This window comes from Oppia nitens, unplaced genomic scaffold (assembly GCF_028296485.1).
Source record: "Oppia nitens isolate AA-2021 unplaced genomic scaffold, nextdenovo-longstitch-racon4-pilon3 scaffold1_pilon_pilon_pilon, whole genome shotgun sequence".
NCBI lineage: Eukaryota > Metazoa > Arthropoda > Arachnida > Sarcoptiformes > Oppiidae > Oppia > Oppia nitens.
Genome location: NW_026533199.1, coordinates 8,370,494 through 8,497,825, shown reverse-complemented (window position 1 = coordinate 8,497,825; position 127,332 = coordinate 8,370,494). Strand labels below are relative to the sequence as shown.

General features: G+C 23.3%; 17 protein-coding genes and 1 non-coding gene across 21 annotated transcripts; 8 read left to right on the top strand and 10 right to left on the bottom strand.

Moving 5' to 3' along the window:
• Positions 1-7,990: 7,990 nt before the first annotated feature.
• Positions 7,991-8,820, top strand: LOC128952059 (muscle-specific protein 20-like). 2 transcript variants are annotated; one of them, XM_054297392.1, is made up of 3 exons: positions 7,991-8,099; positions 8,170-8,379; positions 8,458-8,820. In XM_054297392.1, the coding sequence occupies exons 2-3, from the start codon at positions 8,179-8,181 to the stop codon at positions 8,686-8,688; spliced, it is 432 nt and encodes a 143-aa protein (XP_054153367.1). In that variant the 5' UTR covers positions 7,991-8,099; positions 8,170-8,178; the 3' UTR covers positions 8,689-8,820. The 2 variants fall into 2 exon arrangements, with proteins under 2 accessions (XP_054153367.1, XP_054153366.1); XM_054297391.1 differs by having other exon boundaries at positions 7,992-8,379; positions 8,458-8,806.
• Positions 8,821-20,963: 12,143 nt separating this feature from the next.
• LOC128952350 (uncharacterized) lies at positions 20,964-21,925 on the top strand. The gene is made up of 3 exons (XM_054297733.1): positions 20,964-21,391; positions 21,472-21,651; positions 21,716-21,925. The coding sequence occupies exons 1-3, from the start codon at positions 21,304-21,306 to the stop codon at positions 21,910-21,912; spliced, it is 465 nt and encodes a 154-aa protein (XP_054153708.1). The 5' UTR covers positions 20,964-21,303; the 3' UTR covers positions 21,913-21,925.
• Positions 21,926-24,802: 2,877 nt separating this feature from the next.
• Positions 24,803-25,854, bottom strand: LOC128966530 (dual specificity protein phosphatase 21-like). The gene is made up of 3 exons (XM_054313380.1): positions 25,422-25,854; positions 25,190-25,328; positions 24,803-25,128 (listed from the first exon to the last, which is right to left on the bottom strand). The coding sequence occupies exons 1-3, from the start codon at positions 25,809-25,811 to the stop codon at positions 24,803-24,805; spliced, it is 855 nt and encodes a 284-aa protein (XP_054169355.1). The 5' UTR covers positions 25,812-25,854.
• Positions 25,855-28,599: 2,745 nt separating this feature from the next.
• Positions 28,600-30,872, bottom strand: LOC128966529 (L-sorbose 1-dehydrogenase-like). The gene is made up of 5 exons (XM_054313379.1): positions 30,491-30,872; positions 30,146-30,421; positions 29,271-29,912; positions 28,897-29,211; positions 28,600-28,802 (listed from the first exon to the last, which is right to left on the bottom strand). Exons 1-5 carry the CDS (start codon positions 30,870-30,872, stop codon positions 28,600-28,602), a joined length of 1,818 nt encoding a protein of 605 aa, XP_054169354.1.
• A 6,243-nt stretch (positions 30,873-37,115) lies between these two features.
• LOC128952087 (diuretic hormone class 2-like) lies at positions 37,116-44,527 on the top strand. Of its 2 annotated transcripts, none has more exons than XM_054297423.1 (4): positions 37,116-37,171; positions 41,926-42,029; positions 44,086-44,190; positions 44,312-44,527. In XM_054297423.1, the coding sequence occupies exons 2-4, from the start codon at positions 41,932-41,934 to the stop codon at positions 44,430-44,432; spliced, it is 324 nt and encodes a 107-aa protein (XP_054153398.1). In that variant the 5' UTR covers positions 37,116-37,171; positions 41,926-41,931; the 3' UTR covers positions 44,433-44,527. The 2 variants fall into 2 exon arrangements, with proteins under 2 accessions (XP_054153398.1, XP_054153397.1); XM_054297422.1 differs by lacking the exon at positions 37,116-37,171 and adding an exon at positions 38,680-38,865.
• Positions 44,528-50,060: 5,533 nt separating this feature from the next.
• LOC128966528 (uncharacterized) lies at positions 50,061-52,558 on the bottom strand. Its single transcript, XM_054313378.1, has 3 exons — positions 52,146-52,558; positions 50,257-50,364; positions 50,061-50,190 (listed from the first exon to the last, which is right to left on the bottom strand). Exons 1-3 carry the CDS (start codon positions 52,259-52,261, stop codon positions 50,061-50,063), a joined length of 354 nt encoding a protein of 117 aa, XP_054169353.1. The 5' UTR covers positions 52,262-52,558.
• An 8,315-nt stretch (positions 52,559-60,873) lies between these two features.
• Positions 60,874-62,984, bottom strand: LOC128951992 (uncharacterized). Of its 2 annotated transcripts, XM_054297309.1 has the most exons (5): positions 62,740-62,984; positions 62,392-62,625; positions 62,173-62,321; positions 61,728-62,113; positions 60,874-61,512 (listed from the first exon to the last, which is right to left on the bottom strand). In XM_054297309.1, the coding sequence occupies exons 2-5, from the start codon at positions 62,621-62,623 to the stop codon at positions 61,110-61,112; spliced, it is 1,170 nt and encodes a 389-aa protein (XP_054153284.1). In that variant the 5' UTR covers positions 62,624-62,625; positions 62,740-62,984; the 3' UTR covers positions 60,874-61,109. The 2 variants fall into 2 exon arrangements, with proteins under 2 accessions (XP_054153284.1, XP_054153286.1); XM_054297311.1 differs by lacking the exon at positions 62,740-62,984 and having other exon boundaries at positions 62,392-62,710.
• A 2,677-nt stretch (positions 62,985-65,661) lies between these two features.
• Positions 65,662-67,152, bottom strand: LOC128952792 (peroxisomal membrane protein PEX16-like). The gene is made up of 4 exons (XM_054298235.1): positions 66,924-67,152; positions 66,730-66,845; positions 66,498-66,631; positions 65,662-66,427 (listed from the first exon to the last, which is right to left on the bottom strand). The coding sequence occupies exons 1-4, from the start codon at positions 67,063-67,065 to the stop codon at positions 65,719-65,721; spliced, it is 1,101 nt and encodes a 366-aa protein (XP_054154210.1). The 5' UTR covers positions 67,066-67,152; the 3' UTR covers positions 65,662-65,718.
• Positions 67,153-68,116: 964 nt separating this feature from the next.
• LOC128966527 (general transcription factor IIH subunit 1-like) lies at positions 68,117-70,873 on the top strand. Its single transcript, XM_054313376.1, has 4 exons — positions 68,117-68,527; positions 68,751-69,259; positions 69,497-70,707; positions 70,781-70,873. Exons 2-4 carry the CDS (start codon positions 68,788-68,790, stop codon positions 70,871-70,873), a joined length of 1,776 nt encoding a protein of 591 aa, XP_054169351.1. The 5' UTR covers positions 68,117-68,527; positions 68,751-68,787.
• Positions 70,874-71,204: 331 nt separating this feature from the next.
• LOC128952287 (uncharacterized) lies at positions 71,205-72,151 on the top strand. Its single transcript, XM_054297649.1, has 2 exons — positions 71,205-71,550; positions 71,632-72,151. Exons 1-2 carry the CDS (start codon positions 71,363-71,365, stop codon positions 72,149-72,151), a joined length of 708 nt encoding a protein of 235 aa, XP_054153624.1. The 5' UTR covers positions 71,205-71,362.
• Positions 72,152-72,722: 571 nt separating this feature from the next.
• Positions 72,723-73,515, top strand: LOC128951897 (uncharacterized). Its single transcript, XM_054297195.1, has 2 exons — positions 72,723-72,985; positions 73,068-73,515. The coding sequence occupies exons 1-2, from the start codon at positions 72,771-72,773 to the stop codon at positions 73,420-73,422; spliced, it is 570 nt and encodes a 189-aa protein (XP_054153170.1). The 5' UTR covers positions 72,723-72,770; the 3' UTR covers positions 73,423-73,515.
• A 255-nt stretch (positions 73,516-73,770) lies between these two features.
• On the bottom strand, positions 73,771-75,177 carry LOC128952250 (uncharacterized). Its single transcript, XM_054297608.1, has 2 exons — positions 74,119-75,177; positions 73,771-74,018 (listed from the first exon to the last, which is right to left on the bottom strand). Exons 1-2 carry the CDS (start codon positions 75,092-75,094, stop codon positions 73,783-73,785), a joined length of 1,212 nt encoding a protein of 403 aa, XP_054153583.1. The 5' UTR covers positions 75,095-75,177; the 3' UTR covers positions 73,771-73,782.
• Positions 75,178-75,444: 267 nt separating this feature from the next.
• LOC128966244 (FAST kinase domain-containing protein 4-like) lies at positions 75,445-77,763 on the top strand. Its single transcript, XM_054313093.1, has 6 exons — positions 75,445-75,913; positions 75,987-76,175; positions 76,245-76,687; positions 76,764-77,251; positions 77,348-77,459; positions 77,534-77,763. The coding sequence occupies exons 1-6, from the start codon at positions 75,482-75,484 to the stop codon at positions 77,730-77,732; spliced, it is 1,863 nt and encodes a 620-aa protein (XP_054169068.1). The 5' UTR covers positions 75,445-75,481; the 3' UTR covers positions 77,733-77,763.
• Positions 77,764-78,310: 547 nt separating this feature from the next.
• LOC128966526 (zinc transporter ZIP12-like) lies at positions 78,311-89,502 on the bottom strand. Its single transcript, XM_054313375.1, has 10 exons — positions 89,499-89,502; positions 81,326-81,485; positions 80,507-80,599; positions 79,866-80,315; positions 79,412-79,785; positions 79,227-79,343; positions 78,921-79,153; positions 78,808-78,860; positions 78,519-78,706; positions 78,311-78,445 (listed from the first exon to the last, which is right to left on the bottom strand). Exons 5-10 carry the CDS (start codon positions 79,682-79,684, stop codon positions 78,311-78,313), a joined length of 999 nt encoding a protein of 332 aa, XP_054169350.1. The 5' UTR covers positions 79,685-79,785; positions 79,866-80,315; positions 80,507-80,599; positions 81,326-81,485; positions 89,499-89,502.
• Positions 89,503-100,363: 10,861 nt separating this feature from the next.
• LOC128951869 (dual specificity protein phosphatase 12-like) lies at positions 100,364-101,574 on the bottom strand. The gene is made up of 2 exons (XM_054297155.1): positions 100,883-101,574; positions 100,364-100,819 (listed from the first exon to the last, which is right to left on the bottom strand). Exons 1-2 carry the CDS (start codon positions 101,431-101,433, stop codon positions 100,387-100,389), a joined length of 984 nt encoding a protein of 327 aa, XP_054153130.1. The 5' UTR covers positions 101,434-101,574; the 3' UTR covers positions 100,364-100,386.
• Positions 101,575-103,796: 2,222 nt separating this feature from the next.
• Positions 103,797-107,568, top strand: LOC128952496 (alpha-aminoadipic semialdehyde synthase, mitochondrial-like). Its single transcript, XM_054297901.1, has 7 exons — positions 103,797-104,023; positions 104,376-104,691; positions 104,747-105,021; positions 105,085-105,588; positions 105,803-106,177; positions 106,246-106,888; positions 106,946-107,568. The coding sequence occupies exons 1-7, from the start codon at positions 103,837-103,839 to the stop codon at positions 107,541-107,543; spliced, it is 2,898 nt and encodes a 965-aa protein (XP_054153876.1). The 5' UTR covers positions 103,797-103,836; the 3' UTR covers positions 107,544-107,568.
• Positions 107,569-120,083: 12,515 nt separating this feature from the next.
• On the bottom strand, positions 120,084-121,208 carry LOC128966525 (zinc finger protein Xfin-like). The gene is made up of 2 exons (XM_054313374.1): positions 120,605-121,208; positions 120,084-120,349 (listed from the first exon to the last, which is right to left on the bottom strand). Exons 1-2 carry the CDS (start codon positions 121,206-121,208, stop codon positions 120,084-120,086), a joined length of 870 nt encoding a protein of 289 aa, XP_054169349.1.
• A 3,446-nt stretch (positions 121,209-124,654) lies between these two features.
• On the bottom strand, positions 124,655-124,728 carry Trnan-guu (transfer RNA asparagine (anticodon GUU)). The gene has a single exon. It is a non-coding gene; the product is annotated as a tRNA-Asn (tRNA).
• Between the last annotated feature and the right edge of the window lie 2,604 nt (positions 124,729-127,332).

Below are 127,332 nucleotides of genomic sequence, written 5' to 3'. Positions count from 1 at the left end.
ATAATAAATTAGTAAAATATTTTGTCAGTAATTTTAACTATATATTAGTAATAATCAGTTATTTTTATTTATTTTTATTACGGCAAATATCTTTCCATACAAAATGGATTAACTTAATATATTCTGTAAATATAGTATTATATTAAATATTGTTTAAAAATTTTACAAATATTTCTATTCATTTTCATTTATCATAGAATGAAACTTTATTTATAGATAGAAATTGATAAAATGTATGAATATTATAAACACATCTAAAGTATTATCAAATACAGTATTTAAATAAAGTATTTATCATATTTTTCAATTATCATATATATTATAACGTTGCAACAAAATTTGAAAAAATGTTACAAAACTATACAAATTGTAACTAAAAAAATAATTATACGTTATCTGCTTTTATACAAATAATTGATTTCACAGATTATTGGTTAAATCACTTATCATTTCAAATAAAAACAAATTTGAAATTTATTGTTTAAACTTAAATATTACATAATATATTATATAAAAAATAATATTTATAAATTAAAAGTTTAATAATTATAAATATTTTTTTGGTTACTTTTTTGATAAAAATAAAATTTCTCATTTTATTTGTTACAAAAAAATCATATGAAAGTACTTTAGAAAGGATATTATAAATGATAACACATTTGATATAATCTATATACTGTATACTGTTTATAAACCATAAACTTCCGATCGGATCCCATAATAATGGGTCTGTAATATAAAAGTCCAAAACGTTATAAAAGACAATAAGTTAGTCAAAAAACTCATACATTTTTAGTCTCGTAGTACTCACTATTTATTTCATTCATCAAAACTATTATAGTATTTGCTGAACAAATCAATAGATAAAAATTGTTATCATTAGTTATCGGAAATTTTTATTATATAAACATTTGAATAATACTGTATATAAGATAACTAATGAATATTATTACTGTACATAAAAATAATTATATATCATATAAATTCTATAATAAAAATAAATAATTTTAATTATTAATAATAATAATTATCTTAAATATAAACTTTATTCAATATTTTATTAATATTAACATTTTATATTAACAATAATATTATTATTTATACAAGAAAACAATATATATTATAAATTTATAAACTAAATACTATTCATAATATTTAAGATAAAAATTTTATGAAGTGTAATAATAATTAAATATTAAAATTTATATTAAATTACTATTTATTAAATTTAAGAAAAAATAAAAAATATATTGAATACCAATTAATTTATCCAAATTAGAGGTTTACTAATTATCCAAATAGTTGTCCAAATTTAATAAATAAAAATCTATATAAAACACTTTAGTATTTTATAAGCTTTACTTTTTTACTTTTTGCTGTTTTATTTTATATCTCAATAATTCACATTTAATGATAAATAAAAGTACAAAACAAGTATTATTTATATAAATTTGTATTATTGTAGTAAAAGATTTATAAATATATAATAGTAGTCAATGGTATTGATTCTAAGTATTGTATTATAAAACTTGTTAGGAGTTTGTGCAGTGGTTTACACACACACTATGAAAGATACTATTCCTATAGTATTGTTATTATATGCATCACTAGTGCTGTAAAAATATAAGCTTTTTTAGTGACGAGTGACTGACTTGAGTGCAGACAATGGTTTGGTTGTCGCCTACGATCTCACTGTATATTCAGTCACCACTACTACGTCCACCACTACTGTCATCACGTTTTGAATCCATTATTCTTAATGTTTATTATAGACGGAGTAAATATGCTGTAAATATATCAAATGCTAGTAATGATAATATGTTAGGTTATATACAATATAAATGTTGTCGTATATGTATAATATATTGTTGTTTATTTATGTCATATTTGCATGAAATTTGAGAAAATTCAAACATTTACACTAAAATCAAATTTGAGTTTGTGTTACCATAACATTATTAATATAGATATATTTTAATATAGTATCTTGTAATTTATATATATATAATATATAAATTAAGATTTTAAAGATCAACAAAAAATAGTTTAAGATAAGAAAACTTTTTATCTATAGTTGACTCTATACTATATAAGTTAATTGTATATTTATAAATAAAAGTTAAAATTATAAATAACATTGTTGCACAGTAATGTTTTAATGAATATATTTAATTTTTATGTATAATAAATGTAAAAATATAAATTATAACTAAATATAATAGAATTAAAAATTAACGTTTAAAATGTCACATTGTTTTATAGAATCAAAACACATTGTAATCATAAATAATAAATAATTTTTTATAAAGAAGTTTATTACTAGTTTTCAAAATATTTTTTTAGTTTTAAAAAAATTATTTAAGTACAAAATTTAAGCACAAAATCTAAGTACATAATGGACTCAAAAAATATAAATAAATAAATATTATTATATATGAAATATATATTTTATTTATAGTATAAATCTGTATTTAATAGAAACACGAATAAAATCTTTTGAAATTTGCAGCAATTCTTATCTAAAACTAAATGTTTATTCAGGTTTAATACAAAATATTTTTTTATTGATTTGACTAAAAAAATATCAACACTTTGGCTAAAATATTTTTTTTATCAAAATTAACTGACAAAATAAGTTCAACAGTTTCACCATTTTATATAGTTAGCTAATAATGATAATTAAATTATTGCTTTTAAAAGTAGTATTCACTTGAGATATAAAATTTATTATTATAAAAAAAATCAATTCTTACATTAGATTACTTAAATTATGAGTAAATTTCTGACATCAAATAAAAAAGATTTTGACATTTAAATTATTTTATCATTAAATAATATCTTAAATTAATTTAAATATATTTACTTACACACTGTATAATCAAATAATCTATATTATAATCACATGTTACTAGTATATGGTAACTGTGCAAATATAATCAACAAATATAGTTTGCTATTTGAATTCATTATGTGTGTCTGTCTCTCGTTTTCAAGATTTTTAACTTTTAACTTTAGATTCAAATAAAATTATTGTTTAAAAAAGTAATCTTTATTTTTAAATAAACACTTCAGAAAACAAATAGATTTAGTTTTTAAAAAATTATTTTGAAAATGCTATATAACATTTTTATTTGATTTGATTTTATGCATAATTAAATTTTAATATAAATTTAAATATTACAATAATTTAAAACTTAAGTCAAAAATATTTATTGACATCTTTAACATTTACATTATATACGGTATTATACTTAGTGTTTGCAAAAAAGAGAAATTTATAAAATAATATAGAAATTTCTAGAAAGTTTCTAAAAGATATTTTTATTTATGTGATCCCCATGGTTAATTTTGTTCTCTCGATATTTGTTATCTTTAACATTGTTTTACAAGTAATAATTAAATACATTATTATCATCAGTATTATTATCAGTATTTTAATTATTAATTAAAATAAAAAATTTATTAATTTAATTATATTAAACTATGATATAATAAAATGATGAATAAAATTTTACAAAACTGATTATTATTAAATAATTATAATTATTTATATAGGTATCCCATTTGTATAATAGTATTATACAGTAATCTATATTATATAGAATAATATTATATGTATAGTATTATATCTCATTAATATATTTATAGTATTACAATAGCTATAGATATGGGGATCCACTAGTATAACAATAAAGTTAAATTTCTATAGAAAATTATTCATGAGAAACTTTCTAGAAACTTTCTCAGGGAAATTTATTAGAAACTTTCTATTTGCCCATCTCTAACTATATTGTAATAACTTTAAAAATTTATAGTATATCTTGTATATTATAAGTTAGAATATTAATAATCTTAATATTATTTCATCATTTAATGATTAATTAATTATTATTAAAATATAATTATAATATTTTTAATTATTTACAATTTTATTAATAAATTAATTATAACTTACTATTAATACAATTTATTAATTAATTTATTGCTTTATGTATTAAGTTTAAGTTAAACAAAAAAAAGTTAATTTTTTGTTGCCATAAATAATTTGTTAACTAATTGTTAACTATTTTGTTTTCAATAATAAAAAAATATATATAACATCTATAGCTCATAATTCATTTTATTGATTATTATATAATGTAATATATGTTATATAATATTTAAGATTAAAAAACAAATTAAAATTTCTATTAAATTCTATAAAAATGTTATTTATTGTTATACTATGGTATCCTCATATATAATTGTAATACATAATCAAAATAATAATAAATACTAATAATTTTAGTCTATTACAAGATACTGATTATTTATTAAACAAAATTAATTTGGATATAAAATCATTTACCAATTAATAAGTAATGTAAAAACTTGTCGATAAAAAATGTTTACTTATTGTAAAGTTTATTGTGTTTGTCTCACATATCCAATATAACAATGAAATTGTAAAACTAAATATTTTGTTTAACTTATTATAAGTAATCAATTTATTTTTAGTATTATTAACATTATTAAACTTTATATTAATTAAACAATGTTTTAGAGACCATTATTAATTAAAAAACAATAAAATATTGTTAAAAAATTATTTATATTTTATTTAGTATATAATATAAAAGATTATTTTTTATTTATTTAATAATTAATTTGTGGAATTATTTGTAAAAATATAAATAAATAAAACTTAATTAAAATAATGTTTATTTATCGGTTGCACTTTTATTGTATTTAATATAATATATCATATAATTTTAATTAAAATTTTAGTAATAACATTAAATACTATTATTTACATAAGCTTATGATGAATGTGTAATAATATAACAAATTGACAAATGATATAAAAAAGATGTTTCTTTAAGAAAAAATAATTTAGAAATTTTTAAGATAAACTAAAACAAGTTAACAATCAATCTATTTATACAGTATTTTATTTTTATAATTCAAATTATATTTATATATATATATATATATATATATATATATATACTGTATATCTTTTAAATAATTATATACAGCATTGTATATATACTAATAGATTTGTCTGTTGTATATTTGAACACCCCGTGAGTGACTATTCCTATACAACGTTAGTGAAAATTGCAACAAATAAATCATTTATATCTCAACTGTCGTAACTAATATACAACAACTAATATTCATTGTTTGTGGTCATCAATAGATACGTCTAATTAATTGCTTATAATAATCTTAATTATAAAACTAGATCTAAATTAACTTAATAATAATAAATACTTGAGAAATAAATGATTTGTTTGTTGCAATTTTTAGTAACGTTGTATTAAAATAGACACGGGTTTTAAAATGTAGAACAGACCCATAAATTTTAATAATTTCAAACAATTATTTATTTCAAAAATGATATCTTATTATAAAACAGTGACAACAAGTCACGTAATTATAATTAAATTAATAGATAATTTTTGTATTTATAATATATTGTAATTTTAAGTTTTATTGAAATAGTTGAGTTAAAGTTATAATTAAAACAGATGATTAATATACATTAAATTAACATTTATCATTTTTATAATTTAGTAGAATTTTTACAATTATATTGAAATTGATATTTTTAATTATTAGAATTATATTTTAAATTATTAGAATTATATTTTAAATTATTAGAATTATATTTTAAATTATTAGAATTATATTTTAAAAATTAAAATTATTATTCATATAAATATATAATAGTCTAAATACATAGTAAAGTCTAAAACTAATTATTATTATTATTATTTTATTAAGAAAAATCTCTAAAAAAGTGAAAAACAATTAGTCAGTCAATGAAATTTTAAATCATAAAATCAAACTATTTGTTTGAAATTTTCATTATATAATATTATAATAACAATAATGAGTTATAATAAAAATTTTGAAGAAATATTATTGAAAACCTACAATAATTGGCAAAATTTATATAAAATAAATATAGAAAACTTAAAGAAATTTTAAAATTTTAAACAATTTTATATTAAACTAATATACTATCTCTAAAAATATTAATACTGTATTAATAATAGTATAAATAAAAAAATTATTCTATGATGTTTTTAGTTTATTTATAATTTATATGATTATTTGAATATTATTTAATAGTTTAATGTAAATAGTTAAATTATTCATAAAATATAATATGTTATTATTATTTATTATTTAAATGTTTACATTTACCTTTACAATCTCTATTACTAATAAATTTATATATTTTTTAAGTAAAATATTAAAAGTTATTTAGTAAACTATATGATAAATAATGTTTTTTACATATATATTATATTTACTAACTAATCTATTTATTAAATTATTGTTATTACTAACAATTTCAATACAAATATTATGAAATACTATATTTAATATTAAAACAAATATTATTTTATCATTTTTGTTCATTATTATATTTACAAATAATTATTTTATAAAAATTATATTACATTTAAATGATACAATAGAGTGAAACTCATGTTATTTAATTACTTATAAATGTTTTATATGACTAATACATGAAGTTGTATTACATTATGTAAATGTATCAGAAAAATATAAATTCAATTATTTAGTTTTCAAGGTTTAAGTTATTTCCTATAATTTAATGTATTATATGAATACTAGAATTTTAAGACAATCAAGTTATGATATATTAAACATTAAATGCATTTTAAATAATAATAATAATAATAATTTTTGTCTTTACTAATTATGTGTATCTTATTTGATTATTATGCAATTATATAATAAATTATGCATAATAGCAATGCTTATATGCTTCATAGCATCAAAATTTCATTAATACATAATAAATATAAATACATTACACTATTAAGCTATTGAACTCATTTTTTGAATATTTGCCAAATATTTTACAGAATATGATAAATTAAATACTTTTAAATTAAAGAAAAAATCAAATCAATACACTATCATATTCTCTATATATATCAAATTACTTATTATAACTTATGACTCACAAATTAATTTACATAATACTAGTGTAGTATATTAAGTATATTAAAAATTGTAATTAAAAATACATGTAATATAAATCATATTAAAATATAAATTAAGTTATCTTTAATATATCAATGAAATAGTTAAAAAACAAATATATAAAATAATTTATTGCAATATAAATTATAAAGAATAATCAAAATAATTATATTTTAATTTATCGAAGTAATCAAAAGCAATGAAAATTAATCAAATATACAGTATATATTTGATATGTACAGTAAAATATATTTTTAGACATTTTAGATTATATAAGTTTTATATAAATATATTCATTAGAATGAGTGTCATTTCAGTTAAATTGTAAGCAAAACATATTAATTAGCTTTTATCAGCACAATATTAATAAAAATATTTTCAATGTTTATTATGTTTGTCGACTCATTTTTTTGGTTAGACATTACGTAATGTAATGACAAACACTCAAATGATTTACATAAGAATATATGAGAATATTTACAGAATATTTCAAATATTGAATTGCATTACATATACTGTTTTGAAAGCATAAACTCTAACCGTTCACACCATAAATGGTTGCTTTAAATTTGGCACTCATTTCATTGCCTACAATGCACTGCAACTAAATGCTATTAATATAACCAATTTTATTAGGGTTTAAAAATAAATACTCATTTAAATGACATTTTTTTAAATTAAAAATATAACAAAAAATAAATATCTAAATAAGGTTTATAAAAATGTCATACTAATTTTAAATAAAAATATATCAATAAATTTTTATAAAAGTTATGAAATAATATCAAAAATAGTTTGTATTTAAAAAAAAAAGTTTTTCATAATAGGAATGAAAACCAAAGAAGAAGAAATATAATAAAACAATTTGAGAATATTATGTGAAAATGGTTTCTTCATAAATATGTGATGTATTTTGTTGAGTGGGCGTCAACTCAAACCACATATTTGGCAACTGATCCCAGTATTTGCCGGCTATTACTTGTGTCTCGATTTCTCTGTTTAGGGACCCATAAGTGATAGCTCTACTAATTTAAGTGCAATACATAAGCAGTTAGTTATCGCTTATCACATAAACATATTTTCTCAGTTAGGTTGGAGACAGTCCTAGCGTTGACATCAAGTTTTGTTAATTAGTTGTCTTTTTGTGACATCTCATCCCAGTTCACATCAATGGCTCATTACGGTATTCAGGCGGCAGTTACCGCAAAAACTTTGTCCAAACGGTCTCCAAATACCGAAAAAGCACTCATCGAGTGGATCTATCAGTCCATCGGTGAACCGTTACCTGAGGGCACATTTGAAGAGGTGCTCCGCGACGGAGTGGCTCTTTGCAAACTAATTAACAAATTGAAACCCGGATCAGTTGATAAGGTTTTGTCATTTATTTTTAATATTAGTATATTTTTATTAACTTTTAATACTTTTATAATTATATAATCCAATGTCCAGATAGCCACCAGTGGTAGTGGATATGTATTGATGGAAAACATCAATAAGTTTCTGAAAGCCGCTCAGGACTACGGTGTAGCCCACGACCAACTGTTCCGAACCGTCGACTTATACGAAAAGAAAAACATCCCCGAAGTGACCGGCGGTATCATAGCGTTGGCCAGAATCGTGTCCAATAACACCGATTATACCGGACCTCAACTCGAGAAATGGGTTTTCGCTAACAATTAAACCAATTTTATTAAAATGTTTTAACTATTATCTGACATCCATTGGAATCGTTATACGTTTTTGGCATCACTTTTAAGTTTTGTTTTTAATTTAATTTATTTTTACTTTTTTCTGATTTAAATTACTTATTTAATTGCAATATATTTATGATTTAAATAAAAAAGTAATAACTATTTATAGACTTATTCAAAAAATAAGTAATTTATAATAAATTTAAATTTTATGTCATGTTATTTATTATAAATAAACAACAAACAAAATGCTTTATCAATATGTTTTAATTTAATTACAGTTTAATGTTGTTTTACAAATATTTTAAAATAAATTATTAAAAATAATTAATAAAAATTAAATAAATTTTTAATTTCAATTTAATAAATATTTACTATTATTTTCTAAACATATATACAATTAAATGAAGTTAAATTATAATTATTTTAATATATTCATAATAAAACCAATATAATTATCTATAATAAAACATTAATATATAAAAATAGTATTTTTATATTTGAAATAATTTTTAATCATAAAGATATACTTAATTACAATAAATTGTAACATATTATTTTGAATGAAACAATTTTATAGTAAGTTAAATGATTTACTATAAATCATTTAATGTTGAATTTGTTTAAAAGGAAAGTTTCACTGTATTTTTAACTAATTTTATTCACAAAATTTATATATATATATATATATATATATATATATATGTATATAAATAAATGTTATGCTAAAATAGTGATATAAAACAATTTTTTGGTTTTGTATAGGAAGGAGAACAGGATAAAATGTGATAAAACGGGATAAAAAGTCTTTAAAAATAAAAAGTCTAAAATTATATAATTAAAACATATGTTTTAAAAAATTACAAATAACAAAAACATAATTATTATAAAATTTAGAGATTGGTTTTGAAAGGAATTATTTAAATAAATTTTATTCACAAGACGGGACAAAACGGGATAAAATGAGTTTTTTAAAACAGTAAGTACACTATTATTATGGATAAACTATTATTATTTCAAAAACACTTTTAATGAAGTTTTTATTTATTTTTCATTTTTTTGTAGTTGTGATGAGTGAAACATACAGAAAATCTTAATCTTGTAAAATATTGTAATTATAAATATATATAATTTTAATGAATCGCATTTAAATTGTTAAATAAATAACCTAATTAAATTGTTGATTAATATTTGATATTACAATATCAATACAAATATTAATTCAATAATTTTATTAATGTAATAAATACTGTACCACATTATAGTGGAAAATAATAATAAATCATTAATAATAAGAGATACTTATATAGTATTATGTAAGATATATGCATATAAATTTAATATATAAAATACAGTACTGTATTATTTAGTATTATATTAATTTAGTACAGTATCTACAGTACATCTATTATAAACTCAGTATTTATGATATTTTTATATTTAAGGAAATATTATATCATTGAGATATGAAGTGTGTATCTTATGAGCACTTTTTTATAATTAAATGCTTCACTCATCAAATAAGTATTATATTATATCATAAGTGATTTTATTATTGCGAAAAATCAGATAAAATAAAAAAGGTAGTCTATGTTTATTATTATACTAAAAAATAATAAACATTTATACCCACATATTACTGTTAATATACCGGTACTGTATTATTGTGCTGTCATATAAACTACAGTATTTACTGCCCATTGAATAAACTTGTGTTTAATAACAAATAAATAAATCTACAAATTTACAATACTCTCTATAAATATTAATAAAGTTTATTGAAATTATTAAATAAAGTTAAGCACTGCTTCTAATAATTTAATAGTCTATTATAAAATTAATTAGAAAAAACAAAAAAATGCAAATAATCACAAGTTATTTGAAACATATTTAATAAACTGTTTTTTAAAAATGTAAATAACTTAAAATAATAAATAGTAAGTTATGAATAGATAATTTTTGTGTAATAAATATTAATTTTTTTGTAAAATTATTAAAATCTTATTTCGAACTCATATATAATAATATTATATAAGATTTTTAATCAAATATAATTCAGAATATTCTGATAAATTCAAATGTTAGCACAAATACTGTAAATGTTATATAAAATATTATATAATATAACACTCAATCATTATATTTGGTAACGACTGTTGAGAAAAATAGATAAAAAATAATTGTTAATAACGATTATCTGTATCTCATAACTGGTTTGTCATCCGATACTGACCTGAACTTTCTGTGTCGGAATGAGTTAGGAATTCTCATCTTTGGTTTCAAATCAGACAAAACCGGAAGAGAATTACTGAAAATTAAATAAACATTTATATAATTTATTTTATTTAATGAAAACAATTAATGTTATAATTAATGTATTCAATAATACAACATAAATATTGTAATTAATCTATGAAAATGTAAAGATTTAAACAAAAATTGTTTGCAAACCTGGTTTTTCTTTGAGACCAAAAACGTTTTTCAATTAGTTTTTGTTCAAAGCATTCATCAGAAAATATTGATCTAAAATATTTGACAATTTTATATTATTGTAACCTATTTTATTGATCATATTTTTGTGTTAAAAAATATAGTTTTTTAAATTAATTTTTATTCTATAGTTTAATGTTAAACTATTATATAACTAATATATACACAATGTATATGTACTGTATATTAAGTTATTATTAATTTATATTTATATTCATTTTATTTTAATATATAAATATTTAATCTCATATAACGTACATTTACCTGCATTTGTATGAATTAATTTCTCCAAATAATAAAATTATTATATATATTGTAAACATAAACCACAATAGTTTTGATGATATTGTTGTCGCCATTACGAGAATTTAATAGCTATTGTATTTAAAAAATCAAATTTTATTTAATATATATATAAATTATATATAAAATAACACCACTTAAGTCACAAAAACATATACTATTCTGTTAACAAATCTCGAGTAATGATTAAAATCAATACATAATATCATAAAACACATATACATGACATCACTGATCATGAGTTCATGAGATTAAAGTCAAAATACTATTATAATACTTAAATAACATTCACTTTTTCAATGTATGGTTTTCAATAAATATTAAAAATTTTAAGAATATTAGTATTTCTTATTTATCAATGATTTTCAGCTAAATTTTACTTTCATCCACAAATTGTTTGTAGGTTTTACAGTAAATAAGTGTAAATATATATACTGTATATACTGTAAATATACTTTATGTAATAAATTCTAATGCTTTTTAGCTAAAATTTGAAATTAACTTTATATGACTGATAAAGTAAAAAGTAAAAAACAAACAAATATCTACTGTAGTGCCAACTCATACTCCCAAAAGCTCACTAACAGAGATTGTGACAGAGATTTTCATTTAAATCAAATCAATTGAATTGAATTCATTAGTGAAATTTGGCTAATAATTGCTGTACTGTAATGTAGTACATGTTATATGTCTTTTTGGAAATCACTTTAATTATTAAAAATCTGATCAAACACTTAACTAATGAAAAAAACAATATATTCATAATATTGTTTTAGATATTTTAAGTTAACAAAAATGTAGTTATTATTAATAAATAAAAATATAACAAATATTATATATTATAGTTAATTATTCATTTATGTTATAAAATAAAAAGATTGCAATCTTTGTTTCGTTTAATCTATAAAATATAATATATTGTATTAAAAATAATACATTTATTTGATTTGCAATTAATTTTCAATTATATTTATGTGTTAAAATTATTTAATGTTATTTAATTTATAAATTATATAGTTTTTAAATAGTAGATTTATATTAATAATAAATAATGTAAAAACAATTCAATTTAAAATTAACAAAACACTTTTTGAGAAAATAAAACATAATATTTGTTTAAATAAATAAAATAATATCATTGTTATGACGTTAATAAAAGTCTGTCATACTATTAAAAAATATGTGAAAATTTTAAATAAAAATACAAAACAATTTAATACAATTCTCTTTTTAGAGACAATAAGATTATACCAACAAAACTAAATGAATACTTACGTAAAAGTTATTTAAATTTCAATAAAATTATATATATATATACATATATTGTTTGTATATAATATATATTTATATATTATTTCAGTACTTTTGTCTCGTTTTATGATAATATATATATATTTAAAATATAGCCTTAAATGGCAAAGTCGGCGACAGTGAAAGTACACAAACAGTCAAAATAGTGTTATTTAAAAATAAATTAATCGAAATTCAATGCAATTCACACTCAAAAAAAACTTTATTTCATACAAAAACTTCTTATATTTATATGAATAACAGATATATAGTTACGACAACTTTTCAATTGAGTCCAACATTTTTTTCATCGCCAATGATTCACTTATATATTATTAATAAGTAACACAATAGTAGATATATTTGCAAACTATGCGCACAAAAGCCGTCATCACTTGCTTTTTATTTGGGCTAAACTTTTTTGTTTTGCTCTCTTTGTTGGTGTCTTTCCACTCGAGAGTACAGTAATGTAAAGTTACAGTACATCACAATGTTGTTTGCAATAAAAAGACATTTTCAAAATGTTATCAATCAATTGATGATATTATAAGATTAAAATGAAATACATTGACATAACATATAGGAAAGTTTATATATGATATATGACAGATATGAAAAAAATTGTTAATAACAATAAATATAATAAATAAACGAATTGATAGAAAACAATTCATTGAACAAATGATTGAATCAATGAATTGTCAGCAAATTTATTGAAACACAAGAATATTCTGTCAAAAAATAAATTTTTTTAAGTTTGTTGCAATGATAACTATATGACATTTTATAGTATAATTAAAAATATGTTTCAGTATAACAACAAATTATGACATTTTATTAAATACTTATAATATATTATCAAATTAAATTTATAAAATAATAATTAGTACTTCAATAATAAATCTTAATTATATAAATGAAAATGTATACTCTCTCTCTCTCTCTACTTACTTTTTAAAAAATATTTTCTAATTGAATTGAAAAATATATGTTAATTTTAAATATTTACTAAACAATAATTTTAATCACTAAATGATAATATAATATTTTATATAATATAATAACAAAATTTTAATTAAGTATATATAAAAAGGTTATAAAATACTAAAAAAATTATTTAACTTTTTATGTTATATTAATAGTACAAATATGTTACTTAATTATTTATAACAAATACGGTAATTAAATTTGCCAAATATTTTATATTCTTAAAGTATTATTTATAAACAGTGATTCAGTTATATGATTTGAAAATGTCTCTTAATTACAGACTTTATATTGAAATTTAATAAACTAAAATATATTTAATAATTATCTAAAACAATTAAAAAATAATATAAAATCTAACTAAATATTATTTTTGTTTCATTAAATAAATATATAGTAACATAGATTTATTTCAGTGAATTCGTTGTTAATAATAAATAAAATACTGTAATTAATATATTTACAATAATTAAATATATGAAAATATAATATATTGATTTTATTAGACTCAGTAATAAATATTTAGACAAACCTTATTAATATGATAAGATAATCATAAATTATAATTATAATAATTTAAAACTGTAATATATAGAAAATATTTTTAAATTATTAAATAAATAGAAAATATTTTAAGTTATCATTTTTTCATACAAATGTTATTATAAATTTAGATCACGTTTTAAATGTTATCAAAATACGAAAATGTTGCAAAAAATAATAATTTTTTCAAAAAAATGAACATTTTAATAAATTATATCTTTAAATGATATAATATATTTTGTCTATTCCTACCCTAATATTAATATTATACGAATATCAACAATGATTTGTTAGCCATAAAATATTGTATTATTAAATTGTACATAAACTTTAACATTGTTTTTTTTTGTTTGCTATATATTTATAAAATAAATATAAAATATTTTTTTGTTTATGCGTTTTATTTTTATATAAAAGTTATGAAAATATCAATCACATATAATAAAAGATATAAATATAAAACTCAGATTTTATTTTGCCATATGATTATTAAAGTACAGTATATTAAATATATTTATCAATATTAATATTATATTTTCATAATTTTTTACAAATTAATTAAATTTATAATAGAAACTCGAAAAAATATAATAAATTAATAATATTGGTTTTATAATAACTATAAATTTAAAGTATATTTTATTAATACACTAAATTACAAAAAAAAGATTTAAAATTCTAATATAACCACAATATTCACTTTTTTATCAATTACAAAATTTTAATAATTTTTAAGTATATTTTAAAATAAAAGTTAATTTATAATAAGTTAACTTAAGTCTAAACAAATAAAATTTAATGAGAATTTTAAATATAAACTAAACACCGGTGTGTGGGTGCAAACTGGTAGGTGTGGATCATTTGGTTTAACTACTTGTATAGGTTATGATTATACAGTATAATAACAATCTAAAAATAATAGACCTTATTTATTGTACATTGTCTTAAATTTTAAATAAAAATTTAATAGATTTTTATATATAATTATATTATTAAAAATTAGAATCAAATTTTTAATTTTAAAAATTTTGAAGTATAATATAAATTTATACAATAATCGATAAATTTATAAATGAAAATATCAGCTTAGCATTTATAGGTTTAAAAATATGTATAAATACTTGTATAGTTTATTAATTTATAAAAAACAAAGATATTAATAACATCTGATGTAATGGTTATTAAAAATGTAAATTAAATTAAAATATTAAAATTAAAACAATTTATAATATTAATATAATACTATAAATAGTACTGTATAATGTGATTATGAATTTATTTAACTTACCATAAGTATTAAAAATTATATACATTTAATAATGTATCTAAAATTAATTTATATTTTACTAAATACATTATTATAAAAAATTAATTTATTAAACTATCATAAAATATTTAATTAAGATTAATTTATGAAGTAATAAAATATGATTTTTTATTAATACGATTTCCTAGTTTTTCCTCATATACTAACAAAGACTAAGTGTTTTTATTTATCTAATTTAATTTATAAGACTAAACTCTATTTAAAATGACTGACTTTTGACTTCAATTTTTATGATTGATTTAGATATTTGTAATTTCACAAAACTAAAAAATACATTAACAATACTAATAATAATAATAATTATTATGTCATATAAAATAAAATAATAGTTAAGTTAAATTTAATAGATTATCAAATCATTTATTTAAAATTCAGTAATTTATTTTATTTATAACATTTGTTATTTATCGTATACATTAACATTAAAATGTGACAAATTGTGATCATATAATTCAATTATGATTAATACAAATTAAAATTATTTGATGAACAAATATCATTATGTATTTTTGCACTTAATATATATAATTTACTAAAGTGAACGTCTTTTTATTTATATATGATTTATATATAAATTATTAAAATTATTATGCAATTAATATATATTAATCATTTATTATATAATATGATTTTTGGTTTTTAACACTAAATACATTGTAAACTATAGAAGAATTGTATAATAAATTAAAATGTGTTTTTTGTTGTCAAATATGGGATCATTTGTTAGAATCCCTGTCCTCTCCATCCTTAGGATTGCTGTACTCTTTCATCCAATTTGTTAACAAAATCTTTAGCAATGAGTTGTCTTTCAGTGCTGTTTTCAAGTCATTCATTCTGTAAATATATTTTCATTATTTATATATAATAAACACAATAAATAAAACGCAATATATCTTAAGTTATTAGAAAAATATTTATTTAAATAAACAACTAATAATATCACATAAAATTTTTAATCATATTTTATGTATGTTTGTATTTTAATTCAATTGTGTGTTTCTTTGCCAACAAATATGAAATTCAAAATAAGTTTGATTTATACATTTATTGCATAAATTTTTATTACAATAAAATTATAATTAAAAACAATAAAACTCTAATAAAATTTATTCTATTTGTTTACAATAAATTGAATGTTGATTATAATTTATTCCCAAATAACTTGTAAATAAAATGTTTTAATATTTATGACTTATAGGAAATAATAATATTTGTTTAAAAATATAATTAAAAAATAAGATATTTGTTATATAAATATCAAATAAAAAATAATAAAATTACAAACTCTTCAAAAAACCTCAGAATTATATGGATTTGATAAACAAAATTGTGTTCAATTTATTTAAACAATTTTATATATTTTTTATAAATACTTTTAGTAAAGGCTTTAAATTTTTACAGTGTTTTGCAAACAAAAATTTAATATAAAATTCTATAAAACTTAAGCGTATTTGTGGTGTTTTATTGTTTGTTTAAATAAAACTTATTATATCACTAAAACTGTATTTTATATACAATTAGACTAAAAAAGTAAAACTTATTTTAGAATTAAAGTGTTTTTTAGAAAATATATCCAATTTTGTCACTAATACTCAAAAAAAACAATTCAACTTCTATTTTAAATTTTTATTTACAAAAAACAAAGTTGTTAAAAATATCAAAATATAATTATATTTATTATTAATAAGTAATTTCTAATTTCTAAATAAACACAATAAATAAACAAAAATATAATATACAGTACATAACATTTATATATTAATATATATTTATATCAGTAAATTATAAATTATTATTTATTTATACAATAGTAATTATATTTGTAATATAACTTTTTTAATTTTTTCATATACAGTAATACTGATAATAAGTACAGTATATTTAAACTATGCTATATTACGGTAAATTAAATTATTACGGCATAACATAATATTATAATATGTATATAATATAGAATTGAGTTCTATATAATGTAATTTATTATATAAATAATAATTTAGTTTAAATCAATTTATGAAATAAATAAAACAAACCTTTCATCGCTAATCATTGAATAGAGTCGGGGATCCATATCTACTGACTTTTTGGATACTCCTCGACATTGCGGTGCAAAAACAAATGTCCTTTAATTACATAATTAATTACAAACATATATTGATTTAAAAAAATAAAAACTATTACATACCTGCAATCAATTGCATTTAATTCAGCAACCAAAACACTCAGTAATACCATTATATATAGGATTGACATAACTTTCAGAAAACTCATGTTTGATTGCTAATTGTCAATAATTTATTGTTATTTTAATTCAACTTTAAAAAAATAATTAATTAAAATATACCTGTAAATAAAAATAACCACAAATTCTATATTTATAAAAAAAACTTTCAATAATTGATCACAACTTTATTTAGTTATTTCAATATCATATAAATTAACACAACTATAATTTGACGGACTCGACAAATAAAATTTATATCATTTGCTAATCAAGTGGTCAACAAATTATATATAAAGACAGCAAACAAATATACAAATACTATAAGTCCTGACTATTTGATAATAAATATATTGTTTTTTTCAGTTACTGTTTGTTTGATATATAAAAAGCATTAAAAGGCATATATTATGGTTTAAATATTCATTATATAAACTGCGATATAAAAGGTCTGCGCAACAGTTGTGTCACTCGTTTGTCTTATTTGTTTGATATTCAAAATAATATATTATAAAAATATAAAAAAAATATAAATGTTAAGAAATGTTAATAAGTAAACAATTTTCATTATTTTAATAAAAAACTTGTCTATCAATTCTAAATAGATTTAATATTTTGACAAAAAACTTATTAAAAGTAAACAGTTTACATGTTATTATATTAATATTTTAATTAAATATACTATAATTTTTTATTTTCAATGTATAAAAAATATTGAAATAATAAAACAATTTTTCAAATAAATATTTTACTTTAAAGCTTTTTTATGTTTTAAGTGATTATTATATAAGAAAATATTGTTATAAGTGATTCAATTTAAAAATGAATGCATTTTATATACAAATTATCAACATTTTTTATATAAGTTTATTATAAATATATATATATTCAGTAAATATTTTTTGTTTAAAACTTTAATTAGACCATCAAAATTTGTCATTAATTTATAAAATGTCAAACTAAGACTACTAACCTTTTAAAAATTACATGAAAAATTACTATTATTTATCTATTATTATAAATAATCTAAATCTACAGTTATTCACAAACTTTTTCAATAGTTTTTTAAAAATCAAATAAAACAATTCTTATTTATACAATATATTAAATAATTTAATTAATAATTATATTTTAATAACAAAACAATCCATACAAATTTATTAATAAATTTGTGTACTTTTTTACTTAACTTTATTAATAAACATTATAAATTGATATTAAACAATTTAACGTGTTATTAGATTTTAATATAAATTACAGATTGTTAAAGATTAAACTATAAATTTATATGTATTCCCATTCATTAATATTGATATTAATTTATTTTTGATAAAAATAATTTTTAAACATAGTCTTTAAAATAATATTTTTATGTATAATATAATTTTAAAATGTCCAAAATTTACATTTTATAATATTTATATAAAATTTTAATATTTTATATAAATGCTTTTTAGAAATGTGATATCAACAATTCATATTAAAAATTTTGAACAATTTTGTTTAAAATTCTAAATTTATTTAATTAATTTTTACTGAGCTATTAAATGTAATGAATATAATTGATTTTATTATTTATAATAAAATTAATCTAAAAATTTTATATAAACTAATTATTTACTAATTTTACTTACTATACTGTATATAAAATAAACAAGTAAAACAAAAATATAATTTGTAATAATTTTATAAATATAAGATGCCTAACATTTTAATAAAACAAAAGTGCATTATTATTATTTGCATAGCAATCACCTTAAACTTAAAATATTTCAATTATATTAAATTAAAAAAATTAACTTATTTGTAATAAAGTTAATAAACTAAGTGATGACTCCTTTTGGCGTTTTATTTAAATAGAAATTCAAATTTACAATAATAATAACTTAATAAGTTAAACAATACTGTAATATCAAAATTAATGTTTAGAGTTAACATATTTTTCATTAAACATTTGAATATCCGACTATATAATTGATTTATTATATTTTATTTATATAAATGACCAATAGTAATGTTATAGATAATATTGAACTTAACAAAATTGTAATTGATCATATTTTAATAAATTGTATAACTGACCAGATAATTGCACCCGACTCTTTTTACAATTTTTGAAAAGTCTGGTACAATTATCTGGGTAGTTATAGTTTATTAAAAAAAAAATTCAACTGCAATTGATCAACTACATTTTTTTGTTAAGTTCAATATTATCTATAACATTACAATTTGTCATTTTTATATATAAAATATAATTATAGATATTCATATTATACCAAAATTCTGTATTTCATTGAACAGTCAATCAATTTAATAATAATAATATTATACAGTACTTTATTATTGTTAGTATTCAAAGTTAACACTTTGTTACTATAATAACAATTTGTTAACTCTCAATATTTTGTCATAACTCAAAAACATTTCAAATCTAATTTCAAGTCTCATATTTGTCTAAATTATCTTTATATGAAAATGTTAATAGGATTTAAGCAAAAATAAAGTTTAAATTATAAATAAATATTGCTGTAAAATATTATTAAATAAAAATTAAATTCTATAATAAAGTAAAAATATTTGTTAATTTGATTAACTTATTACCATAAGTACTATACAATTGATAGGAATTTGAGAATTTAAATTATGAATAAAATTTTAATATGAATTTAATTATTTCCGGTAATGATTCAGATACTAAATATTAACAAATACTACAAATTATACATTTAATTTTGATAATATTAACAATATAAATTGATAATATAAATACCCTAGGTCTCATAACAATACTAAACTTTAAAAAAATAACTTGTAATCTAATTTTATATAATTAAATTTAAAACCACAAGAAATGTTTGTTTTAAAACATTATTATTTATTTTTTTTAATAACAAAAGGTATGTTAAATTAAAATCAATAAAATATATTAATAAAACTATTATTCCTATATTTGATGATAAATTGTAATTAAATTAATCAAAACTCAAATCAATGGAAACATTAGTTTTAACATAAAGTTCGTGACTTAACATAAAAGTCGTGATATATTATAAGTCAATGATGTGTTGGCTTAACATTGAATGCATTGAGTTATAAGTTATACACTGTTTATATGTTTGTGTTATTCAAGTCTAGAGTTTATAACTAAAAATGTGACACAAATTGTGAGACATTTATTACAATCACTTTATATATATATATATATCATATATATTGACATCAATTGTCGTTTTGTTGACTCAATGCTTACTATTATGTAATCAAACAATTGTTTACTCAATTGTCACTAAAAACCTAACCATTGATGACATCGATGACAATCACATGCAATCACTCATCGGTCATATCATTGCAAATCAAGTGTCAAATCAATTCATAAACAACTCTTAAAATTTGTATTTATTTGTAAACCAAAAAAAAAAACAATCACTTCATTACCATCGATGACAACAACAATGTCTTTGAATCTCATACTTTGTCTTCATTTAAATGCAATTGTTTTGGCTTTTATTGCATTAATTGCATCAATAGGTTAGTACACCGTCGATGACAAAACAAATTGATTTATAATTTTAATGATAATATTTATTGATTTTGATTTGACATATCAGAGGCCAAAGTGATAAACTGTTCAATTGGTGTTTTAGGCGACTGTCCATCGGATGAGATATGTGAAGAATGGCATAACTCGACAACCGGTGGTCACTGTGTGTCACATAATAATACAATAATAATAGTGACGACAACTGTCAAACCGCTTCCCATTTATTCAAATGACAACAATAATAGTCGTGAGTTATTGTGATATCTCTTAATTTATGAGTATTTGAATGATTGACATCAATTGTCTTTTAGATTCAGTCATTATATTTAGTATCTTCGGAGCCGTGATGTCCGTAATGATAGTATTTATGGCCTATTATTTTGGTTTCCGTAAAGGTATGTTTCGCGATGTGTGGCGCCGGGCGTTCACACCTCATGTCATTGAACACCAACTTCTTGACCGAAGTCCACAAACTGATGACCGCAACGACACGGAAGCGATCGCTTAATATTTAATTCAATTAACGAATTTATTTTTTAAATCATCTAATCATTCATTTTAATCATATTTTTATTTGATTTTAGTTTTTATTTTATAGTCAATTATGATAGCAAAAGATAACAAAATATATACTAATTAATGATTAATTAGTTATAAACATTTTAAATAACAATCCAATTGAATTGTTATTTAAATATAATAGAAACTAAATCATTGATAACTAGTCAATCATTTATTTGACTTTTTGCTTATAATTAACAAATAAATGAAAAAACTATACATTATATTTCAATATAGTTTTACCATATTTAATGAGTTGCTAACCAAAAGAGTTACTGTATTTTTAAAATCATTGCAATTTTTAATTCGTACCAAATTTGATTAATTTTAAATAATGTAATTTTATAGTTATTTCATTAAAGAATTATGTCTTAAAATATTTGAAAAGCAATTAACACCTATAATGAAATTACCGGTAATAATAGAAATTATTATCCAGTTTTATAGACTATTAATGACAAAATTAATTTTAAGACAACTATTTGAAATCAGTGACGTATAATACATTTTGCATAAAATTATTTGCTTTAATATTATTTAATAAATAAAGTGGTGGTACTGTATTTAGAAAATGTTTTTTTTTAATATGTGAAATATCTGTGATAATATATGATTTTTTATTCAATTATTTTGTCTGCAATTTAATTTGCATTTAATTTACCTATTTCGTATTTTTATAAATTTTAAGTAATAATTTTAAAGGAAATTACTTTTTTAAGAATTATAATTATGTTTATTTATATAGACATTACTCATTTATAATATTACATAATTTTTTTTTAATTAAATTTATCTCTTACTAAAACAGTGTGTATATATATAAGAGTAAATGTTTTTCAAATTATTTGTAATGATATTTTTTACTAGATTTTTATATCTTAAAATTATTGCAAATATTAATTAACTTTTCAGTGAATTAATAAATAAAATATTTTCAATAAACTATTTTTTATGAATTGATGAATTGAATTGTATAAGAATTATATTAAATATATTCAAATTGCAAATAATTGATGATCTGTTTGGGAAAGTTTATGTTATTTAATATTTGCGATAAATGAATGCCAAATGTATTTCTTAGACTAATTCGGATCAATTGAGACAATCGGTACGGTTTGCATGACTTTGTTGTAATCCATTTACAAAACTCTTGAAACTCAATGCGATTCAATTGTTTTTCATTTTGATCGTCAAATTTGTTGTTTGGATAACATTTATTGGAGAAATTGCTGGGAAATCGGATGCCACACATGTATAACAATTTTAATGATTGCACATCACAACAGTTGAATCGGTAATAATTGAATACTTGACTTTCAAATGGTGTTCCCAATTGTATGAGTCGTTTAGAAGCATAGGAACAGTTAAATAGTAGGGCATATGTCAAGAGATTACCAGTTATTATATAATTATTGGTCACCGGTTTGTATTTGAATGTAAATGTTTGCCGCAAATCATTTAATTGTATAAATGATAACAAATAATCCAAACAATAGTTTGCTTCCTCTAAGTTCTCATCACTTTTTGATACAAATGTTTTAACTAAAATTGATTGATTCACAATTAATTTATTACTTATTTTAAATCCTATTTTAATTGATAACTTCATAGCTTTTAAATTATTATATTCAAGACATAAGTCAACTAAAGATGTTTTCGTATTTTTAGTAATTTGTGAATCAATTTCAGTCGCTCTTGTCTTGTATAACATTAGAATATATTCAATGATTTTAATATTATTGAGTTGAAGACAATTTTTAAATTCAATGAAGTAATTAATATCAAGTTTTGCATCCATTTCTATCAATAGTTTAATAGTCTCTAAATAATTGCATTTAATTGCTAGGATTAGTGGTGAGCATCCGTTTATATCAACAACATTGACATCGGCTCCGAAATTTAGCAAAAGGTTTACTAACGATATATCTTTAGTTATTGCCGAAGACTCGATGGCTGCAAATAGCGGTGTCCGACCTTTAGTGGTCATCTCATTAACATTGGCTCCGTTTCGACACAAAAGTGTAGTCATTATTTGATTGCCATTCATTGCTGACACATATAACGGTGTCTTCAATTCTGGACTATACTTAACGTTTAGATCGCAATTAGTATTAATAAGCAATTGGACGACTTCTGTCCAATTGTTTTGGACGGCATAATACAAAACGGGAGGCATTTTGCGCTGACCCACACCAGCATTAAAGTCATGACCTTTTGATATAATTTCTTTTACTAAATTTATATCTCTCCGATCTATTGCACGAAGACATCTCAAATCATTCATTATTATAATTAATTAATCATAAGTTTATAAAAAAAATTATTTTTTCACTATTATCAATATAATGTACATATATATATATAATGTGTATATAATTTATTAAATTATTAAAATTGAAAATATAAGCGATATTTTTCTAAACTATTTATAGAACTAAATACAAATAAATATAAGACTTTTTGGATGAAATCCAAAATTGTTTCACACAATTATACAGATTTGATTTTATTAGATAAAAATATTTTTAAAAGTTAAATGAGTAGCTGTTATAAAATTAACATATAATAAAATAAAAGTGTAAACTATTAAGTATTAAGCGATAAATATAATTATTTAATTATTATAATAATTACTAAACAACAATTTAATAATAATCAAATTTTTGTCAAATTATATAATAATTATTTTTTATTAAAATATTGAATGAATTTTTATAAAATCAGAGTTCAAAACAAATCTGATTAATTTAAATATTTAAAAAAATAAATAATTTTTAAATAAAAATATTATAATATTATAATATATGCATACATTTAATTGAAATACTATTTTATATCTACGTATTTATTGATGAATTTATCTGTTTTTCGGATTTGATTTTAAGTAATGGATTTTCCTGTTTGTCTTTTGCTTGTTTCAGTTGTTTATCGATCTCTAAATTATAATAAGATTTACAGTCTTTTTCGTAAAAGTCTGGAACAGTTACAGTGATGCCATCAATAGTTTTCTGAATCATCTTTACCGATGATTTGCCTTTTACTTTGATCTCATATTTGATGAGTTGATCCCAAAATCCCATATTAGGTCGGGCACACTCCCGGCGCTTTCGTACTGAATGAAAGGCATTCTTCAGAGACATTACTTCATGTTTTACCAAATATGCTATCAATTAAATAAAATCATATTTTTCTTATATTTCATTAAAATATATTTATATGCAAACCGAGTGCAAGAGTTGTTGAACGACTGGCGCCGGCCATACAATGGATTAGAGTTTTGCCATTTAATTGTGCGTTTTCCTCGATCTTATCGGACACTTCATCAAAATAAATAGATATATCATCTGTGACCGAGTCTTCCACCTTATTATTGATTGTATATTAATTATTAATTACTATTTATCCACAGATTCAAAAAACAATGATTTAAACTATAGTTAACTCTCTAATACTAACGGGAACTCTAATACACATAACACCGTCGGGTTCTGTATTATTCCACTCATAGGTTGCATTGATAATCAAAGTGAAGCCCTCTTTCTTAATATTTTCGTGAGTTAGAGATGCGATTCCCGACAAAAACACGTTTTTTGTCAGTTTAGTGCACACATTAAACGGCGGCTGAAACACTGTCTTCATGTCTTCATTGGTCGATGGATTGGTTGGCACCTCATCGGCCATCTTTTGACTCATCGGTGTTTTAATTGTAATTCGGCTAATCTTAAGCTTTTCTTTGCCTTTTGTGTAAGTCATGTGTTGTGCCAAATCTAAGACACTGTTTTTCTTAAGTGGTGTCAATGTTGTTGATGTCGAGTTGAAAGAAGTGGATGAACAACAACAACCCATTATCTAACAACAAGTGTTCAAATAAATTCAAATTTTCTATTTAGTTAATAACAAAAATTTTAAAAAGTTATTAATTTATTATTCAAATACAATAATTATTAACGCATTAATAAACAACATTTATTAATTGCAAACTAAATATAAAAAGCGAGACAACAATGTGTGGATATATTGTATAGAATATCGCAAACTACTTGTTTGGTATGAATCAAAACTAAATGGATTTATATCTAAATTTTAAATTATAAAATAACGTATTTTGTTATTACAATGTATTTGATGAGATGTTTGATATTAGTGCTACCGGTGCTCATTAGGTATATCTTAGGAATTCCACAGTTATGTTCAAAGAAGTTCGTCGATTCTATCTATAACTTAGAGTTCACTTACGACAACTCTCATCAAGAATATCGAAATCATATAGTTTTACTTCGAGGAGACTATAAATGGATATATAATGCCTTTACTAATAGATTGGGTTTAGAGGTTGACATACATGAAGAACAATATCACGAATATTCGGCATTTCATGTGACACGAGTGCCGGAGACTATACATTGCGACGGAGAGTGTCTGGAAATCAACAAAATGAAGAATTTGTATTTCGAGTTAAGCTATTCGTCACTTAATAACAAAAATAAGTTTCAGTTTTATAAAATTCCAGTATTGGATACAAAGGGACAGACATCTGAAAAACAACCGATTACTAGAGTCACTGATATGCCATGGAATATGACACCCAGTGGTAACAAACTCGAGGGACCTCTTTGGCCGCCAGAGTTCGAGATCAGAGACAATCGACCGGTTGTTTTTGTGCCGGAAAAGTTGGAAATGGTGTTTATAGTTAACGCATTCGGTGACACCCGATCTAAACCAACACTCTATTGGAATCGCTTGAAGACAGACAATTGGAAAGACTCATTCAAATCAGTTCAATTGAATCACTCGACCATCAAATTTCACGGATTGTTTAATTTAAACGGAACTATTTATGCCATCGGAGATGAACAGCATTTTGATGACAAAAATAAGGAAAGAGAGTCTAAAATATTTAAGTATATAATTGAAGACAATATCAGAAATCTGGTTAATACTGAATACGATTTATTCTCATTGTTTGACATCCAGTGCAACAATGAAGAGTCCTCTGAGTCGAGTTTATCCTCGATATACATCCTATTGATAGTACTGTTCTTTATAATAGCTATTCCAGTATTGATAGGAATTGCTTTATTTATAGTCTATAGAAGCAAATCCCGATCCACTGAAAACAATACAAGAAAACCTGATAGAAGACGGATCTCCAGTCGCGACACATTAGTGACGGCTTCCAGAGTTTCATTTAAAAGTGTCCATACAGTCGATTCACACACAGGTGTCATCAAAAGTGGGCCAAATGCTATGTTTGGGTCCAATAAAAATAACAATAGTAACAAAAATGTTGTAAACACTAAAAAGTCAACCAAAATATCGGAAAATAGGCCAAAAGTTAGTCCCGAAAATAACTTAAAAATAAGTCCTATTAGAGTCAATCCAACGTCCGGTGCATCTACCAGGACATCTACCAGTCCAACTACCAGTCCAACTACCAGTCCAACTGCCAAACCTAAGAGTCCACCTACTCTTACTAAAACTATTTCTAAAACGAGTCCAACAACTAATTCCTACTAATAAAAAATGCTTATCAATATAAGTATACATTAAATACATTATTGTTTATAAATTTAAATTTATATTTATTTTTTACTAAATTTCTTTAAAAACAATTTTTATTATTTATGATAATTTCTGAGTTTAATGTCATAAATTATTTTTGCATTAGTAATGAATAAAGTATTTAACAATTATTTATTTTTAAAAATAATTTTGATATTGATTTCTTTATATTTGTTTAATATTTATGTTACTAACTTATTATACAGTAATAACCTATATTAGTAATGTCTATATCGTATTGTATCTTAAAATAATATAAATGTAAATAATACAAAACTTTTAAAGTATTTCCTGATTTAAGTTAATCCTTATATATATTATTTCTTATTATTTTAAACTTTATAAAATCTTTAAAGTATTCAATTGTTTTTATATTTTAGTCATTGATTTTAAGTTTGATTTTATAAAATGCTATTATACTTCAAATTTTTGTTAATTTTTTCATATTTAATTGAATTTTATATATTTAATTGCTTACTAATTGACAAAAATGATTTAATAAACATACAATTAGACATCAGTCATACAGAACTGAGTAAAATATTAGGTAAAACTAAAATTAAATCAAACAGAAGACTAATGGGTAGAAAATTTGGTATAAAATATGCCAACAATAATGAATCGTAAGTAATATTATTTTATTTAGTAAATAATATTTTTTATAAAATAATTTAATTTTTATTTTAAGAGAAATTAGTCCTTTTCCAACACAAAAATTAAATACACATCGGATTGTATTTAATTTTACAGACAAATCATTGAAATTGTTTAACAAAGACGAGAAAAACGTTACCATCAAAGTGGATGAGAAATACCATAAAAATGATACATTAAGTGATTGTCAATCATCTCTTAGATCAAATCGACAACTTTTTGATGGAAATATCAATCAAACACATAGATTGTGTTCAGCTATTTATTCAATTTATTGTGATGTCAATTGTGATCACAAGTTAAAAGAAACTATTGATATAATATAAAAAATAACTTATAAAAATCTAAATAATTAAAAATTTAGTTATTTTATATTTAGAAAATATGTAAAATATTTGAAAATGTATTAAAAATAAGTTTAAACGATACGATTTATATCGTCTTTAATCATTTGAGATCCAAACTCAGCTATCATTACGGTTGCGGCCAAATGGTTACTATTGACCACTTGAGGCATAATAGATGAGTCAATCACTCGCAGGTTCTTTACATTAATTACTCGAAGCCTTTCATCAACCACTGCTTGACTATCAGTGGTTGATCCACACCTACAGGTGCCCACTATTTTATATATAAATTTATGTGTGAAATCACTTATACGTTTATAGTTTTTTTTAATGTGTTTTTATCTAAAATGTGAAAAATTGATACAAACCGTGTCTATAAACTGCTTGTGCTGTTTGTCTGACCAAACATCGTAAATATGAGTCGCAAGTCTCGTCGTTACCACATTTTATACAACCGGGTATTGTTGTTGATATACGTCTAGTTTGTTGGCCAAATGGACCGGTAGTTGATATGCGAGTTATCATATTTCTCACACCACTAACCATTGCTTCCATATCATAGGGATCTCCCAAATAGTTAGGATTAACTAAAGGCATTGCATTTGGATCACTAGATGACAGTCTTACTGTTCCACGAGCTCGAGGTCTAACCAATTGATTGTACATTAAAATAAGTCTTCGGCCTTTAAATATATAATTATAGTAATTTATCTTTTTATGAAAACGATAACCTATTCCTTACCAACATATGGTCTCCAATAGTCTTGCCATTCCTCCACATTAGATCCATATTGTCGCATAATATCCGACAAGTTTTGCCATAAATTATTGCTTCGGGTCATTTCGGTCATAATATCGGGCCAATCATATTGATTGTTAACAGGTGTGACCTGATATGTGGCCGCATTTGGAAACATAGTCAGTGTTCCCGAAGAGTTCACATAATAGTCGTATAGATTTTGAACCGTCAGTTCAACTAAATCATAGGAACGACTTTGATTGAGGACATCATAATAGAGTACAACTGAAGTGTGGTCGTGAAAGTTGTTGCCCACCGGCAAGTTTGACAGGACGGGTATATTTAGACTGTTGAGGTGATCTTGAGGTCCAATACCCGAAAGCATCAGTAGTTTTGCCGATCCTATACTGCCCGCAGACAATATGATTTCGCGATTGGCATTAACTGTATATTCAATGCCATTACGCGTGAATACAATGGATTTGGCAGTCAGTCCTCTGAATATAATTCTTGTAGCACTGGCTCGAGTGACGACATGTAAATTCGTGCGATTAATGTTAGGCGCGATATAAGCACCAGAAGTGGTTACTTTTGTCCCATCTTTTATTGTGTGCTGAAATAATGTCGAGCCCTCCTGTGTTGGACCTATTAATGACAATATTTTAATTTAATAAAATAGTCATAAAATACTAAATTGATAAAAAAAAGGGCCGAAAAGTCAATATGACAACAATGTCAAAACAAGTTAAATATAATTATATAATAATAATTTATATTTCATAAAAATTGTAATTATATTGTTAATAACCCTAATTAATATCAACTTAATCACTGATTACACTTTAGATAAATGCTTTATTGATTACAAGTTTACTAACCGTTAACATCAATTGTTGGATAGCCGGCCATAACAGCCGTATCGAGAAATGCTTGAAAAATAGGCAAAACATTTATATGACTCCAATCTGAAGACACAGTTAACGGTCCCGTATTGCTATGATATTTGGCATTTTTAGTTAAATAATTGGTATCCGTATTATTTTCGGCTCTCAAAAAGTATTGCAGAATATTGTCGTAATTCCAGCCCAAACAGCCATATCTTGAATGCCATTCATCAAAATGATTACGATTTCCTCTGTTGTATACCATTCCACCTAATTATTCAATACATTTAGTATTGTTAATATAATAATAACATTTTTATTTTAAAATTAAAAAGTTACTTAATGTGGATGAACCGCCCAAAACTTTGCCGACTGACATATGAATCGGCTGATTGTAGGCACGAGCTATAAATGGCTGATCTGTAATTAGATAATTCCAGTCAAACTCTGGATTACCGGTAATTGAAAAATAGTTGGCCGGCATATCCGTAATGGCAGTCTCAGCTCCGCCCGCTTCCAGTAATAAGACATTTACAGCTAAATTTTCCGATAGTCGTGCGGCCACTACAGAGCCGGCACTTCCGGCGCCCACTACTATATAATCATATGTTGAGTTCCATGTCTTTCGGGAACTTATATTCAAGTGCTGTAATTGTCTCTGAAGTGTTATTATAGATATTGTAATCAATTGTAATGACAGACTCGCTATAATTAAAGTCATAATTTTATCAATTTATCTTCAAATAAAAATTATTTTCTTTTCGCTTATTGTTAAATACTTATAATTTTATATTTCCAGACAAAATAAATTACTAATTTGTTTTTAAAAAATTATATACCGGTGCCACTATACATGTAATATTATAAATTTATTTAACCCATATTCTATTAGATAATAATGTTTAAATATATTCTCAAATTTTATATTTATAAACAAATAAGTAATTTTATTAACTTAGTTATTTGAAAATATTTATTATTGTTAATTTGACAATAATTAAACAATGTTAGATTATTGGTTATGTTTACAGAAAAATATAGACATTAAATATAAATCAATTTTGTTTACTATTAGATCAGGAAAAAATTTTTTTTTATTTTATTAGGAAATCTCATATTCAATATTTTATTGTACTATTGAAGATATTGGAGTAAATAAGTACTGTATTATACTATTTTTCTATATTTATAACTAGCATTGCCAATATTATTGAAATTTGAATTATTTTCAATAAATAATAAAACAATAATTTTTAGTAAATGACTATTAAAAATAAAAATAAATTATTAAGTTAATAATATTCTATAATATATAAATCTAACATTTATATCATTCTCATATTTTTGAATATAATAATTAAAGTTAATATATACAGGTATATAATACTATAAATTCAATAATATTGTACAATACAGTATATTACAGATAAATAAAATCTTAGTATTGGTAACACTAGTTTTAACGTACATTAAAAACTAAAACTTAGATTAAATGAGAAACGCTTGTCTATATTGATGACCACTTGTATACACAAAAAAAACAAAATATCCATTTTATCATTTTTATTGCAATCATTTTATATCTTTAAACAATAAATATGACATTTTTATTAGACATATTTTTTATATTTTCAATATATTTATAAATAAATAAAACTGAATGTTTTAATGGTTTTTATATTTTTTTATAAAACGTTAAATATTTTTAGTTACAAAAAATGTAAAATTACAAAAATATTGTTTTATTTGTAAATAAAAATTAATATATTTATAACTATCAATTTATTTCGATAGCATGTTTTTCTCTCATATTATAATTGTATAAATAAATATTATTGACCACAAAATAGCTATTTATTAAAGGCTGTTATAAATTTACTTTCCATACGAGAGAAATGCAATTATTCATTGAGTGTCTTATTATTAATGAAAACGTGACTAAAATAAAAAATTAGATGTATTTCGATATTAATAAATCTGTGATATAATGAATATCATTCATATTATTTGATTTACTACTAATAATGTTAAGGTATTGAATGACCAAATAATATGCTCTAAATTTCTATTATATTTAATAATCAAATAAAAAAACATAGATTTATAATCCAATATAAATCATAAAACCTTATTTTGTTACTTTACTCTATACTTTATACCTAATATAATTTGGAAACATATAAATTATATTTGCTATAATTTTTGTTTGTAAATATTAATGAAATCTAATAAAAATAATAATTTTAATCTTTATAATTCTAAGTATAAAAAATATTTAATAAATTAATTTATGTTAATTTAGTTATTATATTTTAAATCAGTTATTAAATAAATAATTTTACAAAACTAATTAATCTTTAATAACTAAAATGATTCTATTTTTATGTAAATTACAACAAATTTTATATATTATAACAATACTAATTGTGATATTTTTATGTATAGTCTGTATTATTTAATTATAAGATTAATAATTCTAATGTTTAAATTGTCTATTTTTGTATTCTTTTATTGTATTTAATTTATCGACAAATACAGTAAATGATATAATATAACTAATAATAAATATAAATGTATTGTTAAATAAAGTCATAATTTCATTAACAATACATATTTTTTATCATAATTTGTGTGTAAAACTATAATTTTCTCAAAGTTTCCAGAGAGTAAATTTCCAGAAACTTCACTAAACATAGTATTTTTATTTTTATTTTAATTATTAATATAACTGATCTTTCTTATACTTATTCATATTTATATATATATATATATATATGAAAAACTCATAAAGTATATGTTGTGCATTTTGTCAATTTATATGTTTTATTTATTTTAACATTATTTAAATTTAGTTTAAAATTTTAATAGTATAAATAAATGCGAATAAAATATTTGTATAGATTTAATTAGAATAATATTAAATAAAAAGTAATATATAGATCGATAAACTAATATATTAATTGTAATAATTTTATTTATTAATTAATATTTTTTATTGAATTTAATGACACAAACAATAACACTTTTATTGTCATTTATAATACTTTAGTATACATTTTTAATGTATGTATTCATTCTGTAATCATTATTTCTTTTGAAAGATAATATAATTATCAATACTAATTGATATCTTATATATATATCATTAAATACATTATTAAAAACTGTTATATAAAGTATATTAATTCCTATTTTATGTTAAATTTATTCTGTAATGCAAATATAAACATTTAGCAAAATAATTCAATAAGTAATTTACTCAACACTTACTGTAATACCGGTAAATAACATTTATATATACAGTATAATGTACAGTATTTATAGAGTACAATATGCTATTATATACTTGAGCTAAATATTTCAGATAAATATACTAAAATTATAATTATATAAGTCATCTAATTTTATTTAGTATAATAATTTTATTAACTTAGTAAATTTGGTATATTTTTATTTAATTATGCAAATAAATTTTATATTAAAAATAGATTACATTATAAATATATTATAAATAATTAATATCAACTTTAAGATGCCTAATATTAAAATTATTAATATAAATTTATTTTTATTTTGTAATATATTTGATTTTATAGTATTAAATATTTGAACATTTTAAAATGATAGAAACTAAAACTATACAAATATAAAATTATTATTTCCTGAAATTAATTTTGATTAAATATATTGTTAGAACAAATTTTAGTAATATTAATTTTAATAACATAATAATAGTATAAATATGATATAATTATAATTATATTATATATTAAAAAATAAATATAATTAATTTTTAAATAATATATTATGCATTATTTATCATATTTAGAAAATGTTATAATAATTAGCACAAAATCTTCTAACTAATGAATAACTTATCGATAATAACAAAATATAAAAATAATAATTTGATGTAATAATGATTAAAGCATTATACAGTATTTACATTAAATTATAGTATAGTACGGTATAATACAATGAGGGCTTGATCTTAATATACATATAATACAGTATATGTTTCTATACATTATGATCAATATAATGAATATAATCTCAATTATTTTTTATACCATACAATACTTGTGATATATTATATTATATACAAAATTGTTACACTTCTCTTATGACACAAATAAAATTCACTAATAAAAAAATAATTAATTTTATTTAAATAATATTATATTTATAATATTTAGTATAAAATAACATATTGAATATATGAGGTAAAAAATAATTATCTTAATATAATATAATACAGTAATATTAATAATAAACAAATTTAGTTATTAGTCAAATGGTTTTATTTAAATTTTAAGTTAAATTTTCAAGTAAATGTGTTTTTAAAATAAACGATTTTCTTTGAATATATTTAAAATAGTTGTTATTAAAAGATAAAACTTAATTATAAATAAACCTTTTAATATAAGATATTTGAATTCCCTAATGATTAAATAATCAACAAAATATTGTACACTAGTTTTTATATGTTTTGTTATAAGTTATGTTTTATAAAATATCAAATATACTAAATTATTTTTTTGTAAAAGTTCATTTTTATTTAATATAAATTATTATTTTAGTGTAACATAAAATAATGATTAAAGATATAAAGTATTAAATGTAAACAATTTGTAATTAATTTATACTAATGAAAATCATTAATGAAATTTATGAATGCAACAAATATTAATGAATATAATGTACTGTACTTTCAAATATATTTATTAATAATTTATAAATCAGATATTATACGATATAACTAAAAGACTAGTTTAAGTATTATTAGAATTGTGCATCAATTCAATAAACATTTTATCGATTAAAAGTTAAAAAAACAATCAACTATTAACTGTATTGGAGTCAAAATTATTGAATTAAGTTTCATTAAAAAAAAGGTTTTAACTTCATTGCTATAATACTGACGCAAATTTATCAATGGTTTAGTTAAGATGAAAAAGTTAATGACAATTAGTAAAAGTAATAAAAATCAAATACAGTACTGTTTACTACATATCCAAACAAATACAGTATATTTATATGTATAATCTTTTTACAGTATATTTTGTACAAAAAATATCATTCAATTAATAATAATTGCATTTTTGTAAAAAAAATCAAATTAAGTTTTTTTATTATAATTTTTTATAAAAATTTTGTACAATAAAATAAATAAAATAATCAAGTACAATTTCAATTATTTAAAAATAAAAAACAATATGAATTAGCTATTTAAATGTTTACTGAAAATGTAATGTTCATTTTGCTACTATTTAAATACAAACTAATTTACTTATTATTTAAAAAAAATAATTATTATATTATATTATTTATTTAAATAATCAGAAAAATTCTATAGGGTTTAACATATAGTGTCATAGGATTTGTAATAATATGTGTAATATAATAAAAACACTATTAATGTTATATTTTGAGTACACATTAAATAAATTATTAAAACACTAATAAATATGTTATTATATGACATGAACTGAATAAATATATAACCAGTTGAGAATGCTAGAAAGCATTTCCATACGAACTCCTAATCCAAAGTAAACTTTACTCATGTGAGGTATAAAATAAATAAGTATAACAAAATAAACTAACTATAGTCATGTGGGGTATCAAATGATTCAGTATAACAAAATAAACTCAACTATAGTCATGTTGGGTATCAAATAATTACTATTAAATAAAAAAAATTTCACTTTGGCTGCCATTTTCTCTTTGTTCCCGAAGAGATATCAAAATTTTAATGCTGATCCCCTATACCTTATTTTTGATGCTTAATCCAAATCTGAAGTCAAAATTTAAAAATTCAATCAAATGCGGACGGACGGGACATATAGAATTCAGATACGTACTCCTTTCAGGAGTTCGTGAAAATAATTTTGTAGAAAAATAGAGACAAATATTTTTAATATACAGTGTTTTACTAATCTCTCGTAAAGTTATTCTAAATATATATTTTTAAAAAGATGTAAATTAAAATAAATTAAATTTGTTATTTTTATAAATCAAATGATATTTGACTAAATATTTGTAATAAATTTTATGAGATATTATATTTAAAAGTTATATAATTTAATTTAAATTTTATTAAACTACAAACTTTATATATTTAATGTATTTGTAAAAAATGCAATGTAATGTTTAACTTACTAAAACTTTCAAATAAATTATCTTAAATATAATAGAAAAATTATGATTTATAATATTTTTATTTTGTAATTTTTGTCAAACTACTGTTCACTAATTGAAGATTAAAATAAAATTATTTATTAATTGTATAATTCATTAATATATATATACCATTTTAGTCTATCTATTACATATAATAATTATTTAGTTATGCAATAATCTGCAAAAATAAAGAATTATTACTTATATTTAATAGTATTTAAATGAATATATTTTATGTCCAAATGTATAACTTTTTATAGTTACTTTGTAATACACTCTGTATTTAAATATCTAATATATATATAGTATATATATATATATATATATCTTGTATATATATAGTAAAATATGAATAATATTTACAAAATAAAGTGACAAATGACTAGAAAACTATATTTTAGTTTTCAATAATGACTTATAAAAGTGAAAATATATTGTAAATGTCAACAAAGTATCAAAATTCTGGTTTGACTTTAATATTGACTCAAATATATTAAAATTGTTTAAAATAAACATAAGAATTGATATTTTGTATTTACATTATTTATATGATCAAGATTTCTAGTAATACATTTTGAAAACATTTAACATTGAAAATGATTAAAAAAAATATTAAATAAAAATGTATATTCTGTTTATTGTTTATAATATTAAATTACATTTTTAGCACAAAAAAAACAAAATTCCTAATAAAATATGTGATACAATATTTGTATTTAACAAATGGGTTTTTGGTCATTACTATTGAATTTTATGTTTTGTTTGATTTTTATGTACTGTAAAAATATGTGAATATTTCAGCAAAAAAAATGATGACTACTAAATTGTTCTATAAATGTAAATAATTATTTCTATATCAATTTTTAAAAATAATTTTAGAGTTTTTATGTTTTCAATTAATATATCAATATATAAATACTTAATCAATCAAAAAATATATATCTATTGAGTGATATTAATACAGGTATTATATAATATGTGTATTTTATTACTGACCACTTTCTGATTATTTAATGAGAATGATATTAATATTTTAGTCTATTTTTATTACACTTATATATTACTTATATTAAATAGTATTAAATATCAAATATATTATTATAAGTTGAAATAAAACTTATTTTAAAAAATGATATTAAAAACCATATCAATATTAATAATTTAATTAATACAATTACTGTAATTATGATTTTTTTGATAAATATTAATACATATCTATTTATAAAACAAATTCAAACTTACCTAAAAAATATGTAAGAATATTTATGTTAGTTTTAATTATATTGTTATATAACAATTCTAATTAATTATATAGTATTAAGCAATAAAATTATATATTATTATTACTTCTATAAAATATTATAGACTTGTACCAATATATAAAATAAATTATTTACTAGTTTATACATTATATACTATTGATATATATATAAATTTACAGTATATTGTAAGTCAAATTATATTTATACCGTTTTTATATAATATTTAATTTTGTTTAAGCAATATTCAAAACTCATTTTTATATATTACTATACTATACTAATAAAATAAATTATTATTATGTTTAGGAATACAGTATAGGTTTTTAAATTTATTGTAGTTTTAATGTAATGTATTTTAGTTGATTTATTTAATAATAGCATACCGATCATTGTTTACTAAAATATAATAACTAATTTAGACAACTTAAATATAGACATAAATTATAATCTTGAATTTTTAAGAAAATATACCTTAAAAATTTTATTTAATAATAATAATTATATTTTGTAAGTTATATTTAATATTTATGCTAAATGTCTAAATCAAAAATTATTTTAAATTGTTAAGAAAATGTGTATAAGTTATGTTTAATGGACGTCCCTATGTTTTGAGTCACCCTCCACTATATTCACCCGTTTTAATAAATATTTGATTAACACCTCCCAAACGGATCTATTTTTTATATACTGTAAAGTACTTGTTGTTAATAAATAACTTTAACGTAAAATATTTTGTGTATACAGTAGTTAATTGATGTTAACTTGTTTATTATTATATTAAAATTAAAACATATTAACTATAATTTTTTAATAATTATCTATAAATATGAAATATTGTTAGCACTAATTTATTCAATTATTTTTGATTACATTTATGAAACAATAGTTTACTATTTGGTCTAATGTTTAGCCATATAATGATAGCCATTGAGGCAAACATTGGTTATCTGTTTGACGCACAGAGTCTCGTGACTTGAATTTCCAATCGTCGGCTTCAATGGTAAGACACATACAACACATGCCATCAAAATATCTCTATTGAAGTCTATATAAAGTTTGTCAGAAATACCGTTTACTATCAGTTTGTTGGCACATATTTAGCAGTGTTTTTAACACACATTCAAAAACATCAATAGATATTTAGATATTTTATTTCAATTATTTTTATCAATTTTCAACTTAATTTTTAAATAACACGGCACTTGACTTTTAATAATAAACTACTAATTTTAAATCAATTATTAATAAATAATTTTCTAAAACACTTTGGTAAGTTTTAAAATTATTTTTGTATTATGTTTTTATTAATAAGTATATAAAAGATATATATATATAATAAAATACATAAATTTTATTATCAAATTTTTTACATCATATTTCTAAGAATTTATTAATTTTTCTGACCGTTTTACAAATAAATTATACTAATACTAATATAAACAATATTTTATATCAAATAATTTTATAAATATAATATTCATTGTATTTGTTATTATTATTATTATATATAATAAATATATTTCACAGAATTTACTTGCAATCACAATAAATTAGTTACAAATTTAACTCAAGTTTATTATTATGATTAGTACTAAAATATTATACTTGTAGTACAGTTTCATCAGTTAATATAAATCTCTGTTCATTCAATTAACTGGTCATATAATTGAAGTCTCATTTTATTACTAATATATACTGTATATATATATATATATAGGTATAATAAATAAAAATGTTAATAATTATGAAATAAATAGCAGAATATTCTTGAGTACAAATATATTAAATAACAAATTGTGATATATATACATACTATGCATATACACTGTATATAAATTCTAATAATAAAGTATTTTCAAAAAAGTAATTTATTTAAGTAATAGTTTAAACAAAACTTTTTTATTAAAATAATATAAATATTTTATTTTCATTTTTTGAAAATTTTTATTTTTTTTAATATATATATATATATATATATATATTCTTAGTTGAATATAGATTACAATATATATATATATATATATATATATATATATATATATTATTGTGTTTGGGTTTTAATTAATAACATAATAAGTAATCATTTGAATTTAAAACAGTTTATATTTATAAATTTTTAAATAATTTTATAATTATGAAATTACGAGTAATAACTAATTTATGTATATACTACTAAATAAAAATTTTTAATATTATGTACTGTATATTTATAAATTATATTTCACTTTATTTACATAATTATAAATGTTTTATCACTAATTTAAAACAATTAAGAGTTTTAAAAATTAATTATTATCTGATCTTATTTTGATGGTATACGAATATTTAATAATTAAGTTTTATTTAAAAATATTTGTTTATCTTATCATTTGCAAATTTTAGTTTTGTAAAAATGCATTTTTAAAAATAAATTGCTTAAAATCTATTTATATTTTATATTTAAATTGAATTAAATAAGATTATATTTTGTCACAAATGTGTTTGAAATCCATTTATAAATGCTTTTTAACGTTTTTTTATTTGCATACATATAAAAATATAATTCATATAACGTGTTAACGTCACTATAAATTTAATCAAAAATAAAATTAGTTTTTATTTAAGTGATTTTTTTGATAAACTTATTTGTTGACCACTAGAATCAATAATTTAATATTATAAATTTCTATATATCATATAAATCATAGTATTATTTGATATATTTCTATTTGTAACAATTTGTTTGGAATTCAAAATTTTTAATTCAATTTTTTTTTTATTTAAAAATCAATTTCTAATTTTTATTAATGGAATCATCATGAAAATTCGTCCAATATTTTAGCAACACTAAAATACATTTTACTTTATATTATATTTGTTGTTTATGTGAATAAACAATAAAATTATATAACAACTAAAGTTTAGATCATATTATATATAAACAATTTATATATATATATATATATATATATATATACTATTATGTTTGTGTAATACTATACTGTCCTATATTTAATTTATCTTTATATTAAAATAATACTGTAGTGAAACCATAAATTGTGATGTTTATCATAAAAGTATTTTTAATTTATGTATCAAAAAACCATTATCTTATAGTTTATATAAAAAATTGTTTTGTATGAATCAAACGATAATATTAATAACAGGAAGCCCTATAAAGAAATGCAATTTTTATAATAAACATGTTTTGTTGGTTCAAATCCCGATTGTATATAAACTAAGACATTGTTTTACATTAATGATTGCCTATTATTGATGCGATTCAACGCAATATAAAAATATGTTTTTTTGCATTTAATATTTATAGCAATTGACTCCAAATGTAATATATTGTAATACAAATGATTAATATATCACAAAAAATCATAAAAGCAAAATTAAAATATTCTATAATAATAAAAATTAATAACTATTTTTTAATTATTAATTAAAATATAATTAATTTATAAATTTGATAAATTACTAAAATAAAATTTAATGAAAACATACAATTTATTGATAATTAGTGAGGCAATGAATTTCGTTAAGGTTTTTATAATTATATAAAAGAATTTAATTATGAATTTTATAATATATTAAAAATATGGTAAACTAATAATTAGAGTAATTATGTATTACTTGTTGAATATATTTCAATTTAACATTAAATCAATAAGTATTTACAGTATATAACAATAATTTTTATATTATTTAGGGTAACCATTATTATTATACATTTTATTGCTTTAAGCATTATTATAGTAAAACAAATACATTATTAAAGTAATAAAAATATCTCAAATATTTAAATATTTATTTTTATTGAATGTCTTCTCATAATATGATATTATGTTTGTTCAATATTTCACATTTTCAAAACTAAAAAATTTATTGGCTTTATATGTATAAAAAAATAAATTTAAGTTATATTATAATTCATAAAATATGTATAATATATTTTGTTTGTTGTGTTATTGTATTTTATTTGGACGAATAATCTATAAACATATATAATATTAAACTTTATGAATTCATTCAAAAATATAGTTAAATTAACAAATTGTCGAAACAATGCAATAGTACTGTATTTTTTATAGTAAATAATTAGTTTTAGTTATTTTCTAACTATTAAAGTATGACAATTTGTTAAATTAACTATATGTTTGAAATTCAAACTTTGAATCAATTCAATCATGTTTAATATACAATATATATAAATCATTGCTCTGTTTAAATAAAAAACATTATAAATTGTAATTCAAATAATTAAAACTATGTATTTGTTAAATTTATTGTAAAATTTATCTAAATGTTTACATTGATTTAAACAATATATTTTTTATTTTATAGCAGAAAATGAAGAACTTAAGCCCAGAGAAGTGTATTTCAATTGCTATAATAATATCCATAATATATGTCTCATTAATTTCTGCATTTCCTCAAAATGATAAAAGGTATGTATATTTATAGCTTAATAACATTTAAAACAATATAAATATTTAAGAAAAATTACTTTATTTACAATATTAATATAACATATCTAATAAATTAATAACCAAAATAACATTTAAATAGTCATTTATTTAGATTTTTTCAAAATGTTTAAAATTAAATCTTATAAAAACATTTTAATAGAACCAAATTTGTTATAAAGTACTAAAATATAATATTTTTAAAATCAAAATTTTTGTAATATTAAAAAAAATAATATTCTTTAGAAATTTTCTAAATATTCAATTCATAGAAAAATGTTATATAAAAATATGTTAAATTTTAGTATAAATGATCAAAATTAAGTTTAATCATTTACACTTTCATACATGTTTCATATAAATTATTAACAAAAAAATAAGTCTAATGAAAGTCTAATGTATTAATACTAATTTTTGGTTTTTTTGTAAAGATTTTATTGCATTTACGTTATGTTATGTAAACTGGAAATTATACATTTTATTGTTAATGTTTTCATTTATAATGTATTTGCCTGTATTTTATAAACATAGTTACAAACACATGTATAAAGTATGTATAAAAATTATAGATAATTTTATAAATAGCATTTAGTATAAATATATTAAATATAGTTAATGATAGTCTTAATTTAGTTATTGACTAATTGAAGTAAATTAAAAATTATGTTAACTAAATTTAAGTAATAACAATTTGAATATTATCAATTAAACAGTTATTAATTAGAATTCTAATATATAATTTAATGAAACAAATATATTGATATAATATTTATATATTGCAATTTTTAGGAAAATATTTATTCTTTAAATGTCAAAATATTAATATTTAAATATCACTTTAGATTAGAATAAATAAAATTTTATAGAAAAAATAAACTTATTAAATCATTTTTATGTGATATTAATCGCTTTTATGCACATAAATACACAATACTAATATTTATATGAAAGAAATTTAGTGATATTTAGTATATTTATATAATATATGTATTATATAAATAACTAAAATTTTATTAAATAAATGAATACGTATAATAAATTTTAGCAAAACTGTTACTCAATTTTAATATTTATTATAAATGTTTTAAATAATATAATATTAAATAAATTCTGTTAATGACATTTCATTATTAGTCAAATATTTTTTATTATAATTTATTATTTAAACAGATTATTTATAATGTAATATTGTAAAAATAAAGTTTAATTTTTTTAACTAAGTTCATGATATGAAAAAGTTAATGCAAATTCAATGTAAAGAAACAAATAAAGACATTACTCTCCTATAAATAGCAACTTTTATTACTATTTTGTTATTTTTTAGACACTAAAACATCAACCCTATTGTCCTATTGTTAGTTCATTAAAATACTATAAATTGTGTAATTTTGTGAAATTACTTTTGACTAAACAACATATTTACCACTTATTAAGCTATATTTGTTTCTATTAAAGATTATCTAATAATATTCTCAAATATATTACTATTTATTTAGTTTGCATATGTCATTATGATATAAATCATATTATTATTATACCGTTATATATAAATATATAATATATATAACTCATATAACATAAACAGCAATTTATTTGAATCTATAGATCTAAGCAATGATTTGATATCAAATACACCTATTTGCTAATACTGTTATATAAGTTAATAATATTTCAAATAAATAATTTAAAAGCACATAAACTCATCAATCATTCAATTGTTTGATATAATGGATTGAAGAAAGTTATATTCAAACACAATAAAAATGAAGTAAATAAAATAAAATATTTTTATTATAATATTGTAAATACAACTAAATTGAAATTCTATAACTAATTTTTATTTGTTCCTAATTTATTGTATAATTAGTAGTATATATAGTAGATATATTGAGATTAAATAATATATTTATGTATTAATAAAATATATTAAAATATATTAACTGTATAATGATATTATAGCTATTGTTATGTTTATGATGTGTATTATGAGAAAAACTTATTGTTTTTATTATTGTTTATATAATTTAAATGATAAAAGACTGCAAAGGAGTATCATTGAGATCGAGAATCCGGAACAAGTGATGAATGTCTTGGAATCGTTGGCACAAAGTATTGCAAACACTGATTATAACAGCTATAAGAAGTCAGTCGAAACTAATTCTTTAAATTTTGTCTTTCACTCATAAATCTGACATTTTTTATATTTAAATAATTGTCAAAAAACTCTTAATACTATTGTATATTTGTAAACATTTGTTTTATAGTCAAAAACGTGGTATCGATTTAGGACTGAGTCGCGGCTTTTCTGGCAGTCAAGCGGCCAAACATTTGATGGGTATGTCTGCCGCCAGCTTTGCTAACGGACCCGGAAGACGACGCAAGTGAACCATTGTTATGATATCTAACTTATAATATCAGTGCAAATCTCTGGCAACACTTTGATGTCATATTTCATAATAAATATAATTTTCTCAAATTTCCAAAAAATCAAACTTTATATATCCTTAATATTTTTCAAACTTTTACTTTACTTTTAAATAAATGTAATTTTTTGGGAAACTTTTATTGAACTATTTAATAATTTATACCTTACTTATAATAAGTTATTTTAGTTATACTTATTATTATTGTTATTGTTATACTTTTATTAATGTTTATATATTGTATTATTATTATTAATAAATAATTAAATATTTTGTTGTTAAAATACAGTACAATATCTATATATTATTATAGGATATAATTGACACTAAACTGAACGAGTGATTGAAAAGTGAGAGTAAAGTGATTGTGTATTATCACAAACTTTACAAAAGAAAAGATGTTTATATAACACTATGATATCTCATTTTTTTAAATATTGCAAACACTGTATAATTTAAACAATTACAACACTAAAGATTTAAATATATTGTAGATTTATTGTAAACAGCAGTTTTAAAAATATAATTGTAAATGTAGTCGAAATTTTCGTAAATGTATAGAACTATAATAAATAATTTTTATTGAAGTGTTATTTAATTAAATTTATTGACTTATTCTCTGATTATTACTATAAAAATAAATTTATTATTTGTAAATAAAATTTGTTACATTCCGTGTATTTTATTTAAATTAATTTAAATTAATATAATTAATAAACTTTTTATCACACAAAATCTTTATACATTTCATTCATTTAATATATAATATAATTTTTCTTAAAAATTATTGACTTTTATTTTGTTTTAAGAGCAGATTAATTTTTATAAATTTCATATTTTTTTAGCAACTTTAGCAATTTATTTTTCTAGTTTACGCTTAATATAATTATTTTTATGACATTAAAAAAGTGATCAATTTAAAATATAATTTATTTAATAGTTATTTATTTTTATTTTGTTAAACTACTGCATTTTAAACTATAAAACAACAAAACAAATATTTGAATCGTAATATTTTTACAATATCTTTCTCTCTCTCTCTCTCTCTCTCTCTCTCTCTCTCTCTCTCTCTCTCTCTCTCTCTCTCTCTTATAGAAAAAATGTTCAAATAGTGATCAAAAATTGATATCAATGTTTGTGTTACAACAGTATCTGACATTAATATCTGACTCTGAATGAGATGACAAATACTCAAGTGTTGGGTAAAGTGTAAAACATTGTCTCTAAAAAAGTACTGAACAAACATTACTGTATAAGACATCAAATTTAATGTTAAATACATTACCAGTTAGTTATAAATATAAATAAACTTTAATTTTAAAGTAAATTTAATGCTGTTTTAAATAAAGATTATCTTATACTTTATATTAAGTTTTAGAACTACTTTCATGTAAAATATATATTTGTATTTAAATTTATATTTAAAATATTTAAAAAATATTTAAAAAATATTTAAAAAATACTACAGATATTTGTTAAATAACTTTTGGTCATTTTTGAAACAAATGTTTTATTTTATTTTATATAACTTGGTATTACTAACTTATGACTAACTATGAGAAAAATTATTGTTTTTTAGATATTTTAATAAATATTATTTAATAAAAATTTCAATAAATAAAACAGATATTTAATAATTAAATTTTGTGCAAATAAAGTCACATTATTTATACAGTACACAGTAATTATCTGTATTAGAATATTATTAAATTATGTATTATTATTGTAAATTATATTAAGATAATTGTTTATAGTATAACAAAACATGTTATGACAAAAAATACTAATAATAGATTTAATATTAGATAAACCACTATAATTTTTATAAATTTTATTAATAAATAAAAAATAATCAAATTTATAATATATATATATATATATACTGTATATATATTAATTAACTAACTATACTTAAATTAAATTTAGAAATAAAAAAATAAAATATTATAAAAGTAAATGTCGAAATAAAATTTAGATTAATCAAAAATATAGTATACTGTATACAGTAATGTGTAATGTATTGAATTGTTGTCTTTTATTTTAATGACTTAACGTTAATCTTAATACTTTCCAAATAAGTTTCACTAAATTTTGTCAATCCTTTCCATTTATTAAATCTATTTGTTTTGTTATCTACTATATATATATCGTTGACATCAAATTAAACTAAATAAACTTTTTATCTGTATCATTTTACCTGAAATTAGTTAAGTGGGACACAACAAACAAACAAACTATATATATATATATATATATACTTTATATAACAACATAAACAATGACCGGATATTTATTTCTAAATAAATAAGTCAATTATTTTATGAAATTGCAAATATATCAGACAATTAACTTTTGATTTAGTCAAATGTATAGATATACTGTATGTTACATATAATATGTAAGCGTATCAATAAAAAGCTCACATTTGCAGTATTGTATAGTAATATCGTATGAGAATACATATTAGTTTAAGTCAATGTAATTATTACATAATCTATTGTCAAATCAATACACATTTGTAACATTTAAACAAATTTGTTTGTTTTTCATTGTTATTAACTAATTTATCCAAATAGTCAACAATGTATTATTCTGTGTTATACCTAGAGTTTGGCAACCTATACATAAGAGGGAAGTTCCCTAATATGTAAAATATTTTATTTTCTCTCCATAGCTCGTTAGAAAAGAAAATATATTTATTTTCTACAATAAATAACCAAAACTTATTATTTTGCATAAAATTTTATTAAAATATTTAAAATTAAATTTGAATTAAACGAGTGATAGTATTTAACAATAACACTCAAAATACATTATAATACAACATTTAATATTTAAATCTTATAATAAAATTTGTTGTTTAAAGTTCAATAAGTGGTAGTACAAGGAAATAGATTTCCTGGGAATATCCTGGAAGCAGGAAAAATAGGAAACTTTTGGATAATAAAACGAGGGAACAAATTTGCCCGAACCCTAGTTATACCCAATGCTTTAAGAGTTAACAATTTTGTAAGATTTCACTGGTATTTAACAAATGTATAAATAGTTTTATAAATTATTTATTTTTAACCAAACATTAATAATCTAACTAAAATTTAAATAAATAATAATTATATATAAATACAAACATTAATAGTATCTTAACTTTTTATTATAACAATATAATATAAAATAATCATTACTAAATTTTATTAGACTGACCACCCATACAGGTGTCACCTGTACTATACAGGAATCGAGAGTCTGATATGGAAATGGGATAACATGTATAATGGTTCACATCGTGGTTCACATATTACATTCGCACTTTTTAAGAAATCTAGACCCCTCCCTCCCCTATGTTCGCAATTGTTCACATGTAGCTATTTAAAAAAATTACGTTCGCATGTCCCTAACCGCTACCCCCCGCCTACCACAAGAAATAAAATATTATCTAAATGGGATCGTTCTTAAAGTCTCTACCCCCCCCCTCGTTCGCAAAAGTTCGCTTTGGCTAACCCCCTCCCCTCAAATGCGAACGTAATATGTGAACCACGCCTAATGTAATATGGTCATTTTAATTACTATACCTATAGTTTATAATTTAAATTTTTACTTTTAGCTAATATGGCTTAATCATTTAATGATTAATTATTATACACTATGTTGACATTGTTTAACATTATAGTATATGCTTATAAATATTTAATACAATCATATTGTAAAAATCTTAAAAACCATAATAAAAATAATAATAAAGATAATAACAAAACCTTATTTTCTAACGTAAACTGTATAAAAATATTAATTATAGTTTTGATATATTATTAAAAATTTAATTTTGTTTTTGATGTGATTTTTTTTATAGTAATCGTAACGAAATTATTCGCAAATAAATATAAGGCTTATACGAGTCGTGTGAATGTAATACAAGTGTGACTAACAAAACCCCAAACACTTCTTAATCTTAATTTATGTACTTTTGACTAATAAAATATAAAATACATTATATTTTTAAGTGTATAAAATTTAGTGTACAATATATACTCTAATACTAAATTATGAACAGTATGTATGAGTTTTTATAATTTAATAATATTAATAAAATATTTTACATAAACATTATAAAACCAGTTGAAAATGCTAGAAAGCATTATCTAAAACAAATTTTTATTGCGTAAATTACTTTTTATTATCATATAAGCAAAATATTTACTCATGATAACAATTAGACCATATGAGTCATATTACTAAACTATTAAGTGACAATTTTTATGATGCAATATTAATGGATATTTATCCACCATTTTATAAAAAAAAATTATTGTTATAACTTAACATTGTAATTAACTGCATTTAGATGTTTAACTTACATTTTAACAACTAAACCTTATTTTTTTTAATTTATCCGCCATTTTCTCTTTCATTTTCCAAATTTTATTTCTTATTCCTATAACTTACTTTGATGCTTTATTCAATTTTAAACTTAAAAATTTTTTACTATTTTTTTGTACTTTGGCCGCCATTTTTTCTAAGTACCTGGAGAGATATCAAAATTTTAATGCTGATCCCCTATACCTTATTTTTGATGATCTAACCGAATCTGTAATCAGAATTTCAAAATTCGAAGTTCGAAAACCAACACACACACACACACACACACACACACATATATAGAATCCATAAAACAAATTTGAAAAATTTGTTTGAAAATATGCTACAAAACATTGTGGATTTAAAACATTATATGATGTAATATATTTTATTTATATAATTAGTCTCACAATTAGTGCACTAAGTTATATACATTAATACTGTATTATTATTTCGACTATTTTTGAAAAAAATAATTTCAATTTTAACAAAATTTTAAAAATTAGTTATTATATTTTTTTATATTAATTGTATATAAAACTGTATTGTATTTATAATAATACTTTATGTTAATTTTAAAGTGAAATATAACTAATCTTACTTAAAATTGTAAATTAACTAAATTACTTATTAAAAATTCAAAACATTTTAAGCAAAATAATAAAATAAAATAACTCATCAACAATCATGATAACTAATAAATTAATTTTTATTATATTATAATAACAATTATCACATAAATTTATAATAAATAATGTTATAAATATAAAAAATTATTTTAAATCTAATAAGTAAAAAAAATAATATTTAATTTTAAATGCATTTAATTTTAATAAATGAAACTATAATTTATACAATTAATTATTAATTATTTAATTAAATATAAGATTTTAATAATATATGAAATTAATTACATATTTTTTTATAAATATTTATATACATTTAAATATTATATAAATATTATTATAAATTATGTGTATATTTAAGATAAAATATATTTTAAATAATTTGTCAGTTAATACTTATCATTTATTAATATATCATATTAATTTTAACACACATATATTTATATAAAAATTAAAATTCAAAATTGAATTATCAATAAAAATTGTGTTAAAATATATTCACATATAAATTAAAACAAAAAAAATAAAATTATATTTTCTACAAAATGTACAAATAATAAATAATTTAAAATACTTTTAAATAATTTTATAAATACTAAATGTAATTAAATTTATATAAAAGACGATCGTTTAGTTCGTCGTCCACCCGGACCTGCAATAGCATTGAACACACCTATCAAGTGTTTGCCCGCCTGACTGCCAGAATAACCGCGATTTAATCCAAAACCTATTCTCTTTTCACTATTAAAAACAAATAATTTACTATAAAATAAATTATGAAAAATGATAACAAAAATTATGACTTACTCTAACATTTGCTGTCCATTGCTGTCATCGACACTTCCTTTACGCAAAAGTTTCATAACTTGAAGTACATTTGGCTCCACTTTTATCGGATCAATAGTCCGACGATTTCTATTAAGAAAAAAACATTTAATTTAATTAAATTATTATTTACTTTAAAAATATTTTACAAGCTTTTATACATTTGCATTTTTGTTTGTACAGTAATATACAAGTGTTTATCTTTTAATCTAATTTTTTGTGTATATGATTAATAGTTAGGAAATATTTTATTTATATATTTTATTTTATTTATGTATAATAATATTAACTAATCTGAAGTGTACTAATTGCATAATATTTCATTATTTTAGTTTAAAAAAAATAAAAGTATTAAATATATAAAACTGATGAAACTGAAAATTTTAGGTTTTATTCACAAAACTAAATATTATTTTTTCTTGATAAACTGGTGATTAATTGAATGTATTTTACTATAACATCCGTTTGAATCACTTGTGTAATATATATAAAGTAATTTATAAGAAATAAAAACATTTATAAAAACTATATAACTAAAAAAAAATCAATAATAGTATTTCTGAATTATAACAATTGAAAAATATAAATACTGACAACAATTCCCTAAATCTATATATTTAATCAACAAATATATAAAAATAATATTTAATTAAATGTTATTTTTAATAATTTTATTATAAATAAAAAGTCTAATAATAAAAATAACACAATAAAATTATAAATTTGATAAAAATATTATATTTGGACTTAGATTTAAAAAAATAAATATTATTTAGTACATTAATGCTAAACTAATCAAATATACTGTAAATAATAATAATAGATTGGATAAAAAAATAAGTATTGTTTAGTGCAAAAATTTTATTTTAAAAAAATAATTTAGTAGTTAATTAGTAAACAAGTTTACAATTTTTATGAATGTAATGATAAAAAATATTATCAAAATTAATTTGTACTAAATTTAACACTTTTGTACTGTAGTTAAAGGAATCTATTATAATGTGTTCCAAATGTTCTTAAAAATTACATTTATTTTAAAATTTCATATTTTAAAAGAAATTAATAACAAAATAATATTAAACATCAATTGATTACAAAAAATGTTAATCAAAAATATTTAAATATTCAGTATAAATAAAATCTAACTAAACTGAAGTTTTTAGGTTAATTGTATAATTAATCAATATACAATTTAATATACTAATATTTTATTCAAATTTGTAATCATATATTTTTTTTATATATTACTGTATTTAACCTGGGTAATGACAAATTAATTAAACATTTAATTTAAACAACACTTAATTAATACGTCTATCATTTGCTCAATTGCAAGAAATATAATTTTAAAATAACATAAATTTTCCGATTATATGTAATTAACTATTAATTGATATAATTAATTTTTATATATGAAAATGATTTATATAAATTATAAACAAATTTGAATATTGAAAACAATATATATGCTAAAAATTAGTTATTTTTTCTACAGTATTAGTATGAATAGAAAGTGAATGTCCTTGATGGACCTTGAGCTTTGGGACTGTAGCTCAGCTCATGTATGTTAGACAAGAATATCATACTATTGACAGACACACGGATACACTGTCACCACACAAGTGATGCAAACTATTAATGAGATTTGTTTCTAAAACTTTTTAAAAACTTTTCAAATGCACTTCAAAGGCAAGCGTAGGTTTGCGCCAAACCATGAAATAGTATCGGATTGAGGCTAACATAGTGTCGGGATATGGATTTTTAGGGGGTCGGGTGTGTGTGTGTGTGTGTGTGTGTGTGTGTGTGTGTGTGTGTGTGTGTGTGTGTATGTTGTGGTGAAACATATGTGCAATACATACTTGAGTGCATACCTCCTGACGAGTTGGTCGAAGTCAAGTTTAGCGCAATTCAAGTGATGCCAAAAGCAGCCAATATATAGATAAATGAAAATTGTAGTTATGGTTGATGTCACGTACAACGATCTCATTTTACACACAACTATATATATATTTAACACACAATATTAAAACAGTCATATATTTAATATAACAATCCTCTCACACACAACAACTCTCTGTATTTATAGCTTAGGTATTATTATGGATATTATACAGCATTTGTTGGGAGAATACAGACGTCAAAACACGTTATGAAAACTTTTTTTGTAGACTTCTTTAGTCAATGACTGTTAGATTGAGAGACAAACACAAAAATCATTGACTGACTGTTAGTTATCTTACTTTTTCGGATAAAATGAAAAAGTTTTAAAAAAGTTTTTCCAATTTATATGTTATTTGAGAGAAAAAATCGTGTCTACAGTCAGTCAGATGATGATATGTTTAGTTAGCCCATCCCATTGCTACTGTCGACAAACGTATTGAATTTTATTTCATTTTATTAAATACAGTATAATTCAATTTTTTATTTGCTTACTATTATACAGTAATATTCAATAGTACTGTACTGTATATACTGTACGTAACAATACATACTGACTGACGTTCACAAAAAAGTTTGTCAGTTTCTAACAATAATCTTATATTCTAATCGTTATATTTATTATTAATACAATTTATATGTTAATAACAAAATACTGCTCCAAATTCTTACAAATAAAATGTATTAATAAACTATACAACAGTTATAGTCTCCATATTATTATTATATGACTTTAATTCTAGTTTTTATTTATTTGTTTGTTTTTTGCAATTATTATCTCCAAACAAAAATTTTTTCTCATTTCCAGTCATTAATTCTGTACACATAATAACCTTATTATTATACAAATGCTATTTAGTATTAATTGTATTTACTTTTTACCAAAAAAATTCAAACAAGAGATTATTATAATTTGCTTTTATTTAAATTAAAAAATAATATAAAACTTTATATCTTTATTAAATATATAATATACTGAATGAGTGAATTAAGTTATCAATCATTTTATGTCTGCAAACAAAACATTTGATTAACTTTTCTCATATTTTTTACGAATTATTTATTTTCTATATAAATAAAACATTTACATTACTCTCATTTTTTAGTGGATATTATTTACAATAATTTATTTATATTTTTCATGTATGTTATATAAATGTTATTATTAATTTGTATATTTTAAAATTAAAATAAATTATTCCATATACTAAACTAGTTTATATACATAGTTAATAAATATTTTTGAATTTAACTAACATAACATCAATATTTAGGGTATTTAAAATATTTATAATTAAATAAATATTTAACAAATATTTATTATTTAGTAGATATTTAATAATAATAATAATAATAATAGCTTACTCATTTATTAAACGGTAAATACATGTAGAATAATAATGATTGTGTTTTTTCGTGATTATTGTTAATTTATATAATTATATTTTTCAATTATAATTATTGCAGAATTATTGATTATATATTGTATATAAAAATATATATTACTGTAGTTAATATTATTAACACTATTTAGTTAATTATTATTATATTACTAATTTATTGTAAAATTTTGGATTTTTTAATTTTTTAACAATACATGAGATATAATGCAAAATATTAAGTCATTGCTTATTTTGACTAATCTTGATTATTATTTAATTGTATTTTACATAATAATAATTTTTTTAAAAACATTTGTTTGACAACACTAGTATAAATGGTCTAATTATTAGACTCTAATATAAAGTATACAAATAATATACTATATTATTACAAATGTATTGCATGGTTATAAAATTTTAAGCTTAAATTTAGATAAACTTGAAAAAAATGAGTAGAGATTTATATTAATGTCATTTTAATAAAAAAAACGAACCGAAAGTAAATTAAAATTGTTTTTTAGGTCTAATGATGACCTAAACAGAACAGTAGCTAAAAATAAGTTTCGTTTATATTTAAATGATATAAAAATTTTAATTATAATTTTTGCTCTTTTGATTTGAGGTTTAAGATAAAATATTACAGAATCTACAATTAATGATAACTAAACAAGTAATAAATAATATTTGATAACTACTTAAATAATTTATCAATACAATAGCAACAATTTTATTATAGCAGATATCCTATTAAATTCAAATAGTTATGATTATGATAACAGTAAAGCACTCAATGTGTACCAAATGATAATTGAGAAATTGTGAGATATTGTAATTTGAGAGACATGTCTATAAAAAAAATTAGTGATCGTGAAATATATATGTAAAAAATGAGGGTTACATTTGTTAGTTTAGTTAAATAATTATATTAAATTAACTAAACAATTTTTAAGATATAATTTTAAAAAATAATTTATTTAACTTAATATAATTTATGAATATCTCTTTTTTCATTGCACTCTATGGTTATTATTTAATAGTTATAAAATGCACTTAATTTTAATTAAATAAAACTCAATGACATTAATTCATATTACTGTAGATGTATAACTAGTTTGTGTAAAACGTGACAAAAGTCACAGCTCACCCACAATTTAAAACAAATATTTATTTATAGTGTATATCATATATACAATATTTATATATATATTAATATATCCGTACAATAAGCCTAAACTTAAGTTTAAGTTTCATAATATATAATCATATTTAACAAATTGATAAATGTATGGCTAAATAATCATAAGATTTTATATTATAAACAAATGTAAAATTGCATCAGAAATTGACAACAATATGGATAAAAACCTGATTTGTAAATAAAAATTTTTATTTGTTGTTTAATGTTAACTAAAATTTCTATATAATTCTAATTTTTCAACTAATTATTAATTATGAAATAATATTTTCATGTTATTTACATTTAGTACAGTATAAAGATATAATAACTTTTTTCATATACATTGTGTTTCAAATTACGTCAATTTGTTTGCCTTAAAAATATTTTCTTCTTAGATTATAATTGTTATGTAATATTTGAAACGACAATTATTTTTAAAATCAAGTGTTTAGTCACGTAATCAAAATCTATTAATATAATATCTGATTAAATGATTCAATTTTACATTAAAACAATTAAATATCAAACGTAAAATCTTTAAATAACAATCTTTACATATTATAATAACACATTATAATTTACTTTTATACCGTATATACATGTATAACATTTAATAACATAAGTAAAATAAAAAATATATACTAAATATGCAAATTGTATTTAATATAAGTGTATAATATATTTAATTCATTTATAATTGAGATGTCTATCATTTATTATTAATTAATTAAATATTTGATGATATCATATTTTGAGAAATATAACTTATCAACTGATAATCTGTATAACATATTTTTAAATATTTAAATATATCGGCAACTTTCCAATAATGAATTTTCCCAAATTTACTATATTATACATATATAAAGGAGTATATAAATTATCATATATTGTTATTATTATTAATTTTTATGATAGAATATAATTTTATTTATTGATTTATTACTGATATTATAATAAAAGTATGTTAATAAATAAAGAAAATATTTGATATTAATATAAATATAAATAGGAAATAATATAATTGTTATGCAAAATATTGTTTCCAAATATATTTAAATAATATATACTCTTACAATAAATTGCAATATTGATAATTATAATAAATTTACTTAAAACAAACAATAAGTTTAAATTCTTACAGTATTACAGTTAATTGATATGATTTAGATATCAAAGAATTGTTTTACTATTACTGATAAAAGTTGTAAAAATAGTTTAATAAAACTAGTATTGGATGTGTATAACATTTTTAATTATTAATAAATTTCAACAAAACAATAATAATTTTAATGATTTTATAAATTAACTAAAAATAAATATAATACGTATTGTAATTTGTATATCTTTTGGTGTATAATATATAAATATTTAGTATATATTTAATATATAATATGTCTATTAAATACTTTATATTTATTTATTTTTAAAATCAATTTTTGTTAACAAATGAGTTAACAAACTTTAATTGTTTCTAAAATTTAATTTTAAAAAATGATTTTTAATTAGTAAAACATTTTTTCTATTATATCTATCAATGGTATATTATAAAATAATTTTCTAATTAAAGTGTTTATAAACAATTTTAAGTTAAAAATTGTAAATTAACTTTTTAAACTAATAATTGATTTTAAATGAGAAATGTGTTGGTTTTTGAAAACTGTTTATAATAAAGAAATCAAAATTTTATATAACTTTAGAAAAAAATATTAAGACATTACTTAAAATTTTATGAATAAAAAAAAATTGCAACAAAAAGTTTTTTTATTTGAAAAAAAATATTATATGAATAAAAAACTAAATATTTTACAACTACTTTCCTTTAATGAATTTAAATCTTAAAATTAAATTATACATTATAATACTGTATAATACAAGTATAAATTAGTACCTGTATATTATAGTATATTTAAACTTATGTTTGCGTATAAATATTAAATTACATTTACAGTACAGTATAATGTAATGCATTAAATTATTGTTTTGCATATAATAAATTTATTTTGTGTAATTACAATATGTTGTATATTATTAAATATTGTATATAAATTCAAATAACAATAATAAAAAATAATGTATATAATAAAACAATGTTTTTAATAAAAAATATTATTTACATTTTTTAATTTCGATTTCTTGAAAAATTATTAATTTCACGGCTAATGCCTCATTAAATATATAAAAATCAGAAAAAATGTTTTTTTATATAATACTAAATTTTTAGTTATATTTTTGAAATAACACTTATATTCAATCGATAATACAATCGATGCAAACATTTTGGCACAAATACTGACCAAAAACTCTATTGATAGACATTTAAACATTTTATTTTTATTGTTTTAAAATAATTGATTAAATAAAAGTTAACAAAATTGCCAAATCAAATGAAAAATAGGAGGACACACCAACACTTTAAATAATAATTTAAATAATATATATATATTATTGTAAATAAATTTAAATAATTTATAGATAATAATAATATGAAAGTATATAATAATAATCACTGATAATCAGTTATGTTAATTAATTGGTGTTGTGTTTGAAGTCACGTTCACAAAATAGTTTAGAAATACCCAACTTTTTTGCAAACAATTTATAAGATTTTTTAAGTAATATAAGAATTGGTATATAGTTTTGCAAATTGATGACTAATTCATAGATTATTTAACTTATGTTTGACATAATGTCAATATTTTACAATTATGATAAAAATATTTAACATTTTAACTTACAGTACTAGTATATTCAAATACTAATGTATTTACTAATAGCTTTTTTTATAAGATATTTTATAATTAAATACAATTTTATGATAATTTTATTTAATTTATTAAGACTTTACTATAGATATATTTTTTAAAAACATTAACAACAATTACAGTAAAAATAATCATTTTATATCTTAGATCTTATATTATCATTATGGTTACTATAAAAATTAATATTAATGTTAGTTTACAAGGTTTGATTAAAGATATTTATTATTTAGATATTATATATTATTATAATTGTCGCATTTTATTAATTTGTCAAATATAGCAACAAATATATTGTATCTAAAGTAATAATTAGTACAATAGTATTAAAATTTTGTTATAAGAAATAACATTTAAATATAAGAATAGAGAGTTTATTACATTTTCAAGTGGATTGTTATTTGCCGTAAGTTAACAACTATTTTTCAAGTGATACAAGTTTTATAACACTTCAACTATAATACTGTATTTAACAAATGAAAGTACAGTAGAATTCAAGTGTTATATATAGAGTTGACAAAAAAGAGAAACTTCTAAAATAATAGAGAAATTTCTGGAAAGTTTCTAAAAGAAATTTTTGTCTATAAAATCCCAATATTAATTTTGTTATTTTGATATTTGTTATCTTAAAACAATTTCTATAACTATAAATATGAACTAAATTTTATTATTAGTATTTTAATTAATATTCAAAGTAAAAGATAATTAATTTACTTACATTAAACTAAAAATCAATTATAAATAAAATTTTACAAAAACTATATTAATAATTAGATAATTTTATTAATTTTATAAATAAAAATCTCATTAATATAGTAGTGTGTGGTGTATATTATGTATCATTAGTACAGTATTAGAATAGATATAGATATGGGAATCCCATAATATAATGATAAAAAAATCTATAGAAAATTATTCATGAGAAACTTTTTAGAAATTTTCACAGGAAAATTTATTTGAAAATTTCTATTTGCCTATCTCTAGTTATATCACAAGTAAAATATATTTAATAGTTTGCACAGAAATCTTAATAAAAGTGAAAAGTATTGTTATAGTTAAACAATACAGTGTAGTACTTAATGATAGATTTGTTTTCTATAAATAAAAAGCATTAATCAATAAATTTTCAAATTGTTTGAAATTTACAAAAAAATTATGATATATTTTCACATTACAATCATATTTGTTTCTCATAAAGCAATAAAAACTTCAATATCATATTAAAAACTATATATTATAATTCATATTATATTTAATATTATAGAATTAACACAATTATTTGTAAACAATGAAAAATATTGCAGAATATTCTTTTAAATTTGTATTATATTTGTTAACATAATCCCAGTTCAGCGCTACAGTACTAAACAATAGTAATTACTGTATATTGAGTGGACAACCAGTTTATCAGGTGATCAGTCAATAATGGTTTGCTGTTTGTGGACAAACACTGATAACTAAATAACTATTGAGTACTGGATTTAAAGTTATAAATGAAGTGACGATAAATTCAATCGACAATCAAAACAATAGTGGCATTACTTTTATATAAAAACTCATTTTAATGAATAAATCCAATGAAACTATGATTAACCTTATCTTCACTTTTAGTGATTCACTTAAATTTATTTCTTCAAATAAAATTCAATCTAATTTTAGTTAGAAATAAGTAATTTAACAAACTTTAAACATTTATTAAACCTTTATAATTGTATTAAATTTAAATATTTTAATTACTAAAATTGAAACAAAATGGTAAAAATTACATAAATGAAAATAAAAATATATATTTGGTAACAAATATTTTAAATATATATAGCATTAATTAATGTGTGTATACTGTATATACATAAAAAAATTTACATAAATATAAAAATATATACAATAATGACTGAATTTGTTATCTTTATAAAGTATTTCAGCGATAAAAAGGCATTAATAAAGCAAAGACATTAATCAAATGACCACAAATTTAAGAAATAACTTATAGTTAATTTAATTAAAAGTAAATATATATAAAAAAAATCAATAATCTTATCTAAAATATATATGTTATTATTACTTTTAATAGACTTATCAGTAATTATTACTATCACTGTCTGCTATATTGTATGTCATACAGTAGTGTTGCTGTGAATACCAACTAATTTGTTAATTGTGTAGTCATTGCATATCTCAAGCAATAAACAACAATAACTGTATGAGTAGTTATGACAGTAACTTTTAATTCAATTGAATAGTAGATTACACGACCAAAGGTCGGGTAGTTTCTGGTGTATGAGCCATCAAATTAACATTTTATTGTCTTTATATTCAATTTAAATGATATATCAGACAATATCTGTTTGAGACTACAGGTTGTCATAGAGTTATATCATATATGAGTCTATTTATGATCTCAATTATCATTACATACATATTATTTTAGTTCATAATATTCATAGCCTTTTATATTGGCTATCATTGTCTCATTCAATAATTACTTGATATAAAGTACATTGAATTTCATACCGTCTATGACTTAATCATAGGTTTTGCAGACATCAGACATCTTTCTCTTATAAGAGAAAGACTATCATTTCATTTTGAGTGTCATTACTATCTATTGTCTTGACATTCAAATGTCAAACAATCTTAGTTTTAGAGATCCGCTCCTTTGATCAATCATTTTAGGCAACGGATCTCATCAGTCAATCAATTAATGCATTTTTATTGTCAATATCTGGTCAAACATTTCAGTCATTTCTTTATTTTGTGGTCATTTCAGTCATTGCTTTGCTTTATATCATATCATATTAAACGGTCAACTCATGTATTGAGTTACCGTTGTATTACATCTTTTTCATTTCATTTGTTTGATTGTAAATCAATTATTAATTGAGCGTTAAATCAAAATGTTAATGAAAATAATAAGTAACATAACAATGAGTTATATAACATAAAATGAGAGGTTTGGTTATAATATAGGTTAGGATATGTTATTAACAGCAAAAGGAGTTAAGGGTTGTAATTTGGGTTAAATAATTGATATAAACTTATAGTAACAATACAACATTCATTTCATACATCAGTTACTTCATTAAAAAAATATAATACAAGATAAGTAATCATCAAATGATTAGTCAATTGCCAACAAAAAAGTATTTAGTGGTTTCAATAGTCTAAGAAAAAAACTAAAAAATCATAATTTTTCAAAAATAGCTAATTTTATGTGATTTACATATTGTTAATGATGTTTCAAATATATGATTCAATATTTCTATATACTATCTAAAAAATTTTTGTCTTTAATTAATAATTACTGTGAATTATATGTGATTTAATTACTATATATATATATATTTGGGAATTTGTAGAAATAATAATTGTGTGAATGTTAATGAAATAGAAGTCAAAGATTGATTGTGTGATACACTAATGAAATTCAAAATAAACAAAAATAAATTCAAATCACTAATTATATGATTAAAGTTTGTGAGATTAAGATATACAGTGTATATTCAATAATGTTTTAAAAATATAATTGAAATCATCAAATAAATCGATATATCAGTTGAAATGTAATTCAATCGACAATCAATTCCATCCGTCGTCGTCATCGTTCGTTTTTTTGTTATCTGATTCAGTCTTTGGTGGATCAGTGGTAGACTTATTGCCGCCAAGTATTGAGTCCCAGTCTAACTGATTAGTAGTCGTATTAGGCTTTGTATCTGCAGAAGTGCCCCAATCGTCATCAGCTGCCGGAGCACTGGATGCAGGTTTTGTATTTGAAGTACTGGTTCCCCAATCATCAACTTTTGCGGTACTATTACTACTTGTACCCCAATCATCGTTTTTGGCATTACTTGATCCCCAATCGTTACTTGACTTGTTATCATTAGAACTGGAACCCCAGTCACCCCAATCAGATCCACCACTAGTAGTATTATTTGAATCACCCCAAGAGGAGCCACCTCCACGACCACCACGGCCTCTGCCTCTGTTAAGAAAATAATTTATCATTCATTATAAACTATTAGTTATAAAAAATAAGTCAATGGTAATCAAAACAATAATTTTGTGATCAGATGGCCCTATGCTTTAGTACTCATAAGTTTGCTTACAAACTGTCGGTTAAAATAATAGATATTTATAGCATTTGTATCATCACTTAAATCAGACTAATTATTATTTTGAATTATCTGTAATACAAACCCTCCGCGTCCTCGACCGCCACCCGAATCTTTTTTAGGACATTCTCTCGAGAAGTGTCCTTCTTCGCTACAAATAAAACAAGCCCTTCCACCTCCTCGACCGCCTCCTCTACCACCACGACCTCCGCCGCCGCCTCCTTTAGGACATTCTCGTGAGAAATGTCCTTCTTCTCCACATTTATGACAGGCTCGACCACCGCTTGCCGGTCGTCCGCCACCACTTCGTCCATTAGAATCGCCCCAACCATCAGACTTATTATTAGAAGGTGAAGAAGTGCCCCAATCATCGTTATTTGATCCCCAATTCGATGATTTGTTATTATCATTAGCCCAACCGCCACCACCACCACCGCCATCGCTATCAACTCGTGGTCGCTTCGCTCCTCTCTTTAATCAAAATAAGCAATTATTAAGTGATAATCAAAGTAAGTCATGGTTTGTCTCACATCATTGCTTTGAAAGTCATTATTTGTCTTTTTTTGGACTATAATAGTCTTTCCATCGATTTTCTTATTGTTCTCTAATCTGATGGCATTATCACAGCTGCCCTCCACTTCGTAATCCAAATAACAATTAACTCTTTTCTCAACGATTCCTATAAAATACAATAAGTCATCGTATAGTTTAAGATCATAAGCAAGTGGTCATAAATGGTCAGTGCATACTATAATCCATAATAACCCGTGCAATGCGACCATATCGGCCAAATTTGCTGCGAATGGTAGCGATGTCTGTATCGCCTGAAAACCCCTTAATCTCGAGCTGTGCCGAGACATTAATCGGCGCCAAATTAGAGGCTTCCGATCGGGTCGACTGATTCATATTACCACCGTATGAGTTGTTCATTGAACCAAACGATGGCTGACTATTGTATGACTGGTCACCCCAACCGTCCATCTCTTAAGATATTAATAAAAACAATCAAATGAGTCAACTGTTTGGACACAACACATGGCTTTGTCTTAAGTTATGTTTTGATTTTGCTATTTGTTAGTCATTTTGTGTTACAAAACCTCTTTTGTATTATCACTGACAGATCCTAACAGATGAACGACAATGTCTTATGATTGTTAAAGTGATGTCCAAATTGATTGTCAACAGTCCAGTGATTAAACCAATTAAGACATCATTCAAATGAGTTGAATATATTTAATAATATATTAATCAATTGTAATGAGTTTTTGAGCGCAAATCAGTTTTTCACTAAAAAGCAATACAATAGGCTTTACAACGACACCTAACAGTGCACTACATGTACACTATTATTAGCACCGGTATGTTATTCAGCATAAGTTATGCTACAGTAGTATTAATATAACTGTTTGTCCGCTCAACCTATCAGTGCTAATACACTAACATAGTCTTGAATTTCATATAAAAGTTGATGAAATCGTTTAAATGGCTTTAAATGCCATAAATAAATAAATAATACAAAAATTACAATTTTATATATAAAACCATTGAAATGACCAATAATTTTAAATCACAATTCAATACCTATTTAGCAATTTTTATCAATATTACAGTACAATATCTTATATTTATATTTGAAAAATAATATAATTATCATTGGATTATAAAATTATAAAATATAACAAATAATTTCTCAAATATAGCACAAATTTCTTAAAAACTTTATATTTATTTTAATTGAAACAAATTTATTTAAATATATATTTCTATGTAATATTAATAATATATGTCTATATATATAATAAAATTATGTATTTTTTAATAATTACAATAAATGTTATAATTAATTATATTTAAAAAATTCTAATAAATGAAAAGTCATTGAAATGATAGTTAGATTGATGTTTGATTGGATGAAATACTGGATGATGTGGTTGTCATCATCTGAGGTGTGGATAACTGTTCATTTTGTGTCATTTGGTCATCAAATTGGCTTAAAGTCGGCAGAATTTGTTGTTGAAAGAGAGCCTCAAAAGGGAAGTCAAGACCAGAGCTGTTGAAGCGCACCGTTGGCTGAGAATCTGTTCCGTTGATTATGTGATCACTGCTTCTTTGGAAGAGAATTGATGGCAAATGTTGTGTCAAATTTGAGTGAAAATCTTCATCACTTATGACTTGTCTTATGGTTGGTTCGGGCATTGAAAATGAAGACTCGCGGCTTATGGTAACCGAGTCGTGAGGAATGGATATAAGAATAGGGTTTTTATTTGACTCTTCGTTTCCATTATTTGTCAATAGATCGTCTTGTGTTGTCTTTACCGTTTGGAAGTGTTCGTCGACATCAGATGCCGATGCAAACATACCACCGGTAGGATTGCCGCCAAAACGCGATGTCATGATTGAGCTATTTTGAAGTAATCGATCCGGAGATACAATTAAAGGCATCACTTCAAGAGGTCGTTCAGCCGAATTGAAGTTTGATTGTCCAGACATTGGTTGTTGAAATTGATTGTTTGAAAGTCCACCAAAAGGATTGGATGATCCGGAAGATGGATTTGAGAATTCATCGGCAAAATTGCTTCGGGAATTACTGGCAAATGTTGAGCCCAATTCTGTGGAACCAATGTTTGGCAATTGAAAGTTAGGTCTTAGAGGTTCCTGAGGTTCTTGAGGTCTCTGATGATTTGTCTGACTATCAAAACTGAAATCACGCGAACCAAATGAACCAAATGACGGAATTTGTGATTCAGAAAAATCAGGAATTCTTCTGTTAATTGGTTGGGTATTCGTGACAACTGGTGTTAGAAGAAAATCAGGTATTCTTGAGTCACTATTTTGTTGAATAGTCGGTTCATTTGAGTCAACTATAGGTACGTTTTGAGAAGTTATGGGAAAACTACCGGTTGTTTGGCTAATAGTAATTGGATTTTGTGGACCAACAATGTCAGTGACTTCTTGAGTAGTGACACTTTGGACGGTGTTTTGGGTGTTTTGTTGTTGAAGACTAGGATCACCAAATGTAAAGACCTGATCATTGAGACTAATTTGACCATTCATTGGGATCAAACCAAAAAAGTTTGGCATAAATGAGTTAATGTTAGGCAACGAGCCATTGATGGCTGTGACAGACAATAACAGACAGATTAACCACTTCTGGTTGAGTTAATACAAAAAATAACAAATTATTAATTAATATCAAGTAATTAGAAATAATTTATAAATATAATAAAATTATATTATTTATATACTTACAAACATTTTTACTATTAATTTAAATTTAATTAAATGTAAATATAAATGATTGAAAATTAATTGACTAAAAGTAAAAAAGTGACCAAAACTTGTCAACTAAATGAAACTTCTGGTCACTTGCGATGCCTTTTTATTATCATTTGATAGACGGATTAACCCATATATTTAAAAATATTTTTACAAAGTTTCACTGACACACACACACATACACACACATACCGGTGCAGTATTGGTGTATTAGAAAGCGATCACTGACTAAGGTCTGGGTTTATGGGTCACACAATTTCCTGATTTTGTGAAATACTTATTTTAAATCATATCAACCATACTTTTACTTTAAATTAATTACCGTTAGTTTAATTTGTTTGTGTTTTTGATAAAAATATCACACATAAAAATACCAAAAGTGTGACCATTACTTATTTACTAGTATATCATATTATAGTAGTTATATAGTACACAAATGTTTGGATAAAATATTAATGAACTAAATAAAAAGTTGGCATCAAATTAGAAAATAAATCACAATTTTATGTTTATTTAAATATCCCATACAAAAATGCATAATCCACAAAAGCTTTAAATTTATTAACAATCAATAATCATATTTATAAAAAAAAACCTTTAAAATATATATATAATTTATATATTAAGTACATTGATTTACTGTATACCGGTAAGTTTTATAATTTATGAATAATAAAATTAACACAATAAATATGGTTTTCCAACAATAAATTAACACTATGTCTAAAACAAGGCTAATCAAAATATATATATATATAAAAAGTTAAAAATAGATGAATTTATTGGTAATTATTAATTCACTAAACACTCCAAACATAGAAATATGTTTTTTGCCATTCAGGTAAATATTCAATAATTGGTCGAATAAGTCGTCCAAAAATGGGAATATGATTGACCATAAATCTCAAGACAATCAATATTCTCTCTTTTGTATGATTATCATAAAAGGGAGATCTCATGAGGTATAACAACAAACTAAATGATCGCTGAGTTAATTCAATTCTTTCATTTAAATTCCACATCTTATTTGGAGGATTACTTAATAACCGAAGACTGGTTACATCCAAACCTAATGACAATAAGTACGGCGTCCAGGATTTTGGTCCAAAACCAGCCAACGATGTTAAATGCAAAACTGGTTTCAAAATATGTAAGATTTCGCCGATTATCTGTAAATCAGTTAAATCAGATGGAAGTGCTGTTCGTTTTTGCTTTTCTAGGATTCGCTTTATATTAAAGTTATCCTGTGGTGAGAGCCATGTCCGCTGCGTTCTCGGCGGTGCACTCTCTATGGTTCGCAACACACGACCCGTTCTCTTGAGCTTAAATGTTGCCGACTCTATGTCCTCGTCTTCAGTAACTGAAGCGGAAGAACTTGCTGAATGTAGACCATTAGGTGGAGAATCAGCTGCAAGTGATAAATCACGGGAACGATCTAAAGCTGGAATTAATTGATGTCTTTGAAGACCCTGATTATACTTCAGCAGAAGTATTAAGCGGATTATCACTCTATAGAAATACAATTAAGTGATTCAATAATTTAGTTTATTTGGTAACAATCTATGAGATGTGAAATTACTTAGTTATCTGAATAACAGAAACAATAACCCATTTGCCAACTAAACCATAGACTCGATATGCGGTAAACTCGGAGAAGACTTGAATGTATTCAATGAATGTGAGAACTAACTCAAGATTTTCTACCACTGAGTTCTGGACATTAAAATATCATTATATTTAACTCAATCTTATGACATAAAAAAGTTAATCATATGATATATGACATCAACTCGGATGACGTCAATACTTACGGCATTAATCTTAATGTTATAGGACTTCCTTAAGATGGTATCATTCAAAAGGGATAATAATGACGAACACGAGTACAACAACTCGGAAACAATGTGACTGTTGTTTAATTTGGTCGCTAATTGTTGGACAACATATGAGAAGACAAAAAACATGTAAATCATTGGACTATCAGTTGTGTCTTAAAATGGCAAACCTGTTATCAGATACGATATCCACCGCAACGCCGACTCAATCTCTGAAGCAATTATTGGATTTTGTTTTATAAAGTTTTTATAATTATTGAAACTTTGTTTAATGGCATTAAAAGCCAATTCAGATGATGTATTGATATCCATATCGACTGACAATCACTTCAATCACTTAAACAAAAACAAAACCTTTTAAATCACACATCAATTGGTGTTTACATTAACTGACACTTCAATAGACATCAATAATGTCAACAAATGTTAACAATATATTTGTATTGAAATGTATTGACAATTGAGTCAATGGGGGACATAATGTTTGCATTATATTTATGGATACAATTTGTTGATTATTTAATTGAGGAAATTATTGCATTTATTAATCAAATTAAATGATAATTATGTAAAACAATCAAAGAGTTTAACATTAAATTCACATTAAATTTGATATTTTATGATATAATCGGTTAAACCAATGCATTCATTACATACAATAACATACATATATCTAATAGCATATAAACAAAACATTTAAATCAATCAAAATGTTATTTAAATACATTTTTAATGATTAGGATTAATATAAATATAAAATATAGTCTAATCGCTAATCAATTCAATTAATTATTACACAATTAGTACTGTATTTAGTCTATAATTAATTGATTTTAATGTTAATCTATAGGCAAACTAAATGTCAAAATTTAGGTATAATTTAATAATAAATGGATAGTTTGTATACACTGTTAGTGTCTATGATTATCATTGATTGTAATGTAAATAATGTTTAATTAATTATAATTACAATTAATTGTTATTTAATTAATATAAATATGTATTGAAATCAAATAAAAATCAATAATTTAGTGAATGAATGACTCGACAGATGTCTCAATCCGTATGTCTTTCAAACTTCAATCCCTCGCCAACACTGTAAGCACTGGTAGTCTCGTTAATGACAACCTCTTCATCTATGGATACAGTGATCATTAGCCGATGTATTACATGATTAATAAATAGTAATATATATTATATGATTTATTGTGTAATTAATTATATATTGAATAATAGTAATAATTAATAAAATATTGGTAACAGTATGTTAAGCATAGGTATGTGTATTAGTTAATGCGCTGATTGGTTGTGTTTGATTGAGTGCCCCATAGACTGCCCCATAGTATGGCATAAGTGTTGGAGTAGTGAATGCATTGTATGTTTTAGTCCCGATAGGAGTCCGTATCGTTAGGGAGTCTATAGTTGTCTATAGTTTGCTATGTTTTTCAATAGTGTTTTATTCAAAGCAATGGCTGTATTACTAATGTATGCCAATTACGCCATACTATACAACACTATAGCTATTAATATAATACTACAACACATACTATATGTGAACAAAACAGTCATAACATGTCTTATGGCTGATCGACACTTGACTGTCATCTCAGGCATCGGTTAACCGCTGTTTTCACCGATAACTAACCGCTGATCCCATACTAATGGTATATCATGTCATTTCTATAAAGATTTGGCACCGATATGACCAACAATTGGCCACTTTTGTGACCGATTTGAACAAATCTCAGTCTATTTGATACAACAGTCCTTTTAGGTGAGTGTTGTTTGCCTTCAATAGCAACTCATTCATTACAAACTCAATACAAAAACACATTAATAGTTAACACTTATTACTCCCCACAAGACATGACCACAAAAAGACACTTTTATTATCATTGATTGCAAAATGTTTGTCATTAGTGACACAATTTTTTTTGGTACCATTTTTTTCTTTTTGTTTAATCGTTTATTTGACTTAATTGTCAATCACTTGACAGGTGAGTGTCGGGTGAGTCCCAATCGCCGACGTTAACGATGACGACTTCATCGGAGGACGTGCTGCGAGTTGTGGAAAACGTCCGCATGAAGAAAGCCGACGGAACGTTATATATGATGGCCGAAAGGATTGCATGGATGCCCAATGGAAAGGACACGTTCACCATATCTCATAAGTACGCCGACATTAAGACACAAAAGATATCACCCGAAGGTAAACCAAAGATTCAGCTGCAAGTAGTGTTGGACAACGGCAGCGATACTTTTCATTTTGTTAATCCTAATGGCGTCGAGAGTCAACTCAGGGACAGGAATGACGTGAAGGAGTTATTACTCCAATTGTTGCCGAAATTTAAGAGGAAATTATCGAAAGAGATTGAAGAGAAATCACGTATTCTTAATGAAGATCCAGAACTGTTCGGATTATATAAAGATTTGGTGACTTCTAATATCATTAATGCCGAAGAGTTTTGGACCAACTATGCTGTAAACAGAAGAAATGAGTTGAAAGGTACGGTATATCCCAAATGAATGCATGACTTGAGTTATGATAAGACTTTTGATATTATATTTAGATTTATTGTATGTTTTACATGAATTGCATTAGTTATCAAATAGTGATAACAATAACTGATTAGTAACTATTTGTTTGACGATTTAGTTATCACAAACAGATTAATTTATTTACAAACATTATATTACATAAGTATATAAAATATGTGTTTAATTGATTGATATATGATTATAGACAAGAGTGAAGATTTGGCTCAAAAAGTTGGCGTTTCAGCCGCTTTTCTGGCAGATATTCAGCCACAATCTGACGGAACAAACGGAATTAAATATAATATAACTAAAGATATTATTGACGCCATATTTAATACATATCCGGCCGTCAAAAGAAAGCATTTTGAGAGTGTACCCCATAAGGTGTCGGAACAGGAGTTCTGGCAACGATTTTTTCAGTCCCATTATTTTCATAGAGACCGCAATACTTCAAACAAAGAGTTCTTTAATGATTACTCAAAGAATGACATTGAAAAAGCTCTTATGAAAGGCATTATCGATCCATTTGTTGATTTGTCATCAATGGACGATCGGGTCATCTCATTGAACGATATTAATAAAGAAGACACCGATAAGTCAAAGAATGATACCATGAATTCACTATCAAATTCAAATCAAGCACTCATTAAACGTTTTAATCATCACTCGATAATGGTTTTGGAAACGTGTCTTAATAAGTCAGATAACAGTCCCCCACTTAGCAAACCCGTAGCCCAACTAAATGGTCCGCCAATACTTAACGGCAATATTCCTAAAAAGTCTAAGAATGCGTTGACAACAACTGTGACGCCTGTGATTGATGACAGCGAAGTGATGGCATCACAACAGGAAAGGGAACGCATTAAGAGATTACGTTTGGAAGAGAAGACACATTTAGTAGATTTGGATGATAACAGAAGTCAATTATCAAAGACAGCAGTCCTTAATATTAAGAATAGAGACCGGTATTTAGTGGGTCCCATACCTAACGGTGACTGTGATATCTATAATAATAGTTATTACGATAGCAATCATAATAATAGCTTAAACAATATTTTTCACTCCTATTTCCAATTAAACTCTTTGGTTGACAATTGGCGGCCAAACTGTAAGAATGTATTGCAATCTGCGTCAGCCATATCTGCCTTAAGCGAGTTATCACCGGGTGGTGCGCTCATGAAGACATCTCATACCACTAACCTTAAAGATGAAGTACCGCTTGACGTCCAAAAAGAGCTCAAAAATTTATCGTTTGCTTTAAACGAATTGTTGCGCCATTTTTGGTCGTGTTTTCCGGCGACGAGTCCACAGATTGAGGACAAATTGTGTCAAATGAAGCAAACATTAGAGAGATTTCAATATCTAAAACTACAACCATTTCATGAAAAACTTAGTCGTGAATATCATACACAAGATGTATGTATATATTAATGGGAATATAATTACCGGAATTGACATAAAAATTAATAATAAAATAATTTCATTTTAGTTAACCGCTCATCTCATGAGTCAAATTCAAGTGGCTTTAAATCGTTTCAATACATGGCAGGCAAAGAAAAATGCACTCAACGTTAGAAAATAATATTTTTATTTTATATGTTAAATCTATTATCAAATGTTATTAAGTCTCAGTAATATTTTTTAAATAAATGTATATTTTATCGATTTATCTATAATATCATTTGTAAAGCATTTATATAATGTTTCAGACATTAAACAAAAGTGTGAAATAAATTTGTTGAATTTTATATTAAAAATTTGATTATTTTTTTAAATACAATTTACTGCATATTGTAATACATTTTCGGTAGTTATTGCTTATAAAAGTAATGAGTTTGTAATCGACCGAAACGTTTGTTGATAACTACCAAAAAAATGATAAATTTTGATTAAAAGTTTTGTTACGCCCTTTAAGTCGACGCATGCATTCAAATGCCATTTATTGGCCTATTTTTAAGCATTACTTGTTGTGTTTGACATTCAAAATGGCTTAACTGTATTATAGCTTTTGCCAAACAGTCATATCTACTATTGATTTGTCTTTTTTTGTTTCAAACGATTGATATAAGAGATGTCAGACTTATTGTTGGCCACAGAAATGATACAACAAGTGATGACTGAAGAAGAGGACGAAAGTCAAAAGATATCGATCGATGAATTTTCGTCGACACAAGAGTTGACTCCAGTCATCAAATGTTGTTTAAAGAAGAAGTGTTACGAAAGGGTTGAACCGAAGATACAGAACGAACTCTTCAATCGGTATCAACGGATAACTTCTTGATGTCATATATGACTTGAATTCATTTAAATGGATGTCTTTTGTAATGAATTTTAATTTAGTTTTTGGCAAATCGGTGACTACGCGAAGCAAAATTACTTTTTAGTCGGTTTGATGGCCGCAGAATCACCGAAACAAGTGACGAGTAGACCAATTAAGAAGAATAAGAGTCTTAGTTGGAAGTATTGGGTCGATATTCGCGGTCGCAAAGAGCAAGTCTGCAAATGTTTCTTTTTAGCCGTTTATGGCATTTCTGACAAAAGACTACGAGTTCTTCAAACAAAATTAGTAAACGGAGACCCACTTGAAGATCAAAGAGGTCGTTATGATACGTCCCGTCGGGCCAATCAACACACCGCTCGTCGCGCTAAACAAGAGGACACTCAACTTATTGGTGTCATTGAAGAACCGATTAGTGATTTGTCACAAAAAATTAAGAGACATTCAGAAGATATCAACGATATTCAGTCGACTTTGATTACTGTCAGCGAAATAATAATTCCTCCAAATTTTTCAGATTTATTGGCCACTAATTGCGATAACAATAGCAATAATAGTAATAATAATTCTAATAATAATTAATATAATTTACTATACATTTAATATTTTAGTTTTTGATAATTTTATTATACAGATATATAATTATTATATGAGTTTTATTATTAATTTAAATGAATTTTAAAAGTTTAAACTATATATTGTAAATATTTGTAAATTGTATTGTATATTATAAATAAATTATTCTATTTATAGAAAATTAAATTTAAGTTATAATTTATTTAGTATTATATTTTAATTTTTCAATAATAGTGTTAAGTGTTTCCCGACGGTAGACGCGCGTTAGGGAACGGGTGGACACAAGTCTATGAAAGTGAAATTTCAAAAAAATTTCAAAAAGTTTGTTAAAAATAATAAACATATTTTTCAAAATTCATTGACAATTGTATGAATTATTGTTGGATAAGTGTATTCATAGCATTCAATTGAAACACTAATAACTGCATATTTGTTGTCATCAGTTGTGTAATGCATTGAATACATTGATTGCGCGCACACTCTCTCTATAAGCAGTTAATGGGTTTTCATTGAAACACTATTTCAATAGATAACACAATTCACTTAAATGGTTGACAACTAATAGACGAAAAACACTTTAATTGTAATCAACTGTCAAAATAAAGTCCTTTAAGTGTCGCCAGTGATGGCCAGTCATGAAATATCAGCCAATGCCACCACTATTATGATAATTCCGGCCACAAGTGAACTATTGGACGTGAATGTTGTCAATCAATACGATGAAGACATGGATATGATTAGCCGTCCGTCGGGAGGACTGACACCAGTAGACAAGTGTTGTCTAAAGAAACAATGCTTCAAAAAGTTTGCACCACAAGTACAAGAGGACTGCTTTAATAGGTTTGTATATAATATATATTTTAATTTTTGTTTTGTTTAATAATTTTTTGTTATTCAATCTATAATTTCAACTAATATATAGATTTTGGTCGATTCGTAGCAAAAGTAATCAAAACTACTTCTTGGCCGGACTTATGAGTGCCGACGAACCGAAGCGAACCGTTCAGAATCCAATCAGACATAACAAGACTGTCAGCTGGTCTTACTTTGTAGACGTCAGGGGAAAGAAAGTTCAGGTCTGCCAAAACTTCTTGACCGGTATATACGGAATCTCCAGCTCTAAGATACAGACCATTCAACACAAACTTTTGAGCGGTTCATCACTCGATGATCTGAGGGGACGGTTCTCCAAACGTAAGAAAGATTTAGACGATGACAATGAAGATGAAGTGTCTTTAGAGTCAAATAAGAGAATCAATAAAAAGAAAGACAATTAAATAATTCTTTTTTTTTACTAATAAACGGTAAATCATTTTTATATAATTGTTTTAAATTTTCATTTTATTCACACAATTAATAATCACTAATTAATTTTGGTTTCATTATTACATTTATTTTGTACAGTAGTTATGCATTTGTTTTTTAATACTGTAGTTTTATATATTGAATACAAATTATTCAATTTGATGTAAAAATAAATTATTATTCATCTTATATTTTATATGAAACTAAATTAATACTGTAATTAAGTATTAAAAAGTATTATAATTTATAAAAAGAGTAAAACATATTTAATAAACAATTTAAAAAAATACCGGTAATAAAAATATAAAATCATTATAATATTACTTTAAAATTTAAAACAATTTAGAAATTGACAGACATTTTTGTGGATTTATTTTACGTTCAATTCTTTCATATTTTTCGTAATCTTTAACACAATTTATAAACAATTTATAGCAATCTTTGAATTCATTTTCCAAACTTTTAATATCATCGCAAACTTTTTTAGCGTTTACCACATTATCAGATATTTTAGATGCCTTATCCATTGAATCCGATTGGTTAGAGTCAACATTTAATTTCATCAAATCTATAAAAAATAGCAATAAAATACAAATGTTAATACATATATTAAATATACCATAATTTCTATAATTTTTTTCAAATAGTAATTCAAATTATTGACAAACCATTGAGTTTTTCAAAATCATTTTGTGTACAATTTTCAACCTTAAAAAGCAATTTTTGTTCTCCAATTAGTTTCGCTAAACAATTAAATAATGAATCCAATTGTGTCCTTATCTTTAGATATTCTTCCAAAATATTCTTTTGTTTCTCTAAGATATCAATTGAATCGATGGTCTCTTTGAGAGTTATTATACACTTCTGTGTTTCAAATAATTGTGTTCTCAATTCATTAGTTTGAGACCAGATTTGAGTGATTTTAGTCAAAGCATTTGTCTGTCTTTCACTTTTCATTCGTTTAGCTTTAAGATTCAGAAACACCGACTGAAGATATATTGAAGTCATGACTGAATTTTCCATTTCTTTAACTTTTGTGTCATTATCCACACTAACAGACATAGGAGTGACTCGATTTGAAGCAGTGGTCACTGTGTTTGCATCGGAATCAAAGACAAAAGGCAGCCGTTTTGGAGCCAAAGATTTGCGTCCAGTTATCAAACCCTTTCCCTTCAGTTTTATTTCAGGTTTTTGATTATCTCTTACATTAATAACCGAAACGTGACTAAAGTTTAGCGATTTATCGGTTGATATCGGAGTCGAAGCTTTCTTCGTTTTGGCATTTGGTGTCGGGTTTCGACTCGGAGGACGAGTGCCAACAGTTCCACGAGTGGCCGAACCAGACCTAACATGTCTTTGCTTTGAAGCATTGGACCTCTTGTCGACCCAATCTTTAGTCGACTGCATAAATCTTGAGCCAACCGTAACATACTTTGACTTATCTTTCGGATCTAATTTCAATGATTTATCTTCAGTCGAGTTATCGCTTGATTTATTGGACATATTCTTCGCATTTGATGACACTTCTGGTATTATTAGTGTTGACTTAGATGTCGATGCATTGTCTTCAATAAAATTGGCTGATTTTGTGTCCGATGTTTCAACATTGTTGACATCGACTGAATCAATTGATTGTGAATCCATTGTTTGGATCAATTCAAGTGATTTTCTTATCAAACACAACAACCATTCAAAACATTGCCAACAAATTAAGCGCCAAATTAGTCGACAATATATTACGTGACAGTTATAAGGGGTTTAGTGATTGATATTGTATTACATAATAAATACTATTTAAAGACAAATATTAATTCAAAAAATAATAAAAGAAAACAATTATAAAATTTTTTAATTGAAATAATTTTATTTAAATATTTTAAAAAAACTAAAACATATTTAAATGTCAAAAATCTGTGACTGATTTGTAGTGACTTTCAATTAATCACAACATATGTGTAACACATTTAATGAATGACTTATTTGTTTACATTTTGTGTGTAAATATCGCATGACTTTAATGGCAATCATTTGATGACTTGTGAGACCAACTCTACGGTGATGTCTATCTATTCATTGATACGATTGCATCGTTTGCACAGATTGTCTGTCAAATTATTTAATAATACTTTTAATAATTTTGTCTCAAATGACATCACAAGTTGTCGATCACTGAAGACATCCTCAACTTTTCTTAACACTTCTTCGGCAGTCATCAACTCATCAACAGATGTCAATCAATTCAATCACAACCGAGACTTTCGCAAAGAGTTTTTGCAAAATATATTTGTTTTATCGCAAAACGTATTGAAAGGCAAACGAAATATTAATGAATTAATTGAAGAAAAAGATTTGCAAAACATTTGTAAAACAATTGAAGATAATGTCAAATATCTGAGAAATTATGAACTCATCAATGGTTTGCATTCATTTCTTGAGATGGGTTTGCGTCCGACAACTAGTATTGTAAGAATGCAGTGATAACTGACATTAATTTACTAATTTCTAACATAATTAGTATCTTTGATTTGATCCACAGATTCAACATTTAGAGAATGAGATCCTCTGGAGAGCCAAAGATATGTCACTAAATAATTTACTGACGTGTCTATCATTTCACGTCAGATTTCAAACCACTGAACAACAATTGAAAGTTGTTAACGAATTGATCATCAATTTAGTCATTAAGATAGACAACGCCGAGAATGATGAAGATATTATACAAATGGTAATATAATTTTATAATAAATTTGAAAAGAAATTTTCAATCTTATAATAACTTATAATATTTTAATAGTTATGTCTTTGGCAATCATTGAGTCCTGAAATTATCACTCGTATGGAACTAATAGCTATTGAAATGATTGGTCGCACAGATGAAGATCATTTCAAATTGCATTCGTTATCTTATTTATTGGTATTATTAGCAAAAATGAATAGACGAACCAAACCATTAATAGATGCAATTGTTAATCGATTTAATTATCTAACTATTGATCCAAACAATTATAACGAAAGATTTTTGATTCGTATGGTATCTGCTCTCAAACAACTCAATTATATTGACGTTAAATTTTTGAAGAAGTCTTCAGATTTATTATGCAATAAGAAATTTTTAAATTCTGTTCGACCGTCCGATCGAAGAGATTTATTGGTTTCTATAAGTCACTCAAACTGGTCGTATCCGAGACTTATGGATGAATATATTGAGAAGATTATGAACACCAACAATGATTTTAGGTTAAACCAATCAATTTTACATTTATTGGTAATATATTATTTGTATTTATAATATTTAATAATATTTTTTAAACAGTGCTCAGGATTTTCTGGTATTTGTGTCGAGTGCTGCCCGACTCAATTTCCACTCGCCATCCATGAACCAGATTTTGAACAATTATATCATCCCATTAGTTAATCGTTATGATATGGACAGTGATTCATGGCTTCTTTATGTTTGGTCGCTCTCTATTTTGGGTTGTCTACCAATAAATCATTTAAATTCTGTAATGAATTCTGATTTTTATAATCAACTGTTGAGTTCATGTCAGACCTACGAAGGAAGCGATACATCAATCAATTATAAACAAGTTATGCAAACTTTAAAATTATTAAACATAAAAGGCGTCGCAGAGATTGAAATGAACCAAAAGATTGATTTTGAATCAGTTTTGATGAAAGACTATGAAGTGGCCAAAAGGGAAAACTCGACGGAAAAGTTCAAACAATATGTCCTCCAAATGTTGGTTTCTTATATGTCTGACATAAAAACCAATGTTTTGACACCTTATGGTTTTGCCATTGGTTTGTATCACTTAATTACTTGAGTATATTTATAGACAATACATGAATTTAAATAATTTAATTTAAATAACGTAAATAATTTTATTGCAAAAATAGACGCTGAATTTATAGCAAACAAAGATAATGAATGTCTACCAATTAAAGAGTTTGGTGTCTTAGCGGGTGATCCATCCAATGATGTTAAGCAATTGCCATCTGGTTTTAAGAGGTATTTTTATACATTAAAACATTACCGGTACTTATCTTTTTATTCTTTAATAATTATCATTAAATAATTAATAGATGCGCTCTCATGTGTTTTGGATTTAATGACTCACTTTTGGGTGAATCGGGTTTAGTTGGTATTCACGAGTTGTCCGTTAGATTGTTAAAGAAAATGGGATATAATGTCATTATAGTCAACCAAAACATGATTCCCTTTATACGTAATCTCAAAAGCAATGAACCGTTGAAAGCAATTGTAAATAAAAGTTTTGATTAATACCAGTAATAATTTGTAGTGATTTTTATTTTACCTGTAGTTAACATTTATATTGTTAATAATTCTATACTGTAAAATAAAATTAGTTAATAAAAATTTTGTGTATAAAAAAACTGTTCTGATAAAACTTACGGTAATTAATACTATATTTTCTGTATCTATAATATTAGTAACCTATCAATCTATCAACCTAAATAATTACTAAATCAACCAATCAATAAATATTAATAAATTTGGTTTCATTGTGAATAATGAAATTGTCATATATTTTACGTATTATAGATTACGGTAATTAAATAACCGTAATATACTTTTTCAATAAATAAAATCATGAATACATTGCAAACACTTGTCATTTTAATCTTATAATAACATTAATAATACTCTATATTTTAAGACCTACTGTTTCAACAATTCATAAGTACTTATTAGATATTTTGATTAATATCAGTCTATTTTTACAAAAATTTAATATTATACTCATTATTTAGTTATTTATTTATAAATTCTTGTTTATTGATAATTAATGAAATAAATAGCAAATAGAGAAATATACAAAAGAAATTTATGGCAATTTATCATTCAAAACGAAATTTGTCTTCAAATATAGCAATTATGGCCATTAAGACGATACCCAATAAAACACCAAAATTTTTCACAGCAATCATTAAATACGGGCGATTTGTTTTGGATTTTTGCTTCAATTCGGGTAACTTTTTAAGACAATATTATTAATTAAAACAATATATATATATACTATATATAATAAATATAACCAATTCATACCATATTAGTTAGGGCCACATATAAGAAAATGCCGGCACATGTGGCTAATACCCAGTTCTGTGAACGTGAGTCTGTTCCCAACATAATACCGATGTATAGACCAATAAATGCGGTCAAAGCCGATACAAAGTTAATAAATGCCGCCTTTTTAACAGATAATCCCGTTGATAAGAGTACTGCAAAATCGCCTAATATTATAAATATAAATTATACATTTAAATTTCTGATATCATATATTAAAATTTTATATTTATATAATTTAAACACTATATTATTAATATATTTATACCTAATTCATGTGGTATCTCATGGCATAAAACAGCTAATGATGTTGATATACCACTAAAATTTATTGAATCGAAAATATGAAATTTTATATTTAATTATCACTAAAAGCCATACCCGGCTAAACCACTAGTGAAAGCGACACCAATGGCCAGTCCATCACCAAAGTTATGAATGGCATCGCCTAATGTGATCATCATTGCCAATGGAGTCATACCCCATACCACGGAATTTCCTTCGAGTATAACTTCATTTTGGTGTTTAATCTTATCTAACGTTAAATTTTCTGTAGACTTAACGGTTCCAACAGAATTGGTATCTAATGTTGTGCTCGAATCACAATAAGACGTCTTTATATAAAACAAATTATCAAAATTATAACATTTATTTTCTATTTATTTTCTAAACTATTTAATTGAATACCAAATGAATTTGTGAATCCTTTGTGGGAACAGTTACAGAACCTTCAGAGGGAGTCGTTATGTTTCGATTGAAATCAGGTTTAAGTGTATGACTGTGGCCGTGATGTCCTTCTTCGGTCTAAATTAAGATAAAATTAAAACAAATTATTTTTATTTTAAAATCACATTAAATTTAATGATACTTACATTCTCTGAGTAAATAGCATTTATTATGAGTTCAAACAAAAATAAGCCATAGATTGCACCCAAAACACACAACTGATACCAAAAGAAATTTGGTATATTTAGCATTATATTGACATTGTCTCCATCATTATGGCTATGATTATGTTTTTGGTGATCATCATCCGTCTCATTTGATGGTTCTTCGTGTGAATGTATACCCAATGCATGAGGTATGAGATGAAGAAGTGCATCGCCAGCCAAAGTACCAAACGAGACACCAATAAAACAAACCATAACATAGTTGTATGAATGCTTCGATAGGATCGGTAGAAAAAAGATGCCAATAATTGCCGTCAAACTAATTATTAGAACAGCAAGTGATGAATAACCATAAACTGAAAAATATATTTTTTAATTTTTTTGGTTAATATTTCAAATAAATTATTTTTTTAAATCAATTGAAAATTATTCATACGTTCAGAATTAGTCAGTTTTGATGCAGACTTTGATTTATGAGGTGTCGTCTCTTTGTATTCATTATGAATGTGTTTATCATCGCTAACACCTCGTTGGTCACTATCAATGCAAACACGACTAACAATTTGCTGTAACAAAACAGGACAAAGATTTTTGACATCTTTTACAGTAAAATAACCATTTCTTCCAAAATTCTTAAGATAAAAGTCATCGTCAAAACAGACAGCTATTTGTAACTCAGTTTTCGATTTGTTTTGATGATTAGGAACTAATCTTTTGTTGCGTTTATGCTGACGATCATTGTCTTGATGTTCATTGTGGTGATGATCGTGATGTCCGTCATCATCATCACCATCGCTGTCATGCTTTTCATCAGTTCTGTCGTTGTTATTATCTTTCAAATGGTTTGTTCGTCCAATTTTGAGATCACGTAACAGATTTTGAATCCCTAAGATTTTAAGCAAAAATGTTTTAAACTGTATATACATAAATGTAAATAAATGTAAATAATATCATACATTTTTACTAACTATTAATATAATTATTATTTCTATTTAATAAAAACAATTTCATTACATAATATCTTATCATTAAAAATATAATAAATTGTAAAACAAAAACACATTAAAAAATAATAACCTAGGTGGTGTCCAATTTTGTTTTCACTTTGCAGACCATATTTGCTTATAAGATAATCGGTATAATCGGTTTCAGAAAACTTTATGCATAAACCTATAAAAATTAAATAAATGTTAATTATTTGATATTATTTTGAAAATAATATAATATATTTGTATTTTTCATTACCGTTAAGTATATATTACTTAAATTACCATGCAAATAATAAATAATTGCTATCATTTTAATATACATTTTATAAGAAATTCATAAAAAATAATATAATGTAGGGTTGCTAATCATGCAATTTATGTAAATTATGCATAAATTATATACAACTTTCACATATAAAATAAGTTACATTGTCTAAATGATACCAATGTGTTAATTAACCAAAAAGTCATTAATAAATCAATAATTTAATATCATATAAAATCTTTATATCAATAAAATTACTGGGTTTTAATTTTTAGAAATATTAATATTTAATTTTCTTTGTATTAATATTTATAATTTAGATTTTATTTTAAATATATATATTTATTATATTTACACAAAGATGATGTGTGAAAAACACCTTTACAGTGAAACCTAACTTTTTAAATAAATTGAATTGAATAAATTACCGTTAATTATAGTGAAATATCAGGTAACTTATATAAAAAATAAATTACTATAATTTATCAACCATATTAAGATGAAAAATCATAATTTAAATGTAAATAATTATTTAATAAATTAGATTTTTTTAAATAGTATTTTATGTACGTCAGATAATAAAATTTATTAAAAAATTAAGTACAATATTATTAAAAATATAATTATTAAAAATTTTCTCACCGCTAATCAATTTTCTAACAATGATCTGTGAAAGTAATTCAATGTTTTTTGTCAAATGATTGCTATTATTATTATTATCCAAATCATGTAATTCATGGTCAGTTGAATGTAATTTCCCATAATTTAGATAATCATTCACTATATCTTGAGATGAGAAACACTAAAATTTTGAAATAAACAAAAATCAATTAATGTATTTCAGGTAATTTTATTAAATTTTTTAAACAAAATTATTTTTTTTTGTAAAATTAGATCAAAACTAATGTATTAAAGGATTAAATGCATTTTATAAGGACTCACTAATTTTGCATTAAATACGTATTAATTAATTGAATGAAATAAATTAAATTAAATATATATTACACGTGCGTATTGTTGAAATCATTGTTTGTCGCGTTACCTAACCTGGAGCATAGATGCAGAGCATTTGACACGCATTGGCTCATATTAGTACTAAATATTTAAGGGTCAGTTTGTGAATTTTTATTTTGAAAAAATATATTGTTGAGATCTAAGTTTAAAATTATATTTTAAGTGGCATTTATAACATTAGACTATAAAATAGTTTTGTTACCATAACAATATAAATTTTTAAATTAAACTATGATTGGATTACGTCAATTGCTTCTCATGAGTCATGACTGACCTGGAGTTCGCATCACAACCTAACCTAATATTCAATGATATGAATACAACGTATTTAATGCAAAATTAGTCACTCCTTATAATCTGCATTTTATACCGTAAATTAAGTGCTCAACAGATACAGTGTCATAGAATTGATTTTAACAATTGATTCAATAATTTCAACGATTGAGATCATCAATTCAACGGTGAGATTAACAATTCAACGAATGTATTATTCAAATCAACTCATATATATATATAACAATATTTTAAACAAATATTTATTATCAATGTTTTACAAGAGTTAATATCTACTTCTTGTAAAGCAATCATTTTGTGGTTAAATTAAATAAACATTTACTGTATTTCAAGAAAAAACAATACAAAAACATTTGAGTCAAAAAATACAAACAATAAGATTTTATGTACAGTTTGTGATACTCTATATATGAGTTGATTTGAATAATACATTCGTTGAATTGTTTATCTCACCGTTGAATTGATGATCTCAATCGTTGAAATTATTGAATCAATTGTTGAAATCAATGCTATGACACTGTAATAGTTTGAATATATATAGAGATAATTATACTAAATAACCGAAGATTTCAAACTTTAGCATTTAATTTAAAATATTAAAATTAATTACTTTAAAGCTATACTGAATAAAATAATTAAAAATTATGCATTAATTAAATTTATATAACTAATTGTAAGATTACAAGTAAATTAATTCTACTTTTATATACAAATATTCTCTATTTAATAATTTCTACATTTTATACATATATTATATAATTTAATTTTAAATACAGTAGATAACTGTTAAATATAAACTTTATAAAAATAATCTTAATTTCACAATATTTTTCCATTTTATTTAAATTAATACCTTTTGTATTTACATACTGTATCTATAAATATATAAAATACAATAAAAAATTATGTGAAATATAGATACAGTACTAGATTTTTGTTTATATGTTAAATAAACATTATATAATCTAATACTTAATATTCTGATTATAAATTTGATAAATTTTATTAAATTTGTAAATATTATTTAATGATGTGTTAATATTAATATAATAATAGATTGGATGTGAAGGTCTAAACAATCAATAAAATACTAAAACATACTTTCAATTCAAGGATATTTATTTCTAACCACTTGTGGTTTATTAGTAATTGCATCTAATTATAAGGTTTTAGCATTGATTGTGATGTTTATAATCAAATTGAGATAAAAATCTATATTTATTATTCTTATATATTATGAATATTTCAATTTATTTTAATAAATTCAATTCAATTTAATTATATTATTTTAAACATGAGTAAAATAATATTACAACAAAAACAAAATTAACCATGGTCGTTATTACTTATATATCGTACATTTTGAATACATGTGTCAATTCTATTGACAATTAATATATTATTATATTATATAAATGCAAACTAACATTATTTACTGACTATTATTACATTATTACATAATTTATCCATTACTTTGTAATTTATCTATAATTATAATTACAAAACATTTTATAACAATATAATTGTTTCATATATCATGTATATATTTAATGAAAGCTATCAAATCAAATAATTCGTATAAAAGAAATACAATAATTATAAGTTTAACAAAACTTTTTAATTTATCTTTGATTTGATGCCAAAACAAGTGTTTATATAAAAAAGATAAATAAAATTAATTTGTAATATTATGTAATTTTTATTTTTAGTTTTCATGTCAAACAACAATTTGTAGATAATATATCACAATAAATGCATAATTTATAAATATATAGTCAATTATTAAAATTTTGGAAAATATAATGTTTTTAAACTAACTTATAATGTAAAAGTAAATAAATTTCTTTAATGGTTTGTAGTATTTAAATTAATAAATTAGTTAAATATAATTTTACTAATAAAATTATTTTTAAAACTAGATTTTTAAAATAAAATTTTGTTAATTAAAGTTTCTGTAATAAATAAAATATTTATCAAATAAATATAATATTAAGTTTAATTGTGTTAGAAATAAATTGTGTAAAAAATTATAGTAATTAATAGTAAAATAAGTGTATCACTGAAATATTCCTTTTGTAACATTTGGCAACCCTACTAATGTTTAACAGTTTGATAAATGTTTGACAAATAAATATTGTAATATTATATTTTAATAAATATTAAATATATTTATAGACAAATTGATAAACAAAGTTTTACATAATAAGATATTTTTTAGTTATACTTTAAAAAGTAAAATTAAAATAGTAAAGTTTAAAAAATATTTTATAACAGCAATTGTGAATAGTTTATATAACTATAATTCAATACTTTATCTCATTATATTATTATATAAATCATCACATTTATCAATATTTATTAAAATTAAATAGGCAGGAAATAACATTTTGGTTAAATTAAAAAAAATAAAAAGTTTTAAAAATAAAATTTAAAATTTAGTTAAAATATGTCTAAGTTACATTAAAATAACTAACATACATAGAATTTAATTTATATTATATATTAATAATATATTTCCTGAAAAAAACAAACAAATTTAATATTTATTTTCATTACAATATTATTTTTATTCTTAACTTATAGAAACTTTAACTATTATTGAAAACAAAAGTATTGTATTAAAGTAATCTAAAGTTAAAAAAAAATTATTATAAAATATTGAAACTTTATCAAAAAAAAAAATATTAATTAATATATTTAATTTAAATCTGGTGCTTCATATTCAATCATAGAGATATTTTTAATTTAAATAACAGATATTTCACATTGTTTTACATTACTCTATAAAATTTAAAAATAATTATAATAATTAAATTATTTGATAATTATTATTTATTGATTGTATTCTTAAAATGTTAATATTTGTTAATTATTAATAATATGAATAAATTTATATATTATTTAATTCTATTACTTAATTAGTTATTATTTAATAATAGAATATAATCTAAATTTTATCATATGTTTGATACTGTGATTTATTTTTTATATAAAAACTTTTTAATAATTACAAAATCTTTATTTTAAAAACAATTTGATAAACCAATAAAATATACATTTATAACACTTGTTGTCAGTATATTTTTAATTATATGTAATTAATTAAATTAAAACAGATTTTATTCCAAGATTTAATAACTTACTCATTAATCTTAAAAATAATATTATAAGTATGATATATATATATATATATATATATATATATATATATTAAACAGTAATTTCTCAAGTTTTTAAATTCAGTGAAATAATATATTTTTTACAAATAAATAAATTTATATTCAGAGCAAATTCGTTTAAAAAATGGTAACAATTTATTGAACTCTTTTAATATTTAATTAATTTTTCCTAAAATGTTTAATTCATAATAAAATTTAAAAATAAATTAGTTTTATGACATTACCTGAGATTATAAAAGAAAATGTGAGAAGAATATCAAATGTGATTTTAATGAGAGACAAAATGTAGACATTGAGGCATATGTTGTCTTATATAATAGTTTTCCATTGATTGATCATTATTTATATATATAGTACTGTATTATACTATATTGTAAGTACTGTACTGTATATGCAATATATATAATATACAAATATATTATTTAATTTCAAAACTTAGAATGACTTAGATTTAATCATTTTTTAAATAAATTATTACAATAATAAACTATAATTGATATAATGTATAGCATATTTAATTTTATATTTAAACAAAATGTAAAAATTAGAAAAATAATTTTAAAAATTAATCCAGGCAACACTAATTATTGATCAATTTTTAAAAAACCTTCAAATAGTAATTAATATTATTATTAACTTTTAATTCATGCAATACTAAAATGCATTAAATAAAAAAAAATTTATTATATTTTTTAAAAGATTAATAGCAGCTTAAACAAATAGTCGACAGATATATTGTTTTGAAAACAATCAAAATATTAAATTAACATATAAATGGTATTTATGATTGTAAAGTAAAATATACATTTAATTTATATAGTTAACTAATTGGAAGAGAGAGAGAGAGAGAGAGAGAGAGAGAGAGAGAGAGAGAGAGATTATATTTAACTAAGTGTAATTTTTAAAAATTATAAAACTAATTACTTGATATTAAATCAATTGTATTACATTTATTAATACTATCGATTTGTATAAATTACATTATATTGTGTATTGCATTGTACTGAAAAAAAACATTGTTTTTCAGATGAGATCTAAAACTCTAACAAAACAATAATTGATGTCTGACTTTAAACACCAATTTTGCATCAAATTAACAAATAATAAAATTAAAACAATAATTTTCGTGATTTTGACATTATTTAACATCATATCTACATCACTGTTCTTGTCGTGAATTTAATATAATATATAATAATATAAATCTCATGAATATCTAACAAATACATACTATATTTTAATTATAATTTGTTAGTTTAATTATTACATGTTTAAATGAAAATTATATACCAATCGTGATTTAGAAATATTAGCAAAAATATTAAATAAAATTACAAACAATACTATATTTATAGATTTATAAAGTTTATAAAAAATTCATTTGTTAGGTCTGAATTATATATTATTATTGTTATATACAAATTGATTTGAAACGATCATATAATGAATAATTATATTAAAACTTAAATTTAAACAAAAAAAACTACAGCTTATTGTAATGATATTATTTATATAAAAAATAATATTAATTATTATAATTATGTTATTATTTAGAAAATATCAATTTTATTAATATTAAATTATTGATAACAAATTACTATATTTTAAGTAAATATTAATTAAATATAGTTTATTATTAAATAGTTTGAGGACCAATCCTTGAATAATTGATTTATGGTCACATATACTGTATATGTGTTAGTGTCTGTTTTGTTAATCAAATATATCAAATAAATACTTTATAAATTAATACATTAAAAACAAAATAAATGTCTGCATAAAAAACCTCAGACTAAAAATCAATGATATTTCTCAATTTTTTATGCATTTTTTTTATTAATGATTAAGAAATTGAAAGTCAATTGAAAGTATGTGAGAATTCAACAAAAATTTATGTGAACTTCAAATTAGGTTAAAATGCTTTCAATTGACTGCACTATAATAAAATAGATACGAGATTCTCAATTAGTGTATTTAATGATCCATATGTTAAGTTATAATTTAAAAAAAAAAGTTTTAATAAAAGTAACAATAAATTTACTGTTGTATCGATTGATTTAAACTTTGTTTTAAATGTGATAAAACAAAAATCATTGATCGGAAACAACTTTAACCAATTAATCAATTATAATCAAATTGTAAAATCTGTTTATAACCTATAATAATAATTTTGTTAATCACTAAGTTTCCAAATATATGACTAAATATCTGTAGAAAATTTAAACAAATAACTATTGTATTAAATAATAACATTATTTTAAGTTCTAAAAATACATTAATACAATTAAAAATATATTTAGAAACTAATTCTTAAATTTAATTGAAAGAAAGTTATATCAATATATTAATGATTTTGATATTTTTTTGGCACAACAACATAATTAACAAAATTTTAGTTGACATTTTATAATTAATATATAACTATTAGGTGTTTTTAGCATTTACTGTTTATTGTAACAATTAATAGATACAATATGTATTTTTTTAATTTTAGAACATTAATAAAATGATACAATAGTCAAAATTATATTCATTTTCAATGATCCAATATAACATATTTTTATAAATCTAATTATTGTATTCATAATTCAATGCTCAATGATATCATACAGTTGTTAATATATAAATTTTAAAATATGAAACACAGTTGCTATTAAATCTGAATATGATAAGCAATTGTCAACATATAAATTTATAATATATTGTGTATAATACATATGGTAAATATATGTATACCTGTATCAAACTATTATATATAAACATTATTTGCAATTTAAATTGCCTGAACATAATTGACATCAAACTAAATGGAATATTAAATGTCCAAAAAAATTATAATAACAATAAAATTTTTATGCAATAATTTTACATAAATTTAATGATTCGCTCTCTAAATAACTTAATGACATAAAACTAAAAACAATATGCCATACATTATAATATTAAATGTAGAAAGTATTGTATATTATTACTGTATGTTAAACATTATTTTTATTAATATATATTTTATTATAATAAATGACTTTCAAAAAAATATATTTAAACTAATTTTGAATATAAAACATAAAAACAAAACTAACTTTTATATAAAAACAAAGTTATTGTTACCTTGACTTCAAAATTATTTATATTTTTTCAATAATTTTTATTAACTCACTTTTAAGTTTATTTTAAGCTATCACTTCATCTGTACTAAAATAATTAATATTTATATGGTATATATCTAATCAAAAATAAAATAAATATTATCAACAATAATTATTATTTATAAAAATCATAGTAATAATACAATGAATGAGAAATTATAGCTCCAATTAATTTAAAATTGCAGACATTTATGTTAATACTATTTTTATAAATTACATTTATTTATTTATTATTATTATTATTATTACTGTATTACTAAAAATTGTTGTTTCATTCATTCATTCAGGTATTTAGTCTCAAACAACGCATATTTAATAACATACTAAACGTTTCACAAACTTTTTAGACCGCAAATTGCTTTCACTTATCAATTTTGATGTAAATATTTGCTCAACTAATGAGTGCATTAAACTTAAAAAAAACAAAAATGAATTAATTTTTAAAATAAATGTTTTAATTAAAAAATACTAAATTTTAAATTCTAATTTATAAAAATATATGTTAAATTTTACAAATATAATTTTTATAATTTTACAAAATAAATCATCATGTTATCTAATAGTTTACAATAAAAATAAGCTTTAAAACTAACAAAAGTCATAAAAAATAAAATAAAATTGTGTTATAAAAAGTTTATGATGTCTGTTGCTATCCATATCTTATAACATAATTTCAATTATTTCAATTATAATATTACAATCAATTTTAAATATTATTGTTAAATATCATGGGATATGTCATTCAAAATATGATGTTTTGTGGTTTTATTAAATAATTTATTTTGAAAATATATATTATTACCGGAAAACATTAGACATAGCGTTCAAGCGATACATTAAATTTAATATTAATTAAAAATGCAATCGTTTTTATATGAAAATAATACAAATTAATATTAAATATAAGGTTTTTAGATCAAGTTATGACTTCAAAATAACTAACATTTTAAATACAACTTAATATATTATATTACTCTCAATTTCTAAGTACAATATATATATATATATTTCAATTTCAAAGGGCAAGCAAATGTACAAATAAATAATTATTTATGATTTTTTTCTTAATTACAATTAAATTAAAGTTCAAATAAATCAAATATATTTGTTTCACTTAAAATAATCAAATAATAGTAACACTATTGTATGTATAAATAATATTGAGTGCAATGCATATCATACCTGATCTGTATTATTGGTGACATAGTATTGAAGTTTGTCTCTAATAAATGGGTCGATCACTGCATTCAAGTTGTTTTCATTCAATGTTTTATCCAAATTGAATGCTTCGGACAAATGTTGAATATATTTGTCATATGAAAGGATACAGTCTTTAGACAAATGAAATTCATTGGCATTTAAATCTATATTCACATCAATTGAATGACAAAAATATTATTACAATATATAAATAAATATATTTAATATAAATTTTATATTTAATAAAAAATATCATACAATTGAGTTATGTGTGACAAATTGATGTCTTATTTATGTAAGAAATATATAATATAAAGTATATGATATATATTTGAATGAATAGATTATATGAATTGACATAAAATTCAATAGAAATGAATGTAATAGTAATAGACTTACTTGTATTATGTTTGCACACGAAACCAATTTTGTAAACACTTTGAAACACATGTGTTAACAAAATAACACTCAATCTGTCAAAACTGATTTCATTTGTCCCGTTAATAGTCGATAACCTTTTTATTTGATTTTTGTTTATAAAACACTAAAACATATTTTTCAAAAAAGTAATTAAAATTATAACATTAATATAATACTTATGATATAATAAGTATATAATAAAAATTAAATGTAGTTTAATTTATAAATAATTTTTATAAAAACTAAAGTTCTAAAAACTTTAAAATAGATTATATCTATGAAAATTATTTAAAATTAAGTAAATTTAATTAAGTATTAATAATTTATAAGATAATATTTTAGCAAATTTATTAAAAGATAACTTACTCGACAATTGGCGTCACGAATAAATTGATTGACATAACAATTGTTAAGTGTAACAAAACGTCGATTAAATAATAATATTATATTATTTAACTCAATATCAGTTAGCGATTGTAGAGTATATGATGAATCGATATTTAAATTAATTATCAATAAACTTAATAAAAGTCGATAAATATGTTTAAGGAAATGCATTTTTTATTAGACTAATGATAAATATAAGCAGAATTTGGATCTCGAAATAAAAGCTCTGATTCTTTAAGCGAAACAAAAATCACTAAAAACTTGTTGACAATGGACTCAACAACATCTCAAACTTTAAGTCAAATCACATCATTTGGTAATAAGAGACCACTTTTATGTGGCTATATATATATATATATATATATATATCTAAGAATATATATTAGTTATAACACTGTTTTTAATGTATATGTTTTCAGGACATCCAGTACTAGTTGGCTGTTATGTGAGACAAGCGACAGAAAAAGTTTTTATTACACAAACAAATACAAGTACTGAATATAAAATGTTTTTTAGACAGCAATCTCTGGTACTGTTGAAAGTGATGCTTAAACTACTGGTGTTGTAATAGTAAGCCTCCGGCAAATCAGTTGTACACTCAATAACTTTCACTGTAAAATATACAGTGTATACAGTATTATATACTATAGTATATAACCTAAAAGAGAGGCAAAACATTTTTCGCAGCAAAAAAGTTGTACAAACTTTACGCCCCTTTTGCCGACTCAGTAGTAGTCGCCCAACAAACCATTGGAGCGCTTAATTCACTGCAATTTTCACTAATAACTAATTTTAAGTACAAACTAACAGCAATAGCCGTACGAGTTGTTGTTTGGCGCAACAATTAGAAAGTATATTAACAGTAAAAAACATAAATTAATTTAGTATTTATACACATTTATAATTATAAAGTAAATTTTATACATAAAGTACTCTATAATATACCGTATATCCAAACGGCAAAAATGTTTACATAGTTTTTTCCAGTTTATCAGTTATTTTTAACATTTATCAAATAGATATTTTGTTATAACAAATATGCTACAAATTTATATTTTTTTATAAATAAAATTGAAGTAAAATATAAAATGCATTTCATGTTTAAAAAAATTGTGTAATGATAACAAATTATAATACATCTATTTTACAATATTGATACAAGTTTATTTAATGAATTTTTATTTAAAAATTTCCTCAAAAATAAAACAATACTTAATAAAAACAATAGTTATTAAATAATTGTTAAAATTTAAATACAATAGTTTTTAATTTAAATAGATGTCTATAAAATTAATTGTATGATTGACTTATTATAAATGAGAGAGCATTGAATTTAGTTGAAAACCTGATCGTCAAAACAGACATAACATTGACCCCATTGACCCCATCCTTAATTTGATGTAATAATAACATCAATTTATAACTATTATTATTATTATTATTTAAGCAGAGAATCATTTAAAAGCCGGTCTCTAATACATACATACATATGATTGACTACAATAACTCTTGTCTAACATGTTTGTCGTGTGCTTTCAATCAAATTTAATTCAAATATAACACAAATATATAAATACAGGTATTATATAATAAGTGAAAGTCTAAAAGTAAAACACAAAATTTAGTTCAATTCATTGACATTTTTATCTAACTTCTAGTAATACTATTGAAATCAAAGTTTATTTAATCCCTAACTTTGCATCAGGTCTTCTGTTGTCGACTTTTTTGAATCCTATCTATGAATTGATTAATATTTCATCACTTGTTAACTACAATATGATTTGAATTTCAATAATAAAAAGTATAAACAATTGAATAAACAAGTTTTAAAACTAGTGTTAATGTCAAAGCACTCAATTGTATGAATGTATAATCATTTAAATAACATTTATTATTGGCATTCATTAGTTTTGTGTCAAATAAAGTCAATTATTAATTAATTAATTATATTCTATAATTTAAATAATCTATAACTGATATCAGAAATTAATAGCTGCTTATGTATTATTATTATTATTATTATTATTATTATTATTATTATTATTATTATTATTATTATTATTATTATTATTATTATTATTATTATTATTATTATTATTATTATTATTATTATTATTATTATTATTATTATTATTATTATTATTATTATTATTATTATTATTATTATTATTATTATTATTATTATTATTATTATTATTATTATTATTATTATTATTATTATTATTATTATTATTATTATTATTATTATTATTATTATTATTATTATTATTATTATTATTATTATTATTATTATTATTATTATTATTATTATTATTATTATTATTATTATTATTATTATTATTATTATTATTATTATTATTATTATTATTATTATTATTATTATTATTATTATTATTATTATTATTATTATTATTATTATTATTATTATTATTATTATTATTATTATTATTATTATTATTATTATTATTATTATTATTATTATTATTATTATTATTATTATTATTATTATTATTATTATTATTATTATTATTATTATTATTATTATTATTATTATTATTATTATTATTATTATTATTATTATTATTATTATTATTATTATTATTATTATTATTATTATTATTATTATTATTATTATTATTATTATTATTATTATTATTATTATTATTATTATTATTATTATTATTATTATTATTATTATTATTATTATTATTATTATTATTATTATTATTATTATTATTATTATTATTATTATTATTATTATTATTATTATTATTATTATCTTTGTATATCACGGTTGTTCCGGTGTGATCACAGTTGTGTCGGCCACTTTTGGTGGCAGAGACACGACTGGTTAGACTCAACTCAAATCTAGTACTTTTCTGACTGTTCTACAACTCTGAAGTATCACTGCTTTTTGCATTTCATAGATCTTAGTTTTTCTGATTTCCAGTGATTCCAAACTTAGGGCCAGATTTTTCGGTATTACGGCCATTGATGACAGTATTATAGGTATTATTTCAACTTTCTTAATGCGCCACATCTTATTGATCTCATAGGCCAAGTCTGTATATTTCCGACGTTTCTCACTATGCGTGTCCTGTAATTTATGTGTTAGTGGGACCGCTATGTCTATTATATACGCCTTATCTTGATGTTTGTCTACTAGGACTATATCTGGGCGGTTGTGGGCCACAGTCTTATCAGTTCTTATTTCTTTATCCCAGTAGAGCTTGGCGCTGTTGTTTTCCATTACACTTTGTGGCTCGTATCTATAGTATGGTAATGGGTCTTTGATTAGTCCGAATCTTATTGCCAGTTCCTGATGTATGATCTTGGCTACTTGATTGTGACGGCTTAGGTACTCGGTATTTGTGAGTACTTTACACCCATTTAGTATATGTTCTATTGTTTCGGACTCCATATGACACATCCTGCACTTGTCTGTTGGTATGTTTAGCTTTTGGATATATTTCTGATGGTTACGGGTCGGAACCACTCGATCTTGTATTGCCATCATGAACCCCTCTGTCTCTCCGTGAAGACCGGCGTACTTCAGCCATTTTGTAGACATTTCTTCGTCTACGTGTGTTTGGTTGAGTTCTGCCCGGTATCTTCCGTGGAGTTCTTTTGAGGCCCATGTGTTAATCCTCTCTTTTTCATTTTGTATATCTATTTGATGTTCAATATTGCTGAGGTTTAGAGGTGTGTAGTTGTAATCGAGTGTTGATGTTATTTTGTGGAGCTCTGAGACATAGCATTTTTGTTGATGGTATTTTCTCAACAGTTCTCGCTGTTTGGCCTCAAGGCTTACAATGTTTAGTAACCCTCTACCCCCATGCTTTCTACTAACACACAGTCGTGCTACAGAACTTCTAGGGTGGTGTAGTCCAAACATTGTAAGTTGTCGCCTTATATGTCTTTCAATGGTCTCAAGTTCTGTTTTACTCCATTTTATTATTCCGAACGAGTATGTCAGTACAGGTATAGCCCAAGTGTTTATGGCTTTGAATTTGTTGTTTGAGTTTAGTTGAGATTTTAGTATTTTTATTATTCTTTGATTTAATGTTTTCTTTATTTCTTCTTTAACTTCTGTCATTTTAGATTTATGCATTTGCTTAATTCCTAAGTACTTATATATATCTCCATTTTCTAGTGCCTTTATATATCCGTTTTCAGTTTCGTATTGATTTCTTTCAGAATAGACTCCTCTTTTCAGTTTCATTATAGCACATTTATCTAATCCGAATTCCATATTTATATCATTGGAGAAAGTTTCTGTTGTTTTTAGCATTGCATTTAAATCAGATTCTTTTTCGGCGTATAGTTTTAAGTCGTCCATATATAGTAGATGTGTTAGATTATATTTTGTATCACTTGATTTTAGATTTACGCCTTTTAGCTTTTTAAGTAGTGATGACAGTGGGTTTATGGCTAAGCAGAACCACAGAGGACTGAGTGAATCTCCTTGAAATATTCCTCTATTTATTTTGATTTCTGTACTTATTTTTGTTCCATTATTTGTATTGACACACAATTTAGTATTCCATTTTTTCATCATATTTTCTAATGTGTTTATCAGTGTGTTGTCAATTTTATATAGTTTTAACACTCTTAATAACCATTTATGAGGGACTGAATCGAATGCTTTCTTATAGTCTATGTATGCCATTTCAAGATTTCTATGTTTTTGACGAGCTCTTATTGTTATGATATTGTCTATTGTTAATTGCTCTTTGCAGCCCATCGAGTGTTTTATACAGCCTTTTTGTTCTTCAGCTATTATGTTGTTGTTACTTAAATGATTATATATTTTTGTTGATATTATGGATGTTAGGATTTTATACATTGTTGTTAGGCAAGTGATGGGTCTATATTTGCTGGGATCTGATGTATTTTCTGTTTTTGGGAGTAGATATGTTATTCCGGAAGTGAGGAAGTCATCGGTTTGTCCTGTTTGTATTATTTTATTCATTGCTATTGCCATTGGTTGATGAACTGTTGTAAAGTGTTTATACCAGAAGTTTTGTATTTTGTCTTGTCCTGGGCTTTTCCAATTGTGGGATTTCTTGAGGGCTTCGGTTAAGTCATCTTTAATTATATTTACTGAAGTCATTTGTGGTATTTCTTTATTTTCATCTTCAATATCATTTATCCAATTAGATTCTTTATATTCCTTTGGGTTACTCCAGATTTCTTTCCAGTAGTTTTCTATTTCATCTATTTGTGGTGTATTGTTATTATTGCTTGAATTTATTTTATTTTGATTTCTATAGAACATTTTTTCGTTATTATAGTACATTGTATTTTGTTTTCGTCTTTCGCTTTGTATTTTATATCTTCTAATTCTTTGTGATAGTGCTTGAACTGTTTGTTTTAATGTGTCGTTGTAATTTCGGATTATGGATTCAAATTCAGGTTTTCCAGGTTTTGTCTGTAATGATCGGTATATATCTTTTAATGATTGGTTAAGTCTTTTTGATTTGTTTCCATTTAACACTTGCGTTATTCTTCCAATTATTTTTCTTTTCCCTTCTATCCGTGTCTCTATTCGCTTTTGCCATTTAGGTATTACATTTTCTTGATTTGGTTTTGTTGTATACATGTGTTCTATTTTGTAGCCTAAGAGTCTCGATACTGCTACTGCTGCACAATACGTTATTGTATTAATTGCGCTCAACGACATATTTTCTTCGATGTAATCTTTAAGTATATCATTTATCGTTATTATAGTAGATCTTGTTTTAATGCCACTTCTTATTTTTGGTAATTTAGGTCTGAATTCTATTTCAAAGTCTTTATATTGTTCTAAAGATGTTTTTAGTTCATTTTCTGCTGTTATTCTGTTTATTTCATCATTTTTATTGTTTATGTTATCTGTTGTTGTAGGTGTCTCTTCTATTTCTGGCACTACTTCTACTGTGGTATTTAATTCAGTTGTTTCATTTAATGATAGTTCATGTGCCACTTGTTGTTTGATTTCTTGTAATTCAATCGGAGATATTTTATTATTCTTTGCTAAGAATCGCCGTTGGTCTGCAATTCTTTGTTCCGTTACATTTAGTTCTGGATATTTTTGTTTGAATGCTAAGTATATTTGGTTTCTGTAATCAGTCATATTTGTTTCGAGTCGAGTTGATCTGTAGTATTCGCGCATTATCAAGGTATTCATCTCATGTGTCCATCTCATGCGCTTTTGCGATTTGTCAACCAAATTGGTCAGTTGTTGCTGAGAACCAGCTTGAACTGAAACATTTTGGAGGTTAGTCTGATTTTGTTGACTAGTCTGCGGTCGCATTACATCACAGCTTTGCCCGCATAGCACATCACTGCGTGGGATATGATGCATACTTAACGAACTGCAGTCAATGCCTACCTGCTGAACGCGGGATTTATTTGAGAGGGTACCTCCCGAACACCCCCCGTTATTCCTACGACTACGTGTAATCATATTTATATATTTTGTGGCCTTTTTACGGGGTCCCGGTCCCTAGAGAAAGCTCAACACTAACATGTGTCTATTGCCACCCATTTCTCACCACTAACATGTGTTTGTTGAAATAGGATTTTTATTTTTTGAAACAAAAGTGGCCATTGCGTGTGAGGACGAGTAACTACTCGAAGGGTGAAGGGACATCCTTGCGGACGTCCCTTCGGGGTGGGGGCACCTTTTTACAGGCACCCCCGGGTGGGAGCACCCTTGCGGGTACCCCCAGGTGGGCACCGATACCGAAGTACCGATACCCGGGTCGGGCAGAAACTCGTCCTCACTTAGCACCCCGCTTTCCCCATACTACTTAAGTTGGCCGTCCTAAACAGCGTTGGTTGGGCAGGGACGGGAAGCACAGTTAAAACAATTTTTTTTTCAGAAAAATTGCTTTACCACATCGGGGCTCGAACTATAGATCTTACTCTCCATTACACTACATAGCCCTACACACTAACCACTACACCACTGTGCCTCCTTTATTATTATTATTATTATTGTTATTATTATTATTATTATTATTTAGCACAACTTACGGTATATGGTTATCGATCAGTAAGTTAATGCATGTTTAAAATAATAAGTTTGTCAAAAGAAATAAATATTTAGTATAAAAATAAACGGTATTTATACAAATGTTAGTATAATATTTCGATTTACACACTATTAATGATAAAAAATAAATAGACAAATATTAAAAATCAATTTATATGATTAATTTTCTAACAATAGATTTTATTGATTATAAGATAAATATCATATATCAATAAAATTTGTTTGGTTAAAGATCTGAGTTGCTAAAGGTTTTCAATTTCAGGGGGTATAGGAAGTGTAAAATAGCAACAATCTTTTAAAAATCTTGGGGTGGGTATAGGGTGGGTATAGAGTGGGTATAGGGTGGGTATAGGGTGGGTATAGGGTGGGGTCAACAATTTTTATTGCTTCTTTAAACGAAAATTTTTACTTTTTAGTAAACTCTCTATAAATTCCCAATAAATTTCCTTTAAATTCCCTAAATAGAAAATATTCCCAAGTTAATTCCTTAATATTTTTTTCAAAAGTTTATAAAATAATAGGTTTGCATAAAAAGTATATATAAGCTAAAAACATATAAATTTACAATAATTATTTGTTTTTAACTTTTAAAAGTATAATAATTAATTAAATATATAATAAACATTTATTCTAGTAGTCAACAATTACAATCCTTGTAATCTAAAAATTAATTATATTGTATTAATTATTAAGTTAAAAAAATAATAGTAAAATATATAATAAACTGACAACAATTATCAAAAATAATTAGTAATACCCAAAAAATCATGATCAGGGGGTAAGATGACTTACCCCAACCTCCCTTTAGCAACCCTGTTAAAGATACTATTATATTAACAACTATTGCATCAAACAAATACTGTAAAAACTTATTATGCAATTAAATATATAACTGACAATAATTGTAAAATCAGTTATAACAGTGAATGGATTATAATATGATTTGCAGGAATTTGATTGAAATTATTGTCTAAAATAAACACTTTTATCACTTAATTGTCGGGTAAATGACCCTCAGATATACATCCTAAATGAGTCATCCCTTTCCTTGCCTTTAGTGTCACTAATTTTAGTTACTTTTTACAAACATTTATGTTATTATTAATAAATAAATAAAATGATTTTATAACTCCAAAATTTACATTTCATAATAACTTTTAATACATCAATGAATATATTTTATTTTTTAACTAAAGCTTATTGTAAAGATGTATTGTAATTGAAATAATGAAATATTTGTCCCCTTCGGGGGTCTCACACTTGATGGGTGTTATTATTATAGATAATAAATGTAATAAATGTTTGCAATTCTATGGATTTAAATATATTATAATATTTATGTAATAAATGTTATTAACATCAATATGACTGATCTGTTAAATATTTGGAAGTTTCTTATATCTAATATTCAATATATATTAAACATGTTTTCTTAACTTAAGATTCAATAACTTAAATAAAAATATTTATTTTATACAAAATTTCTAAAGTGTTAAATTATATTAAAAATAATAAATATTTTTTCTACTTTTTGTTATTACATATAAAAAATGTTGACTATTAGACTAAAAAATATATTAATGTTTTGTAAAGGGTTTGAATGATTTTACATTATTTCGTTTGACAACTCTCTAGCAATCGATATATTTAAACATAAGGTAATTGAAATTATTAATTAAATTATTAAGTTTTTTGTAATTATCGACTCATTTTAAATTAAATGTAAGTTTTGCTTATTGTTGAGCCGATCTCCTCGAAACAATTGTCCAGAAATTAACCGCTAGTTTGCGGATACAAAGTTGTGACCAACAAAGTAAGCAAAACTTACATTAATATTAATTTATATTTTTAGTAATGTTGTATCAGAACAAACACTAACCGGTAAGGCGTTAAAGTGTAGAAAACCCTCAAATTTCTATAGAAATAAATTTTCTTATCTCTCTATTTGTTATTTTATTATTTAATTTTTAAACAAATTGTATTTTTCGAAAAACAAAACTTTATTATAAAAAAACAAAATCTGTTATAACAATCAAATCATCAAAATTGTTAAATAATACATAATTATGAAAATAATATAAGAATTAAAAAATATTTATAAATAGTCAAAATGTTAGCTTAAAGTATTGATTAATAATTATTTAAATTAAATGAAATGAAATAGTTTTTATAATAGTTGCTAAAAACCCAAAAGTCAAATAGTTATCTATTTTTAAATATTTGCAAATAATATACGATTTATTTGTTTTCAGAATATTTATAAAAATCATTTAAACAAATATACTAATTATTTCTATTGTTAACAAAAAATGTGCATTAAAAACATTTAACAGTTTTTATAACTAATATTTTGTATTTTTACATATATTTGTGTAATATTTTACAGTTTAATGTTTATATATTTTCAAAATCATTAAAATAGTTATTTATAAGATATTATACTGTAGTTACTAAGCCATCAAATAATTATTTATTTATAATAAAATTTCGAGAATAGCGTCTACGGGTTATATTTGGTTGACATACTATACTATACTATACTAAGTCTCAATTATAAGTTTGAGAAAATAGATTTTTTAGTTGCAAATCAAGACACTAGTTATGCTTATAAAAATGAAAAAATTATCGATAATCTCAATATTTAGATAATAATAATTATACAATATTACCGATAATTACTGAAAAAACACTTTTAATTATTATGTTTGAAAACTTGTATCAGTAATTTTATTAAGTAAGTAAATTCAGTAATATTATAGAATAGTATCACTAAATTTATTCAATAAATTTTTTATGCATAGTATATGTATTTTGTTATTGTTATTGTAATAATAATATAAAATATTTTATTCCTAACATCTAAAGGGTTGTTAGGGAATGGAATGGAAATATAATTCATATTTTCCGAAAAAATTGATGGAAAGTTATTTAGGAACTTTACTAATTTGGAAAGTTACACATATCAGACATTAATACATGAATAATACAAATACTAATTATACTGTATATTACAGTAATTACAAATTATTGAGCAATAACTGATTGGGTGATAATCTTGAAGACAAGTGAGTCGTGTAATTGATTGTGTTTAAGACACTGACATTTGTATGACTTCCACTTAAAAGAGCCCAACAATGTGTCACATTTGGGACACAACAGTCTGCCCTTCTTATGGATACAAATCATTGGTTTCATCCATTCTTGCGGTTCTATGAATAGATTCGGACAATCATTGGTTTCCATTACATTGAAATCAAGTGTCGGCTTCAAGACATTCAGTTCATTGAACAATGATTGACAACAATTGACACAATTGTAGTGAATGTTAGTTAAACTAATTCTTGAGTTCTTGTCGTTTGATTTGAGTTTTGATTGATAATCGCTTAAAGGAATACAAAAATGTCTGTATTGTTCCCCGATTTCCGATTCTTCCCAATAATCTTGTGTCCAAATTTGCCTTCAAATACAATAAACCAAAAAACATAAAAAATATTTGATTAAAATCTAATATATATTATACTTCTTGAGACATATGAGTGCAAACACACGATATTCAGGATGTCTGACATCAAACTCATAATCCATATCTTCATAGAGAGCCAACTGACCAATAAATCCTGGATTTGGATTGATTTTTGGTCTAACAGTTCGGATCCGTTCAATGGCTTCATTGGCAGTAATTCTTAATTTCTTCATAAGATATGCGGCAACGACTGTCACCGATCGTGAGAAACCTGCGCTACAAAAGACAAATACATTTCCCTCTTTGTCCTCAATTTCTTCAATCATGTCCTCAATAATCGAATCAAATCTTGAGATCAAATCTTCGTGTGGAATGTCTTTGGCGTCAACCAAACGAAATCGAGTTTGTGATGGCATTAACTGTACGATCAGATCTATCTGTGATTTAGGATAGACTCCAATAACAAGAGTGATGTCCAACTTCTTCAGATGGTATGGATTGTGTGCCAACTCTTTGTTTCCTAAAAACAAATGCCTTTCAATGGCAGCGAAATCACTTTCATCGCAATCGATGGGCATTAGTAACAGTCTTTGTCTGATTTTGGACATTGTTTTGGATGTGAGTATCCGTTATCACCGATAAGTGGTCAACAAAGAAGTGGACAACAATTGATTGTATGATTGAGTTATCGTTTGAATACAAACACTGTTTATATTAATTGCATTAAAATTTGATGCAATAGTCGTGCAAATCATGTGATATTGTATTCACATAAATGATGTCAAATCTATACATCATATCTATTGAATAATAATTGTTTTATAAATTATAATATACTGTATTAATAGTATAACTTATATTTAACAGTATTACTAATAAAATATACTGTATATTGAAATAATAATTTCTAACAATTTTTGTTTTAATATATAAATTTAATTTTTGAATTAAATATCAATTTGAGTGACATATGATTTAACAAACAAAATTAAAATGATCTAATATATAAAAAAATGAATTTTATTTTCCATAAAAACAATCATTAAATTAAATTCAATCATCAATTTATTGAATAATGTATAAAAGTATTATATACTGTATTAATTAAACACAATAAAAATAATCCAATTAAATACTTTAATTTAAATGTATAGATTTTATTAAAATTTTGATTTAATGTTAAATTTATATTACAAACATAAAAAATTATTGTTTTATCAATGATGTGATTCCTAATTATATCAATGCTTATGATAACATAATTTAAAATCTAATAAAAATAATATAAATATTTTATAATTATTGATAAATTGAAAATCAAAATATTGCTTTAATAAATAGTTTAATACAAATGTAGTTAACTATTTTATTTTGTTGTCATTGTCGATATGAAACGTTTTTAAAGTTGATTTATCATTATCTTTATTATATTATATTTATATAATTTTATATAAATATAAATTTACTAGAATATAAATATCATATTTTCTATATTTAAATATTACCTTTAAATATTTTTATTTAAATAGTTTATAGTTTACTTTATTTTTACATTATTTTATTAAATGGTTAATTATTTATAATTTTATTTGATTTCAATATTATATGAGATATTTTAAAAACAAAATCGTGATTTTAATTTACAAAATAATAATCTTTATTATATTGAATATAAATTATTGGAAAAATTTTGTTTATAATTTGTAAAAATCTTTGAAAATATTTTCACACAAAAATTGTTTTTCATTTCAAAATATTTATAAATTACTATATAATTTGTGATTAATATGTTTGTTGTTTACTTCATTTGCTCGCTTAGAGCCAGAAAAACCATAAGAGAGATAAAGACTAAAAACAGGAACCAACAAAAAAAAACTAACAAACACTGAGAAATGTGAATCCAATAATTGAATTATTGAAAAATGCTTTTCAAAACTTATATTATATAGAAAATCCTTAGAGATAGTTCACCAATAATTTGATTTAAATAGCCTTCAATATTGATATAATAGCTAAAAGAAACATTTACTACAATCTCTGATCAGATATTAGTAATCATCAAACAGTCCAAGGCTTGAGTTTTCCAATAGATATCTAAAAAATAACAGTAATCTCTATGTGAATGAAATCGATCACAAAACAAGTGTCAAACACTAGACTGACTAAAAGTACAGTAATTTACTGGAAATGTTAACATTTGTTATATATTTCTCAGAATATAAATTATAAAAATGTAAATTAAGTCTATATTTATAATTTTTAATGTTATTTATTTTATAGTTGTAATTTTCAATCGTTTCATAATTCTATATAACAGTATATAAAATATTAATATAATTCACATATTTTATTGATATATAAGAATTCAAATAACTCATAATTTTATCAAAAATCATTAAAGAATAATATTATATATGTTTGTATAATAAAAAATTGTAGATTATTTTAGTTTTGATATTTTATTAGACATAATTGTACATGCTAATTTTGAAAAATTATTTGAAAGTACAGATAATTCTATAAAAACTCGGTTTATCTGTCACTACAAAAATCGTCTGATATTTGAAGATTTGTTATAACTTATAAGTATATTAATTAATAGAGATATTATGCCAATAATTTTGGTAACTGGTGTTGCACTGTATTATCACTTAATCAGACTTTACTAATTTTATTAAAACAATATTAAAAATAAGTTATGAAAACTTAATAACTATATTTAGTCTATTTTTATTGCCTCATACATAGTAACAGTTTGGTCTAACTTTTTAAGAAAACTTGTTTTTAATTTTAAAGTATTTTTTGATGTTTTTAACGATATTTTTTAATAAAATGGAAAATTTTTGATCTATTTTATTATTTAAAAATATATTATTATTAAATTTTTTATTTAACATTGATCTTAAAAGTATTGATATTATAACAGAAATATTGAAATAATAAACATTAAAAAATATCAATACTTTGACTATTATTGCTAAATTCAATAATATTTTATTTATGTTAACAAAATGTATCTAAATTTTATAAAAATTGGAAAATTATTGGAAAAGAGGAAACTATTTGATAATAAATATGTTTTACAATATTGTATTCGCCGAGAGTTGCAAACCCGGAACCAAACCATTGACATCAAGAGATCTCGTTCTTCATTTGGTGCGCAACCCATCTCTCACTCTCCTAATCATAAAGTTATAGGTATTGTTGTTATTGTTGTTGTTGTTGCTGTTGTTGTTGTTGTTGTTGTTGTTGTTGTTGTTGTTGTTGTTGTTGTGACAAAGTATAGTATAAATAAATTTATTTATTAAATACATGAAAAATATTTTTTGAGATTCAAAAAATTATTTGATAAATAAGAAATTATTTATAATTGTGTACTAATTAATGTCTATTGAATGGACATATTAATAATATTGAATATAAATTTCTAAATGTTAAATAAAATGCTTTTATAAGTTAAATATAATTATATATAATTTTTAAAAATATATTTGATTAAAAAATAATTATTTAATAATATATTTAATAATTTAAAAATTATAAAACAAAGCCATTCGACGTGAAGACGCCTCAGTTTGGGAAAGAAGAGCTCCTTTAGCACCACTTCACGTGAGACAACTGGTGAAGAAAGGTGTGAGAGTTATAGTACAACCGTCTAACCGAAGGGCTTATCCGTTGCAATCCTATGTTCAGGCGGGTGCTGTCATTCAAGAGGATATTAGTGAAGCACCGGTTGTTATCGGTGTAAAACAAGTGCCAATTGATTCATTACTTCCAAACAAAACCTATGCTTTCTTTTCTCATACAATCAAAGCTCAAGAGGCAAATATGTCACTTCTTGATGCTATTCTCGATAGAAATATCAGGTATTTAATAGTATTTTGCGTTAAACTTTAAAAAAGTAATTGACTTTTATTACAGATTAATAGATTACGAAAAAATGGTCGATAATAACCAACGTGTGGTAGCTTTTGGAAGATATGCCGGAATTGCCGGTATGATTGACATAATGCATGGTTTAGGACTTAGACTGTTAGCACTGGGCCATCACACACCGTTCATGCATATCGGTCCGGCACATAACTATCGCAATAGTGGTATGACTAAGCAGGCTGTCCGCGATGCTGGCTATGAAATTGCATTATCAATGATGCCTCGATCAATTGGTCCACTTACATTTGTCTTTACCGGCTCAGGTATGTAAATTAATAACACTATTGTTTTTATATCGTCTAAATGCCATTATATGGGTTATACAGGAAATGTATCTCAAGGGGCACAAGAAATATTTCAAGAGTTGCCTTATGAGTACGTAGATGTAAAAGATCTGTCAAAAGTGGCCCAATTGGGTCAACCAACCAAAGTTTATGGATCTATTGTCACTCGCGCTGATCATTGGGTACGCAAAGATGGCGGTGACTTTGATCCAGACGAGGCAAACACACATCCGGAAAGATATTATTCTAATTTTGCTACAGAGATAGCACCGCACGCTTCGGTCATTGTTAATGGCATTTATTGGGCACACGATTCACCCAAACTGTTGACAATACCAGACGCTAAACGATTACTTCAGCCTCAATATCAGCCATGGCTGCCAATATCGGTGGGATCACCAGCTCTACCACATCGGCTGATAGCTATTTGTGACATTAGCGCAGATCCGGGCGGTTCTATCGAGTTTATGACTGAATGTACAACAATTGATAACCCGTTTTGTTTATATGACGCCGATTACAACAAACACAGCACCGACTTTGCAGGTCTGTCCCATCTGTCTAATCAATCACTTTATTTCAGACTATCTTATCATAAAATATATCTTAAATTTTACTTTATATATATATTTTATATAAGATTTAATTATTTTTTATAAATTTTTTAATAGTTAATATCATATATAATTTTATTTATTTAAAGTCATATCTAAAAATATAAATTATCAAAAATAGTAATAATTGCAAAAATATTGATTAGGACCGGGGGTTCTGGTTTGCTCTATTGATAACATGCCGACACAGTTGCCTTTGGAGGCCACACAATCATTTGGTGATTTACTTAAGCCATATATTGATGACATAATTAATTCAGACGCCACCAAACCATTTGAGAGCTGCAACTTTGGATCGGTAGTCAAAAACGCTACCATTGCCAGCAACGGTCTACTGACACCTAATTTTGAATATATTATGGATTTAAGAAAAAAGAAAGACTCGAGTGGACCAACAAAAAAAAGTCAATCAAACCAAAAGAATGTATTGGTTTTGGGCGCCGGCTATGTGTCGGCACCATTGGTTGAACTCCTCACACGAGATGACAATATTTATGTGACCGTTGCTTCAGAACTTCAAGGTTTGTCACTCATTGACTATTATTATAGATTTTAAAATTAATTATAATCATAATCTATCATTTAAAAGGACCGGGAGATGAATTGGTTAAGAAAGCTCTTAAATCTAATGCTCACTCATTGGTTATCGATGTGTCTAAAAATAGCGAACAATTAGATAAATTAATTGAAGATTCAGATCTCGTGGTCAGTCTTTTGCCGTATGCGTTGCACCCGAAGATAGCAGAGAAATGTATCCGATTGAAGACAAATATGGTTACCGCTAGTTATGCCACTCCACAGATGAAAGAGTTGAACGATGCAGCCATTGAAGCGGGAATTACTGTTGTCAATGAAGTTGGTTTAGATCCAGGTGTTGACCATCTATTGGCAATGGAGTGTTTCGATCACGTCCACTCAAATGGTGGCAAAATTACATCATTTGTTTCATATTGCGGTGGTATACCAGTGCCTGAAAATGCTGACAATCCGTTGAGATATAAATTTAGTTGGAATCCAAAGGGTGTACTATTGAACAGTGTTGCCGGTGCCAAATGGATTGAAAACAATGAGATCCGGGAAATACCAGCTGGAGGTGCACTCATGGATATTGCCAATGATATTGATTTCTTGCACGGCTATAATCTCGAAGGTTATCCTAATAGAGATTCAACAATTTATAAAGATATTTATGGTATTTCATCTGCAAAGATGGTACTTCGAGGAACTCTCCGGTAAGAATTGCTAAGAAATACAAAAAAATGTCATTAATATTGTATTTCTCCCAAAAGATATAAAGGATTTTGTGATATTATGAAAGGTCTGCATCTCATGAAATTACTGGACTCAACACCTCATCCATCATTACATCCAAAGGGACCAGAGATCACATGGAAACAGTTTATGACTCTTCAATTGGGACATCAAGACGACATTTTACTTTCTAATCTTAAGAATCTAATCTATGAAAGGGTTGGTAATGAGACCAGAGTTAATGCCATTGAAAAGTTAGGTCTTTTAGAAGAAGAACCAATTTTTAAATTAGACACTCCTATTGATACAATCACCCATTTCTTGGCTAATAAGTTATCTTATGGACCAAATGAAAGAGATATCATAATTATGAGACACAATATTGGTATCGAATGGCCGGACGGTTCTAAAGAGCAAAAGAATATTAATTTTGTTGTCTATGGAGATCCTAATGGATATTCAGCGATGGCTAAGACTGTGGGATATCCGGCAGGAATTGCGGCTAAAATGGTATTAAATGGCGAAATACAAACCAGAGGTGTGATCGCACCGATGACTTCAGAGATTTATCACCCAATGATTAAGAGATTGCATGACGAGGGCATCACATATACTGAGACGTCCAACAAATTATAAACCAAATCATCAAAATTATTGCAACTTTACATTTTAAGATTGAATTTTATTTATTCATTTTACAATAAAAAAAATATTTGTTAATCATTTAATAAACTACAAACAATTTCTTATATAATATAAAAATTTCTACATTAATATTTTTATTGGCAATTTAAATAACTAACCTTATTTTCTGTAAAACATTTATCATACGAGTACTTACCGTTTTACAGTTACAGTTTTATCATTAATAACTTACAAAATTGCAATTTTACTAATTTAATGTTTTGTAGATTCATATGATATCTAATTATTTACATTGTGGGTAAGTGATAAAAATATAATGCAAAATAAAATCTAATTCAATAATTTTTATGACATATGTCATACTATTATTGAATGAATAATCATTTATTTAACTTTTATATACATTTTGACATATTTTTGGTTTATTTTAAGCAAACTTTATAATATATTGTATATTTTGGTTAAGCCTTTAAAAATTAAGTCTTATTACAATCATTACATTCAACCCAAATGTATGAATTCAAATACAAAGCAAAAGGTAAGAACAAGGGTTAGTATTGTATTACATGAAAAGCTTTAAACAGATCCATCATTTGTCTTATCATTAGATCAGACAAGACTGTGATTGAGATGAGATAACATATTAGTCAAAATGTTTTAGTTATTTAAAATGAAACCAAACATTCATCTCAAATGATCGCACAAATGGTTTAGACATTCAATGAGTCAATGCATTGGAGTCCGGAGTGTCGTTTCGGGTCATTACTCATACAATTTAGTGGTAATCCCTACCGTTATCCTCTACGTTGACCACCAGTAAAGACAGCATCTGTTAAACATTTATAGATTTTACTGTCAATACAATGGTCTCTATAATATGAAAAAGCAGATCATTTTGTGCATCATTTCAGTGACGGAACCGACACATTAAATGCCATTTATTTTAATAATAAAAGTCATAAAGACTATTGACTTTTGATTTGTTTAATGTTTATTAATATTGATTTTTATTGTGAATTTTGTTTCATTATTTTAATAGAATATCTAATGTTTTAAATAAATATAAATAATTTCATAACATTTACGCCACTATTGTTATAAAGTCAGAGATGAGTAGATAAGAGAAAAAGTCATACAAGTCTTGAGAGTCAACACTTTTGAGTGCAAACATACGACACATACTTTTATGACAAAGTGTGGCAAACCTTTTATAAAGTCCTACTTAAAGGTGTGTTTTATACTCTCCCTCTCAATATCTCTCAAAATACATTCTTTGGGAGACAAGTAATGGACTCAATCACACAATTAGGTGCTTCTCCTCCCAGACTATTGATGGCAAACAATAGCCAATAGATAACACCAACTATAGTATTGCCACATAAGAGACACATTGAGAGACACTTTTCTGTTTATTCAAATCTATACTATTATAACAATAGACTCATCTTTTGATTGCAAAACTAGTGCTCAATAAAAGTAGAGTTGCCAAATGTTTTTCAAACAAAATCTTAGTTTTTATAAACTTTAAATAAAATATTATAATTACTTATATATTGCAACAATTTTATTTAACAACACTTACATAAAATGCAATTAAAAAAATTTAACTATAAACTTGTTAACATTAATGACACAATTATATTCACATTTCAATGTTTGCACCAATTGGTTAAATAAATAAATAAATAAATAACTTTAAATGTATATTTGTGTATGGTTATTTTAATCATTACAAACTTTAGCTAAATAATTAAAATATAAATAAAATTTATATTATATGATTCACATTACGGTTCAAAAAAGGACATTTGGTAGGAATAGTAAGTAATAGGCGGTCGCACTCATAAGATCTAAACTCATTTGACCCAAACTTATTTGACCCAAATCATTTGACCCAAACTTACTTGACCCAACTCATTTGACCCAAACTCATATGACCCAAATCACTTGACCCAAACTTATTTAACCCAAATCACTTGACCCAAATCACTTGACCCAAATCATTTGATCTAAATCATTTGACCCAAATTACTTGACCCAAATCATTTGACCCAAACTTATTTGACCCAAATATTATTTTATTTTTTTCAAACTATATAATATATATAAATGATACAAAACTTAATAGTTAGAAAATTTAGAACTTATTAATATTTATTCCATATTCATTTTTTAACCAATTGGTAATATCTCTGGCTTTTTATATAATATTTTTAAAAATTAATATGTAATACTATTTACAGTAAATAAATATTAATAAGTTCTAAATTTTATAACTATTTAGATTATTATTTTATTAATTTTTGTATCATTTATATATATTATATAGTTTGAAAAAATAAAATAATATTTGGGTCAAATAAGTTTGGGTCAAATGATTTGGGTCAAGTAATTTGGGTCAAATGATTTAGATCAAATGATTTGGGTCAAGTGATTTGGGTCAAGTGATTTGGGTCAAATAAGTTTGGGTCAAGTGATTTGGGTCATATGAGTTTGGGTCAAATGAGTTGGGTCAAGTAAGTTTGGGTCAAATGATTTGGGTCAAATAAGTTTGGGTTAAATGAGTTTAGATCTTATGAACTAGACCCAGTAATAGGAATAGATTACTGTATGTACTGTGCATTGCATTTGTATTGACTTATAGTCGATGAATATCCTGCTGACTGTCCCCTATAAGCCAGACGTTTTGTCCCACGACTTTCAAAACCTCAGATTTTATTGGTTTTTATTCAATAAGACTGCAAATCATATGCAAAAACGTTTGGTTTGTGTCTCGTAAATGATATCATCTCTGGTGGTAATGTTGTTAGTGTTGTCTGTGTTAATGTTGAAGAGTGTCTCCAATCTGATGACACCTTTCAGACATATTGTGGCACTTTTACATACAAATTGTAATAAATGACAATAGATATGCTCTCAAAAGTTGTACTCATCCTATTGTAAGCAAATAATTTGTTATCCAAACACACAATTCACACAAACTAACAAATGGTTATAAATAATTGGTATTCATATATATATTGAAAGTAAGGTATATTTATTCAACAATTGAAAAGAAATAAATATTTTATACTAATAAATATTATTTTAATGTTTTTTGACATTTATTATGTTATTTTTATTGGAATTTTCTACAAATAAGTAAATATATTTATATATCATATCCAGTGTGTATAATATTCAATATGTTTATAAGAATAATGAATACAAAACTCTCCAAAAAAATGTTTAGTATCTCAAATGACTTTATGATTGAATACCACTTTAAACAGTCAATATGTATAACACGCAAAACTCTTGACTACTTATATATATATATATACAGTATATATATCTGGTATACCTTTGAATAACAAAAAGAGTTTTTCGTATTTCAGTATAAATATCAAGAATTTGCAACTTTTAAAAGTTAAGGTATATATTCACTACAAAAACTATTGTAAAGAATAAAAGCGACTAAACATTGATTGAAATGCTTGTGAGGGTTATGAAGGTTAACGAGGACTCAACACTTGGATTGACCCCTATTGACAACATTTAGTTTTCGGTTAATTTATATATAATAATATTTGTAAAATTTTAACTATTTTATTATAAATTATAAATAAATATATAATATAATTTATTCTTTATAATGCAATAAGTATTTTTATAGTATGTTTAATTTCTATATAAATATATAATTATGTTTATAATATATATTTAAAATAAAATTCTATAAATAAAAATAAAATGACCGAAAACTAAACATTTGTTACTTTATGGTTAGTGTGATAGCAAACATGTTGGGCATCAGCGGTACCTAACTTAAGGCCAGTGCTCTCCCGCCCCTTCGTTATGTCGGTGCAGTCAAAGTGTTAAAAAGTGACACATTTTCACACTTATAAAGTGCTTTGAAAAGTAAATCACAAACAATTGAGAGATTTTTAGCAAATGTTTTGTATTGAAACACATAAATCACTTAATTGTCGGATCAGTCCTACATCTCATTAGTTTAGCCATTCATCGGTTATTTAAGATCGTTAAGAAACCCATCACAAGTAAAGGGATTATATTAGCAAACAATAGGTGAAAAATTTTCTAACAAATTGGATGTCTATGTAGTTAGCGATAACTATATACTCTACGGTATGTATATATAAGTATCTGCCATAATATGTGGACAGCCCTCTCAATCACCTCTAGTTTGATGTCAACTACAATTACAAGCCATGAAAATTGAATTTATTTAATACAGTTGTGCTCTTTGAAGTCATAAATTCTTGAGGCACACCAAACCAAACCAAATGTTTCAATAAAATTTCATTAGATTTCATTCAATAGCAAACCTATGATCATAGATCTCTCGGCTAATAATAAAAAGTGAGTCCAACAGAGAGAGAGATAGAAAGAGAGAAAGAAAGAGAGAGAGAGAGAGAGAGAGAGAGAGAGAGAGAGAGAGAGAGAGAGAGAGAGAGAGAGTGGACAACAAATAATAATATAATGGCAAAGATTTTCTATTGGGATAGCATTTTGAAGAGAGCTTTCGTACTATTGACACCTTATGCTTGATATACAACTAATAGAGGCCTAACATTACATTTTTAAGGCTTTAACTCAATGCTAGAAAAAAGTAACACATTTTTAAAGAGAGAAACCTTTTGTGTTATAAAATACTTTTGAGTTAACACTTAAATATATATATATTTGAAAAACCAGTACTGAGTGAGATCAGGGATGCATAGGTTTTCCACTTCACTTCTGCACATCAGTTGTTACCATTTAATGGCCTTTAATATGATTAAGGGCTCAAAATCTGTTTACTAAACTATGCCATTGTATACACAAAAAAAATTGTAACAGCATATTGTCATCTAATACAGTATTTGTAGTGCTGTTTAAAAATTGTATTAAAATCTGCTTAAAGTACTTAACTTTAATAAATATGGTTAATATACAGTATTGTATTTTTAAAATTATTATAACAGTTTTATTGATTTTTATTTATTAATACCTAAATAAAATAAATTTTATTTTTTACGGTAATTGATTATCGATTGGAAAATTTCTTTTATAGCAATTGATTGTAATAAATATTAATAGCAAATTTTTAACATATAAAGTTTGCTTTTAGCTCTCTCTCTCTCTCTCTCTCTCTCTCTCTCTCTCTCCTCTATTTTATAATGTAATTTAATTATAATATAATTTATCTAAAGTTAAAATTTAAACATGAAGGTTTATTAAAACAAAATTATAGTATTTTGATAGAACACAATAAGTTATTGTAATTATGAATATAGTGAATATTTCTCTTTATAATAAATTTATTACAAATACAATATATTATCATTAATTAACTGATTAATTGAATTAATTGTTTATATAATATATGTTGATATAAACTAACTTTAAGTAAATATAATACATTAGATATTTGTATGATACATATGAATACTTAAATGTTGTATACATTTAATAAAATATAAGCTGATATATAGTGTAGTATATATGATATGAATGGATATTGAAAGAGCTTCCTGTGATTGCAGAAGTGATGGCAGAGCTCATAGTGGTGTCGATGAGTGGCTTACGAGTGCTTATAAATGTAATGCAATGAATGGCTGTGAAACAGGAGTATCTATAATAGTATTGAGAGTGCCGTCAGCGCCCTATTGTTGGTCCCTTACAATCACTATTCAGACCATTGTATGTCTCGAGTGGGGAAAACTCGTCGCCTATACATCACTTGGAGAGTCGTTTTTGAGGCAATCATTGATATTCACTTATAATATGCAAAAAACCTAAAATTCAATACACTTTATATGAGAGACCTTTCATTACAATTGATTGCATTTGCGGACAACCTTTAGCGAGCATTTGGCCATTGCTTCCACTGTTTTGTCTCTTTTTTGTTGTTGAATACATGAGCGCTCCTCTAGTGTTATGTTATAACACATTTGACTCTTGGAGTGGATTAAATACATGTGACCAACAAACTGCTTAAAGACTACTACGACTACCACTGCCCGTACCACAAATATCACACCAATGATTCTCACCTCTCAATAGCTTCTGTATCATACAAATGATCGGAGGGCACATAAGGCACAGGTAGGCCCAACACTCGGTAATCTATAGGCGTTATTTAGCCTATCATTGTATTTGTGTTTTATCGGTTAAGGCACTCAACTGTTGTATGTTTCAAAAGCATTACCTGAAAACTAGTCTCTCTTTTTTTGATGTCATTTAAGTTTACACCGAACTTAACAATTATAATAAAAATTATAAATTGAAATCTTTGATATTTTTTTTGCATATATTTCTCATGTTTACCGTTTAGACAAATATTCACATATTTTTTACTTTATATATAAAATGAATTTGAATATTTTGAAGTCAAAACTTTTGTTAAATAGAGAAAATGATTGCTTCAATAATTTTCTTTTGCATTATATGCCAATTGGTTTGTCTCAAAAAATATAAGTTGACTCAAATGTTTGTTTATTTCAGTTTTTATTTTAATACATTTATATTTGTTTAAAAAACATTGTAAAATATATTTAAATATATTTTCAAATATATATACATATAAGAAGTACATTATAATTTAGAAATAAAAACTTTAATTACTTACTATTTTTCAAGTATAGTCATAAAATGATGCAAAGTTTAGTTTATTTTAAAACACTTTATGACACCAACCAAATGATTATCAATTATCGCAAAACTGCTGTCAGTTTTACACTGAACATAATTGCGCGAAAGAAAGAGAGAAAGAAAGAGAGAAAGAAAGAGAGAAAGAGAGAAAGAAAGAGAGAAAGAAAGAGAGAAAGAAAGAGAGAAAGAAAGAGAGAAAGAAAGAGAGAAAGAGAGAAGAGAAAGAAAGAGAGAAAGAAAGAGAGAAAGAAAGAGAGAAAGAAAGAGAGAAAGAAAGAGAGAGAGAAAGAGAGAGAGAGAGAAAGAGAGAGAAAGAGAGAGAAAGAGAGAGAAAGAGAGAGAAAGAGAGAGAAAGAGAGAGAAAGAGAGAGAAAGAGAGAGAGAAAGAGGTGCTCTGAAACAAAATATTTGAATTAATTTGTTTGCAAATTAATCAAAAACTAAGTTTATATGATCACTAAATTTATTTCATAAGTTTTAAAGTATTTTTTTATTTTATTGAATAACAAATATATCATTTCTATATAATATAATCATTAATCAAATACAAAGTAAACATCAGTTAGTTATTGAATACAAGAATCGGTGAATTAAGAAGAGTTCGATCATCTGTTGAATAGTTTTTATATCTTTGACAGTAATTGTGAATAAATAAAAATATGGTTTGGCTTATGATTGACACCATTTAAGATATGGTTTGCCATAAGTATAGACTTTATTCAGATATTCGTTGGACACCAGAGAAGCAGATCTAATGGCAAATAAAGGCAATTCACTTCTTGTTAATAAATCGATGCGTAAAGTACTGTATTTTCATTCATTTTATATTTAGTTCAAAAAATACTAAATTTTAAATTTTGTCAAATTTTTATTGTAAATGAGTGGCGGATCCACTTTTCTTACTGTATATAATTGTACTGTAATATCAATTTTCATTTTTATATTAAACTATAACATTACTGTATATAATTTATGTATCACACAATTAAATTTTTTAATTAAATATTAACATTTTTATACTTATTGTATATAATTTATATATTATTCAATATTCAATTAAATTATAAACTATTGAAAACTGTATATTGAAATTATAGAAATATGTATTAAGAATACTTATTTTTTCAATTGACTAATATTTAAGTAAATGAATTTAATTTTATATTTGTCAAACAATTATTTATAATATATTTTAAAATTATTGATTTATATTTTATAAAATAATATTATTTGAATGCAATTCTAATATAATTACAAAAATTTAAAGTTGTGTTCAATACGCCACTGAAATGTGTGAAGTTGTGTTTGAGACACAATATATTGATATTTAGTGACAAACTTGATATTATTGTTTAGTATATAAAGTGTGTGTATAATCGTGTTATAAAAAGAGCGGATCTAATCGTTATGAAGACATATATATGTTATAGTTTGTCGTTTTCCGCCTGCTTTGAGTGCTTTATCACCGATAAACAGCACTCAATGAGAGGTACAGTCAACTAAATACTGACTACAGTCACGGTCTAAAACTCACGATTCAAGTACCACTTATGAGACAAACACTTGTATAAAATGTATACCAAATTTCATGGCAAATGTCTGATTCAGACCCGACATCACTGTTTCAATGTAGGAGTGCCTTAAAAATAACATATTGAAGAAACATTGAGAGAGACCTTTAAAGCAACAGTTCTCTCTCTCTCTCTCTCTCTCTCTCTCTCTCTCTCTCTCTCTCTATCTCTCTCTCTCTCTCTCTCTCTCTCAAAATATATTCATTTCTTAGGTTGAAATACTGTCGAAGAAAAATAATATATAGTGTGACACAAAAAGGACAGTACTTTGGGAGAGTCATAGATCACAGTTCGGCAATAGAGAAGTAACATTAAGAGAGTTGTTGTACTCTCTTAGCACAGTTACCAGTGATGACAACCGTGACCAGAGTATGAATGGTGTCCAACATTTCAATATATATATATATACAGTATATGTGACCATACTAAATACTATAACATATATAGAGTTCAAACATTAGTACACTATTTATCATATAATTTATCAATGAAAGAGAGAGAGAAAGAGAGAGAGAGAGAGAGAGAGAGAGAGAGAGAGAGAGAGAGAGAGAGAGAGAGAGAGAGAGAGAGAGAGAGAGAGAGAGAGCAATGAAAGCCGTATTTTGTGAATTTTTAGTACACTTTTTTTACAAAACTATTGGGATTCTCCATAGGTATTGACTTTTCTGAATTCACAAATCAATATTTCAGTTCCCTATCGGTTCAATACAAAAGTGTTGTCATACTGTATATAGTGAATAAAAACTATAAAATATTGAATTGAAATATTTTTATTGTATTCACTTTTCTATTAAATTATGAAAAAATTGGTTAAAATGTGAATTAAATATTTTTTACGGTAAACAAAGATTTATTACTTTGTTATTCTAAGTTAATTTTATTGAGAATCGATTTGAGATCAATTCATATGAAAAATATGCAATCATTTAATACATTCATTATTTATAAAATTTAGATTTACTTAAACAACATTTTTAATAAATAATAATTTTTAAATAATTGCTATCAGTTTAAATGTATACGAATTTTAACAAAAATATTTACTGTAAGCTTATTATACAAATAAAATATTAATATTAAAAGTGAGTAAAATTACACAATACTATCAAACAAATTAATTTCTAATTTATTTTGTTAAAAATTTGTCACAATTTAACGGATTAAAAAATAACGTATTAGCTATTAGTTTATAATGTTACATTAAATAATTTACATATTATATAATACAGAAAAATGGTATTTCACTTAAGTTTAAATTCATAAAACATTTGTACAAAAAAGTATAAAACTTTTGTATATAAATTTCATGTGAAATCGTAAAATACTGTATACTATTTCACTGGTTTTTTTTTGTATTTCATAAATATATTCGTATAATACTATATTTAGATCAATTTAAAGGTATTTTTGGTCTTATAATAAATTGAATGAGAGTTACAAAAAGTCTCTAACAATAAAAAGAGTTGATGTGTAAGGATTGGGACACAAAAATATCATATAATATATATGGTTTATATGGCGACTATTGATGTAACTATTGTTTGGTTGACTTAGCATTTTAAGTGTTCCCATCACTGAATACAGAGTACAGTATTATTATTATTATACTTTTTGAACTAACTTTTGGTTCACAAATCTCTTTTAACTTTCACTTTCTATTGAAATTCATTTTAACTAATTTTTATTCCAATGTTAAATATTTAATAAGATTTTAAAAAATTATAGATTACTACAAAATAATTATATATATATATATATATATATTAAATTTTTATATAGTTATCGATTAAAAAATAAAAATATATACAACATATATTTTTGCGCAAATAATATCTATTAAATCTACTTTAATGGTAAGCAAACTGTTGAGAAAAACACAATATAGTTGACGAAAAAGTTATTTTTGTGAGAAATGTCAGTTTGGGTTAAAAAGAAAAGGTTTGGTAAGAATAATGACTGGTAATGGTATGTAATGGTAGGCTATATTTTGGTGCATTGGTGAGCACCGGCATCACCGCCTACAACAAGCAAATGCCCCGTTAAAGACCACTCCCGCCTACACGACAAAGATGTCGCGATTTCTCCACTTCACTGATCATTAATAGACCGCTTTCTGGACCGTCTTTCATATCACTCACAGTCACTCACAGACAATAACATTTAGCCCAAAGCATTGGCAGTCAATCAGCTAAATAGCCGTATCGTTGTTTTCAACACATTTTAAATACATAATACATAAGAGTGACTGACTATCAGTTACTCTATACTCTTACCCTTCATTTATATCCAATACTATTGTCCTTGAGATCAATCTAAAGGTATTAGTTATAGTCGTTTCAGGCAATGGACAACAAAATGTTAAAATGTATTATTTATTAAATGTATTGCACCTAAAAATTTTCAATAAATTTCCACTTGATTTCATTTTTACTACTTTTAGATACTTTTCAGTCAAAGTCAGGCAAAAACTATATCAATATTACAGTGTATTTACAATATAATCAAATTGTTTGACTAAATTTTAAATTTAATATTGAGTTTTTTGTCGTATCAATAATAATGTATATAACATTTTACAAACATTTAACTACAGTATATCATATACTATATATATTTTCTTCAATTCAAAATATAACTTTAAATAAAAATTTTTAAAAAACTAAAATAATCTAATGTTTTGGTTATAACTATGAAAATTTAGTCATTGTTTTGGAAATAAAGGATTTGAGAATTAAATTGAACTGATATTTCATTTATTATAATAACCCGAGAATTGAGTGGATTTATGGATAGCTGTAAACACATACACAAGTAGTACAGCACTCGGGGAGAGACCATCTCATCGATCACTAATAGATCGCTCATTGCCTGTCATAGCAATGAATGGGATGTTTTGCCAATCGATGTATTGCCAAAAGTAAAGACACATTTTGTGGTTTTTAACTCATATTTTACAGAAATTATATTTTTCTTTACCTTTTGATTAATTGTTGTAATACTACTAAAAACTTGTGGAAATACTATCAATATTTTTTTTGAATCACACTTTTGGCGGAAGTTTCCTACACTAAACATTTCATTCAAAAGACTTATTTTTTGAACAAAATATATACAAATAACTCGATGTTATTGTTATTAAAGTCTAACTTTATAATACTAACAGTTTTAAATTTGTTAGATTTTACAGTATTTATACGGAAAATGTATAAAATATTAATTTAATATTAAATACTTAAATAATTATTTTAATTGTTTATTACTTCATGAGTTCTGACTCACTAATGACTAAATGAATCATACATTTAATTATGTATTATAATATAAATTATAGATAAATTGTTATATTTAGAAAATTATTTTTTTTTTTTAAATAAATATTTCAAACATTTGTAAATAGCCTATAATGGAAAAAGTAAGTGTATATAATGTAAACATTTATTATAATATGTTATGAATTTTTGGAGGCAGTCATATCATAAGCCATATCATAACTGTTGGTATACTCTATATTGCATTTTACATTACATACTCACTATATTATGAGCGTTTAGAGTGAGGGAACCGGGACTCAAATGAATGGTTAGTTGTGAAATAACTGTTAACATTACTCTAATCGTTTCGCTCTAATGAATCCCTGAATGAAAGCCGACATTACCGCCGATAGTGTGTCTCAACAATAATATAAATGGACTAAAATGTTAGTGTTTTTGGTTGTGATCTGATTGACAGATAACCAGAAATAACATTTTACAATACTATATATGAAAATATTCATAATAATAATAATGCATAAAATAATAAGACTGTACACAATGTACTATATATTGTATAGTATACATACATTCATACTTCTACAAGAAATAATACAATTATATATTTAACTATATTTTATTTTATTATTAATTAATAATTATAATCAATTATATTTTATAAAATATATTTATAAATAAATATATATATATATATATATACATTATAATATATAAATATATGATTAGGTCATTAAAATATACCATCTACGTTAATTTTAAAACAATAGCAAATATAGGTAAAAAAAATATTTAAAATACCGTATACATTGTACTATACAGGCTAAGCATAAAAATACAGTATATTATTATTGATATTATAATGTATTTAATATATACACTAAATTAAATGTTATTTAAATACTGATTTATATTACAATTGATATAGTATTTTGTGATTAGTTTTCAGAATAAACAAAAATTATTTACAAAATACTATATATTTATATATAAAAATTTTAAATAGAAAAATATAATAAAAAATATTTCTAGTGATTCTATTAATGCAATTGATATCACAAATGAGGAACCCATCCATTAACTGAACCAAAGAAATGAAAAGGCATTGACACTGGAAGTGGTATATGAATGGGAACCGATGGTGTCCTTTGGTGAGTCTTAACGTGTTTTTTTAGGTGATCTTTACGACCAAATCTTTTGCCACAAACACTACAAGAGAAAGGCCTCAAACCGGTGTGAATGCGCTTATGACGCGTCAACTCTTCATTTCGGGTAAAAGTTTTGCCACAGTTTGGGTGATCGCAAGCAAATGGACGCTCACCTGATATAATCATATAATAATTATTATTTTATTATTTATATTTAACACAAAATTTAATTATAATTGTCTCTTTCTAAAAGATAGTCTTAAAGGGATTTAAAATCTTACACTAATATAAAAATAACTACAGTATAATAATAAACTGTACAGTATATTGTAATTTATCAAAAAACATATTTGATAACATTAAATATATTTAAAATTAATAATTTCAATTAATACTATAATTTTTTATAATAAAAATATAATAAATACCGGTATGTATTCTGATGTGACCCTTGAGCTGACCATTATTAGAGAAGGAGACCCTACAGTGTGGACATTGAAATCGTTTAGGTCTTTGTTTTTTATGGTTTTGCAATTGTCTCCATTGTCTGCTTATGGCATTGGATGCTGTGTTAGACAATCCTTGTTCTGGAAATGGCGTTACATTTAGAAACGGTTGTTCATAAAACATAGGATCACCAAATGGTAGAGATGGATGATGGTGTAGCATATGATGATTATGTTTAGCAATCATTGGTAAATGTGCTGCTGATGTATGAATATTTTGAGGCCATTGAGGTATTGTCTGTATCGGTGGACAAATATTAGGATGAGTTTTGTTGATATCACTGAGTGATGAATCTTTGATTGGCGAATAAATATCATGTAATTTCTTATTTATATCTTTTTTAAATAAATTGAGTTTTAAATTTGTTTCATATTTGACTGTAGATTTGCTTATTGCTGGTGTCGATGATAAGTCAGATGGTGGTAATGTTGTTGTTGAAAGTTGTGTACCATTAATATGGTTGGCAACCGACGAATCCCAGGGACGGAATAAATTGCTTCGACGACATACTTCTTTAAAGGCCATCACTTAATATTAAAAGTTTGTTGCAATGAATTGCAATTAAAGTATAAAATATTTGTACAAATATCTCATATAAAAGCACTGATAGATAATGAAAAGGTGTGATAAACTTGTGATTCACTTTTGAATGCAAAGAACAAGTGATGTTCACTTTGAGTGGCGTTGGAGTGGTGTTGGAGTGGTGTTAGACTTCAATATTTATTTGAGAGATGATTATTATAGAAGATATGTTACGACTAAATATACTCTTTATATGTGTTATTGTTTTGTTAGGCTATTCAGGATATCGGTGCTGGTGTTAGGGTCTCCCTTCGGGACAATTTACTATTGAATGGTGACTGAAATGGGGATTCAAGCACTTGGAACAAGCAGTGATCACTTCTCAAAGATTGGTCATTTTGGAAGCGCTGATACTCATAGTGAAGGAAAGGGATTGGATCGGCACAGTCATCGAGTCGGGGAAACCTATGATAAATGAGAGCACATTTGGAAAGGGGGGCCAACACAGAGTCATACAGTATGTAAAGCACAAGTGTGTTGTGAACTCCCGCTAAGCAGGCCTTCAGTTATTCCGCCTTTTCGTGAGGGGATATTATGCCCGTTCTCTGCCTGTGATCTGCCTGTGCTCTCCTCTCATCTCCCATTTATGAGAACTGATGATATGATGCTAACAATCCATTTCTGATGTGATTCAACTCATCCATACAAAGGCTAAGGGCGTCCAACATAGTCAATGCTTTGATCAGAACCTCCTATCGAAGTCAACGATACCCCAACCGTCCCCTACATATACCACTGCAAACATTATTGCAAACGGAGAAGGCTTTCACAGGAGGGCTTAGAAGGCTCACCACTACTATATATATATTACTCTGTCTGTACGTACAGTACTTATATTACTCTACATACCATTCCTTATATTATTCATTTTTATAAAAGTTATACATTTATTATATAACATTCTATACTCAATAAATATACTGTATATATAATAATATAAAATATATGATGACATAAGTTTTATAAACTTTACATTTAACTCTTTTTCCCGCAACTGTTAATAATTTAACACTTGTATCTAAAACTTGTTTATGTAATTGAAAATAATTGTCATATATATATATATATATATATCATCACTAATTTGACAATTCATTCAAACAATTAAAAAATATTCTTAAAATGTCTCTAAAAATGATTGTTTCATTTTCTAAAGAGTCTCTATTAGATTATATAACTCTAATGACTTGAAAGTTAATACAATTTAAAGCAAAAAGTAAATTACAGTAATGTATATCATATTGTAAATGTAAACACTGTACTATACCACTGTAAATGTATACTGTATTTATCATTAATGAATCGTACATTTTATTTTATATTGTATAAACTACTGTATATACTATAAAGAGTATATTTTTATTGATATGTATTGATATGTTTTGATAATATAAGTATTATTATAGTTGGAGGCAATGACTCACAAAAAGTCATCTCATATATGATAGAAATTTTCTATTAGAGACTGTCTATCATAAGTGCTATTTCCTCTCTCTTCTATCAAAACCTAATTTATTTAAAGTCAGACTCTTTTAAAACATATATTATTATTATATCTATTGTTTGGGCAAATGATTTATGTTTCAAAAACAATTTTAATTAATTACAGCATTACTAATAAACAATAAAATAAAAATATTAGAATATTCAGTATTTATTATTGTATTTATTACAATATTTTAATTTAGTTAATATTATATTTGTAAATCATTAAATTTTGTTAAAATATTTTTAAATCATAGACAAAATATTACAAAAAAAAACTTTTTGTAAGCACACAAAACACAATATAACCAAATACTTGACTCCTGTGACCCATTATTAGACTCAAGTGTGACCCTAACACTCAACAATACAATACAATAATATATTATTGTTATCGCTTAAGAAATGTTGACTAAAATCGTATTTTCCGACAAAACTCATACTTTTATTAAATATTTTCAATTATCAAAAAATAACAATAAAACTATATTTTTATAACAAATTATGGTATTTAAAAATTTATAAAGAAGTTGATTGTTACCATGTTAATTTTATTATATTGTACTATTTAATTTAAAATATTAATTTCACTGAATATTTAGATTTTAAACATATCCTATAGTATACAATAACATTTAATTCTATTATTATAATATTTTTAAAAATATTTGTAAAAAGGCAATAAATGCAATAAGGCAATTTGTTATATAATTATTTTTTAAATTTTTAAATATTATAATTATTTAGATTTTATACTATATCTATTACATTACATAATTTAAGTTATGTATTATATAATAATTATATTTAATATATATATATAATACTCCAAAGCTATTAGAAATATAGAATCTATAATATTATTACTCTATACAAGTCATTGCCATTAATGCTATCAGTAATAGATTTTTTAAATTAATGTCTAATATACAGTATATAACATAACAGATATTTAAAAGTTTTTAATTTATATCAAACAATGATCAAGATAAACTTATTCTTACTTATTTAATTTGTACTAGTTTATTTGTGCAATTTTATTTTATAAAGCTTAATGACAATAACATATATGATAACACTATTATATTGAATACAGTATATGTCTAATACATACTACAATATACGGTATATTAAGACTTTATGACATTACTAGTAAATAATTTTAATTCAATGTATTTCAATTTTATGACTTATATTAATGTCAATTATATTATATCAATGAATTATATTGTATTTATTATAATATCTATTATATATTCAGTAAATATTTGTAACAATTTGAAATTGATTTAACTGACTGTAAAGTTAATAATATTGAATATTAATGTACTGACATCTATTGATAGTGAAACAAACTATAGTATTAATATGTATTAAGATAATAATAATACTGTATTAAACTTTATAAATAATATTACGGTATTTTTAAATTAATAATACAATAATAAGTACTGTAAAAACTTGGAAACTAATTTTCTTAAAATAATTTAAATATTAATTCTATAATTAATTAATTATTTATTTATTTATTATTTTTTAAAAATAACTTAATTAATTAATAAAAGAATTTAAGTGTTTATTTTTATTTAAAATAAAAAATATTTATAATTAAAATTATGTTTATTTTTAATATATAAAATGTATTACAAATATTATAATACTTTACAATGTCTAATACTAATTATTATATATCTTATAAATTGTACTTTAATTTGCTTTAGAATTAATTTCAAAAAAGTATTTTTTTAGAATATAAATCAGTGAAAATATTCATTGAATAATAAATGTAAACATTAAAAAAAATAACTAATGAAATAAAGTTTTGAAGTGTATAACTAACTAATAAACTGAAACTAAAATTAAAATTAAACAAAAAAATGTATTATACTAAACAAAAAACATACCGCCCCCGGGTGGGCTCGAACCACCAACCTTTCGGTTAACAGCCGAACGCGCTAGCCAATTGCGCCACGGAGGCTCATGTTTTTGAGCACTTGTAGTTACATTTTTGAAGGACAGCTATACTACCTATTCGGCGATTCAATCAATTTAGTCAATAAATTGATATATTATTAATATACAGACATATGGTGTTTGTATTATTACCTTTGCTTTTGACTATCACTTCATTTTATTTAATATAATGTTTTCATTTCAGTTATTTATTTTTTTTGAATAATTAGTTTTAAAAAAGTACACAACTATTTCAATCCTCCAAAAAACTAATTATTAAATTATTTATTTGTCATTTATTTATTTAAATATAGCGATTACTAAAGTTATTTGTTAGTTATTAATTAAGTAAGTGAATAACGCATAACTTTTTTTAGTTATTTTCAAAATACAATAAATTTTACTTTTTTAATGAAAAAATATTTGTCAATAATTAAAGTAATGAAAAAATATGAACGATAAGCCTTATGTGCTGTGAAGTGATATCAATAAAATGTTGACCCATCGGACACTTTATCACTAGTTTAGTAATTGACAACTGTTTCCATAAAAAAATAATAATATTGTTTTTATTATAGTTTAATTAAGCAACTATTATATATATATATATTGTTTTATTTTAAATATAAAATTTATTAAATTAACGTTTTCATAAAATATCATTATAATGACATTTTATTTAATATAATATTTAAATTTTGATTTTTTGCTGTTTATCAATTATTTTATTAAAATATTATTATTATTATTATTATTATAAATGTAATAAACATGTCTAATAATATTTCACCCCAGTATAATTTTGTTTTAGCACAATAGTGAATATGATATTTTTTTTATTGAATATCATATTGTAAATATTTATACATAATATCTGTGACAAAAAAACCATAGTTTGAAATAAAATAATTTTTTATTCAATTTTATTTTTTTATATATAAAGAAGTTATTACACAAAAAAAACGAGTCTCACCTATTTTGTGACCGATTATATTTATATATACAGTATATTATATATAACAACAATGATATGCTATACAGATATTTACGAGAATTCACGTCTAAACCAATGAATAGCAATTGTTTTGTGCTATCAATTCATTGACTATAAAGAAAGTCTAGAGTAAAGGGAAAAAATAAACTTAAATATAAAATCAAACTTTTGAAAAATTGAATGTTTGTGACAATATCTGAAAGGTATGATTAGATCCCTGAACTAACTCTAAACAAACTTATTTTATGACTTTAATGATATCTTAAATTTTATTATTATTAAAACCAGTGACAAACGAGTAAAAGTCAAATACAATAAACACTTTAAGTTCAGTCATCCAAAAAACCTTTACTTGTTTGATGATCTATCAGAGTATGAATTTGTGTTATAATTTTGTAAAATATCCTTAAAATGTTGTTATTGCCGGTGAAATTGTAATAAAGATATAGTACTACTAAATAAAAATTTTAAAATAAACTCTAAAAGTATTTAAGAACTATAGATATTTATTATATTTTATTTTTATTATAATATTTTACTTATTAAAGTTTACATTTGATATTAAATTGAATTATTTAGTTTTTCTTTATTATTTTTTAACTATATGTTATTTAATAAAAAATATATTTATGTTATAAAATTTAAACTAATTTAAAATTGTAATAAATTATAAAGAAGTATAATTTAATCAGAACTAAGTACTATATATATTGTATTTATATAATATAATAACATTTAAATTACAATTAAATAAAAGTTAATTATAAAAAATTTAGTATTATAACTAATTATTTTACAAAAACAAATTGTTTTATATTATTATTATATTTGTTAATATGGTTAATCATTACATTATATAAATTTAATCAATTAACAAATTGATCTTATTAAATTATTTTATTGCAATATTGATTTGTTTGTGTATTACTTAAATAAAAATGTTATTAACATTTGTGAATCAAACTCAATATTTTATATTATATATATATATATATATATACCTGTAGTCTATATATAATAGTATATATAGGTGTGAATTAGTGACGCAAGAAAAAAGTTTTCAACAAATATTGAATTAATACCTCAAATCAAATACTACAGTATATAAAGGTTTTGCTATTATTTTGTATTTTTATGTCTCTATTGAGTAGTCATTAGATTAGAGTACAGGATCTTTATATAAGTGTGAAAAACTTATCGTTATATAACAGCTCTTTTACTTTAACTAATCATAACTATTATTGATTTATTTCATCCCTATATTTCTCAAGTATAGTATCAATGGTTAATACATATAACAAAATATATTATATTTTTTACAAATAAAATATTAATTAATGAAAAAACACATTTTATTAATTTCATACTATATTTATCATAACTTTCGATACAATGAGTATCCGGTATCACAACTGTTGGCAGTATTTTGTATCTAATTTTAACTATACATTGGAAATAAACTAAAATGGATTGTATTTAATGATTTTTAGTAAAAAAAATAATATTAGATTGGCTTATGTTATATAACTTATATAATACAGTATAAGTCTCATTATAGTCAAGAAAACTGTTGGATTAGTTTACCTGTAAAACAATTCCTGTAACTAAATATTTGTCGTGTTTTTACGTAAAAGA

Bases quoted from the DNA above. Each gene is read 5' to 3' on its own strand.
- LOC128952059 (XM_054297392.1), top strand. From the start codon at position 8,179: ATGGCTCATTACGGTATTCAGGCGGCAGTTACCGCAAAAACTTTGTCC. The intron at 8,380-8,457 runs GTTTTGTCATTT...TCCAATGTCCAG, and splicing joins AACCCGGATCAGTTGATAAG to ATAGCCACCAGTGGTAGTGG.
- LOC128952350 (XM_054297733.1), top strand. From the start codon at position 21,304: ATGACAACAACAATGTCTTTGAATCTCATACTTTGTCTTCATTTAAAT. The intron at 21,392-21,471 runs GTTAGTACACCG...TTGACATATCAG, and splicing joins TGCATTAATTGCATCAATAG to AGGCCAAAGTGATAAACTGT. The intron at 21,652-21,715 runs GTGAGTTATTGT...ATTGTCTTTTAG, and splicing joins AAATGACAACAATAATAGTC to ATTCAGTCATTATATTTAGT.
- LOC128966530 (XM_054313380.1), bottom strand. From the start codon at position 25,811: ATGGGTTGTTGTTGTTCATCCACTTCTTTCAACTCGACATCAACAACA. The intron at 25,329-25,421 runs GTTAGTATTAGA...ATCAATAATAAG, and splicing joins TTATGTGTATTAGAGTTCCC to GTGGAAGACTCGGTCACAGA. The intron at 25,129-25,189 runs GTTTGCATATAA...TTTAATTGATAG, and splicing joins TTCAACAACTCTTGCACTCG to CATATTTGGTAAAACATGAA.
- LOC128966529 (XM_054313379.1), bottom strand. From the start codon at position 30,872: ATGACTTTAATTATAGCGAGTCTGTCATTACAATTGATTACAATATCT. The intron at 29,913-30,145 runs GTTAGTAAACTT...TGTCATTAATAG, and splicing joins TCCAACAATTGATGTTAACG to GTCCAACACAGGAGGGCTCG. The intron at 28,803-28,896 runs GTTTGTATCAAT...TATATAAAATAG, and splicing joins ACAAGCAGTTTATAGACACG to TGGGCACCTGTAGGTGTGGA.
- LOC128952087 (XM_054297423.1), top strand. From the start codon at position 41,932: ATGAAGAACTTAAGCCCAGAGAAGTGTATTTCAATTGCTATAATAATA. The intron at 42,030-44,085 runs GTATGTATATTT...AAATGATAAAAG, and splicing joins TTTCCTCAAAATGATAAAAG to ACTGCAAAGGAGTATCATTG. The intron at 44,191-44,311 runs GTCAGTCGAAAC...TTTGTTTTATAG, and splicing joins GATTATAACAGCTATAAGAA to TCAAAAACGTGGTATCGATT.
- LOC128966528 (XM_054313378.1), bottom strand. From the start codon at position 52,261: ATGAGATCGTTGTACGTGACATCAACCATAACTACAATTTTCATTTAT. The intron at 50,365-52,145 runs GTATGCACTCAA...TTTTCTTAATAG, and splicing joins TTCGACCAACTCGTCAGGAG to AAATCGTCGGACTATTGATC. The intron at 50,191-50,256 runs GTAAGTCATAAT...TGTTTTTAATAG, and splicing joins AATGGACAGCAAATGTTAGA to TGAAAAGAGAATAGGTTTTG.
- LOC128951992 (XM_054297309.1), bottom strand. From the start codon at position 62,623: ATGGACGGTTGGGGTGACCAGTCATACAATAGTCAGCCATCGTTTGGT. The intron at 62,322-62,391 runs GTATGCACTGAC...TGTATTTTATAG, and splicing joins ACGGGTTATTATGGATTATA to GAATCGTTGAGAAAAGAGTT. The intron at 61,513-61,727 runs GTTTGTATTACA...TTTTCTTAACAG, and splicing joins GGCGGTCGAGGACGCGGAGG to AGGCAGAGGCCGTGGTGGTC.
- LOC128952792 (XM_054298235.1), bottom strand. From the start codon at position 67,065: ATGGATATCAATACATCATCTGAATTGGCTTTTAATGCCATTAAACAA. The intron at 66,846-66,923 runs GTTTGCCATTTT...TCCAACAATTAG, and splicing joins GATATCGTATCTGATAACAG to CGACCAAATTAAACAACAGT. The intron at 66,632-66,729 runs GTAAGTATTGAC...TTTAATGTCCAG, and splicing joins ATAACATTAAGATTAATGCC to AACTCAGTGGTAGAAAATCT.
- LOC128966527 (XM_054313376.1), top strand. From the start codon at position 68,788: ATGACGACTTCATCGGAGGACGTGCTGCGAGTTGTGGAAAACGTCCGC. The intron at 69,260-69,496 runs GTACGGTATATC...ATATGATTATAG, and splicing joins CAGAAGAAATGAGTTGAAAG to ACAAGAGTGAAGATTTGGCT. The intron at 70,708-70,780 runs GTATGTATATAT...ATTTCATTTTAG, and splicing joins GTGAATATCATACACAAGAT to TTAACCGCTCATCTCATGAG.
- LOC128952287 (XM_054297649.1), top strand. From the start codon at position 71,363: ATGTCAGACTTATTGTTGGCCACAGAAATGATACAACAAGTGATGACT. The intron at 71,551-71,631 runs GTATCAACGGAT...ATTTTAATTTAG, and splicing joins CAGAACGAACTCTTCAATCG to TTTTTGGCAAATCGGTGACT.
- LOC128951897 (XM_054297195.1), top strand. From the start codon at position 72,771: ATGGCCAGTCATGAAATATCAGCCAATGCCACCACTATTATGATAATT. The intron at 72,986-73,067 runs GTTTGTATATAA...ACTAATATATAG, and splicing joins CAAGAGGACTGCTTTAATAG to ATTTTGGTCGATTCGTAGCA.
- LOC128952250 (XM_054297608.1), bottom strand. From the start codon at position 75,094: ATGGATTCACAATCAATTGATTCAGTCGATGTCAACAATGTTGAAACA. The intron at 74,019-74,118 runs GTTTGTCAATAA...TATTTTTTATAG, and splicing joins TGATTTTGAAAAACTCAATG to ATTTGATGAAATTAAATGTT.
- LOC128966244 (XM_054313093.1), top strand. From the start codon at position 75,482: ATGACTTGTGAGACCAACTCTACGGTGATGTCTATCTATTCATTGATA. The intron at 76,688-76,763 runs GTTAAACCAATC...TTTTTTAAACAG, and splicing joins AACACCAACAATGATTTTAG to TGCTCAGGATTTTCTGGTAT. The intron at 77,252-77,347 runs GTTTGTATCACT...TTGCAAAAATAG, and splicing joins ACCTTATGGTTTTGCCATTG to ACGCTGAATTTATAGCAAAC.
- LOC128966526 (XM_054313375.1), bottom strand. From the start codon at position 79,684: ATGGTTTGTTTTATTGGTGTCTCGTTTGGTACTTTGGCTGGCGATGCA. The intron at 78,707-78,807 runs GTATAAATATAT...TTATAATATTAG, and splicing joins TGAGATACCACATGAATTAG to GCGATTTTGCAGTACTCTTA. The intron at 78,446-78,518 runs GTATGAATTGGT...TGTCTTAAAAAG, and splicing joins ATGTGGCCCTAACTAATATG to TTACCCGAATTGAAGCAAAA.
- LOC128951869 (XM_054297155.1), bottom strand. From the start codon at position 101,433: ATGTCCAAAATCAGACAAAGACTGTTACTAATGCCCATCGATTGCGAT. The intron at 100,820-100,882 runs GTATAATATATA...TTGTATTTGAAG, and splicing joins GCACTCATATGTCTCAAGAA to GCAAATTTGGACACAAGATT.
- LOC128952496 (XM_054297901.1), top strand. From the start codon at position 103,837: ATGTATCTAAATTTTATAAAAATTGGAAAATTATTGGAAAAGAGGAAA. The intron at 104,024-104,375 runs GTATTGTTGTTA...TATAAAACAAAG, and splicing joins TCCTAATCATAAAGTTATAG to CCATTCGACGTGAAGACGCC. The intron at 106,178-106,245 runs GTTTGTCACTCA...ATCATTTAAAAG, and splicing joins CGTTGCTTCAGAACTTCAAG to GACCGGGAGATGAATTGGTT.
- LOC128966525 (XM_054313374.1), bottom strand. From the start codon at position 121,208: ATGGCCTTTAAAGAAGTATGTCGTCGAAGCAATTTATTCCGTCCCTGG. The intron at 120,350-120,604 runs GTATTTATTATA...TGATTATATCAG, and splicing joins TCACATCAGAATACATACCG to GTGAGCGTCCATTTGCTTGC.